General features: G+C 50.1%; 6 protein-coding genes across 9 annotated transcripts; 2 read left to right on the top strand and 4 right to left on the bottom strand.

The window, feature by feature from the left end:
* Positions 1-24,808: 24,808 nt before the first annotated feature.
* PICK1 (protein interacting with PRKCA 1) lies at positions 24,809-36,305 on the top strand. Its single transcript, XM_082498226.1, has 13 exons — positions 24,809-24,844; positions 25,797-25,888; positions 27,096-27,207; positions 27,679-27,807; positions 27,931-27,997; positions 29,290-29,379; positions 29,808-29,861; positions 29,962-30,024; positions 30,372-30,505; positions 31,314-31,406; positions 32,392-32,442; positions 33,877-34,021; positions 34,286-36,305. Exons 2-13 carry the CDS (start codon positions 25,848-25,850, stop codon positions 34,528-34,530), a joined length of 1,224 nt encoding a protein of 407 aa, XP_082354352.1. The 5' UTR covers positions 24,809-24,844; positions 25,797-25,847; the 3' UTR covers positions 34,531-36,305.
* A 2,680-nt stretch (positions 36,306-38,985) lies between these two features.
* SLC16A8 (solute carrier family 16 member 8) lies at positions 38,986-44,046 on the bottom strand (the record flags this gene model as incomplete). The annotated part of the gene is made up of 4 exons (XM_082498557.1): positions 38,986-39,380; positions 41,749-42,612; positions 43,177-43,320; positions 43,818-44,046. The coding sequence occupies 4 exons, from the start codon at positions 44,044-44,046 to the stop codon at positions 38,986-38,988; spliced, it is 1,632 nt and encodes a 543-aa protein (XP_082354683.1).
* A 5,457-nt stretch (positions 44,047-49,503) lies between these two features.
* BAIAP2L2 (BAR/IMD domain containing adaptor protein 2 like 2) lies at positions 49,504-61,055 on the bottom strand (the record flags this gene model as incomplete). Its single annotated transcript, XM_082492871.1, has 14 exons — positions 49,504-50,190; positions 51,020-51,060; positions 52,927-53,107; positions 53,448-53,519; positions 54,451-54,676; positions 55,461-55,590; positions 55,848-56,000; positions 56,474-56,620; positions 57,027-57,143; positions 57,762-57,833; positions 58,397-58,458; positions 59,583-59,669; positions 59,970-60,045; positions 61,017-61,055. The coding sequence occupies 14 exons, from the start codon at positions 61,053-61,055 to the stop codon at positions 50,115-50,117; spliced, it is 1,479 nt and encodes a 492-aa protein (XP_082348997.1). The 3' UTR covers positions 49,504-50,114.
* Positions 61,056-62,505: 1,450 nt separating this feature from the next.
* On the bottom strand, positions 62,506-78,392 carry PLA2G6 (phospholipase A2 group VI). Of its 3 annotated transcripts, XM_082486745.1 has the most exons (16): positions 77,906-78,392; positions 77,160-77,375; positions 76,165-76,345; positions 74,410-74,597; positions 73,042-73,138; positions 71,872-72,054; positions 71,554-71,662; positions 70,812-70,964; positions 69,108-69,198; positions 68,239-68,402; positions 67,557-67,707; positions 67,240-67,376; positions 66,445-66,599; positions 65,527-65,694; positions 64,319-64,392; positions 62,506-63,797 (listed from the first exon to the last, which is right to left on the bottom strand). In XM_082486745.1, the coding sequence occupies exons 1-16, from the start codon at positions 78,112-78,114 to the stop codon at positions 63,656-63,658; spliced, it is 2,418 nt and encodes an 805-aa protein (XP_082342871.1). In that variant the 5' UTR covers positions 78,115-78,392; the 3' UTR covers positions 62,506-63,655. The 3 variants fall into 3 exon arrangements, with proteins under 3 accessions (XP_082342871.1, XP_082342869.1, XP_082342870.1); XM_082486743.1 differs by lacking the exon at positions 77,906-78,392 and having other exon boundaries at positions 64,319-64,527; positions 77,160-77,229; XM_082486744.1 differs by lacking the exons at positions 70,812-70,964; positions 77,906-78,392 and having other exon boundaries at positions 64,319-64,527; positions 77,160-77,229.
* Positions 78,393-79,006: 614 nt separating this feature from the next.
* Positions 79,007-82,346, top strand: MAFF (MAF bZIP transcription factor F). The gene is made up of 3 exons (XM_082498697.1): positions 79,007-79,088; positions 80,134-80,187; positions 80,274-82,346. The coding sequence occupies exons 2-3, from the start codon at positions 80,152-80,154 to the stop codon at positions 80,685-80,687; spliced, it is 450 nt and encodes a 149-aa protein (XP_082354823.1). The 5' UTR covers positions 79,007-79,088; positions 80,134-80,151; the 3' UTR covers positions 80,688-82,346.
* Positions 82,347-83,342: 996 nt separating this feature from the next.
* On the bottom strand, positions 83,343-115,071 carry TMEM184B (transmembrane protein 184B). Of its 2 annotated transcripts, none has more exons than XM_082491678.1 (10): positions 114,932-115,071; positions 100,715-100,975; positions 98,074-98,239; positions 94,519-94,609; positions 93,906-93,981; positions 90,687-90,778; positions 90,223-90,392; positions 88,819-89,013; positions 87,910-87,933; positions 83,343-86,673 (listed from the first exon to the last, which is right to left on the bottom strand). In XM_082491678.1, the coding sequence occupies exons 2-10, from the start codon at positions 100,913-100,915 to the stop codon at positions 86,432-86,434; spliced, it is 1,257 nt and encodes a 418-aa protein (XP_082347804.1). In that variant the 5' UTR covers positions 100,916-100,975; positions 114,932-115,071; the 3' UTR covers positions 83,343-86,431. The 2 variants fall into 2 exon arrangements, with proteins under 2 accessions (XP_082347804.1, XP_082347805.1); XM_082491679.1 differs by lacking the exon at positions 114,932-115,071 and adding an exon at positions 107,274-107,381.
* Between the last annotated feature and the right edge of the window lie 2,251 nt (positions 115,072-117,322).

Here is a 117,322-nt window from a genome sequence, read left to right as displayed (position 1 = left end):
TGGCCGCTGCCCTTGCAGACCTGCCTGACAGCATAGGGACATTTCCCTGCACATCTACCATTGTCCGGAGTAAGTAAAGCTCTGAAAGCAAAGGGTGGCTGCAGGGAAAACCTCACTAGAGCCCAGTGAGAAGTCTTTTCTGAACAGAGCTGGGAGGGGTAACAGCTGCATGCCATTGGCATCAAGCAGGCAGACGTGCTTAAAGGGATGCTCTTTGCATCCCTCAAAAAAACACTCAAGGCATCATCTCCTGCCTTTCTTCTCTTCAGCACTACCTACTCCAGATAAAAGGTGGGCTCAGGTACTCTTCTTCATATGATGCCTTTTTCCCTTTGGAAGAGAGGAATGTGGGTGCCTTTCTCTTGGATGCTGAGAAAACCCAGTGGAGAGTCTATCGAAACAGCATTGAGGTCCTGTTTCCTCAACCAAAGCAGTGGCTGGTGAACCTCAAGTCTTGCAGTATGAGATGAAGTTCTCTCACCAAGAGAGACCCCTGTTGTGGTTGTCACAAGAAGGGGTCTCACAGCACGGATCGGGGCAGTTTGGCAGCTCACCCTCTGCCTGGCAGACAGATAACCAGCAAAAACGAAGCAGGCAAGGTGACTTTATACAAAGTTGTCCATGGCCCACTGGATGCAGGGTCAATGATGCTGCCGAGCTCATGGCATCTTCCCCCAGCCAGCAAAGGTCATCCTCAAGCTGCAGGGACTCTGCATATGAGGTGTGGGAGAACTGGAGGGAGGGTGTCCTGGTTTGAGGACCACAACAGAGGGGAGGGTTGGTCTCCTGTCCCACAGGGAGATAGCCACTGCTGAGAAAACACGGCCCTGCTTGTTCCCCTGGCTGCAGCCAACTTCCAACTTGGGCTAGAGAGGAATAACGCCACATAAAATGGCCAGAAAAGGGTGTTTATTTGCCCTCCCTTCAGGTGGCTGGTTCCTGTGGATCCCATGGGAAAGAGGTGATGGGGCAGGGATTTCTTGTTTCCCTCCAGAGTGGAGATACAGGGTGCTGGGCACCAAGTGGTAGAGAGCAAGAGGCTGGGGGTTCTCCTAGTACTTTGATAGAGAAGATCCCCAATCAGAAGATGAAGGAGCCCCACGGGGTACTGAGAGGAGCTTCACAGCCTGCTCAGCTCATACCCCAAATGCAGCGGCCTCTTGGCAGGCTTGGCAGGGAGAACAAGACGGTGCTCAACCCCAGCAAAACAGTGAGTGGTGGGGCTCACATCTTCCTGCGTGCTCACAGGGTCTCAGTGAGCAGAAGAGTAGCTGACCCACTACTCCCAACTGGGGCAAGAAAGGGATCAAACACAAAAGAGATTTCAGTAACCCACAGGGCTCTAGACTGGTGTTTGTCCCACTGCTCACCATCCCCATCGGTGGCTGCTGCCACCTGCTAGACAGGAGCTGGGTCCATTCTTGTCTTGTTGGAAGAGCTGTGGGTGCCTCAGCTGCAGACAGGGACATCATCAAAGGAGCATGTACTGGCCACACAGTCTCTGCAATCTGCAGTCTCAGTGCCTTCTCACATTTAAATGGCAGAGAAGGTTTTTTTCCCTTCATTCTGCCTTTCTTCAGTTCTTGCTTTTTGTCTCTTTTGGTCCCGCCTCTTCTTTCTGAACTCTCTGTCCCTGTAGTGCCTGTTTCCAGCCCCCTCTCACAGCACTGATGGCTCATATATCCTTTTCCAAGTCTCTTCTGTCCATGTATCATCTCTTGTGCTACAAGAGATGCAGGAGGTAGGGCTGTGGAAAATATACCACCCCTTCTTTGCACCATGTATTTCTATGGACAAGGTGCTCCAGGTCCATAAAAAGGGACAGTCCTTTGTGGACGAAAGGTCTATCAGTGAAGGTGGTTCATGAGATGGAGACCTTGCTAAGCCACAAAGTTCCTGTGACGTGTCAGTGAAATGTTTTCTTTGGGCCTCAGTCCCCAGTATGCAAAGGTGGAAGGATGCCACTTCTCCACCATAAAGGCATGTCAGGAGGACAATGGGTAAAACTGGGTGGGAAGTGGAGATGTCCCACCATGGTAGGTGCCCCTGCATCTGCACCGCTCCCAAGGGCAATGGGAAAGATGCCCTGCTCTGGGCTGGGTGCTTGGCGAGCAAGGTGCATCGTCTCAGGGGCAGGCAGGGGCACCTGCTCAGTAGGGTTTCAACGAGGGTCCCACGTTGGTGGAACACCTCCACCACCAAGGTGGGACCACTGAGGTTGCTGGGGAGGAATTTTGCTAGATGACACCTATCCCCTGCACCTGTGACAAGGGAGGAGTAAGAGGGGAGAGCTCCGCAGCAGAGAAGCTGCAGGATCCCCAGCAGGAGAGCCAGGGCCAGCTTTTGTCCCCTGCCCAGCTCGGGGGCACAGCACTAGTATTGTCCCAGGACTGCCTGGGAAAATGGGAGGGGTTCCCTGTGAAATCTTTCCATACAGTAAAACAGCGTCAGAGCTGGGGAGCGAGGGGGGGACGACACAGACATGCAAAAAAAATACACACACACACACCCCAGCCAAACAATACCCGCAGTGTGCTGAGGGAAAGGGAGACCCATGAATTGGGAGTTTGATAAGGATTTTCTCCCGCGCGCGCCCGCTCTCTCAACGGCCCCTTCAGTTTTCCCAACACCCCCCCTCCTTCCCTTGCCGGCTTTCTTGTTTGGGCCTTAAACAGTGCGCTGTCTTTGTTCGGGATACAGGTGAACGACAATCATGTGATTAACACACACTCACACACACACGCGCACGCACATAAAAAGCTTTTTAAGAGCGTCCAGCTTGCTCCAGACCCAAAGACGGGAGAGGAGACCCGGGCTAGGAGGAGCTGAGGCAGCAGCGGTGGCCGGGATGGAGACGGCCACTGGCATGGATGAGCGGGCGCCACTGCTTTTCTGCAAAATCCCCTTCCTGTGGAGGTGGGCACGTGAGGCAATGAGGGGCCCGAGGGGTGGCAGGGGGCAAGGTTTGGGATTTGGGGGTGGGAGGGGGTCTTGCCCCTGCTGCCTTCTCGCTTGCACCAGGCAGGCTGGCGTGGGTTTGCACTGGCCGCGTCCCCCCCCATGACACTGCAGGAAGGACAGAGGGTGACCATCCCAACGCCATGCCGGGGAGGGGGATGCAGAATTCTCCCCCTCTCTCCCTGCCTGGGAGGGGAGCTGGGTTTCGCGCACCGAAGCCAAGACCTTGACCCTCCCTGGCTCCCATGTGGGATTTGCACCTTTGTCAGCATGAGGCTTGCTGGTCCCACTGTGGCTGGAGAGGAGGGCTTGGTGAGAAAGAGGAGAGGGGCAGCCCTCCTGCTGGAAAGGGGGGATGTTTCCCCCCCCCCCATCTGTGGTGCAGGGAGATCTGAATGGATTTGTTTTCCCATGGTTGCCCAGGAGGGAGAAAGAGAAAGGGAGAGGACCAGGCAACCCAGGTGGTCGTGGGAAGGTTGCGGATGGCAGGGGCAGTTGACCAATGCTGGAAGTCCCGCTGCCCCAGCCAGAAATAGTATATCCAGAAATAGTATATAACAGTGAGGACTGCATGTCTTTGGTGTGGAGATGCCACAGGGCCCTATCACACCTCATCACCATGACCATAAAACAGCTGGGAAGCTGGTTACTCAGTTCTGGAGGGAAGCAAAGGTTAGTGAGGAGATGGCCAGGAGACCACCTAAACCATTCACAGAGGAAGTAATGAAAGAATTGGAAAAAATAGCAAGGTTTCAAATTGTACTCTTTTTATTTGAAGATCGCCCGAGTGTGATGCTTCAAGGAAAAGGGAGGAGCAGAGGGAGAGGCCACCATAACGCTTGGAGAATCTATGGGTCTGCAGCTGGTCTCACTCGTGAGACATCATGGGACGTGATTGATGGCAGCCTGGGAGAGATCAGGACCAGGCTGTACCCTTTGCTGGAGCACCCAAGCCCAGCCCTGTCTCCACCACTTCCTCATGCCTTTCTCTCCAAATTCCTCCCTGATCTGATGTCATGACTTGCCCTCCCAGGCTCCCAGCATGTCGGTTGTTTTCAAGTCCTTTCCATGAACAGGAAAAGCAGAGGGTCCCCAGAGCCCACATTTGTGTCACCCTCCACGATTCTGTGGCGGCCGTGATCTCCAAAAAGCCCTTCAATTTGCCTTGTGCCATAGGTGTCCTCCAAGCGGGGCGCTGGGCACAGGAACCATTGGCTGGCTCCGGTCTTCATCACCCCTCGCTGTTTTTGGCTGAAGCTTCCAATATTGATCCGAGACATTCCCAGATGCCTCTTTGCTTCCAGCTATGGGCCAACCATCAGGAGTCTTGTTGAACTGGCTGCCCTCGAGGCAGCCTGAGGAGGAAGAAAGTGGTGTGGGTCCTTCATGAAAAGCAAAGAGCTGCCTGCAGCCCTGCCTGGGTTTTGGCAGCACCATACCACGTCCGAGTGGTTACAGGACAGTTAGCTGCAGGGGGTGTGCAGTAATTTTTATCATGGGGTATCATCAGGGGAAACAAAAGGCATGCGATACCTGGAGTTGTTTACCGTGTGACTGGGCTGTTTGTCTCTCTCTGTCAGACCCAGTGTCCTGCAAAAGAAACATTGTGATGGTTGCTCTCCTCTGGGGTTATCATTCCCCGTGGGGGACACAGGCTGGGTGATGACAAATGCTACGTAGCCCTGTGCTCCCATCATCCCGGGATGGAATGGGAGACCTCAGGAAGCTCTTTGGGGACTCGGACTGGGTCATAGTTGCAGAGTCCCATCTGGCTCCAGAGCAGGAGAAAACCTGTTTCCATCTCCAAGGCATGGTGAAGGCTGCTGCAGGTGCAGGAAGCAGCGCCGCTGCTGCCGCTGGTGTGCTGCCTTGATGTGGCTGAGCAGAAGGCTTTACTCAGCGGCATTTTTTGCTCTAAAGTAGTGGATTACGGTGCCAGCTGCTTCGGAGAGGAGGTGTAGGGGACATCTCATGGAAAGGAGAGGGGAGAATTGCCTCTGAGCATCACAAAGAACCCAGGCATCTCCTGGCCTGTTGTCTTGGCCAGCCCAATATTTCATGGGCATGGGGAGGACTTGCAACGATAAACGGGGCAATTTTCCTGCATTACTTGAGTCTGAGAAGATCAAAGAGGAATGGGGCAGGCATGTCTGTCTGCTACCTGCTTTGATGGGTGGCACAGAGCCTCCCTGGCTGTTAACCCCCTCGTCTCCTGCCAGAGAGGCCAGGTGCACTTCCAAAAAGCAAACGCCAAAAAGCGAGCACTGAAGGGATGGCAAGCTGGGGGAGAAGGGAACTAGTTTTGCCTTTTCTCGGATGGAGTGTGGCATATCCAGTGCGATGTAATGGAGGAAACTGGGTGCTCTCAGTCTGCACAACAGAGGAGAGATGCCCAGAGGTGGAAGGAAGGGAATTGTACAAGTGTGGGCAGAACAACCAGAAAAGGTGACCCTCCCGATGGGACCTGTGGTTGTAACAGTGATGTGTGACCCCGGTGGGCTCATTCAGTGGTGGCCAGGGTGGCTCCGGGGCAACGTTCACCTCTGCCAGTCCTCTGGTTGCAGGGAGGCTGCTGGGGAACCGGCGGAAGGGTTAAGTCGGGAAGGCTTCAGCCTGCTGCCTTGGCCCCTGTAATTCCTCCAGAGAGTAGGACTGGGAGAACAAGGAGCCCTTTCTGTTTGCAGGAATTAATAGCAAAGAGTCATCTGGGGTGTCATTCAAGCCCTGATCAGCTCCCAGAGGAATGCAAGGGAGAGCAATCAAGGGAGCACGGCCGGAGGCTGAGGCACCAAAGCCAGGGCAGGAGCAGTTCGGCTGGTAACCAGCGTTACCAGCAGGCATTCGGGTGGTGGGACCTGTCTTCCCCTTCACCCCAGCCTCCATGTCCCCTCTGCCCTCTGGAGGGGCTCACCCTGACACCTGTACTCAAAGGGCTCCCACCAGCTCCAAAGCTTGTCCCTTGTTACCCATCACTTCATCCCAGGGGAAAAAGATATCCTAACATGTCAACACCGCTCTGTCCCCCTGCTAAGCCAGGAGGGATGGGCCAGGCAACCAGGCACCAGCACAATCCCACTGCCCTAACGGTGGACGTGAACTCCAGCACACATCCCCTCTCCAGGGCTCGCCCATCACTCCCAGCCTCTGATGGCTTGTGGGGTTTGTCCGGCCAAGCAAGCTTGCCTAAGGAGACGGTCCCCAGTGAGCTCTCAAGCACAGCTAGGGACATGGAGGGTAGCTCAGGGGACCACAAACTTCAGTGCTGACGCCTTTACTGCTGCATCGTCTTGCCCAGACTGACTTTGGTCACTGCAATTTCAGGAGAAAAAGATCGGGCCAGTGAGTTATCATGCTAGTGTTTCACGGCGTTGCTTCAAAGCCGCACAGGGAGGCTTGAAAGTGCTCCATGGTGACACTGCATTGTTGCCTGTAATGGAAACCAACTCTGGTAAGACAAGGAGAGACTCTGGCCACATCCCTGCTAGCCTGAGAAGTGGACCTTGGAGTGGCCTGTCCTGCTCCATGACTGACCTGCCTCCTTTCTGTCTGGCTGCATTGCTGGTGGCCTGCATGACCACACCTGGTGGCACAAGGTGGCCCAAGACCCCCTTGATGAACTGTGGTCAACACTACCATATGGACTATGGGGTCTTCAGGGCAACCCTTCAGGTCAGCCCTAGGTGGGTGCATGGCCGCAGCACCAACTGTGAGCTGACCGCACCAGCCTGGCAGCGAGTGCAGGTCGGGGAGACAGTGACCTGCATGAAATGTGAACAGAGCCATGCTGCAGCACACGAGTGGCTTTTGGTGGCCAAAATGCATCTCACCAAAGCTTCCCCTCCTCCCAACGCACACCAGGTTGGTGCAAAACCAGGATTAAACACTAGCTCTGCAACTCAGCATCCTCCGAGATACGTGTGGTGCTGCGGGGATGGACTCCTCCACCCCCTCCCCGCTCCCTGTACCACTACCACCACCACAATGAGCACCCCTTGTCTTAGAGGGGTTAATAAATGATGCAAGAAAGAAGCCCTTTAATGCACAGTGACCTTTGGCCTTTCATAAATCACAGTGTTGGGCTGCGAGTGCGCGGGGGGCGCAAGGCGGTGGGGGGAGAGGATGGGAGGGGGTCCATGCAGCTGCGCCACGGAGTTGACATTGTTCCCACCATCACTAAAGTGCAACAAATCCCTCTATTGTGTTCCTGGTTTATCTGGTTCCTCTTGTTTATTAGCAGAGGTTGTTTGGCGCTGGCTCCAGCCCTGGGCGGGTGGAAAGAGTGTTGGCACGCACCAGAGGAGGGGAGGGAGGGAGTGGGGGGGACCAGGACGGGAGGACGAGAGCAGTTCATCAATGGCTGTATTGTCCCATCTTTTTTGTTGCTCCTGTAATGATATGTTCGAAAAAAGGGGATTAAATAAAAAAAAAAAAAAAAAAAAGAGGCGAGGGGAGACGAGGGAGAGAGAGAAAGACAAACAGCACAGAAAGACTTGGTAAGAATGGCCGGTCTGGGCCCGCGGCGGATGCTGTTGCAGCTGGGGAGGATGGGTCGGGACAGAGCCGCGACGGGGCTGCTCTGTGCCTTTATGCTGCTTATTCAGGTCAGGAGTCGTGAGCCCCAGTGGCTCAGGCTGGGCCCACCCGTGCCAACCCTATTCATGGCCAGTGGGGACCACATGCGCATGGCGAAGAGGATGGGATGGCGGGAGCAAGGGGTTGGGGCCAGCGGGGAAGGGGTAGGAAGGTTATTCTTCATGTCCCTAGAGTCTGAACCTGCCTTTGTACAGAAGGGGCAGTTGGGGGGCACAGCATCTTCTCAAAGCACTGGCAGTGTCCTTCATCGCACTTAGTCATCATTCCCCAACCTACCCACCCATTATGAGAAGTACCAGGGCCCCTTTTCAAATGAGCAGAGATTTTCTTACTCCCAGATTTGGCTTACACTTGCATTTTTTCCCCTGGAGCTGCCTATGGATACATGCCCATGGAGACCTCCACTGTTTTTCATAGGGATCAGTGGGACAGTGCTGGAAGATGATGGCACTTAGGTTGCCACTTTGCCTAAAGCTAGATGACAGCATGGGTAAAACTGTCACAGCTACAGGGGCTTTGCTTGTCGTTGCTCTGCCTGTTGCTACCCATGAAGCTGAACAGATGCAAGCATCTCTAAGAGGTGCACATCCCACCATAAACAGCCTTATTGAAATGAGAGTTAAATTTATTGAAATAAGAGTGAAATTCTGTCTGGGATGCTCAAGGGCATTATCTAGTTCATCTCAGGCCACTACCTGGCTGGTTTTATCCCAACCACACCAGCCATTTCTGCTCCAGTGTCTCCATCATCTCAGAGGTGTCGCGTAGGGGCACGTTGATCTGGACACGGACAGGAGCTCATCAGCTGTGATTTTTATTTTTATTTTTTTCAAATGGCAAAAGTCAGAGATTGAAACATTCTTCAGGTTTCATTTTGTGGTTATTAGGCTCTTGTGTCTGACCTCTCATCTTTCAACCTGGGTCAAGTTTTAAATTCTAGATGCTGGTTTGAAATGAAATGTCAGAAACTCACAACATTATGGCATTTAGAAAACAGAATAATTCAGGAAGATTGTATGAAATGAAATGTTTTGATATTTTAAAAATCCCCCTCCCGCACTTGCATTCCAGCCAAAAGCGCTTGTTGAATTGGGTCTGGATCTGCAACTGAGTTCATCCCCCTAAAGTCCCATTTCTTGGCAAATTATTTACCAATAAATACATCCCCAGTACCAGTCATTCCCACCCTCAGATGATGCCACATCCTTGCCATCCCTGGGAGGTTTCCAGGTCTCCACAAACTGCTGGAGTGTGCCTGGATTCTTGGTTTTCCCAAGTCCCACGTTGCTGCAAGTATCTCAGGACTCACGGCAGGCCTGCCTTCAATCTGTGCCACCCACTCCCTGAAGGTCAGGCGTGAAGCTCAGTGCTGGCACAGCTGTAGCTTTGAGGCCTTAAGAACTAGAGACTTAAACTCATGTAATGTGGTCGCACGTTTGTGTGGCTGCAGCTCAGCGTGTTTCTAAAGGGACGTAAGAGGATCTGGGTGGCAGGGCTGTGAAGGTCTGTAGCTGTAGGAGAAGTGGAGGGAAAGAGAGGAGGGGACAGGATGGACTCTCCCTTATTGCAGGGATGCACGGCAATGCATGCAGAGGGACTCCTTTTCACCTGAGTGGAAAATGAAGTGTGTCAAAGCTGAGAAAAATTGCTGACTTGATTAAAGCTAACATTTTTCGTACCTACTTCTCCCATGTAAACATAAAATGAGAGAGTGGACCATCCTGGTAGCCACATAGAGGTGAGCCAGGTAGTGACAGCAGGATTATACAGTTGTCAACATCTTCCTATTTCAAGAGTGGTTCATCTCCCTACCTCCTCCTCTGCCCATCACACTCCTTCTCCAACACAAGTCTGATCTGCTCCACTATAGGAAGTTCTCAAATCTAATGCTGGCTTCCCGCAGTCAGATACTGCTGCACACCCAGCAGGTCCCTCCACACCCAGTGTCATCCAAAGCATCTTCATGTAACCTCTGACAAGAAAGAATAAATAATTCCCACCAGCAGTCAGTATCACTACTTGTTCAGATATAACGTCCAGGTCCACCTGTCCTTCCCTTCCTCCAGTATAGTGAGAGGGGACTTCACAGGACCTCTGGATTACAAACCTGAAGAGTTATAGAGTTTTGCTTGGAAAAATCTGGTCACGCAATGAGTTTAGCAGCAACTTGGAAACAAAGTACAGTTTGCCTGTGCCAACTTGAACCAGTGGCAATATCAACCCTACACCTGAGCTGAACAGTCACAGGAATGTACCAAAGTCAAATTCCCTTCTGAGACTCTTATGCCCCTTTTTTCTCATGGGCAGTCTAAGCTTTGCCTAACCTAAGGCTACCTACCAATCTCATCAGCCCTCGCAGCAGGTGGCACTGGTGGCTTTGAAGGAGATGCTCATTTCTACCCAGAATAGGTCATGTCACATCACAGAAAGGACAGAGCGCTGGGATCTGGATTTAAAGCAGGCAAGTGCACCTTTGAGTGTCCCCACAGGCAAAGTCTAGCCTGAGTTCTCAGGGGAACACTGAGAGCAGAATCTGGATCACACCACCGATATCCCCAAGAGCATCCAGTGGGTAGTAATGAGGACCAGTCAGGTTGCCTCAAGGCTGTGCCTGCAAAGCACTGTAGTCTGCAGCAGTGAGAACCTCTCCTTCCACATCAGCAGATAATGGAAGAGAAAAAAAATTCTCATCATGCACACAAAGAGGACATCTCATCCCAGACAGTATGGGAGACGCTCCTTGGACACTGAGGTCTCAGCTGTGCTCACGGTGCGCCTGACTCTGCTTTCAGTGGCATCCCTTGGGGCAGGGACAGGACTGTGGCACTCACCATGAAGGTCACAGTCTGAGCAGTTGGCAAGAATCTTACCATTAGGTTTTGCTTTCTGAACCCCAGGGAAGTTCAAGGAATCACTTGTCTGCCAGTGATGGTCTGGGAGTTTTTAAATGGGTATCAGCATTAGGCTGGAAATTCCTAACAAGCCCAGATCAAGTTCCTAATCAGAGGTACATTTGGGATGTTTTAAACCCAAATGCCACCTCTTGGGAACCGCACAGGCCCTGCACCTCTGCAGACAGTCACACCCTGCGCGTTTTGTGCCAAAGTGGGAGAGGAGGCACAGCCTTTCGCCCCCCCGGGATGTGTGACACGGTGACTAGAGGAGCATGGCACTGCTCTCTGAGTATCCCAGCCCAGATGGCACAGCTGAACCTGCCGGGCAGCAGGACTCCCCGGCACCGCCGGCTGCACCAGTGCCTGCTCCCGCACTGTCCAGAGCACAGCTGTCTCATGTCCCCTCTTCTCCCTGCCCCCAAGGAGACTGCATGGCATCTGTGGTCCCCTTGCCACCGACGTGGCCCCTCTCTCAGGGGTCCCTGGCTCACTGGTCAGCTCTGTTTGAATCGAGGCATGAGAATTTCTCCCTCATTCGCACAATCATCTTGCCTTCCCTCCCCCCCAGCCATCAAAATCCTCCTTCCCTGCCTCCCTCCTTCTCCTTCCCGCCGCCTCCCCCTTCTCTCCCTGGAACTTCCCTGCAGCTGCAGAGCTGGCCAGACAATCGGGTGTTTTAGAGAAATACATTTTTGGGCTAATTTGCCATGCATAAGTGTTTCTCTTACCCTTTAAAGGCAGGGAACAAAGAGCACATTCTCTGGGAGCTCTGCCCTGTTGTGAGCAGCCCTGCAGCTGTACAGCGCTGTGCTACCCTCCGCTCTCCTGCTCCACTCTCTGCTAGCTCTGTAAGGAGATGGGGCTCTGCTTCTCCCCAGGACCACACCATCTCCCACCCTTTGCTACACATCTCTTCCTGGTTTGTAGAAGCAGAGCCAGAACAATTGGGAGGGAAGGGATTTGGCAGCACTGTCACCTAGACTGACTTGCCAGGTCATCCAGGTACAGGTTTTATGTTGAGACAATGTTTATTTGGAAACAATCTGAATTTTCCTTTATTTGGGGCTTAATCCTGAGTTCAAGTTAAGTATTTATTTTATCCCCTTAATAAGTAACACTGTGGCAATGCATTACATACACTCATATTAGACTGCATGAAATTTTGCAACATCAAGGAACCCTAGTCATTAAAAAGGAAGTCATGTGCATAGTTTTCAGGTCCTATTTCCTCACTCCAAGCACTGGTCACCATCCCTGGTTGGGGAATTTCCCAAATAGGAGGATTTTCCTTTTTAAGGCTAGGATGTTGAGCAATGAACAGATTTGACTTGGTGGACCAGATCAGGAAGGAGATGCAGATGTTCTGGCATGAACCAGTCATGAACATGCAAGGTTGTGGGAGAAGATGGTCTGGAGCAGCTGGACACTGAGGAACTATAGATTTTTGTCAGCTTTTTGGGGATCCCATTTCAGCACTTGCTGAATAATCTTTTTCCTACCCATGGAAGCTTGGTCCAGCAAACAGCTTCCCAGATAGGGCGACAGGTTTTGGTGTAAGAAAAACAAGGCCTTTAAAGCAGCCACAGTGAAGCCACTTGCCCCTTTTCAGCAGCACTGTACCCAGGCAAACGCTTTCCATCACCCCGCTCCCATCCACCATAAATATTAACTCAGTCCAAACCAGTTCCATTTTCAGCTCCAAATTCAACAGTCTAAGGCAGCTAACCCAGTCACATCTATCCTACCCAGAACATGCCTATCCCAAGCTGCTATTTCAAACCCCCATTCCGATTGCACTCAGTGCATGTAAGTGTAGCTCAGTTGGATCAAAGCCAGTGTAACTCAGGCCAAGCCAGCCATACCCCAGCCATTCTGACCAAATTCAAGCCACACTCCATTCAGGGATGAGTACAGTCTAGTCTGTCCAGTTGCACTCAAAGTCTAACCCAATAAGGGGGTGAACCAGGATGTGCCACCTGCAAGGCAACAGCAGCTCAGCTCTGAGACACTTGAAATGTGTTTTCAGATAAAAATGTCTGTATCTTACAGAGGTCACCATGGCTTTAGGAGCTTGTGGCACTTTATCTCGAACAGGTTAACAGCATTGGTCCCCCTGAAATGCACTGCACATCATACTGATACAGACACACTAGTTCTTCAGTTCTCTTCCACACCTTGTGCCCTATCGTTTTGCCTCCAGCAGATCCTCTTGACTCAAATCCAGATGGATCTCTTGCAAAAAAAAAAAAAAAAAAAAAGGACTTTGCCTTAAAATTTTAAAATTTTTCCATCTGTTTTAAGAACAGATGGAAAAAGAGGAAAGGAGAGGAGAGGAGAGGAGAGGAGAGGAGAGGAGAGGAGAGGAGAGGAGAGGAGAGGAGAGGAGAGGAGAGGAGAGGAGAGGAGAGGAGAGGAGAGGAGAGGAGAGGAGAGGAGAGGAGAGGAGAGGAGAGGAGAGGAGAGGAGAGGAGAGGAGAGGAGAGGAGAGGAGAGGAGAGGAGAGGAGAGGAAGAGACTGCAGTCAGCAGAAATGCATTTGGGGGAACATGTAACGCAGGGAAAGGTGAAGGTCTTGTGGGATGGAGACTAGCTTCCGGAATGGAACTGAGCTTCTAAGCTAGAAAAGGACAGCTTGGAAGAAATGATAGCTGGAGGAAAGTACAGTAGAAGAAGGTGTAAGCGGCAACACCACCCAAGTGCTAGGACAGTGGGACAGGTTGAGCCTCACCTGGCACAGCCCACTAAATCTCTCAGTCCTTCCTGACTCATTGAGCACTTTCCGCTCAGCAAGGTTGGTAGCCATATGCACGTAAGAACTTAGTTACAATAAGAGGCCGTTAGTGGAGCCAAGGCTCAAAGACATGCATTTATTGACAGTGTGGTGGCACTTGTTCTACACACTTGTTCTACCTGCCCTTAGCTTGGCTGAGGTCTTAATGCTCTGAGACTCCTGCCTTGCTGTGATACTGTGAATGAGTTGTATGAGGAAGCAGTGGAGAAATTCAAGTTTCTTAGTTTCCAAACTACATTTCAAACTCCAGAACTCGCTCTTCTGACCTTACAAGTGATTCCAGTAAGTGCCAGTCAGGTATTAAAACCATAGCACCAAGAAAAAGTCAATTTCTCCCAGACTCAGAGCTGCAATAGTGAAGATCTCATTGAGCTTAATCATATTTACCATCATCTCTGGGTAAATGTCCTTCAGTCCCTCTAGGAGACTGAACTTGAAAGTTTCCATGGTTGGGCTGCAGGGGACATCACATAGCACAGGTGGTCTGAGTGGCACAAGTAGGTTGGACACCAAGACCAAGTGCTAACACAAACACCCCAAAGCCCAGGATGAGGTTAGCGGGAGCAGAATTCAGCTCCAGCCTTTGTGGTTACCATCTCAATAAGACACAGAGAGAGACAGAAAGGAGAGGAAAGGGATGGAGAAGGTTAGGGAGTGGGGGAGGGCCGGCAGCCTGCAGACTTCTGTTGCCACATGATTTTCCTGGTTGTTTTCAAAGCACTGCTCTAACACACGCGCACGAGTCCCATGTGATTGCTTATTTACGAAAGCACAGTCGTAATGTTGTGTGCCTCTCACATCCGCTCGGCAGCCCACCTGACTGCGGGCTCCATGGGCACCCACTGCATCCTCCCCATCTGCGCCACCAAGCCCAGGGGGATGGGTGACCCATGATGGGTGGACACCGCTCCTGTACTGGCGAGGCGGGGAAGAGGAGAGGAGGACTGTCTTTCTATTTCCAAACTGCTCTTTGCTTCACTTTGCCTGGCACTGTGTGAGGAGGCTCCAGAGGCAGGGTGCTGTCCCTGCTGTACTGTCATGGGGAAAAAAAGCTTTTATTTCAGATCTGGCTGTCTCACTTCTTTTAATATGCAAGCTCAGATACAAACTCATTTGTCATATGCCGATATTTCATATTTGATCTTCAAATAAGTGCAGATTCTCTTTCCTTGGGTAGAACTTTTTCTACAATCATACCCTTTCACCCAAAGATCTTCTCAATAAAAGAGGAAGGCTCCTTAGAAAGTGCAGGGAGGAGGCTAAGGGAGAGTGTTCACAATGGAATAAAGCTGGTTGTTTCTTTGGGGATGGGGGATGTGGCCTACCTTTAATTCATTTGTATGGAGAACCCCTAACTCCAGTAACATTGTTCTTCTCAGCCAAAGACACTCTCTAAGACATGAGCAAGACAGATGCAATGTGTGAAAACAGTGTTTTTGAACACCAACAATAGGAACTGAATTCACAGAGGCTGTGATAGGACAAGATTATGGTGCAGTAAAACATATACTTTGGGGGCTGTGTTTTCCTTTCCTTTCTCTCTCCACAGTCCTAGATCCCAGTGTCCCTAGAAAAAATGTCAATGGAAAAAAGTCATCGCCTCATATGCTGCAAAAAACCCTCAAGTGATCTTTGCCAAAACCAAAGCTCCTATGAAGAAAGGACATCTGACATTTTAAAACTTTGGTATGGTCAAACCACCCAACGTCATCCCTACTTCCTCTTCTCAGACAGCCAATCCTTGCTTTAAATTGCTCAAGAGCCAACGCCGCTACTTCGCCACACAGATTACACCTCCCATGGCCCTGCGTCTTTCCTGCACGCTCAGTAAGTCGCCTCCATGAAGGGTTAATTCAACCAGGGCCTTTTACTCCAAGTTGTTTTCCAAGTAGCTGAGAGAATAGGTCTCTTGTTACAAACATGGCTTCTGGGCATTTGGTGATGCTTTCCCTTTTCTCTCTCTGTACCACAAAAGAATCTTTTGTTCTTGTCCCTCTGTCTCTTTTACTCTCCCCCACCCTGCTCTCGCCTCTTCCCTCCATTGGCTGCCAAGTGACTAAGGAATGGCAAAAAATGACCATAGCTCGGTCATGGCAAATATTTCTTCAGCTATTATCTGATAGAGACCTTGAGCATCTATGAGAAGGGCCCTCTGCCTTCCCTCGGGCTTCTAGAAATGGGGAAGAATGAATCAGACACAACAGGGCAGGATATATGTTGAATCAGCCCAACATGCTAATGGAAATGTCTTGCGAATGGAGTCATAGTGCCTGTTTCAGGAAAATCAAATGATAGGGATCCAGAACTGGCAGTCTGGTGGCAGCTTCAATGGGTCTAGATTTTTTATAGGAACTCTGTATTTATTAAAAAACACACAAGAGGCACAAAAAAGTCACTTTCTTGCCTCCACATTTACTGATTCAGCTGTTTGTAAGCTGGACCCAACACTTTGTTGGATGGGTTGTAATGTCGTATAGTTTCTCCGCACCGTTGCTGTAAATTTTCTTGTGCATGATCTCCTACCACAGAAAAGCTGTGGCAAATCTCCATGGACATCATGTCTTCCCACACCCCATTGAAATTATACCTCAGGCATGCCCACAGACATCCTTCTAGCTATAGTCTCCTTGCACTCCTTCCCTGAGTCATTTTACACGTACGTACATAGATATGTAAAAGTTCACATGACACTAAAGTCACTGCAACTTCCACAATGACCTTTCTGCAATAGAAACAATTCCCCAGCCAAGTTCCCACCTCCCTGCCTTTTAGAGCATTTGGGTATATCTTTCACTGATACTGCCTTCTGCAAGAAAATCAAATTCTTCAGTCTCACCTGAAGCAAATCTTGCTATTTCTGCCTTTCTGCTCATCCTCTTCTCTACCGACCCTCTTCACTCCTCTGACTACCCTTTGTCCCAAGTCCATCTCAGTCCGTGTTGTGCTTTAGATGAACATGGCATATGCTGCCTAGCTCCATCTGCCAAGCTTTCTGCACTCTTCTCCCATTCAGAGCCTTAACTATTTTGGAAAGCTACTGAAACAATCATTAAATTGCAGCCTTAGTGACTTCCCGCACACCCTCATACAAAGCTGTGGATGTAAGGCGTTATCTTGAGAATTTTTATTCCTGTACAGAAGGGGAATGGACTATACAGATAAAAGGGCCATTATATTCTCACATTAGAAGGACTTCTTGTCTGGTGGATTTTAACCAATCTGGTTAAAACACCATGAAAATGGTGCACTGACCAACTTCTTCTACTCGTCTGACTGTGCCCACAATAAAGATTTGTGCTAAGTCAACCATATCTGTTTCAAAACTGCATGCAGAGCAGCTTTCATTGTAAAGCATCAAACCCATCTAATATGTAATAATTTGCAAATATATAATAATCCTCTTCCTGCCTCCTGGCTTGATAACATCTAAATGAATCCCAACGCAGATGCAGAGATCCTTACTGCAATCCCAGCTGTGCCCCACTGCTCCCACAGTAGCTCTGTGGTACAGGATGCTCACCAGGAGTGTACAGTCAGCCTTACTAGATAAACACCGATCTCCATCACAAAGGACAATTGAAGCACCCAGAGATGAAGTAGTTTACCCTGGTCAAAAAAGCAAGTCTCTGGCAGATCCAGAAACTCGTTAATTCAACTGTTGCGCATCTAGTGCTATAAACATAAACCTCCCCACCAAGCAGCGCACCTGATGAAGCAATGCATTGATGGATCCTCTTAGAAATACCCATTTAGCAATGGTGAAGGAATTGCTTTTTCCTGGTCACAATTCCCCTTCACAGGGTGGGATCCCACAGTCCCGCAGTGGAGACTACTGCAGTCAAAGGCATTACACTGCCCAGAGAGCCCCGGTCAGGGTCATCTTTGCACCCTGTGGAGACCAAGAGGTCAGCTGTTGAAGTCTCTTTGGAAAAAAGAATCTACCACCATCTCTTTCACAGATGAGAAGCCCAAGGATGGATTATGGATTCTTACTTAGATAATTTTGGATGAATCAAGAAAAAAGAGGAGGGATAGCTGGATGGCTAAATAAAGCCAATGAGATCACATGTTCCGCCTTTTTATCTGCTTTTCTCTTTCTGCATTTGGACAACAAAGCTTTCTTTGATGCAGAAGAGGGGGGTAGGGAGGGTGCGGAGGGGGGGTGCCAGAGTCACCCCAATGGCCCCCGGTCACTTATCCACGGTCCTAATGTGATGTTCCCACTGACAGAGACAGAAAAAAACAGTGATCTCATGATTCCAGAGACGATTCATGCAAACAATCCTGGGAGATGAGGGGTGAAGGGGATAGCAAAGAGGGGTAAAGGATGAGTGAGGAAAGGCAAGAAAGGGAGCGGAAAGGGTAGGAGTGATAGGGAGGGGGGACACAGGAAGCAGAACTTTGGAGGACAACTATGGATGGAGTTAGAAACTGAAGGTCAGAATCCAAAAGAGGATGTGTAGAGGGATTGTAGGGAAAAGGAGAAGAAAGAGGAGTCTTGAGACCAAGGGTAACAGGACTGATGGAAGAAGGTTAGGTGTGACATTGTATGGCAGGACTGAGGCCACAGTCAGGGATAAGAGTTGAGTGAGTTGTCAAGTATGTAAGAAAGGGAGGCTGGGCTCAGAGACAATGTGGTAGGATGAGGAACAAGGGCTTGATATGAGTGTGAGAAGGAAAGGAGGGGGCAGTACCTATGGGGTTGGGAGCAGAAAGGGTAAGACTTAACGAAACTTGTTACATCTGCATTTTGCTTACACAAAACCAGGTCACCAAATTTACCAAGAGAATAATCCTACTCTCTCACAGCCCCAGAGACAACAGATGGGGAGAGAGATTTATTACCAGAGGCATTCAGCCATGTCCAAGGGAGGCAGTGGTGAAGCAGTGGGGCTGGAAACAGGCAGCCTGGTTTCCACTTTGGTCAGGTTCATCTCTCTGCAGGAGACCTTCACACCTGCACAGAGGAGCACTCTGTGTATACTACACCTCACCCACCAGCAGCCACTTCCTTCAGCCTTCTTCCTTTCCTTCCATCCTGCCCTTTAATTCCTCCTTCCCTTCTTCCCTTCCTCCATCCTTCCTTGCTACCTCCCCACAGGGACACTCAGTGCAGTTGGCATTCAGTGCAGTGCTACCTTCTTCTCCATCGCCCCAGGGGACCTGCCACCCCAGAAGCCCTTGTCCCTAACCAGTGAGGCATCCAGCGCCCAGCAGGAGGCTTTTGAGCCCACAGGGCTCCTGATGGAGCTGGGACAAAGAGGGAGATGAAGGACTGGGGAAACCAGGAAAAGAAAAAGTGTCTCCCATTAGAAGCTGCCATCTCCATGTCTCAAGGCTCTCCCTGACACTGGTCTGTCCCGGGGGCTCATCACATTTCCCCCCTCCTCTGTCTGCTCCATGGCAGCTAATCGGTGACCCACTGACAGTCTCTGTCCATCACTCGTCTCTGCACACAATGGGGTAATTAAACCCTGACCCTCCACTCCTTTTATCCATTTCCTCTACGCAGTCACTCCCTGAAACAGCAGAGGGGAGGGCCCACTGTGGAGGCTCCTGCCCCAGCCTCCAGCTGTAATGAAGAGGTAAAGCACAGGAAGGACTCGCTGCAAGAAGAAAGATGCTGAGGGGGCAGCTAAATGGGTATTGAGTGGTACAATGCTTCCTACATGCTTATGCTGAGCTCTGCTGACCTACCTCCGTCATTGACATTTGTAAACCTTCAACTCTTTATCATCACGCCCACAGGTTGTCCAGCATCATCCCCTGCCCACGCATACCTACAGCAAACCCACCGCTCCTCTGCAAGTCCTCAGGGCAGTGCAAGGTGTGGGTGCCCAGCTCAAGTCTAGTGAAGCTTTCCAGGAGCCTCAATACCTCCAGCCCTGGGCTTGCTCACCCACAATACCACCTGGTTTTGTTGATGTGCTGCAACCCAAAACTTCTGCACTCCCTGGTACAAACCCATTGCCTCCACTTGGACTAAGCCAAGTGCCTCAGGCCTGACCCATTGGGCTTTCCTCATTGAACACCTGCAGAAAGGCAGAGGGAGGTCTTGGTGACCGAGTGCATGCCACAGAGCACAGCAGATGGACCCAGGAGCTGGCCAGAGCAAGCTGATGTTGCTCTTGTCTGCATGGCAGGACAATGGAGAATGCACTCAGTGACAGACAGGAGTCACAAAATGCCAGGAAGTAATTTTTTTGTCTGTCTTTTTTTTTTTTCTGGCTTTCTAACACTCCACAAAATTTATTACACAGATTGATAAACAGCCAGAAATGATGCTGAGCAACTCAGACTCTGCTTCCTCCTCCCTACCCCGAGTGGGGAAGCTGCCTCCCTCCCACGCATGAGCAAGAAGGGCTGGGGCCACCCGGGGAAGGGCATGACGGGTAAAGCAGTGCCCCCGAACAATTAAGCACTGTCCCAGGCACTGCACACCCCTGTCCCGGGAACAAAAGAGTCACACACAAGAGACCTGACTGTGAAGCCTCCATCCGCTTTCATCACTGACCCCCGGGGCAGCCAGGGCACAAGGTCAGCCCACTTAAACTCCAAACTCAGCCAGAAATAGAGCTGGGAAGTGGGCAAGGGTGGCCAAGTGCAGGGGTCCCCAACCATTTGAGGGGTTCTTTGACTGAGCCATTTCATTTCATCAAAGACACATTTTTTTCTGGAAGGAAAATGGAGAGCAGCGGGTGTGAAGGGAGTAAGGGGGAGGCTGGGTGTTCACCGTGAATTATGACCACTCTCAACAAGAGTCTTTTACATCGTGGAGGTGAGGAGAGGATGGGGTAATTGGGCATGTTAGACCCATGCATAATGAGGGCAAGTCTCTGCCTGTTTCCCACCCTCCACTCTGCCACTGCTCATGAGATGTGATCCCCCATAGGCCCCGTTGCTATTCCATTGTGAGGCTCCACATCCCAGGGATTCAACCCAAGGACCACGAGCTTGGTCAGCACCTCGCCAAACTGGCAGTCCTCCTGGGCCATGCAATAGCGTGTGGTCATGCCTCTGGTGTGGAAAGGCTGAAAGTTGCCTTATAAATTGAAAATGATCAGCCAAGTCAGGACCTGTGCTTTCCACCTGCAGTGTCTCAGAAAAACCATTAGGTTTTAAGTCACTGGTTTTTTTCAGGTTGTAAATGCTTCTTTTGTGTGTAATGCTTTCATATATGTAACAGCTAGACCTTCTGGGGGTCAGCACTGAGCAATATATCAGTGGTCGGTAAGAACAGATGCTCCTGAGACCTATCTCCTTGACTAGGAGAAAAAATCCATGGGGAGGAAGTCAAGGGGGAACGAAATGTGTTTGGTGCATGTGGAAATACAACGCATCTACCACGGAGCATTGTCCACTTCACCAGGATAAGCCTAAATTCAGGAAATCTCAGAGGAGGGACAATTAAAACACCCAGGAAAAAAAAATTAATCAATGCACAAAAATACTGCTTTTCATCCCCAAAATGTTAAATTTCACCACCTAGATTAAGCCAGCTAGAACTCTGAAGGACAGCAATATTGTATTCTGCTGAAACTTTATGGGGCAAACACTTGGAGGTTGGGGGCCCCCCTGGGAAGGGGTATCTCCAGCTTCTCAGTGGAATGAATTGAAGGTACATCTCATTCTGGGAGGAGTTTGAATACAGCAATGATAAGATGTATAGGTTGGGAAATAAGCTGTCAGGTCATTTGCAGCCTGTTTTCAATGTTTCTCACCCCTTCCGCTGAGTTGGTAGCCCCAGGGTGCAAGTGCTAACAGCAAACACCCACCCTGGTGTGTGTTAAACTACTCCTGTGTATGACTGTTCCATATTCTACCTCAATGGGGCCACCACCACCACCTTTATCTCACACCTAGACCATGTAGAGGCTCCTGCAGGGGTCTGGAGCACTCAGCAGAAGTGGGGCAGGGACAGAGCAGGCAGGCTGTGGAGTGGTGGGCAGGGAATACAATCCCCACACTTACCCACTGAAAGTTCCCCCCAAAACAGACAACATGGCTCAAGGGACAGCAATTGAAGAGGATGTTAGCTCAGCATTAGTTGTGTTGATGCTGACAACAGTAGCAGAAAAGCAGCCAGAAATATGAGATTCAGCACAAACCCAGTACAGAGAAATGCATCTGAGTGCCAAGAGTCTAACTAGTCATGCAACGTGTGATCTGCTTGCAGACTCCTTATACTCCTTATTACACGTGGTGAAAGACAAGCAGAAGGGAGTTTGACTCTCAGAGCCTGCACTGACTTTCCATAGGTTGTCCATTTAAGGGTGGAAAAATGTCTGTACTTGCAAACTGAGCCCTCTTGATCCAAGCCATATTGGTAGATTGTAAGCGGTGAGCCCACTTTTCAGGATAAAGCTGCATTTCAAATTTTTGATACAACAATTAATCAGACCTATTCTTGAAAATGAACAGCTTCCTGAGGTTTTTTACACGTTAGCTAGACTTATTTTTTTGGATTTTAGATAACCCTTTTCATCAGTAATTAATTACTCCTCCCTTGGGAGGAGGCAATCAGCTGGATTTCTAATATTGAGACAGACATGGCTTTAGGGCACATGCAGGTTCATTCTCCATCTCATATAGAGAAAATCCCAATCCCATCGATCTTGGACATGTTGGAGCGACTGTACACAAAAGGCAGGCTCAGTCAACACACATATACAAAAGCCGATGCTTCAGGGACATACTGAAGGACATGCACAATGCAGACACGTCAGTGGAGCAGCACAAAAGCAAGGCACATGAGACTTACAAGCTTTGGCCTTGTCAGTGTCAGCAGGTCTGTTTTTTTTTACCCCAGGCCAGTTCTGTCTCTTGTCTTTCTTTCTAATGGCAGGAGCTGCCAGGGAATGAGAAATTCACTGCTCCTTTTTTTTTTTTTCCTTGCAGACGCAGTAGCAGAAGTGAACATGGGAGAAACAGGGTCCTGGGATGTCTTTTAACCAGTCTGTTGCACCGCAATTCACAAGGCTCTGAGCAATCCTCTTGGGCACAACCAAATGATTTATGTTATGCAGGTGTTCTCCTGGGGGGGGCGGGGGGGGAACTTCCTCCCCTCTGCCCGCAGTAAAGTAGAAAAAATATCCCCCCATTGCACACCCAGTACGCCTGAATCCAGGCCCCCTTCCCGCAGAAGTTCCCAGCAGGGCCCACACGGTGGAGCTCCCCCCTTACAAACGAAGCCCAGCTGGCTGGCCTGGTGGTCACCTCCTCCGAGGTGACCCTGCAAAGCCCATGGTCACGAAGCAGGAGACAGCAAAGGGGCAGTGTGCAACTCCCGGACCCTTAACCCACTGCACGGAGCAGTCCTGCCGTGGCATGGACCTAACCGCTGCCTCTGCCAATGATCTGCTGTGTGACACTTGTTTAATCAGCTCTTGTCTATGTTAACTGTCAACTTTGGGGAGGGTTATGCAGAGCGTCCTCTGTGTTTGGTAGTGCCCAGCTAGCCAGGGGCTGGACTTCAGTGGGGGCTCCAATGTAACTGTGTCACAATTATGTTAACCCCCAGCTGTCAATAGCAAAGTTATATGGTCTGAGTAGGACAGGGGGACAGGGTTTTTTTTTTTTAATTTATTTTCAGAGTAAGTATTTAAGAAGGTGGCTACAGACAGTTGTTTTGATCCAAGAATTTGAAAGAGAATTACACAGGAAAATGTTTCCAAATGTTGCAGGGTCTCTCTCAGGACCACAGCATTGCAGAATCTGTCCAGTTACATTTTCACCATCTCTAGGGATGGATATTCCACCACCAGTCTGGGCTGCTGAAACACTGATTACCCACTGTTATAGTACTTTTTTTTTCTTTTATCTAACTGGAATTTCCATGCTGCAACTTGTGACCCTTGCCCCTTGTCTTTTGCTGTGCAAAAGCCCTGGGAAGAGTCTGGCTCTGTCTTCTCTCTATCATCCTCAGCCGCAGTCAAGTGCCATTGTACCACTGAGCCCCAGCGAGCTCCTCATGTGCAGAGATCAGGGCCTGGCTCATCAATTCTAGCACTTCACTGTTATAAAACTCCTGTCAGCATCCAGGGTCAGGATGTCAACCTCTTCTCTTCAGAGAGCTCCCACCTGAAGGACTGTATTTCTCATTCAGCTTCCCTTCATAAATAAATCACCTCTTAGACCCAGGACTTCAAAGTGATTATTAACAACACACTCTTGCCCTTGTACTCCAGCAGTGTATGTGGCTTCAGTTGGTGTTTTGATGTGTGCAGTCGAGAGGTTCATGGGGCTGCCCACTGCAAACACTAACCACCCTCTCAGACAGCAAGAGAGGTCATCGTCATCAGCCAGTCCTTGTTCCTGGTCACAGAGGAGTTTTCAGTTCAAAGAGTGCAATTTATTTTTTTTTTATCTACGTCAGTAAGTCAGGTTTTGCAGCTTGGTAATTGCTCAGAAGCCAACAGCGGCTGGAAGAGATGACACATAATGTAAGAGGCGACCACATTCTTCTGGGAAATCAAAGCATTCTCTCAGTGATGGGACTGTCTTGATGAAGGCAGAAAATTCATTTGAACACCTAACCACTATGCACACACACACACCACAGAGGAGAAAAACACGCAGAACCTTGGCATGCTCAGTGGTTTTGCATACAGCTGTGCTGACTGGCTTCCAAATCACTGCTTCCACAGGTCGCCGCTGGCCTGCCAGCAGTAGGGGCAATTGTGCCAACCAGTTTCAAAGCTCTTTGTGTCCCTGCTGTCATCTGAATCATCAGTCTGGGACGTGTTCACATTCACAAACGTCTTTCTGAAACACTGCCTTCCAAGGCAGGCAGGCACTGGGTGTAGTACAGGGTACATCACCTTGCCACTTTTTCGAAGTGTAAGTGCAAGAGAGCATCTTTTCCTTGAGGTGGGCACACTTTGGGTCCACCTCCTGGTGACTGAACAGCTGATAGCTCCCCATGATCCACTAATAACAGCAGCCGCTGTTTCATGTGTGCCAATAAACCTGTTCAACTCAGCGGTTCCCATCGTCTTCTGCTGCCACCACTGCAGCTCCCCCTCTACAATTTACTGAGCCCAAAAGCTCTGCCTCCGTGTGCCCCACAGTGATTGGGGTACTTCAGAAAACTAAAGTGGAGTTGGACATAGCCTAAAACCTGGGCTGGTGGCTGCAGGCCCGGCTTCACCATACAGCCCAGCCCCCTCTGCACACTATGGTGGCTTCAGGGGCCCGAAGGCCACGGGGCTGGGGCAGGAGGGACACAACACACCCGGAGGCTGCTTTCTCCCAAGAACACCTCTCCACCGGCCCACCTCCCTGAACCAGAGGGGGCTGACTGGGCGGATAAGATGGGGGGCAGCCCCTTCCCCCCAGACTGAAGTCAGCCCGAGCGCAGGCCTGATATCGCCCTGACACCGTCAGCGCCACCGCCGCGCCGCTCTCAAGATGGCGGACAGGAGCAGGCTGGCCCCGCCCCTGCGGGTCTCCGTCCCCATGGCAACGCGGCCCGACGCGAGCGGAGGGGCGGGGCCCTGCCCGGCGCTGGGGCTGCTTCCGGGCTGACCCTCGGCGGTGACGTGTCGGCGAGCTGACAGCGCCGGGCGGCAGGTGGCGGCGGGGGCCGCGCGCCGGGTGGCTACTTCCGGTGAGCACGCGACGCTCCCCCCCTCTCACTCCCACCTCCAGCCCCCCCAGGGCCCTGTCAGGGCGACCCCACACACACCAAACGGCCGGGCCGGTGCCCGGTGACCCCCCTCCGCCCCTTCCCGGGTCTGCGGGGGCTCGGGCCACCGGGAGACCTCTTCATCAGGGCCCAGCGCCGAGCCCCGCCCCCATGCCGGGCCCGAGCCCCGTCGCCCCCGGGCCCAGCCGGGTGAGAGGGCGAGGGGTGGCGGACACGCTCGCAGCACTTAGCGGCAAAGGGCTGTGCCCGATATGCGAGGCCGCTGCCGGGAGGGACGCGGCGTGGCGAGCTGCCGGCAAAGCCCTGGCCTGTTGGCGGCCGTTGGGGTTGGATATGGTGGTAACTCACCCTGCCTTTGGTGCTGCTGAAGGACGAGGGAAACCAAACCGCGTCTGCTAATCAGTGTCCGAACAGGAGGAAATAATGAGGCTTTTTTTGTGTGTGAAAATGAGTTGCAAAAAGCTTTGCGTCGTAGCCTCCCAAGATAAGAGATAAATGTCCAAAAGTGATATAAATTGTTATGAAGTCAAGAACAAAACGGAGATGTTTAGCAGACATAGGGAATGAAAGTAAATGTCTGTAGCAGCCGGGGGGCTAGGCAGGGAGAGCATGTGAAGAAGCAGCTTCCAGAATGGACCACATTTTGTTTCGTGCTTTGGAAATACTGCACATGTGTTGGTTTTGAAACATGCAGCATTCAAGCTCGAGGACTTTCTCCTGTCTCATTCAGAGCAGAGAATCAGAGACATTTGACGTGATTTTTATCTTTGAGATAAGAACAGAGACCACAATGTGACTTTCAAAAAAAAAAAATAGAAAAAGAGGGAGATTTACAAGGGGGACAGGTTGATTCTCTGGGGTTTTCTATTGAGATCACTGGTTTATTGGGGTTTATTCTGTTCTTTCTTCCCAGGGAGTTTGGAATAAGCAGTTTCGGGTGAACAAGCTCCGATTAACCAAAACAATGTTTGCAGATTTGGACTATGATATTGAGGAAGATAAGCTGTGAGTATTTAGCTTGCCTTTTCCTGTTTTTTGCTAACAATAGAAATAGTCTTTGCAGCCAAGACCTAATGGGAGTGGATAAATTTACCTCCTCCTGACGCTGTGTGCTGAAGAGTCAGACTTGCTGTTCAGTCCTGATTTCTTGCTCCCTCTGGGGACTGGGGATGAGGCATTGTTGTGCTGGTGAGCAAAGGAGAACGCTTTCTGTTGCTGTGCGATGACTACCCTGCCTTTCTGATTGCAAAGCGGTGCTGACAAATCTTCTGTAAATTACCGACCTTAGCCAGAGATAAAAATATTTACAATAGAGGAAAGATAATAAGAGGCACAAATAAATGGAGAGAAACACTGCACTCTTTAGGTCTGTAAGGAGGAGAACAGTGGAATTTCCTGAGCAAGTAAAAAGTTTGATGAGTTTAGCAATGAATTTGACATAGAGTGCTTGTCTGGCATCTCATTTATGCTGTGCAAGTTTTCCTCTTGCTCCAGCACTAAGCAGATGAAACACTCTCTAAAACATGATAGTGTTTCCTCAGTGCCTAGTGATGGATGAGGGTGTCTCTCCCACCTCTAGTCCTTGCATGCTGTCTCAAAAAAGATAGCCCAGAAGGTCCTTCTGCTGGCCCACGCTGAGAGACTCTATGGCAGAGATAATGTGATGAATTCAAGGGACTGGAGCATCTCTCTTCTGAGGAAAGGCTGACAGATCTGGGTCTGTTTAGCCTGGAGAAAAGAAGACTGAGGAGGGATGTCATCAATGCTCATAAATACTTGAAGGGTGGGTGTCAAGAGGATGGGGCCAGACTCTTTTCAGTTGTGCCCAGCAACAGGACAAGAGGCAACGGGAACAAACTGGAACACAGGAAATGATGTCTGAACATCAGGAAAAAGTTCTTTATTTTGAGGGTGACGGAGCACTGGAACAAGCTGTCCAGAGAGGTTGTGGGGTCTCCTTCTCTGGAGATATTCAAAACCCGCCTGGATGTGATCCTGTCCAACCTGCTGTAGGTGAACCTGCTTTGGCAGAGGGGTTGGACTAGATGATCTCCAGAGGTCCCCGCCAACCCTGACCATTCTGCGATTCTGTAACCAAATGTGCAGTGCCCATTGTGTTTCCAGTTTGTATCGACTCAGATACCAGAGTTGTTTCATACACATGCAGCTCTGCCTACTGTGTTCAGTTGCTCATCCACCCTTTCTCATTTAGGGGGATCCCCACTGTACCTGGGACAGTGACACTGAAGAAGGACTCTCAGAACCTGATTGGGATCAGCATTGGGGGAGGAGCACAGTACTGCCCCTGTCTCTACATTGTCCAGGTGGGCACTTGGGGAGGAAGAATCAACCGTCTTTGTAAAACAGTGTTGGCCTGAGAGATGGAAAGCATGGAGAGTCGTATCCCACTTTGAGAAAATCAAACAGCATAGATCATGTCACTTCCCAGTGAATAACATTTCCTTACCCTGGTACCTAATAGGTGTGGAAGAATTAAATTAAGACTTCTGAAATTATCCTTCTCATTGGAGAGCATGTTAGAATTCACAGGAGAATGGTGTGACGTGCTCAACATCTAGAATCCTAAGCTTGCGGAGGTACGTCCTGGAGGCAAGAACTGCCTGAGAGAACAAGATGATCAGCCCACCTCTTAGGAAAGGAGAAAAACTATGACTTCACCATGAACAAAATGCAACTGAGTTAAATAGGAAGAATGTAATTGTCCTTCAGCCTTGGATTCACCTTCCTCTTCCTCTTGATTCCAGAATATCTGTGCTCTCTCTCCTCTCTGCTAGGTATTTGATAACACTCCAGCAGCTTTAGATGGCACCGTAGCAGCTGGTGATGAAATCACAGGAGTGAATGGGAAGTCCGTCAAAGGGAAGACCAAGGTGGAGGTGGCCAAGATGATACAGATGGTAAAGGTGAGAGGTAGGAGGGGGCCACTGGAGCTTCTGGGTCATAGTTTACAGTTTATTGTCCATTGGTAAAGGAAGCCACTGCTACTTGCTTCCAGCACAGCAGTTTGGGATTTGCTCTTTCTACAGGGAGAAGTGACGATTCACTACAACAAGCTTCAGGCTGACCCAAAGCAGGGCAAGTCTTTGGATATCGGTAAGACTGGTTTCTTTCTCCCTAGAGTCTTGAAGTGACATGGAGGGGTGAAAGGTTGGTCCCAGCTAAAACCAAAGTAAAATTCTGGTTCCATTCTTCCTCTTAACTCAGTCATTTTCAGATGGATACTGTCAAAAAGAATTGCAGGTTTATAAAAACCCTTCCCTGACTTCTTGAAATAGTCTTGAAAGTCAAATTGAGGCTTGACTGTTTTTGTGGGAGGCTTGTTTTCCTGTGCTGTGTTTAGCATGGATGATGAAATTCAACTAGATAATAATTTAATTTATTTATTTTGAATACACGTAAGTTATGCTCATCTATTGAGAGTTTGGGCTATACAAACAAATGCATCTGTCAGAAAACACTGATTGCAGTTTCTCAGCGTGAAGAACAGTGGTGCAATACCTGTCTATACTGAGTTTTGTACAACCATAAATTTTATAGGAGAGAGAGAAGGCTTTATTTCTAAAACAAAGTGTGTGTTTTAAACTAAGCCTATGTATCTGTCTCCATTATATGGTCTACCTTTCTCACTTTTCTAAAAAAATCCATCTATTCTTTTTGCTTTCATTTCTCTTCATGGTGATTAAGGTGCTAATGAATTGACAGAGGTTCAGGAAAACGTTGAGGACTGAGATGGATTTCTGGGGAAACAGAAGTGCGGTGAGAATATGGTATTTTTCAGAGATGCTAAACTCTGTGGCTCCAGCTGAGTTCTTGGGAGCTGCAGGCACTTGGCACCCCTGCAAGTTTACCTCTAAAGAAATGTAGCTGAATCATCTGATTCCAAAGGCATAATTGTCTCTAGCAATTTGCAGGGTATGACCACCAAAGACAGAAATTAATTCCATCAAGGGGTGACAAAAAGGTTTAACTAAGAGCCAAAAGATAAAAGTTAAGCAAACTTTGATCATTAAATCCTATTTGTTTTGCTTTCAGCCTTGTCTCCTGACTTCAGTTGAAATAATACAGCAAGTAGCATAAGCAAAGTTTAGTTCCAAATCTCATGATAGGTAGCTTATAGCAAAGTGATTTATTGGAATAGTCTTCCAAAAGAAGTTCTGGAGCTCTATTGATTGAAGTATATAGGATGTGAGACCAGAACAGACAGAAGATAGAAGATGTGCTATGCATGGCTGGTGTTCTTTTTCTGCTCACTACCTCTATAGTGAGTTAAGTTCAGACTGGCCAGTTTATTCAATGCCTGAGAAAGTGGTGAAGTATGCTAGTGTGCTTTTCATGCCCGTAGAAATTACTCTGATCCTGGTTTGCCACTCTGTTTTGACTTGTAGTATTGAAGAAGGTAAAGCATCGACTGGTAGAGAATATGAGCTCAGGAACAGCAGATGCCCTGGGGTTAAGCCGAGCCATACTTTGCAATGGTAAGTATTGTCCAGAAGAACATTTTCTTAAGGGAACATTTACCCTCTTGTGCTTACCAACTTTTTATAGTTCTTGCATGTTCCACATTATTCCTTCATAATTCTTTCCTTCTGCTATACCTCCCTGTTGTGATTGTCTCTGCCCTTCCTGAGTGATATATCCTGTCATTGGGGCCATTTAAATGTTAGCTAAGGTCAAATTAATTTAAAGTGGGGACCCACTTACTGAATGCTGATAGGTGATGACACCATACTGTAAAACTAGTTGACAGTTATTTTAAAAACTTCCCATGTTGGACCAGGGGGCAAGCTTTAGAGGTGAAAATTGAACCAAAAATAGGAATCTGGTGTTTTTCTAGGTCGTCAGGTCTTAACCATGTTGGATTTGACTGTTGTAATTCTGTGTTCTGATTCTTGTTTCCATTTAGATGGACTAGTGAAGAGATTAGAGGAGCTGGAGAGGACTGCAGAGTTATACAAAGGTAAACTGTGTCTTCCATCAGACACCAGATGGGAGAAAAAGATGCTTCTACTACGTTTTAGTGAAATGACTTAAATGTTTTTTTCTGTCTTCTGTCACAGGCTTGACAGAGCACACCAAGAGTCTTCTCAGGGCTTTCTTTGAGCTATCTCAGACACACAGAGGTAAAGAATCTTGAATGAAGGGAACAGAAATGTTTGACCTCCAGTTTCAGGAGTTTTAGTCCGTACTTACATTTGTGATTCCCTCACTCAAAGCAAACTAAGTATTGCAAAAATGAGCCGGGAAGGGCTGCTCTCCTGGCATTAGCGGTCATAGTGCTAGCACAGGCCCTGTCTTTCACATGAGACAGTGAAGAAATGCCCTGCCAACCACTGGCCTTTAGGAAATATGTAGCATCATTCCCCAGCTAATTGCAAGGTTATGGGAAGGAGTTGTAGTACTGGAGGCAAGATTCTTCTCTGGAGTCAACCTCTTCTTTCGTCTGTTTGTATTTATCACCCTTATCTAGCATTTGGAGATGTTTTCTCTGTCATTGGTGTACGGGAGCCACAACCAGCTGCCAGTGAAGCCTTCGTGAAATTTGCTGATGCCCATCGCAACATTGAGAAGTTTGGGATTCACCTTTTGAAAACAATTAAGCCGGTAAAGAATTTAACCGTAGGAGTAAAGGGTCTGGAGAAGAGGGGAATCTAGAAAGACAGAAGTGTGTGTTTGAAGGTGTGGTCTTACAAATCATTCATTCTGGGAAGAACTCTTTGTCTGCTTTCCTTCAGGGAACTCTCTTCATGAAGAATCTAAGAGATAATGTAATGAATATATCAATCTTGTGCTTTTCACTTTTGCACATGAGTGTATTACTTTCCTTTTCTTTTGGGGATGAGAGGGTAGTTTGATCAGTGTAATCCCTAGAGCCTTTTCCCTGATATAGGTTGCCATAATTGAAAGATTTAAGAGTTTGTTTATTTACTAAATTTAAGAGTTTAGTTGAGTAATCCAGGAACAATTTGAGGATTTCAATCAATATATTTGAGTGAGAGTCTCCAGGGAATCTGTCCACTTAATTTAGCAAAGAGAGTATTAAATGTTGATTTGGGCACTACTTAATGTGCCATGTTGGATGGACAGCACTGGTTAATAGGCCTCTGAGTCAGGGAAAGCAGTTTCCAGGACTAGCTGAAAATGAAACAAGATTATTTGAAAGAACACAAATTCAGACCAGAAGTGAGGTGTGCATTTCTAACGCTGGAACCACTTGCCAGTGACTGTAATGGATTCTCTAACCATAGCAATTCTGAGTCAAGATCAATTATTTTCTTTCAGATACGCTCTAGTTAAAAAGAGTTAACTGAAGGCAGTCTCATGGCCTGTGCTCGTTAGAAGGTTGCTCTTGAGTAATTGTAGTCATGCTTTTTGGTCTTACATTCAGCAACAGGATGTGTTTCCCTTGCAGATGCTTACTGACTTGAATACATATTTGAATAAAGCCATTCCCGACACAAGGCTGACTATCAAAAAATACCTGGATGTCAAGTTTGAATATTTGGTGAGCTGCTTTTTATATTTATTTTTTTTAGTGCTGATGAAATTAAGTTTCCTAGAATCATATCCTGAGGGTCCCATAGAGCCTATGCAATCACATGTCCATCCTTCCACAGTCCATGCAAGAATGCATTATTTTTTCCAATTCTTTGTCTATTGCCACATTACTAAGATTCATACCCTTGCTTTTGACTCAATAGTTCTTACAGGTAAAAGAGATCTCCCAGAACCCAGATGACTTATTTTCTAAATGGCCAAATTAATTTCCTTATTTATTTGTAAAGAGTTCCTATGCAACTTACACTCTTGAACTCCCCTAAACAGCTCACCAGCCTCAGAGTCCATATTTTTCAGGTAGTTTTGGATAGTATTTCTTTAGCCAGATTAAACCACTGTCAAATTGTGTTTGGTTTTATTTAGACCGTGTTTTTTTCCCCCTTCTCCATTCCACTCACCCTTCATTTTCTACACCCCAAAAAACAGGGTAGGGTTGTTAAGTGCATATGTTTTGTAACTGTAAGAATTGATTTCCTTTTACCAGTTTAGAGAACTATATGGAGCTGCAGCCCTAAGTCAAGTGAATATGGCAGCATCTCTTCCCACAATTTTTCTTGGTTTTCCTGCTCTTGAATTATTCCCACCTCATACTTTTCTGGTACTGTTTTCACAAACAGTAGATGAATGCAGGATTTTTCTCTTACTTGGGTTATACCTATCTAAAGTATTTGCTCCTGTAACATAAATATTAAGCGCCTTCTCTCTCCCCCAATGTTTTCCTCTCCCCATCTTTCTCTAAGCAGATTTTTCCTTCCACCTAATATACTCTGATCCCACTGTGCTCTCCCCAGTGTCCCTAGCTGCAGCATTGAAGGAAGGCTTGAAATGGTACAACCCTATGGCTACGGGTGATAATGAAATTGCTTCTAATTGTTAATATGTCCTTCTTGGTTTGCTTTTTGCCTTTTTTTTTTTTTCATAATCCTACAAAGTCTTACTGCCTGAAAGTCAAAGAGATGGATGATGAAGAGTACAGCTGCATTGTGAGTACCAGTACTGTGGCGATGACAACTGTTTCTGCAGCTTCCCTGTGCACATTGCCTTGTAATTGCAAAAGCACTCCTGTGCCTGTGTGCATCCTACGAATCACACACATTTGTTCTTAACATATTAGAAATTGGAGGTCCTTAAATGATGCCTTGGAAACCCTGCCAATAACTGTCATGAATCACTGTTGCTGTGGAATAGTAGAGGGACCAGACATCTTCTCTGGCAGCTTGTTTGCTCAGTGGTTGCCTGTCTCAGTGTTTAAGTAATATTAGCTTGTGTAAGAAGGATTAAGGTGTTATCTTCACAGACTCCATTTGTGTGTAGTGTACAGCTTATCATTAATTCCGGACTTGTTTCTGAGAAATGGCGGTTTAGCCTCTCTAGCAGAACACATGTGAAAGCTGAATTTGTAGTTGAGGAATATTGATTAAAGAATCTGTCTTAACAATAGACTTTTGCCCCAAAATGGGTAATTTAAAATCAGAAGACTTAAAAAAAACCCTGGCAACATTCTCCAGTAACAGTTTGCTGTCTGGTTTAGAGTTTTACAACTAATCCTTAACAGCTCTGTTTAAGATACCTAAAGGTGTCCCCTACATGCCGGGTTTCCCTGCATAAAAATAAGATCTTGTTTTCTCCTAGGTATTGATCTCAGAGCAGGGATTTGAATTCTTGGAAAGTCCAGTTCCCAGTGCCATGACGGAATAAAACTTTCCTAACACAACATTTAATTAAATCTTTCCTGCTAAATGGGAAGGAAAGAATCCCAGTCTTACCCAGTGGAGTAACATTTTTGGGTTTTGGCACGTGCAGCATGCCAAGCCATAGTCAGTAACATGTTTTTTATATATGTTATGTTTACAGGTGTAAGAGAAGAATGCTGTTTTGCTGACAGACCTAACCCCTTTCTCTCAAAACTTTTTTCTGGGACAATGTATAGGTCCATCGCTACTGGTTTGCAGCGTTGTGTCTGGATGGTTGTAGATACCACAAGGTTCCCTGTGTAGATGTATATGTCATCATGCAATCAATATAGGGTGAAGACTGCAGAGGGCAGATTTTTTTGTGTGATTGATAGAAATTAATATATCCCTCAGACCCTAGACTTGTTTGTTCATAGTGCCTATCTGAATAGTTCAGATAAGAAGCCATTCCGTTTCTCCATGCTGGGTTGAAAGGTGCCGGTCCTTCTGTCTTTGCTTAGTAGTGGTGCATTTCTTTACCATGGTTGGTGTGTATTTGGCCACGCTGACTGCCAGTTTGTTGATGTGGCTCAGCATTCCTAATGCTTCAAGCTTCCTGAGTGCAGTTCCAGTGAGCTTGAGAGGGCTGTAATAACCCAAGGTCATTGTGAGTTCGCATCGGTAGGCAAACTCTGTGTACAGGCACTGTTGTGGGAGTCTAAAACGGCGCCGTGTTTTTGGCAGGCTCTGGGTGAACCCCTCTACCGTGTCAGCACTGGGAACTATGAATACCGCCTTATACTACGTTGCCGGCAGGAGGCTCGCACACGCTTTGCCAAGATGAGGAAGGACGTGCTAGAGAAAATAGAGCTCTTGGACCAGAAACACGGTGAGTACCACTGCTGTGTCCAGCACCTGAAGGGGTCAGGCAGACATGGCTTTGGCCTTCATGCTCCTCTTTTGTCTCAGCTCAGAAGTCTGTTGAAGAATCCTTCTGTGGCTGTGCCTGAGACATCTGCCCTCAGGGGCCAAGAGGGATTAATGTGTAGAAGACTGTAACTAATATTGGTGAGGGTGGCTTGATCACAGCCTTCATGCTCTGCTTATGAAGGGGGTTTTTGCCTGATTTGTTCCCAACTTGTCTCCACTACAGTGCAAGACATCGTGTTCCAGCTCCAGCGTTTTGTCTCCACAATGTCCAAGTACTATGACGACTGCTATGCCGTGCTCCGAGATGCAGATGTCTTTCCCATTGAGGTGGACCTTGCCCGCACTACTCTCAACTATGGGCAGAAGGACACGTACACGGATGGGGCAGAAGAAGAAGAAGGAGGAAGCGAGAGAGAGAGTAGCGGGAAGGAGGACGCAAATGGTGAAAAGCTCATAGATGATGCCTGAGTGTGCCAGCATCGCCAAAGGAAAGACTTTGCAGACTGTTATAAAAACATGTATTTCACATGGCAATTCATCCTCTGTGATTTCTGTGTATGTTCAGCCTGGGATTCCTCCTCTGCTTTGGGTGGGGGTAGCTGGTTGGATTGGGACCAACCTCTGCTTTCTTCTCTCTTCCCTTGCTTGTTTGCCTGGATATTCCTTTGTCCTCCAGAGACTTCTGCTGCCCAACTTGGGTACTGAGGTGTGGGGAGGAAACATCTCCTGCCGCACTGCCAGGTGACTCTGTGCAGACAGGATGCTGCTGAGCACATGGGATGCACCACTCCCCGCTGGCACAAGGAAGCCAGTTAAACATCTGGAGATGATTACAAATGCTGAGAACAGCCCCCTTCTGTCCTCCCCTTGTACTATGGGAAAGTGTTAGCACCAGCATTGTTTTCTTCACCCCACTGCTCGCTGTCTTCAAGCTTCCCATTCTCTGGCCTGTTTTAAGCTGCTTCTGTCTCTTCCACCTGTCCCCATGGGCTGCAGAACTGAATTTTGTAGGATGATCACTGTCACCACTCCCAGCTCTCTGTGCCACTGTTCTTAAGAAATAGGAGCGCGTTCGAGGTGATGCCTCGAACTGGTGGTGGTACCGAACTGTTGGTAGTACATGTGACCTGATCACCCCCCCACCCCATCCATGGGGCTGGGGTAAGCTCTCAAAGCAGGGGCTGGTGGAAGTGGCTGCCTGGCATGCTGAGCTGCTGCAGCCCTGCTGCCAAGATTTGGAAGCCTTTTCCCCCGGTTACCATCCTCTTCATAGTCCCTGAGCTCCTGCACAGCTGGCACTGTCTGTACACTCCATAGCTGTGCCCCAGGGCTAGAATCCAGCAGGATGTGGCTCTGCCCTTCCCTGTGGGAAGGAGAGACCTGGCTGAGGAAGGAGCCCCCCTGCTCGGCAGAGATGCTGAGGTGAGCGTGCTTGTCTGAGGCAGTCAGATTCCTGGGAATAACAGCAAAGCTGCCTGCACTTCCTTTCCATCCTTGTCCTCTCTTACAGCGCCTTGCGATGGACAGTAACCAAACATGCTTCTAGAGGACGTGCAGCCAGTCCTGCACACTCCTTCTTGTGCAGGTGCCAAGAGGAGCCACCTTAGAACTGCAAAGGAGGTAGCCCATCCTTAAACTCCTTAAACTAGAGCGGAGAGATGGGAAAATTTGTGGAGAGAGGAAGACATGGCCTGTAGGCAGAGGCTTTGAGATGTCTTTTAGTGTGAAGCATGAATAGTGTGCCACCCCCTTGCTCTCCTCTCTGCACAATCATTTTGTGCTGCCTTTGGGCCAGCCAGAAGCAGTAGTAACATCCTGTTCCCCAGCACAAGGGAAGGGGGGGGAAAGGAAAACCAAGGTAAGCTAGGCTGCTTCCTTCCTCCTTCCTTTTCTCTTCTCCTTCCTTTTCTCTTCTCCTCCCTCCATCCATGTGGGCTGATCCCAGATGCAGATGGCACTTTCTCTTTTGGCGGGCAACACATCTGCCAGGAGTGGTGTTCTTCTCAGAGGCAAGAGTTTTGACTTCTCTGTCATTACATTCTAGTGGTAGTGAAAGAAGTTATTTAAGGGTATTAATTTATGATGGAGATGTTTGTTTTGTTTTGTTTTTTCTCTTTGATTTTTTTTTTTTTGGAGCTTTGTTATCTCTGTGGGTGCCTGGAAGAGAGCCATCCATGGTCAAGCTGCCCTGGAAGACTTAAATGGACTCTGATTGTACTGACTGTTGTCTCTAATAAAGAAAAATGTGACATTTCATTTCCTGTCCTTCATGGGTTTTCTTTAGTGATATTTTTTTTTTGCTCATCCTCCATTGGTTTTAATCTTAAAATATAATGACAGGAAGAAGGAGTGTCATGCGCTGGCCATTATTTTCTTGCTCATACTGGTGGATAAGCTCTAGGCCAAGAGGCAATGGTCACTGCAACACAGGTTTCCAGAGGAGGCGGCTTATAAATGCTGTAGCATGGCCAGTCATCCATGTAATACCAGCTTCTCTGCATCTTGGCTTCCCAGGGGAACAGCAGCCTTGTAAAGCCACCCGTTGCCTCAGTCCAGCCCGGTGGCGTCCTTGCACCCTTCCAGGGCCAGCTTGTCCACACAGCTCCGCAATTGCATCACAAGCTTGAGCTGATGCTTAAGTCCCTGATCCTCTTTCAGAGCTGTTTGTTGTGCCAAAATATGGAGCAATTAAGAGGAACAGAGAAAATGCTTCAGCAGAGCCCGCCTGAAAGCCACCAATGCAAAGTGGGAGGCAGTGTAGCTGGGTTTTTTGCAACCCAGCTGGTGGAGGGGAAGGAAGAGGGCTGGGTATCTCACAGCACTGACTGTGGTGAGATGCGGTACCCTCAGGGCTTTTATGTGCCTTTGTGAAAAGATTTAAGAGCGGGAGGCTTAGTGGGAAATGTTGACTGGTGACAAGTAAACAGAGGGAACCTTGTTCTAGTGACCTGCCGGGTGCTGACAAGGGTGGTTGTTTTCACGCTGTGGACCTTGGACCTCGGACCTCTGGGGAGTTGTAGGCTGCTTCTTGGAGGGCATATTGGTGAATAAGGAAAACCCGGCCTGGGGGGACGGGGTTTGGGGTTGCTGGGGAAAGAGCTGCAGGGCAACATGGTGGAGCAGAGCAGAAACAGGGATCTTATCTTGTGGGGAGGGGAGCAGTGAATGAATGCCTACAGGGCTCCACCACCCTTGCTGCTGCTTCTCGTTCTCCCAGAGCTTTGCATGTGGGGTTTGTCGTGGTGCTTAGTCTGATTTGGGATGTTTCTAAGTGTGTTTGAACAGGAAAAAGCCCAAAGTCACCACTGTGACTGGCTCACAAGGAGACCTCACAGTGTTGTTAACCAAGGTGGGACAGGGCACAGCTCCATGGGCTTTGCCTTCTCCCCTCCCATTTCCAGTTCTTATGTCTCTTCTTAAACTGACATTCTTCAGCGGCTTTAATTTGCTCGTCATTTACTGCTCTTTGCTTGGGAGCATCTAGAACAAAACCCTTTCCTCCACGTCCCCACTCCCCTTCTGGGTTTAAACGGCTTTACGGGTCCTGCAGGCTTCACTCATCACCTGTGAACTTGTACTCAGCCTAGTCTGGAATGAAATGCCTATTTTGATGATCCCAGGAGCTGCCTTCCCTGTGGCCCTCTGCCTACTTTTTGATCCCTCGCTATAGTCACAGGTTCCCCCAGGGCCTCTGAGGTGAAGCAGTTCGGGAAACCGGAAGAAAGGGCTTTGGCCTGGGGTGTGTGTGTGTGTGTGTGTGTTTATAAAAGATCCAGTCCTAAAGCAGATTAGGAGTGGTTTAAGCATGCCAGGGAAGGTTGTCCTCTCTGAATCTAGAAATCCACCCCTGCAGCAGGGATGAGGAGGGTCATGCCTGCCTTACCACGTGCTCCAACACCCTCGTTAGTGGCACCCGGGGGCTGCGGCTTGTCCTTCTGCCTTACCTTTGATTCCTTTACGTAAGGGGGTTTTCTCTATTTAAACAGAACACACACACGTGTCCGGTGCCATTCCCGCCGAGTGGGTAATCACTGGGGATGCAGTTATTCACCTGCATTGAAAGCCCCACCCCCAAAGGGGCCAGGTTGTTCCCTTCACACGTCAACAGGACTCACTTCAGCCTAGATAAAGCTGGATTGCTGCTATTCCTGTCGGCGAGGCTCCTTCGTGTGGCTGCTCGCCTAATGGCATTAGTGTTTCTCAGATGTCTTCTTCTGGCACCTCAGCGGCGGCCCCTAACCCAGCGCTTCCCTACTTGGAAAAGCAGCATCATATGTCACTGCCCTGGTTTTACCACCCACAAAAGATGCTCCAGACAGAGGTGGTTGGAGCCGGTGTCCCACCGGTTTGGCAGTGCCCAAGGGAGGTATTGCAGGGAACGCAGCGTCTTCCCCCCATGCTGGCTGCAGCTGGAGGTGGTCTGGATAATAGTTAGGAATTACACCAGCTCCTAAGCGTACTGCCAGCTAACCTGGTGCTATCCCGACCGTGGAAGTGGGGCTGAGGAAACAATGACACCACACCAAAGCGTACCAGATCTGATTACAAAGAGTCTCTAATTGTTTCTGTTCTGTATGGTGACAATGCAGAAGGAAAAGGAGAGTCCTTGGCAGCCTCTTCAAAAGACTTTCTCCAGGGCTGGTTTGGAAGTGAGGAAAGAAGATTATTATTTTTTTTCTTTTTGGTGTTTGGGCTTCTCTGAGCCTGTGTTGTACCAGCATGGGTGCAGGATGCAAGTAGACATGTCACTGGGTAGGTATGTGGACATATGTACATAAGGACCAGCTATTCTTATATCTTTCCCTCTTACTTCTTACATCTGCTTTTGTCTCAACTTTCTCCACCCCATATCCCACTTACCATCCCACGCTGAGGTGCATGCAAACATGGCCAGTTTTATACATCCCCATTCCTCTGCCCTGGCTAAAAACTGTCCCTCTCCACCGTCTGGTCAGCGTTGCAGCCATCTCGTGCCAACACCTCCCCGTCCCCCTCGGGACACCCGCCTCCCTCCCCACTCTGCTCTTCTGCCACGTGGTTGGCCTCCTCACTGGCCGCCACCACAGCGTTGTCGGTGCTGTGGGTTGGCTGGTGGTTGTCGCTGCTGTGCTCCTCAGTTTCCTGCACATCGGACTCTGCTTCCTCAGTGTCACTCCCACCACCTGCGGAGGGATTCTTCTCCAGGGGAGGCTCCTTCTTTTTCCCTCGGTTCAGGCAGCAGTAGGTGGCCACGGCCAGGAAGACAGCAGAGAGCACCACCTCTGAGCCTGCCAGGTAGAAGATCACCTCGTAGTTCTTGAGAGCATCGACCAAGCGGCCTGGTGGTTGGAGAAGGAATGAGACAGTTAGCTTCAGCCTACGCACTCCTGCATGGACAGCCCAGCATAGATGGGCAGCACCTGTATTTGGCTGAGGACCCATTTCTCAAGGAAAGAGCAAGAAGACCGAATATCTAAAAATCACTCTCGGCAAAAGCCACACTGTACCACCAGGGAAAGTACTGTAAGAGTGTAGGTTTGGTGTTTTCCCTTGTTTGGACAAGGTTAAATAATTGCAACACGCTGATGTTATGGTCTTACATTGTAGTGGGCCATTTTCTTCTTGCCAAGGTGAGATAAGCTTCTGGGGACTTGGCTTGTCCAGTCTCAGAAAAGAAATAAAATTTGAGAAGGCATTACTATTTCTTAAGCTATCATGACAGGAGAACATTCAGAGGGGGGAGAAGAAACATCTCTTTGGCAAAGAAATCCCTTTGGCTGGCCCACACCTGATGATTTATCTGCCAAAGAGATGTTCTCAATGCATCTTCTGAATGCACTGGAGCTGGAGGGACAGTTCCCAGCCCTCAGTACTGGGGAGCCTGAGAAGCCATCCTGTTATGGTCAGGATGGCACCCACTGAGTATAGGACCAGGCCGTGGTGACTAGAGGCTTCATCCCGGTCCTGAGTGCTCCTGACTGCATATATCACCCCCCAGCCCTTACTGCGCTATGGTGCATGGTCTGAAACCAGCCCCAGGGCACGCTGGGGTGCCTCCCTGAGAAGTCATAGGAGGCACGTGGCGAATTCCTCTCTGGTTGAATGTGCCCCTGTTCACCCAAGCTGGATGGTGGGCAAGGAGCCCGTGTGCACGCACGCGCGCGCGTGTGTGTGTGTATGTGTGCAGCTTATCCTGTGCCAAACCCCCTCAGCCCCACGGAATGGGAAGCAGCTCAGGAGGATTACACCAAACAAAGCCACTTTGTTCCACTCCCTTCTTCCAGCCAAGTGCTGCTCCACTGACTCCGAGCCCTGGGGTTTGCCAACACACTCAAGCTTCCCATACCAGGGGGAAGGTGGGAACCACAACTTGGCTCACCACCACCACCATTCTTCAGTGACCCTGCACCGTCTGTGTCCCATTGTGTGTGTGCATGATACCAAGGCACAGCTGAACCAAGCAGGGGGGGCTAAGGGGTGTCCCCCATCACCAGCCACTGGTGTGCCTTGTCCCAAGGAGCTGTTAAATCCCCCTCTCCCCTCATGATCTCTCTGTAGCTGCCTCTAAGACACATATTTCTTGACTCTCCCTGGCCTGGGACTGGCGACTGCCCAACAGGTTGTAAGATGGGACATGAATTATTGTTAGCATCAAGAGGGTCTTCTCTTGGCCACCAATTTTTACATGAGAGCTGAGTGGAGTTGCTGAGGGCAGGTTTCACTATGAGCTGGGGGTACATGCTGGGAAAAAGCTCATTCCCACAGAGGTCTTCACTGATGGGCTTTAGCCCACGTGTTGCAGCTGAAGAAAGGGAACATAGGAAGCAACGGAGTGGTGCCTGCCTGGGGATTTGCCCATGGTCTGTCCCGGCCCCTTCCTCACAAATCACACATACAGGAAACTGCACTTCATTTGGAAGTGATCCTTTAGCATGATTTAGCTTTCTCAGACCAGATCAGACAGTTAACAGGAACCTACATCAGCCTCTTTGGTGAAGGGTCTCTCCCCATTCAACAGCCTATTTATGGGCTGTTTGTGGGGCGTGAACCTTACCAGGGACTGTGGCCTAGACTAGACTGGTTGAGAAGCTGTGAGTGGCTTCATCCTCTTTAAAAAAAAGTAACGACCAATGCCTCAGGTGTCTCCACAACCTGTTTTGAATTGATTGACACCAAAATGCCTGTGCCTTGGAGTTGGAATCAACACAAACTCAGGTCATTATTCACAGCAGCAGTCAAAAGGCCACGGACACCAAGAAGAACTTGAAAGATCCTTGTCTTTACCTACCAAAGACTCTCAAAGGTTTGCCTGCAGCAGGTGCCTGACCCTACCCATTATGTGATTCTATGCAATGTTCGCAGTGAAGGCAGAAACCTGGATCCCAGAATGAGAGGGAATTGCCCCTGATCAGGATTGAGGGACAGTGGAAATCATGCCACTGGATAGCTCTGTACACCCACCATTGCTCAGGTCTCTGACCAAAGCAGAGAGAGAAGTATCACTTGCCATTTTCTGCCTCTGCTCAGATTCAGCGTTATGGTGCATGGAGTGAGATTGGGAGCTCTCACCTCAAATCTCGGCTTCCAGGGGAAATTTGAAGTTGAGAAATAGAGTCTTTCTTCAAGTACCATGCCCATGCCCAATACCTGCAATACCATGGAATGGCAGCCAAACAAATCACTTGTGTTTTGCAGCAAGAGACCTACCTGCAGAAGGTGGACCGATGAGCACAGCAAAAGCCTCGATAAGTAGGACCAGCCCGATGGCGCTGGAGAACTTCTGGGAGCCAACGATGGCCATCAGCACCTCGAACTGCAGTGCCCCCACCATGCCGTAAGAGATGCCAAAAAAGACACAGAAGATGACCAGCCCTGTGTAATTGCTAGCCCTGGCACTGCAGATGTCTGTCAAGCCATTGAAAAGCATAGCGAAGCTGAACAGGTATGCTACATGAGGGCGGACCCACTTCAACCCTGCCACCATGCCACAGGCTGGGCGGGCAAAGATGTCTATGAAACCAATGATGGAGAGCAAGAATGCAGCCTCTGTGTCTGGTACACCTGTGTCCTTGGCGTAGTTGACCAGCAATATTGGGGGCACGAAGAGACCCAACACCAGGATGAACTTTGAAATTGTGTAAATGATAAACCCTCGGTTGGAAAAGATACTAAAATCCAGAAGCTTCTTTCCTTTCTTGGGCTTCTTCTTGGTTTTCGTGGCTTTCTTGGTTCCCTCAGTGGCACTGATTCCCTCCTCTGATTTCCCTCCTATGGGCAGCATCTCTTTGGCTTCGTATTTGTCCTGAGCCTTCTCCGTCTTTCGCTTCATGCCCATATCCAGGGGTCTCATGACTGCCCCACAAGTGCAGCAGTTAAGCAGAAGGCCCCCCATGATAAGGAACCCTCCTCGCCAACCAAATTTCTCCAGCAGCACTTGCCCCAGTGGAGAGAGGGAGGAAAGGAAGACAGGACTCCCAGCAGCAGCCAGTCCATTGGCAAGAGGACGACGCTTGTCAAAGTAGGTGCCCAGCATGATCAGTGAGGGCTGGAAGTTCAATGCCATACCCAGACCTATGTGAGGGTGAAAGCCGGGAGGGAGACAGGGGGTGCAAGAACATGAGACATGGTTTGCAACAAGCTGAAAAATCCCCTCAGACTATCCAAGTCCTGAAGTCCCATGATGGGATTCAAGAACTTGTGTTCCTCACAAGTCTCTGCTCCTTCACATTGGTGGGTTACCCCCAGAGAAGATGGGCTAAAACAGCCTGTCTACCTGAACTGTATTTGAATTAGGTAGCTGTGGCCATGTTTAGACAGGACCTGTGCCTTAAAGAGGAACTTTGCTTCCCTCCCCTCCCCTATCGCTATATACGGATGCCATCCCAGCTGCCATGATTACTGGGCATCACTTGCATTTCTTCTGTCACTCTCCCCTCAACCACAGGCCCTGTCTGTTCAGATGCAGTAGATGCATTTCCCACAAGTGCAACGTTCAGGACTAGATGCTTCTTGTGAGCAGGTGCAAATAGGTGAGGGGAAACCTGATGCTAGAAATATCAATGCTAAGGGGAGATACAACATAGTCTTGGTTCTTCCACAGGCAAGTCTGTCCCTCCCAGCTCCTGGGAATCTCACCTGTCAGCACGCCAGCTGTCAGATAAAGCTCAATGATATTGGTGGTAAAAGATGCCAGGATCATCCCAGCGGAAGCTAGCAGCCCACCGATGAGCATCACGGGCCGGCAGCCAAACTGGTTCACCATGATGCTGCATACTGGTCCTGGGAGGAATCAAAAGAGACACAGTGGAAGACTTAGAAGGAGATAGGACAAATGGGAAGGTGCAGCCTGCACAAGTAGGGAACCAGGGGAAGATGAAACACTAATGATGGAGATCACTGCTTGGCTGCTTAGATACACAGCCCTTGGGCCCAGCCAAGGGAGAGAGACTACCGTGTGGAGACCTTTGTTTTTCCCCATGCCCTGGGAACAAGAAGGGCTCAGTGTGACAGGGAAAGCACTTCAGCAGTGGGAGCAAACCCCCTGTTAATTGTCTGAGAAGCAGATGGGGTGACTCCTGAGGTCTCCTAGGGCAGAGGAAACAGGGGCATGAAATGCAGCACACTCCTAAAAGAGAGGCGGTGGGACAATTGTATTTTGCATGTTGGTTCATGACGGGACCCGTGAGTGTGAGGAGAGCCCATGGGGACATGGTCTGGGCCCGTAGCAGGGCAGGGAAGGCACAAGTTAGGGAGGGGGAAGCATATCCAAGCATCACCTGTTCCATAGAGCATGGCCAGCATGATGGAGGAGATCCAGGCTGTGTCACTGTAGCCCACGTGGAAATCTTTCATGAGCTCCTTGAAGTAGACACTGACGGCTTTCGGGAAGGCATAGGAGAAGCCAGTGATCACAAAGCAGCCAAAGAGCACAATCCAGCCCCAGCCACCATCTGGGGGCTTCACAGGAGCTGGGAGCTGCCCTTCCTCTGGGTCAGCTCTCCCCATCGTCTAGCCTGGGAGGGGAAAGGCAGACCAGGAGGAGGTAGGGCAACAGAGAGAGAGAGAAAAAAAATCTCTAGGCAGTGCAAGAAGAGAAGAGCACAGCAGTAAAACATTTACTACAAGGTTTCTCTCTACACCCACCACCTCCAAGTTCCAGGAGCCTCACTGGGGGACCACATCATCTCTCATCACCTTCATCCTGCCAGGTAAGGCAGGATTGCTTTAGGGTGCAAGATCAAGCCACAGCTGGGCAGAGGGAGGAAGGTCCCCCTGAGCTCAGGGAAGCCCACAGCTCCATAACCCCTGGTCAGACACAGCCAAGCAGGGTCACAGCTCCCAGCTGAGACTGGAGAGCTGCATCTGATGTGGTGGAGCATCAGGATCTGCAGCACCCCACTTGCTCCATATCTAGCCTTGCCTGCAGGCTGATGCAAGGTGAGAGCCAGCAATGTGAACCCCGATCAGTTCCCAAGATCTTCCTTTGAGCCTCTCCCCTCCTGATCTGCTCCAGCTGGGAGCTTTTCAGGACCTGCCTTGCTACAGATGCCTCCAGCAGTGAGGCACAGGAGGTCCTGCTGTGCTTTCTTCTGGGAAGCCTCTGTGCACAGCCTTCTCCCTTGCCCTCCCTTCCCTGCCGTAAGTGGTCAGATTTGGGAAATGGGTGAAGGGGGAGAGCATGGGCAAACCGGTGGCGGTGGTTATTTGCATGCCAGAGAGATTAGGGCTCTGTACCTACATGGAGTGGCCAGAACAAAGCCTAAGGGGGAGAGAAGGAAGGAATTAGAGGGGATGTCTTGTGAGTCGCTCTCGGGGCTGTTAAGCTGCCCAAGAATTTTGCTCCAGTTGGCTGCTGTGGGTATGTTTTTCTCATATCTCCCCTCGGCACCAGGGCTCTGCCATACACCTTCCAGCACTGTTGGCCTCAGTTTCTTGGTCAGCCAGGCTTATTTTAACACCTGTATGCAAAAACATCACTGGCCTTTGATCATAGATGCTCCTAAGTAGCATCAGACAGGTGCTAGAAAGCGGTCCGGCTTTCTCCGTGCCTGACCTGGGTTTTGCTGCTTCTGGTTTGCCCTATCACCATCCTGCTGGCATTACACCCCTAACATGAGTCCTGTCTCCTCCCATCTCCCTTGGCTGAAGGACTACAAGATGGCATTAATGTCCCCATCCCTTGCACTGGCAATCATGAGAAATGTGAGCAGTCACATGCTGACTGGAGACCACTGAGGGACAAGGACACTCCTATGGATGGCAGACACAGAGCTAGCACCTCAGAGCTGTGGATCTGGATGTATTGCTCAAGGCAGCCCCCCTTCTTTGTGTCCTCTAAGCAACAGGGGGGACTTGCCCTGATTCCCATGGCCCTGCCGTTGCTCTGCAGGTTGAACAAGTGCAAATCCTATAAGCAAAAGCATGGATGTCACAGGCTGGGGCAGAGGCCAGGTAAAGGACCCTTGCTTGGCAAGAGGTGGTCCTACCTTGTGACACCCCTGAATCTTGCAGAAAAAGCAAGTGACTGGTCTTTCTCATTTTGCAGGAGGTTCAGCATGCAGAGCCAAGGCTGGAAACAGGGAAGTGCTCTGAGAGGGGTCTGAAACCATAGTTTAGGGGATGCTAGAGGAGGGGCTTGCAAGACAAGACAGCTAGGCCAGTTCTGGACCCCCCCACAAAGGACACGACACGTGCACCCACAGTGCATCAATATAAGGAGGCACAAAATGGTCTTGACCAGTTGGTTTTAGTCAGGTACCTTAGCACCACCTAGGAAGGGTGGAATCGGAGTCACCAGCCACCCACAGTGGTCTGCCTCTTTCCCCTCCCTGGGGAAACCTTGCCCCTGAAAATATTTGAGGGTTTGTTCATAGCAGTACCCAGGCATCTGCCACCACCACAGGTCCCTGCAGCAGAGATCCCCAAACTTTCAGGACCCCATCAGCCATGAAAAAAGGGAGCAGGACCTGTCTCTGAGTGTGAATTGGGGCAGCTCTTCTTCTGGATGGCCATACCTTGATAGCTCTTGGGCCGAACCACGGGGACGGCGCAGGCTACTCCAGACTCTCCTCCCTAGCCCAGGACTCAGGGACTGTGGCAGGGGACAGAGATATGAACTGAGAATAGGGTGCTATAAAGACATTTTCAAGGCAAAGAATCATTGCAAGGAAGAAAAGATTAATTATACACTCTCCAGGCACCCACACCTTCCCCCTCACATCCTTTCTGGTGTTATCTGGATCACTAGCACCAGGACAGCCAGACTGAACAGTCTCACTCAGCTTCTGCCATTACCTGTCTGCTGCTCCATCTCCCAGCTCCACCGGACTAACAAGGTAGGTACAGCTGTACAAAAGGTGACCTGCTGCAAAAGCGCAACGATTTCTTGATCAGTGCTGGTGTTTCACCACTGCACCATCTGCTGCACATAGCTGCCTCAAATAGGAGCGACTGACACTAAATACACCCTAAGCCTTTTTATCCAAGCCCCTCTCCCAGCCTCACCCTTCTTGATCTCGTCCTGCACCACAAATCAAATGAATCAATCAAACTATTGCATTTCATCTTTTTTTTTTTTTCTCCCAGCTTCCTAGCAAGAAAATATTTATCCATCTGTGGCATGCTCTTCAGAGATTTCTGTAGCATCGCCTGTCAATGATGAGTCAACAGCATCTGATTTTTAAGAGCACATTAGACAAGTATCTGTCAGTACTGTTTGTGTTTGGAGCTGGATGGGTACCTCTGCAGGAGCCACTTGCTCAGTGCTACACAACTGTACAGCAAGGCGTGAAGGGGCTTTTACCTGTTTGCAGCTAGATGTTGGCTGAAAAAGATGAGGTGCACCAGAAGAGTTCACCTGTGGAGATGCCTCCAAAGCCAATATGCTATAGCATAACTCTGCTGGAGATTTATACCCACTCTGGGCCAGGCGTTTCAGAGCTGCCTTGCTCCTAACACCGTGGCGCATACGCCTGGCTCTTCTGCTGACGGCTGCACACAGTGGTCACATCATGTATCCTGCACCTGCCTTTGCACACTCTACAGCTTGCTATTATTTTCTCCTCAGTTAAGAAGCTTTATCCACGGGTAAAAATACCATTGGTAAGTTCACATGCACCTAAAAGCTCATCAGCATAGGCACCTGCCCTTCCCCGTGCATCACAAGCAGGTGGGCTAGAGCAGGCTCTGCTGCAGAGCTAGCTGCAGGTGGGTGCCAGGAGAAGATTTGCACTGACACCAGAAGTCACAAGCCCAGGTGGGGAGGGCGAAGGCCACAGCAGGTTCAGCCGTGGCTGCCAGCCCCTGGATGCACACAGAGCAGTCGGTGCTGGACAATTCCCAGCAAAGCCCTGCTGTGCCAGGCAAGCTGTGTCCAGGAAGGTCTACACAAATGCTAGGATGGCTCCTCATGCCTCCGCACAATACGGATGGGGGTGTGGGTGGGGGTCTGTTTATCAAACGCAAGGGCCACAATTCAGGCCACCAGCCCCCCCACCTCACAGACGTCACCCTGGGAAAGCATTTGTTAAAGAAATAAACAAGTGCAGCCCTTGGGTGAGATGTTCCATTGGCAGCCAGTGCCAGGATGCAAGCATCCCTCCGCGCCACTGACCTGTGCAACAAAGTGACGACCTCCCAAGCACGGGCTGAGCCTCCGAGGGCACCTGTCCGCAGCGCTCCCCTCTCCCTCTGGCTGGCACTTCCCAGCTCTGATGATGAGGGTGCCCGGTTAGATGGTCCCGCTGGCTCTTTGCTCCATGGTGGGCACGCCGTCAGCCGGACACGGGGCGATGCCTGCAGAAATCCAGCACCTGTCGAGTGCTCTCTTGTGCCCTGCTCCTTCCTTTGGGGCAACTATGTCCTCTCTAGAGAGCTAATACCCTCTCAGTCTGCTTTCCTCTGGCTCCAATGCTGCTCAGCAAAGCCACCTGTGGCCAACCCAGGGGGATTCCCCGTGAGAGGGGACCCCCTTACCTGCCGGGGGTGCAGGTAGTGCCCTGCGGCGCTCCCAGCGTGGATGTGGGTCAGCAGCCGCTTATGGTTTCAGGCCGGCAGAGACCGGCGGGTGCTGAGCGAGCAGAAAGCACTTCTCCACTTTTAAGAGGCTTTTCCAGCCAATGGGGAGGAGGTGGCTGCCTGCCGCGGCCCGAATCCCCCAGTAATCCTGCTGCCATGGGGCTCCTCGCCTTTCCCTCTAGACCAGGGCAGGCTGGCAGGAGCAGATTCGGAGGGGGTGATGGAAGGGGGTGCTGGGGATGGAGGGTGGGTGCCAGGGATGGAGGGTGGGTACCAGGGAGGGGGGCAGTGCAGGACGAGGGCACAGGCCCACACTTCAGTAAGGGGTAAAATGGAGGAAAGGGGCTGCTTTCAAAGCCCCCACCACCACCACCTCCTCAGCCGCCAGGCATGAGGATGAAGAAGCGCTGACATGGTCCTGCAGGGCATGTGCCCAGCAGAGAGCAAAGACAAGGTGGACCAGCCGAGGCATCGCTGCTGTTTGTGGCCTGAAGGGCAGGATCCAGCCCACCCCTGGCAGCAAACTAACACCCCTTCCCCACCAAAATGAACCCCCTCAGCAGCTGCCACCCAGGAGGGTGTCTGGTGGGCACCAGGGACAAGCCAGTCTCCGGCTACACATGGGGGAACCCTTTTTACACCCAGGGAGGAGGCTGGGGCTGGGGCTGGCCCCAGGTGGGATTTTGGGGAAGGGGGGAGTGAAAGGCCCAGGCTCTAAACCCCCAGAGCCCCTCAGCCCTCACTGCTGTGCCTTCCACGGTGGCAGGGCGAGGGGGGGCTGCGGGGGCTTTGCAGCGCTCGCAGCTGGGGTTTAATTTCTATTAATAAGGCTAATCGGCTAAAGCCCTGGCCCTTGCTCACGCTCCCTCCCTCGCCGCCTCTCCCTTTGGCCCCCAATGGTGGGGACAGGCTGGTGGGGCACCCACAGGACCCCCTGGGGGGAATCGTTACGCCCGACACCCAGCAGCCCTGGGGCGCCCCTGGGGCTTACAGCCTGGGTGAGGAGAAGATGGCCACCAGGCCTTGTCCTCCCAGGGCAAGGCTTGCCCACGCATGGCAGCTGTGAAGTTGGGGCTTGCTGCCCTCCAGTGGCAGGACAGCTGGAGGGAGCCGGGGGTGGCTGGCGGTGGGGTCGTGCAGCCCTCCTGGTGCCCTCCATGTCTCCCCTGGGCCCCTCTGCTGGAGGTTGCCCTTAGCCGGAGCCACTGCACGGCAGTGTTCAACGTAGGCAGCCATCATGGCCCCAGTGCTGATGGGGACCCCACGCCTCTGCATCCTCTGACCAACGCAATGTCCCAACCGCTGGGACAGCTACAGAAGCAGTGCTCTCCATTTTATTTAAAAAAAAAAAAAAAATAACCCAAATCTTTGTCACAGGACAATAGGCGAAGGAGCAGGGCAGCGGCACTGGGCACTGTCGCCTGCCTCTGCCTTGCCCCAGGGCTGCCCAGCAAGGGAAGGGGCTGCCCTGGGGACAAGAAGGGGCAGATGCTGCTTCCAACAGACACAGTTGCCAAAGGGGCCGAAAGCAGAGAGCTGCACGCTGCAGACCCCGTCAGCCAGACCACATCGCTGGACATCTTCTTGTGGCCTCTTCCCTTCGGGGTTCATTTTTCGGTAGCAAAGAGATGTTCGGCGAGTGTCCTTCTCTGGCCACAGCCGGGCTAGCAAAGCTTCGCCTTCCTCATCCTGCTAGTGCTGCCCCATGCCACAGATGATCTTACCCATCCATCCCTCCACCTCCCAGACCAACAGCATCCCCTCTCTCAGGCCACCAGCACCAGTAACAGCAGACTTCTCCCACTCAGGTACAGTCACATCACACGAGGAGGGGAACAGGGGGATACCCAAAAAGAGCAGCAGGGGTCCGCTGCTGGCTAAAGAACACCAGACAGCCAGGCGAGATGGGTCCCTGTGTCCCGGAGGGAAGGGAGAGGAAATGAGGGGTCACTCCATGAGTGGTAACACGAGGTCTCTGCCCAGCTAGGGGGTCGCAGCCCATCGCTTGTATGCCTCCCCCTTCCCTGCTGAAATTCTCTTCCATCTGCAGCCCTGCTTCATCGGATGATGGGTGCTGAGCGGTCGTTGGTGACCGTGGGACGCAGCTTGACTGTGGCAAAGGGGTTGGTACCTCTGGAAAGGGAAAGGAAACAGGCAACCATCACGAAATCTGCAAAGACCATGCAGGGGTCCTGCTGACCAAGCAAAGACTACTTAGTCCTGCCGGAGAGCCACTGCCATGCCAAGGAGGAAAGCATGGTAAAGCTGGCTGCTGAGTATGTTTTCTCCCTCCTTAACACACGCTACTGCAGGTTCCCTTGTGGTGCCCCTTGGGCTCTCCTCAAGGCTTCTCACCCTCCCTCTTCCATGGGATGAAGAAGGGGCACTAGCATAAAGCTGTCCCTTGTGTTAGCACTCTACACTTGTGGCTCCTGACCTCCAAGCAAGGAGTCAAGGAGCAGAAAGAGGCCGCAGCACCATGCCAGAAACATGGAGACACCAACCCAGCTGCAGAGGGAAGGAAAACGGATTTATGGCAAGTCTCATCTCCACAGACCTGACTCATCAAAGCTAAAAACCATGTCCCTTACACCTCTGCTCTTTCCAAGCAGGCAGAGCTGCAAAAATCATGTAGCTCCATGCTCAGGCTGCAAGCTGCTACTGGGGCTCTTCCAAGATGGATTAGAAAGAGCATGCAGGTCTGGCCATCTGCTCAGGGTGCTCAGGCTGTACCTGGTATTACCAGAGGTAGGAGAGAGCCTTCCCAGTCAGCCAGAATGGCCCACCTCTGGTGGACCCCTCTATTGCCCTGGAAGGTGGGTTGTGCATTACTTTCCTCCAGACTTTTGCATTCCCTGTTCCTCCCACATTTGATAATCCAATAGATTAAATAATAATAGTATTGTAATAATGTCCCCCCCCCGCCTGATGATTCCAGACCGCAGCTGCACACCTCACTCACCGTGGGAAGAGTTCAGGGGGCTGCTCAAATACTCCTGATTTCTGCAGTGAAAAGAAAGGCAGCAGTGAGCGATCCGGGATGGGGAGGGGAATGGTGAGACAAAAGTGGGGCAGGAAACACTGCACACATGGAGGAAGATTCCACAAAACACTTAAGTGAGTTAGGAGCCCAAGTCCTATTAATGGAGCTCTGACTCTTTATTCATTCAAACTTCGCATAATCTCACAAATCCACCACTACAGATAACACCCTGTTTTCTGTGGTGGGGGTTGTCCCTACACCACAGGTTCCGTATTGCCCCAGGACACCTCCCTTTGTCTTGGGGAAGAAAGGAGATGCCTCAAATCCCCAAAATGTCATGTCTGAAGAGCACAGCAAACAGTGACATTCTGAGCTACGTTGCACCCTGCCAGCACAGCCAGAGATGCCCCCCTCATGTTGCCCACACATTCTGGCAAAGAGTTCATCATCAGTGCCCTCACGTTTCCTGCATCCACAGGGAACTCGAGAGCTGTAGCTACCTACCCTACACCACATACTGCTTAAATGTGGACCAACCTGATGGAGAAAGATGGACCTAGGCCCTGTTGCCCTTATTCTTGGCCAGTAAATGGTGAAGGATCAGTGACAACTGGCCTGCTAAAGTATGTCAGTTTCTGTAGCTGATGGCAGGCAAGAAAGCCACAAGTGGCTGTCTGTATTACAGGTGGGAAGGCAAACACACATACATTTGCTCCTGGCTCAACTGGAGGATGTCTTGGGCAGAAATTTAGAGCAAGGCTGAGTCCTTCCAAACTTCTGATGAGGCTCAATCGCTCTGCCATGGTACTCCAAATGGTCCAGGCACTTCAATTGCTCAAACCCAGGTCTATCTCTACACCCTAGCCCTGGGACCAGACTGAAACCAGTGACCCAGAGGCAGGGTTTGGCTGCAGAGCCTGTTCCCCTCTGTGTTGTGCAGCCTGAGGCTCCCCGAAAACACAGAGCAGGACATGAAGGTAAAAAAGATTAATTAAATTATGCATTTTTCAGTCCTTTGAGCCATCTGTTGCTTGCAACCTCTTACTGGCCTGGAACCAGTAGCCAGAGATGAGGTTTCCCAGCCTCCTGTGAGACTGAGCAAGTGATGCCCCATGGGCAGCACCATTTTTCCCTCTCCCAGGTCCTCTCCTTTAACTGTCCCCAACTTTAACTTTGTCCTCACCAGTCAATTCCCCACAGCTGGAAGCAGTGATAAGTGGAGGATTTCCTTCTTAGTACGCTATCCATAAGCCATGGGTTGGACACAACTTGTAAGGCTCTCCAAAATGGCTGCGCCCTCAGCCTTTGCCCCTAGCTTTTCCCGTACCCCAGCTGTGACTTCAACCCAACCCTTGCTTGATTTTAGAAGAGGAGCCCAATGAAACTCCCTTCCATTCTTTGAAGAGAGAAGAAGGATGGCATCTCTGTTAGCTGGTCACCCACTCCCAGGCCAGCCTGATCACTCCTTGGTCCTACTATTAGCAGAAAGAGGCGCTGCCCTGGAGCCACCAGAAATCAGGCTGAGAGGTCATGGAGAAAAGAACTGAACTGAAGGGCCCCTGGTGAGCAAAAAGAGAGAGAAATCACAAGGGCACTGGCAGAAAAGCAGTCCCTTGAGGGAGGAAAGCCAGGAACTGCAGATCTGCACATACAAGGCCAACTGGCAAGGTCCACCAGGACACGGTGGCATGGGAACAGACTGGGTGAGAAAGGCCAGTGCTAACAAGACCCCTTAGGTCAGGAAGGAAAGAGATCACACACCAACATCTGGAAGGTGTATTTCTTTCTCAGAAGGCCAATGGAGAAAAGGTGTGCCTTGGAGGATGAAAGTCAGACATGGCCCACTCCACACACCCACACACACCAGTCACTCCTCCTGCACTCACCTTGGAGCCAGAACTGACCGGAGTGGCCACCGCACTCTGGTGACTGCTGACACCCATCGAGAGGGGAGGTGGGTTTGGCAAACTGGGCTGGGCAGCAGCAGGCCAGTAATTGCTAGAGGAAGGAGTGCTGGGACGGTCCAGGATGTCATCCATACTGTGACTGCTTCGCAGTGGGAAGGACCTGAACAAGAGAAGACAGCGGGGTGAGAGTCAAAGAGCAAGGAACAGGGGGCATCACAGGTGCTATCCACAACATGTATCTCTGGGATGCCTCTGGAGAAAATACACATGGCTTGGACTGGCCCAGTCACAAGCGCCTTTGAGAAGATACCGCACATGTTAGGGGAGCCATCTAGAGTAAGCCTGAGAGATCTCAGGGCGCAGCAAGGCTCTCAGCAGATGCTTCAGCACGGGAGCACTGCAGCTCTCCACAGGGCACACCCCAAACAGGCACCCCACTGGTGTCAGCTACCTACAAGTAGCCATTCCAGCTCCTGCCTGGCTGATTGCTCTCCTGTTACCTGGTGGCTGGCTCCTCCATCTCCCTCACTTCCTCCAGAGGCTTGACATAAGCTTCGGGGAACCAGCCGCATCTAAAGCACAGAAGCAGAGACAAATGAGGTCCAGGCAACCATGGTTTGTGGCTATTCAGATCCAGCTGCCAAGCACTCCTCATCTACACCCATCCCATACATCAACTAAGCCGCTGCTGCGGCTACCTCGTGTGACAGGGTTTCTGTACATCTTTCACCCCCAGGTGGAGCATGGGGTTATTGCAAGACAGTCCTTGAGCTTGGAGCAGGACTCGCTTATCTCAGAGGCGGTGCAAAATTCCTGCTCCGGGGAGTAACACTTATGCAATCCAGGAAGAGACGCTCTGACTGAGCATGATGGCCAAGGCCACTGTACAAGGAAGCTGTGGAAATCCCTTCTCCTCAGGGCAAAGCAGCTCCACCCCAGAAATCTCCCCCAGAAGAAAGGCACTGCTCTTGCTCATCTTGCATCTGAGCGTGAGCTTCCCTCCAGAGCATGGTGCAGGGATGCCACGTTTGCTTTGCAAACAGGTGTTGGCCGGCAGCACCATGAGGAGTAATTCAGTAAGCGCTGGGTGCAGCAGTTTCCATGCCCTGTCTGTGCTGGAGGGTGCGGCAGCAGTTGCAGCGTGAGCTGAGAAACGCTGGGCCTCTCAGGTAACTCCAGCAGTTCACAGCCCTGAGCTGGGTCCCATGACAGGAGTCACTCAGTCACACAAGCTGGGAGGGGGTCACTGCATCCCTGGCTCTTCCACCCAAAGCCCCTGGAGCCTTCTCAGGCAGTTCATCCCCGCTCACCCTGTCCCACTGCATCTCCTTGGCTTGGAGAATCCCTGTGCTAGGCACAGCCCATGACGTGGCAATGTCCCACCCAGATGGTGGGTGAGACACAGTTGCCCAGGCCACACCAGGAGGGAAGGAGGGACACAGTTTTGGGCTTAAGCCTCCCAGCTCCAGACCTGACAAGCCTGCACCAGGCTAATTTACGTACACTGATGAGCCCTCCAACTTGCCATACAGCCAGCCATTCTGCGCGTCCGGCATCAGCACCGTGATGACATCCCCGGGGTCAAACCGTAGAAGGGTCCGGTTGGCACCCGTCATGTGGGGCACGATAGCCTGCACTCTCGCCATGCCGGTCCTCCTCCTGCCTTCGCTGCCACTGCTGGCCTCACCAAAGGAACCTGAACGGGAGGTACGGCCGGTAGGGAGCAAACCTGCAGAGAGGCATCAGAGGGGTCTGGCTGGAGTCCGGCATCCTCTGCAAGACCTATGCTGCCTCGAAGGGACCCTCACTTCCCCAGTCAAGTACTTATCCTAGAGGAGTAGATGGCCTTTCTCTGCAGGCAGAGAGCAGGGCATAGCATGGGAAAGGGTAAAACATTCCTCTTGCAGGAGAAAATCAGCTCAAGCTGAAACCACTTGCTTTGCACTGTGTCCTCTTTGGCCAGATGTCTAGGGCACAGGCACTGCCTGCTAAATGTCTGGCTGATGTCCCTCTTCCCAACCCTGCCAGAGCAACTGAAAATTTGGGCCTTTTTCCTTTTTTTTTTTTTTTTAACACTTTCAGGAAGAAAAAGCAAGTGAGACATGAGGTAATTGGCTCTTTTTGTAGGTTTTGTGGGGCAGGTTAATATTTAATCAGGTAGCACAAGGGAAGGTGCATTACCAAAATGGGAACTCCAGTAAGAACCAGCCCTCATGGTTCAAGCCTTGAAAATTGCACACCCTTGGGTTCCCCTCCTCACACAGCCAGCCAGGAAACCTGGCCTTGTCCTGGGTGGACCCTTCTCTGAAGACTGAACTCAACCTTCTCAACCTGCTTCATTCAGCCTTGCCCTCCCCAGCCCCCAAACACACTGTCCTCTCACCATGCCCAGGGATGTGGCTGAAGACTGGTGGTCTGATAGAGCTGTGGTCCCTCCCCAAACCCAACCCTGATCCCAGAGAGGCCCAACCACTGTGTCTCTCCCCAGTGTTTCTCCCAGACATGAGTCATACTTGCTGATGGTGTCCGCCGCAGAGGCCGCCTGGGGGAATCTGATTGAGGAGACAGTCTCATTTCTGGAGGCTCCGGAGAGAAGACGCTGGATCTACTCCCAGTCATGGGAGAAACAAGGGATCTCTGGGGCTGTTGGAAGGAAAGGAGGCTGAATCCACAGGGGCTGCATCAAGTGGGACATGCTCTGAGAGATACCCAGTCCCTCTCAGAAAGCCAAACCCAGCGCGTTACCCCATTGCGGCCATACACATGCTTCCCTTCATCTTGGCCAGGAAGGGACACAGCAAATACCACAGTCAGCCAAGAACAACCCTTGGTCTGCAGCCTGAAAGGGGAAGCTGCAGCTGCACCACCGCCAAGGCAGAGGCTCTCCATGGGCTCCTCACCATCTCAAGGTGGGTGGGGGTGAGCCGGCCTGACGGATACCCCTGGCTGTGGGAGGCCGCAAGAAGACCCTGTGAGTGGCTGTTTGAGGGGTTGCGGCTGGCCTCCAGCTGCTCCTTCCACTGCGGTGCCTTGGTCTGGATCATGCCCCGTGCCTGGAGAGAGAGAGAAAAAGTAGGGGTGATGGACAGGGCAGAACAGCTACAGAGGGAGCCGAGGGCTGCCACGTACATTCAATTAGAGACCAGGTCCTCCCACAATTATGTTTGTGGGAATGGCTAAACAGAGCCCCACGGGAGTGAATTTCTAGGATGGCACCCTCCAGCAGAGACACCATGGTCCCAATGACCCTACCATAAACTCCTACATCACCCTTCCATCTCCCGTCGCCCACGCACCCAACTAACACCATGTCAGCACCATCCTCACCCCTGGCCATGCTCTCCCAGCCCAGTAGTCAGACTGGACTCCACAGCAAGAAAGAAAATAGAGTTCCCGCCCAGTCCATGCACAGATGCTGCCTTCACCCAAGGAGTGGCTCAGCCCTGGCTCCCTCCTGCCTGCGTGGTCCTCCTCCAGCCATGCTGGTGCTCCCTCAGCTCCGCTCTCTGGCCTGCCAGGGCCGTACCCTGCTGTAAAACTGGAGGAGAGTGTTGTAGAGCATCTGGTGCTTTTCAGCCAGGAAGCGGTAACGGCGTTTCTCCTCCAGCTCAGCCTCCCTCTGGCTCTCAGAGACAAATGCCTGCATCTCCGAGCGCAGTCGCATCACATTCTCCTGGGCCACAGGGGAAAGAGGGAGGAAGGGATCAGCATAAATCCATCCAAGTGGGCTCACATACGGCAAGGGAAGGGTTGAAACAGGTCATCATGTCTACCAGCTTCCTATTCCACTCAAAGTGCTGGAGCAGCACAGACGAGCTAGAGCAGAGTGCCAGGGATTAAGTCCTTGCACACTGAGGGTTGCTAAATGAGGAAAGGGCTTGGCAGGACTGAGTACCACAGGTCAGCAGTACCCTGTAGAAAAAGAGTTGCCTCCTTTCCAGATAAGCCTGCTGCCTTTTGAACGTTGGGGCCAACCCCTTGGCTTTTAAGGAAGGACGAGGTTGCTTAGAAACCAGCCCTGACTCCAGAGAAATCATCCAGTTCTTTTTCCAACTCCCCTTCCTGCAGTCATGGCTCACCTTCATCTCCCGGACATTTTTATCACGGGCCCTCTCCATTCTCCACAGGTCTGCCATGCACTTATCCAGGTTGGTGGCTCTGCGCTGGTACTCCAGCTCATACTGCTTCTGGCTTTCCTGCCAGGGACAAACCAGGCTGGGTGAGGAACCGGAGACCAAACGACACTGATGCAGCAAGGGTCCTGCTCTGATGGGTGGTTGAGCATCTGAGTCCCTCTGAAATCAGGCTTCACTTGGACCTCTTATAAAAAGTCTTTCTTTACCTTTCTCTTCATTTTTAAAGACCCCAGAGTGCCGAGTCTCAGGATCTCAGGAGCAAGAACTGGTGCCCAGCTCCCCCTGCATTGGCAGCAAGCCCCCAGTTCTGTCTCCCTCCGTGACACTACCCACCAGCATGGCCAGCTGGGCCACAACAGCACAGGACCCACACCTATTCAGAGGCTGTGGTTCAGGGAAGCTGGGAATTCTGCTTTGGGGATGCCAATTCTCTCAGCCCCGTTGAAGCATTCAGCAAATCCCACTGCACAAAGGAGAACAGCTGTCTGCCCTCTTTAGTCCTCCATCATCAGCCAAACTACTGGGGGTTTGGCCCATAATGGGAGAAGAAGATAAGCCCCCCCTAATTCCTGCTGAGGAAAGTCGAGGAACCACCTCAAGTGCTCAAGCAAAAGCCCTTGGGTGGAGGGCAGAGGGAAACGAGGAGGGCTGAGGAGGAGAAGGGGGTTCATCACTCACGCTGATGAACTGCACGTCCATTTTGGTGTTCTTCTCCATGTGCTGCAGCAGGTCCATGTGGAAGGTCTGAGCCTGGAAGAAGCAAAGGAGCCATCACCCTCATCCCTTCACCATACAGGGTGAAGGGGTGGCTCACAAAACCCACAGAGCTAGTGACTCCTTTGCCACCTGGACCACATACAGCAGCCAGAAATGGGCACATTAGGACTACCACAGAGTAGCCCTGCAGCCTGAGGGTGGGCACTCAGCACCCACCTGACCATTAACCCCTGAGCTTCAGCATAGGCACAAACAGCAGTATCTGGAAGGGTTAGCGACCCCTTCACTCCTGCCCCACCACTGCCACCCGGGGAAAGAGAGGATGGCCTGACTGCATCTTCAGAGCCAGGCATTGCTCAGTCTACTGCACAGCTGCCACCACGCTTGTAGAGGGGTGATGGCAGTCCACCAACGGCACCAAACATTGAACAACAGCCAGGCTCTGGGCATGCCAGCTCGGTAACAGGCCTCTGTCACACGCAGCAGGGGTAGCAGGGAGGCAGGAGATGGGGCAAATCGGGCAAAATGCCAGCACGCTGTGGTTAAGGAAGTCCCTTTTTCCCCCACCTGCACCAGCCCCCAGGAAAACCACTCACCACAACTTCCAGATCAGAGCTCAAGAGTCTCTGCGTGTTGGACATCTGCATCAGAATTTCACCTTCAGGGAAAAAGACAGGAGAGGGTAGAAAAATTCCACGGCCATTTCTGCGTGCGCCCGAGGAGGCAGACCAGTAGAATACAACTCAGGCTGATGATATATGGGTGTTGAAAGTCCAACAGATATCGCAACGCACTGCTCTGTGCACCCTGAGAGAGGCTGGTAGCCTTTCTCCCCAGGTCTCAGCTCCACCATCACTCCCCAGGCACTGCCAACACGGGATTGCTCCAGTCCACGAAGCTGCCAGACCAGCGCTCCGCTACAGCCCCAGGTGCCAGCAGGCAGCTTCGGCTCTGCCATGGGCTCCGGGTGCTGGGTTTCCACTCTGCTGCTGCCCCTACGAGGCCCATTTCCATCCCCAATGGCACCTCAGCTACGGTGCGTGGTTCTGGCTGTCCTACAGGAAAGAAGCTACAGCACTCACTGCCGATGCTGTGTGCAGTCCCGCTTCACTGGTGTTGGTAGTATGAAACCATGAAGGGAAGAGACTGACGACAGGGAGCAGAAGAGTGAGCTGGGTGGTGCAGATGATGGTAGGACTCTGCAGAAGGGACACGTCTGCTGGAAGATTTTTACTAAAATGCTAAGTATCAGAGCAGCTCCCTGAACATACTTTCAGCCACTATCATTAGGCTGCAGAATTATTTGCGTTGCTGAGTGTAAGCCCCTCAGCTCTGAGGTGCCATTTCAGCTGGCTGCAGGCGCAGGAGGACAACACCTCATCAGCTGTTGTCAGTCCATGCTCTCCAGCTTTTCCCTCACACCTGCAAGGAGGAGCAAAATGGTTCCTCCAAGATGAAAACTTCAACTCTCAGGGCAGAATGCCTCAGCAAGGACTGGTTTCCATGAAAGGTCCATTGCTGGAGGTCCATCCCAGGAGCTGCGCTCAGTTGTTGATCTCAGAAAGTTACAGGGGAGAGTGCTGGGCCTTGGGGTTATTCAAGGATACACAATAAATTTGACTCTTACTGCCTGGACAGGGCCAGGCACTGTAAGACACCATTTAGAGGAGCTGTCTTCCTTCCCCCAATACCTAGAAAGGAACGAGCTAAGGGGGAAGGCCAAATAAACGTAGCTGTGGCTCATCACAGGACAGAGGATGATGGCAAGCAGAAGAGCCTTACCCAGCACATGTGAGGTGGAGCTCTGCAGCGCTTGCTCCCCAATCTTCTCGATTGCCTTAAAATACACTTCAGCCGCTTTGGATAATGCTGTGAGGAGAGGAGAGGGGAGGTAAGGATCTGGCCTGCCTTCCCACCATCACCAGCCCCAGCAAGCAGCACACAGGACAGCCACCCCCTGGTGCCTCGCCTATAGGCAAGGGCACCCAGTTTCTCCTCATCTGTGCCTAATAAGAGTAGTGGGTACTGGAGTAGAAGAGTGCCAAAGAGAAGCTCAGGACAAGTCAGAGGAGGGGACCAGCAGCCTTGTCCTGGGTGACAGCACAGCAGGTGCCCAGGACAGATGTGACAGCACAGTCTGGAGCCCGGGCCATGCAGTACCCCACTCACCGTGGAAGGCACGCAGGTAGTTGTTTCCCAGGTACACCAGGTTCTCCAGCGCAGGGTTGAACTGCTCCAGAATACTCTGTGGCCAGGCAGAAGCACGTTAACGCCTGTCTTCCCCATGTCCCAGAGACCTCAGCAGGTCAATGCCCTCCCACTGCGGTTCGGCTGGGTGCAGCAGGGACACAGAGAGCTCCCCCAGCCATGACACTGGATGGCTGCAGTGACGTACAGCTGAGCGCAAAGTCAGCTCCCTGCATCAGAGGTAGCTGCAACCTTCAGCTGCCCTGAATCCTCTCCATCCAGCTGGGAGAGGAGCAATGGCAGAGGGCAAGGTAGCTTCCTGGAGAGCCAAATGGTGACCTGAAAATGGCTTTCTCCCGAGGTCCCGCACTCGCTGCAAATGGGGGAGTAACTGCAAGGGGATCTGAGCAGACTTTTCCCTCATTCCTGGGCCTGTTGGAGGGCCACCACTTATTATCCAGGCACAAACACAACTTTTTCCTGGCCAGCATGTGATGCGCTGCCAGACTCGGCACCTTAGAGAAGGATGGATTGCTTCAGACAGCCTCTCAGCTCTCACCTGCTCTATGCATCAAAGGTGTTTATTGCCGGCAGCAGAGCAGACCAGAGGGTAGAATAACCCCCTTCTCCCAGCCCTCCCCACCTTGGTGCAGCACCGATGTGCGTAGGGAAGCATCGTGAGATCAGACTGCTCTTTCCAGCAAAGGGGAAAACAGCTGACTGAGCTCCGTCTTCCTACCGGCAACCAAGGCATGTCACCCTTCATAAACATGCCCCATATCCAAACCACCCTGGTTCCCCAGCTCCTTCACGGATCTGCCTTGGGTACCACACCACCCTCCCCCTCCTGCCAGCGGTCTGCTCTCAAACACAGCCCAGAGCCCACAGAAGCTGCTGCAGTTCAGCCCGGGGACAGATCCAGCCCTCGGCTGTCCACCCTTCGAGGGAGCCTTTGGCAGAAAACAGCTCTCCTCCCACCCACACATATCCCCTATGCTGACAGTAGCAGCCTCTGGCGTCGGCACTTACCTTATAGATGGAGATGGTGGATCTGTAGGACAGGTCCATCTCCAGAGCTTTTTCCCTCTTCTATGAAGAAGCAAGGAGCAAAGGAGAGCACAAGGTGCTATACCAGCCCGGAGGACTCTGCTACTGCAGAGCCGACTGGATGGAAAGAGCCCGTCGCTGGCAAGGTAGGACAGCAGGAAGACACAGACGTGGTACAAAGGGAACGGAGCACTGCTGGAGTTTAATAATTCACCAGCCAGGAGGCTGGAACTTGATCTCTGGAAGTAACCGGACTCTGGGAAGAGAGGAATCCTGTGACAGCCAGCAAGGGCATGTGACCACCTCCTTTAATTATTGATTGCGGGCTCTGTACCCAGCTCCACCTGCCCTGACACCTGCGGAGCCAGCCACCTGCCAGAGTAACTGCCTTATGGCTCGCTGCCTCGGTCACTGCCACCGCTCAGAGGTGGTTCGCTCCACCTTGCTGTGCTAGCAGAGCATCTTCAGGTCTCTCGCGCACAGGCACCAGAGTCAGGAGATCCCTATCAGCTTGTGATCACAGGCAGCAAGTAACTTGGGGGGGGGCAACATGAAGAAAGGTCAAAACGGGTTCCACCTCTTCCCTGCCCACTATTCCTCCACCCCAGGCCTCAGCCCTCTGGCTCTTTGCCTCCCTCAGCTCCCAGTCTCAATGTGAGTCCCCGACAGCAGGCATGAGCTTGTGCCTGAACCCTCCGGCTCTCCCTGCCTGCGTGCAAGGAGGCCCAAGCACAGCATCACCCTGGGAAGTCCCTGCAGATGGTGCAGGCTTATAAAGAGAATGGGAGAATGCAACCCACAGGCAAAAAGCATAAGGGAGCTCATGTTCTCTCCATCTCGAGATGTAGGGGTTTGGTTTCCCACAGGAAGGTAGGCCCCTCTGTTATGTAGGAAAAAGAAAACCTTTACTCCACATTAACAGCCCTGTAATTCCACAATGTCATTTGTGAAAGTGAAAATCAGAAGGCAGATAATCAGTTTCTAGCCCTATTCATGACTCACCACCCACACTCCTGCCAGCGGAGTCCCTTTGGAATTGGTGGGCACCAGGTCCAGCAGGCTTGCAGCAGTTACCTTGTCCAGGAACCACCTGGGGCTACCAGAATTAAAGCGCCATCTCCAGTCATTTGTATTCTGAGGGATTTCAGTGTTCCTCTTTCTAGGCCTGATCAGCACCAAGAGGATTCTCACATGGGAGTGGGTACAAAGCCTCTCCACCGGCTGCAACTGATAAGCCCAGCATGCAATGCCACACTTCGTGGGACCACCAGCCACTCACACCACACGTGCTCCCAGGGCTGGCAGCAGGGACAGGCCATTCACCTCTTCAGCCTGTACAAAGGGTATAATCCTGTACCTCAAGGGCCCAAATTCTTGATTTTCTACCTGTAAGAAATTCAGAGGCTACAAGCTCAGAACCCCTCTGGGACTTTGCACAATGGAGAGAGAGACAAGACACCCATAGACTGCATGACAGTGGAACCAAATGCAAACCTCTCTTTATTTCAGGTCATGTTAGTTTTTTTTCACAGAAGCACCACTCACAAGAGCAGTCCATCCCATAAAAAGCAAATGATTAAGAATTCGGTTTTCCAGGTTACTCCTCAAAACACCTCCCAATAGGTACATAAATTATTTATAAATATGCAAAATTTACCGCAGAAACATCAAGTAGTGTAGCATTCCCAATGGAATTTCCAGCAGTAAAAAAAAAACAGTAAATCCAAGTTGTCACAGGGTCAGCTTCTTTGGTGGGAACTGATCTCAAAGTATTTCAATTCCATGTTAAGAATAAAGAGAAACGATCTCTTTACCAACCAAGCCAAGGTTATTGTCCCTCATCTCGAGCTTGCTGTGAGTAAAGACAGGCTTTCACATCTCGGCCCTTGAGGAGAGAGTAACACAGCAAGTCAGGCAGCACAAAACAGTCTCTGGGGTGGTCTGCTCCCACCCTGGGCGCAGTCACTACTTACATTGCCAGCCCGTCTTGGAGGGGAAAGGGGAAGGTGCTTCAGAAGACAACTGGCTCAGGAAAGGTTCCCCCTTCTCCCAAGGCTAGTCACAACATTCTGCGTCATATCTACTGCGGGAAGTTGCAGCGTTTCAGCTCCCCTTCAAACTGGGCGTGTTGAGGGAAGAATAGTCCCTTTTGTCCATACTATACACTCCGAAACACCTCGGCCCCAGCGGACCAAGTAATCCCTGAAGCTTTATCTGGCCTGGGACTATTCTGTGATGTGGGAAGGTGCACGGTGCTTTGTCAGTGGAGGTGCTGCACAGACAGGAGAGACTCCAGCTGCTATAGCTCAAGACAGGTAGGTGGGGGCTCTGGCTTCTGGGAAGGGCTGTACAGTCAGAAAGCAGAGCAGCAAAACCAAGCACAGCAGCAAAGATGGGGCTACGGCATGAAAGTACTTGTCAGCATTTCACAGCTGTCCAGGAATACACAGGTGTGTCCTGCAATACATGTATATGTGCACTGTTGTCTATTAAGTATCATTAATTCCTCATTATTAGTAGTAGTAATCCCTCCCCCACCTCAGCGTCTTGGTTCAAGGGCAAATCCAAGGCATTCTTCTGCTCCTTGCCGTGGGGATGCTGAACAGGACCCCCCAGGTCAGTCATCGGCAGAGATGTAGCACCAGCTGCTCAAACTGCTCCCGCTGCTGGTAGATGTAAAGCTGGGTGTCCCAAAGAGCGTTCACCAGCACGGTGTCATTCACCTCGTCCAACATCACCTCCGTGTGCAACTGAGGGCTGAGCCTGCATATGGCATGACAGCATCACCAGCTGGTCACAGACACGCATGTGACAAGGCAGCGAGACTGCCAAGCACAAGACTTGTGCAAAGTGGCTCCTGCTGTCCTGGGTGTTCATTTGCCCGTATCTAGCAGGTTTGCAGAGCAGAGGCCTTCCCCCTCCTTCAAGACCACACTCAAAGCTGAGCCATAGTTCAGCAACTGCACCGCTTAAGTAAGGCATGAGTGTCAAAACACGCTGTGTGTGGTGGAACAGGGCAGGACACACATCCCCTAAGGACCCTGTTAGACAGCATCCCCAGAGATCCCACTAACTGACTCAGACAAGGAGTGCTCAGTCCACCATTGGGCCATGGCATCCTCTGATATGTCACTGAGGCATGAGGAGAAGGGGACAGGGGGACGGGTCTGGGCAGGCATGCCTCTGGAGGGGGCACTATTTGGGATTACAAATCCTGCCACAGCCAGGTCTGAAGTGAGAGGGATAAAAATAGGTCTGTGCAGAGAGCAGAAGGAAGCTCCTACCGGAAATACGGGACATCCGTCATCTCACACCAGGCCCTGGCACGCTCCACAGCTGGGCCATCTGCGTCAGTGCACTGCAGGAGAAACAGGCCCAGCGTTAGAGCCTGACTGTCACACTGCTCTCCTCCTGCCTGCAAGAGGCTCCCTTGGCACCAAGTCGAACTTGCACAAGCTGCAGAGGGAGAGGAAAAACCAGGAGCAAGTGCATCCTGGATGGCAACATTCACCACCTAGAGTGGGGTGACGTTTTGCTGTTTTGGTTTGGGTTTTGTTTTTTAATGTAAGAACTGTACTCCTGATCCTTGGGAAACAAGGAATTGCACCCTACAGATTCTCCATCCATCACAGCATTGAGAGGATTCCCTTAAGGAAACCCCCAGGATGATCTGAATCACAGCCTCCTTGGGATTTCATCTCTATCCATTTCTGTCCAAGCCCAGTACCAGTAGAGCCTGTGATTAACTGCAGGCTTTCTGAGCTATGCTGGGACAGCTTCCCTGGGAGCCCTGAAATAAAAGACAGGGGAAGCAGAGGGACCTCTCTGGGTATTTTCTGGCTTTAGAAAGCTAAGAGGAAATAAAGCAAAAGAGTTAAGTTTACAGTCAAAACCTCAGTTATGATCATTCATTTTGAGTGTTTTCATGTTCAACATTCTTTCTGAAGCATCCAAGAATGTATTCCTATTACACACTCCCAACCACAGCTCTGAACTACAGCTTTTTATTAGTGATACTCCCACTTCTCTAGCATTTGCTAATTCCCCAGTGGGGATAACAAAGATTTTCCAAAGAAAAATTAATTGCTGTTTTCTGAGATTTGATTTTTTTGGTCCAGGTTGTTCAGATGATAATCAACGCTCCCTGGAAAGATACTGAGTTTCATGAACTCATATCTGCAAACGTTCCTAGGGGTCACCAACCACCATCCTGTCCTCAGCTGTCCCATACCTTAGCTCGTTACAGCTGAAGGAACCGCACCTCCCTTGGCATTTGAAACCCCAAACAGGCAGACAGGGCTTCAGACCTTCTGTGCTCCCCACAATTCTTATGTTACCCACTACATCCATTCCTTGAACTGGCTGTGGTCAGAGCACTTCCAAGGAAACACAATTTTCTTCTATAAGGAAGCAGCTGAAGACTGGAAACCTTTGCTGCCTCACTGCAAGCAGCCCCAGGGGTCTTCCCCCATCCCTTCCTCCCAGTACTCACACAATCCACCACCATCTTGCCAAGCTCCCTGGCCCCAAAGACGGTCTTCGCCAGCTCCCAAGGGTTGGAGGGGCGGAAGACATCCACAGAGCTCACCGGGACCTGCGGAGGTTTCCCTGTGCCCAGGGAGACCACCAACCCCAGTTTTCTTACTTCCTGCCTCTGACCCTGTGGACAAACAAAAGATTTGTTTGCAAGGACCAACAATTAAGGTGGATCATGTCTTTCACAGCAGTCTTGGGGAAGCTCTGAAAGCCAAGGCGAAAGGCTCAGTAGCCTTTTCTCTCCCCCGTCCTCCCCCTTTAGTACTGCTTGGTGAGACAGGTATCATCCACGCGACTTCAACAGTCCCACTGTTCTGTCCCTTACAACCCTAGCTGCACCCAAACCCATGGGATCACCCCAAAGATGAGTCCGAGGACCAGATGACTGTGAAACAGTCTAAGTCTTTCAGTCATTTTGGCAACACAGCTCCCCTTTCAGCTACAGGGAGCAGTAGCTGCCAGTAGTTAGTCATCTTTCTGAGGAACTTGCCACACCACAGAAGGCATTCACTCTTCAGCCTTGCAGAGTACCCTACTATTGTCTTATCCATTTATTTTTGGGCAGGAAAAGGCCCCGCAGAGCTGAGTCAAGGGACACACACAACCATCAACTGAATCATCATTGCTCAAAGCAGCAAGGACAGGCTGATGGGGCTGCCTCCCAATCTCACACCCTTGTCAGAAGAGGTATTTCACCTTTCAGCCACCATTCCTGACACATATCCCCCTCCACACACTCCCTCCTAGGGTGCTGCACTGCCAACTTGTTTATCCACTAGAGAGGCATCCGTTCCCAAATCCTCTTCCGCTTCAAGGGAGGCTCAGTGGAGCCAATAAAGCCCCAGTTACCAATCAGAGCCAGGATTTCCCTCACCTTTTTGATCAGCGTCTTGTTGTACTCGTGGATCTCCGCCATGGCATCGAGGGTCGGGTTGTTGGCTAACAGCCCGCCATCCAGAAAGCGGCCTATTGGCCGGAAATAAGTGGGGGCTGCACCGCTGCAGCGGGCAGCGCGCCATACAAGTTGGTCTGGAGAGAGAGAAAGCATATGGCCTCTTGCAGCAACTTTCCTGTGTGCAAGAAGCACCCCACCTTCACCAACACAAAGCAGAAGGGCTTGCAACCCCAGAAGACCCTGCCCTAGATAGTCGTGCCTCTTTCTCCCAACAGTAAGTCCTCTGCTTGGATGCACAGGATTATTTTGGGGGGCTTTGAAAGATGTTCTTGCCACTTTCTACATAACCTGGGTCAAATTCACTAACAGCTTCATTGCTGCTATTTTGATGGTGAACCAGTTAAGCTTGCTAGACAAAGCAAGCAGCAAGCTGGAGGCAGCTGCATGCTTCAGTAACACAGTTTTTCTATGTTAATCTGCTCCTGAGAGCCCAGGGAAAGGTACTGACTGTATCCAGGACTCCTCTAGCAGACCCCTTCTTCATGAACCTTGCTAGCCAGCCCCTGTTCCTAGTACAAGAGAAGCCAAGGGAGGAGGAGAGAAGATAAAAGGGAACCATCACTAGGACCAAGCTACAAGCCAAGATCAGGGACGAGCCATTGTTGGGACACCCTGATTTTCACAACAATGGGAGGAAGAACAAGAAACCTTGTGTCTCTGAGGGATGGCCCCCTCCTCTGCCAACCAACTGGACTGCTGTGTGCCAGCATTTACCTTCTGGCTGGGTGAGTGGTTTGAAAGATGCGCTTGTCTTGTATTCAGTGGAGGTTTTTGTCTCTGGTACAGGGTAATTCCGGAAAAGGTGGAGCTCAGCTGGCTGCCGGTCGCACAACGTCCCTGTCACCATAACCCTGGAAAAGAGGACATGACAGAACGCGTAAAATGGGAAAAAAACCATACTCATGGCTTCAATAGTCTGCACATCACACTCCTCCAGATCTGCTCTAAGGAGAGGCTGAGCGTCTTTGCTGAGAGGGGTCTAGAGCACACTCAGGAGAGCATCAACCAGTGCAGCCCCAGGCAGGACTTACTTGGGTTTTTGGACATCTGTCATTTTGGTGTTTTCCCCAAATTCTTTCTTCAAGAACTCATCCAGGGGCTCCGACTCGTAGGGCCGAGAACCCCGGAACACCATGTCCTTCATGCGGAAGTACAGGCAGCGCATGTAGTCCATGGGCTTCCCTGAGACAGGCAACAGCATCAGCAGGAGCAGAGGGTGGGAGGAAGGACAGGCAGAACAAACAGCACATCAGAGATGGGACTCTCCAGGACCAGCAGGGAGATGGGAAGAGTCATTCCCAATCCCATTCCCTTCCCAGGCTGCCTGTCATCTGCTCAGACCTCAGCAGCATGACTAGGAAGGATTAAAGAGAAAAGGCAAGCTTGGAGTGTTGTTTCCCACTACCAGAAAGTGCCAATCACCTTGCTGTAAAAAAACCCCATGGAGAGAGCAGGAAGATCAGAACAATGCACTCTGCCATCATGTACTTCCCAAAACCCAGAAAGCTGCTCAAGGCCAGCTGATGTGAGAAGCGAGTGCAAAGCCAAGTCAGGGCTTTCTTTCATTAACAAACACCCCTTCCCTCCTCTGGCAGGGACAACAAATCTCAGTTGGGACTCAGAGAGGCAGCTCCCACCCCACATCTGCTCCCCGTAGAGGAGCGATCAAGCCCACAGGAGCGAGAAGGGGCCCATTACTTGCACTGTCCTCACCGTGTACAATAGCCAAGGCCAAGATCCCCCCAGTGCTGGTTCCCGCAATCCAGTCAAAAATCTCACGAATGGGACGGCCTGCAGCCTTTTCGATAGCCAGGAGGAGTTGGATGAGCACAAGGCCCCGGATGCCCCCTCCATCTAGGCACAGGAGGCGGTCGTGACTGGAGAGAGACAGACACACGTGACTGGGAGCTGCGGGACAGCTTACAAATCACAGCATGCCACGGTAACAAAAACACCACTATGGACAGCATAGTCAGGGAACAAATAAATCCAGTGGTGCTTCCTCAGATGCAAATAAGACTGGACCTGGCCAGATATGCCTTGTCAGAGCTGGTGCAACACCGCTTGCTCTATTAGCCATCTCTAACCTCTACAGCAGAGAGACATTCACAAGCCAAAAATGCATCCAAGTCCCTTACTATACTGTAATGTGTATTGTGTCATAAATAAAAAGGAGACACCCCTAAGTTCCTGCTAGCAGCACTTCAGTGCCAACTGCTCCATGCAAGGTGAGGTGTAGGCACTGTCAAGGCAGTGCACAGCCTGGCAAAGGAGCTGGGTGAGCGTCAGGGCAGCGCGTGAAGATGAGGAAACCACAAAACCAAAACAGTGTTTCGTGCCCAGCAGCAGAGGGGAAGGACAGAGTAGCGGTTTCACCTGCTGAGCTTGGGCTCCACTACAGCTCCAGGGCTGCAGGCAGGAACAGGCACAAGGTTCTGGCAAAAACTGCAAGGTCAATGGACACTAAATAATATGAGCTTTGAGGATGCCACACCCACGGGTGTGGGCGGGGAGAATTCACACACATGGCTTTCACCTTCAAGTTCTACAGGAAGCCTAGACAGTAGCTGTTCCTCACTTACTTTCTTCTGCTCTCACTGGGTGAGTCCACAACATCTGGTGCCTTCAAGAACTGCCCAAGCGTTGTGGAAATATACAGAAGGTCCTTGTACCCTAGAGGGCCAGGAACATGCAAACGGAAAAGAAATTAGAGACCACTTTGCTACCTGAACCCTCTGATACATGACTCAGAGATATTAGTCAACCAAATTATACTTTATCAATTTGAAAACCTTCAATTATTCTTCCTACTTTCTCTCTTTCCCCAGAAAACTTGGTCAAGGTACCCAAACCTCCCACCCCTGCAGTAAATCATTTCCACCATAATCACACAAAGAACATCCAACTCCCTTCCCAATCAAATAAAGCTCCCTGCAGGTGACCCATAGCAACCAGGTACCCCCCCAGATTAAACTCCACACCAAAGAGGAGAAACCCCGTCCTTTAGAGCAGGCAGACGGAGATGCACTGGCAAAGACAAAGGATTTGTAGAAGCAGATGATGAGCACAGTAAGTGAGAGAGAAGGCAGAGCCTAGCAGCATGTCCACTACGCAGTTTACTGCAAGCCATAAGATAAAACCTAAATCTACTCCTGCAAGGTAACCTAGGCAGGAGAGCTGTGGGGACAGGGTGGCTTGTCATTACCACGCAGCTGATGTACACCCAGGCCACCCTGGGTGTGAGGCACCAATCCAGCCTAGGCGAGAAGCCAGCCTGTGAAACCAAAAGAAGAACAGGGGGAGAGAAGTTAAATATTCCTGCCAGCACCCAGGCTGGAAGGTGGCTGTGGATAGCAACGAATGTGGTGAGGAGTTTCTTCAAGGGCCAGAGTCCAGGATGAAAAAGGGTGTTGCTCTGTCACTGCATCAGAACTAAAACTTGGGGGGTTGCCTTCACAAGGCCATGGTGAGAAGAAAGTCCTGGTGTCAACAGCCAGTGACACTTGTGGTGACACAGGACACACTCCAAGGTCTGGGGGGGGAGGAAACCACCAACCTGAGAGGCAAAGTGGACCAGAAGCCGCTATTACCTGCCTGCAAGCCCCTCACGAGGGTCAGAGCCTCCCTCCAAGCCAACTCACCCACTGCCCCCTCCATAACCCCTCATGCTGCCTCTGCCCGAGCTCCAGAGCTCCCTGGAGGAGGAAAGCCAAGCACCTAGTATAGACCCGTGGGCTTATTCACACAGTCTGCACAGTACAGAGCACAAGCTACAACACAACCATATATCCCAAGTTTCACTTGTCCTATGCATAACGTAAACCTTGTGACCAAAGTCGCTTATCCTTGGCCTTCATCCCTTCCCTCCCCCAGCTGCTGGCCTCCAGGATCTGAACAAGCAACGCTTCTAATTTCCTTGTGACACTGGGAGGTCCTCAAGGCAGACCAGCAAGTACCTCCCCTTCTGTACACGACCCAGTGGATAAAGTACACGCAGGAAACTAAGTCCTACACCTCTTTCAGAGGGGTGAGGGAATGAGTCTTCCCCTTCCGTTTTACAGAGCTGCATTGTGTCAGGTCTATAAAACAAGTTTATGGTACAAGAGTTTAAAGTACACACACGGGAAAAACAGAAAAGTGAGAAGATCCTTCAACAGCTGAACAAGTACAGAGTCACCAGAAACTGAGACTGGCCCCAAGAGCGTGGCCCATCTGAAGAAGAGATCTGAGACAGCACTGTGAAGCAAGAAGGGAGGAGAGCAAGGGAGGGCCAGGGAAGGCTTTACCTAAGCTGTTGGAGCTGCTCCACGAGGAAGGTTGGCCTTCCAGGAAGGAGGAGGCGGCAGATGGTGCCAGGCTTGGGGAGTCAGGGTTGGGTGGGTGGCAGCGTTCGGTCCCTACAGTTTGCAGCAGGTCTAAAAGCACTTTCCGGTTCACACCTTAGGTGACGAAGGGGGAGTCACAGGTCAGAAAGAGAATCAGTGCAGGCACACACTGCGGGGGCTCTGCTAAATCTACAGCAGCCCCAACCCTCATAAAACCTCTGGGATGAACTAGGGAAGGGGAAAGCAAGTCCTGGGTATCTGTCCCTTAACACCAAGCAGCAGGACTTGTGCACAGCAGTGGTACCCAAAGCTGTGCAGCTTCAAGGGTGTGTGCCACACACTTCTTGCCACTGAAGAACTGCCCGTGTCTGCTTACGCCGGGGCGGTTCAGCAGCACTGCGTCATCCCGTTGTGAGCCTGCAGTGCCCAACACCACAGCCTGAAAGATGGTGAGTGTGTGCCAGCTTTTCCTCTTGCATCTCTGTCTCACAGAAGAGAAATTCATCAAGGGCTATTAATACAAAGCCTACGCTGCTAGCTCAGGAAGCGTCTACCCTGTGAGCAACTAGAAGCTGGGAAAGCATGTTGGAGAGAATTACCCATGCTCGGCATGTTTTCACCTCTCCCCAAGACCCTGTTTTAGCCACCAAGGGGAGACAGGATGCTGTGTTCACCCTGTAAAGCTGCTGACATGCTCTCTCACCTTTGCTGCTCCTGGCTGCCAACAGCCCTGGCGTCTCCCCGAAATCATTGGGTATCTCGACATCTCCTCCAAACACGACAATTGCTTTGATCATATCCAGATGGTCATGCTAGGGGACAAGAGAAAGTTCAGTCAGAGCCACACTCCCCTTGGCTTCATAATCTCTCATTCCTTCCCTCCTCTCTTCCTTAGCCAAAGCACCCACAAGGGATCCCCCCATGAAAGACGACAGCTAGAATTTCAAAGCAGTCCGTCCCTGCCTCAATCCTTCAAGAAAAAACTCTCTCTCCTTCCCAGCAGCCTCTGCAGAAAACTCACCTTCATGGCCAGGTGCAGTGGTGTGTTGCCATCCTGACCCCTGGCATTGGTGTGGGCCCCGTGTGTCAGCAGTACCATGGCGCAGTCAAAACGTCCCCTCTTGACTGCAATGTGCAGAGCCATGTCAGCTGTCCGGCTGGTCAAATTCACCTCGGAGCCATACTCAAGCAGCAGCTGTGTCATCTAACCCCAGGCATGCACGTGCCAGGTCAAGAAGAGAGAAAATGATCATGAGGACAACTGCCTGGGCGCTCAAACAATCCAGGTCTCATGGCAAGCAAAGCAGGGGACGAGGAGGAATCCTTAGCTTGGATACAGCTGGCTAGCAGATGCCAGCCACATTGTTCCAAGCACTGGAGATAGGTTTTCTCTGTGTTTTACCACAGAACTAGCTGGTGGTTGCACAATCTGGCTAGAGCTACCGGATGTTTTGGGACTTACATGCAAGTGTAGCAACTGGCTGAGAGCAATGGAGAAAAACCAGTTCCTATTCAGGCCAGAATCCTTGCAGACTGGAGGGAAAAAGTTTGCTTTTTGATATTCTCCTCTTTGTAAGCCAAGCAGATTTATATCTGCTCCAAAACTCCACAGGACATTTCTGAGAGGGATGTCATACTGCAGGAGGGAAAACAGTCCTGCCATAGGAATGTCCTCTGCTTGCAACAAGCACCATTTGGGTGCTCCAGGCATGGCATATCACACCACTGATCTGCCCATGGATCTGGCAGAAGATGGACCATAACCTACATTCCACCACCCTGTGCCTACCTCACACTCTCCCTGCAGTTTTCAAGGCATCAGTTTGCTTCCTTCCGTGAAACTGTCAGTAATGAGAGAAGAGAGCTCCCCCCAGGGGTAACAGTGACACTGCTGCAATTCCCCCAACAGAAAGGGAAAATGGACAAGCTGGCAATTTCACAGCCAAGGATGACAGACTAGGCATGAGCCCATCAGTTTGTTTCACTGCAAGGCTCCACTGCTCTATCCCCCATGGCAACCAGCACTGATCAGCACAGGGCAAAGAGAATCAAACACCGGGCTGCTGGCTGGGCTCTGACACTCACAGGGCTCTGCACGTGCATTCAGGAAAGGGAGAGGTCACCAGCAGGAGGAATTAACCAGGTGCTGGGGTGGCAGCGCAGGCCCTCGCCACAGATTGGCTCCATTTACCTCTGCCTTCTTTGCCCAGTGCAGCGGAGTAGCTTCATAGCGCGGGTCCTTGGAGCGAACCTGGCTGGCATCCACCTCGAGGATGGCCTGTGCACACCTGGCAAAGACAATGAGATGAAGGGATGGGTGGCTGCTATATTGACTCACACCTCCACTCACATCAGCAGTTGCCTCCCACCCAGAGCCTTTCAGGAAATCCTTCAGCAGCGGCAGCCTCTCTGCAACACCTGCAAGTTCCTCAGCTGCAGTTTTGTTTTGCTTTTTTTAGAAAGGAAGGGCGCAACAGGAAGCATACAAGCAGCACAGCGTTCGGAGGAAGCAGGAGAATTCCTTCCCAATTCCAAATTGTGGAGCAACATCTAGGTGCTTCTCCAATACAGGAATATGGCATTTCTGGAAAGTCTCAAGACCCGAGGGGAAATTCTACTCTTGTCCCTTTCTCTCCATGCAAATGTGGAGATAAGACTGAGATAGTTAAATACTTGCTTAAATTAAGAATCTGTATACTTCCCTACAGGTGAAAAATCACACCTGTCGTGATTACACTAGCATCTAGTGCCTAAAAAAAGTGGGTAAGCAGACTTAAACAGTAAGTATATGCTCTTCGCTCTGAAACACCACCAAATAAACCATGTAAAAGAGATCAAGCCCCACTGCAAACTAAGGGACCTAAGCATGTTTTTGTGTAAAGACACACATGTCTAAAGACACATGTGAATGTGTCTTTAATGTTGGAAAGCATTTTTCAAAATGCTGCAGCAGCTAGCATTGACTTGAGAGCCCTATTTGTAGAGCTCGGACATTCTATGAAAATTAAGTATTATAAAGCACATACAAAGAGAATCAAATTTCTCCAGGGAAAACAAAACAGGGAGTAAACATCGTGTCTCTTTTGATTCAGTTCCAGAGAGCATTATTAAGAGTAAAGAGTACCTTTGGCCCACAGGAGACAGGAATAACTGGGCCTTGAAATGAAAACTTATTAGGATAAGAGCACTCAAAAACAGAGGTATAGCAATTAGCAATACTATTTAAGCATCAGTATATCATCTTCTCACAGCTCATTCTGAGAAAAAACATTTCACCACTATTTTTTTTTAAAGTCTGTGTCTTTCTCCTGATGTCTGATACTAAATTATATAGATAGATAAATTCAGACAAAAACTTTTTTTTTTCCTGAAAGTGTTTCTTTCTTTTCCACACCAGATCTTCCATGTTCTTTTGCTATCTCGGTGATGTAGCAGAGAACAGCACAGGACATCTTCCTACTGAACACTGCCCTGAAAGGGGTCCAGTCTTGGACAACCCTGAGCAAGCAGACGGGTCTGGGGTAAGAGCCCTGTTTTGGCAGCCAAAGTGGTTACTTACCCTTTCTGGGAGAACTTCAGTGCTGTGTGGATGGGGTAGCCCAGCGTCCCCATGATTCTGCAGCTGGCATGGCATTTCAGTAGAGACCGAACCATGTCCTCTTTGCCCAGCTGACAAGCAAGATGCAGAGCAGTCAGCCCTTCGTGGCTCAGGTGGTCCAAGCCAGAAGTTGGGGTCCTGCCCAGGAGCTGGGAAGAGAAGACAATAGATAAATACACACAGAGAGATGTGGAAGAGTGCTGACTGTCTCTCTGAGCTCTGAGGACAGAGTCTGGAGCACTGAGCTCCACATGACGCTACAGCCTGTCCTCTCCACCTCCAATGCAGTAGCTATGGAAGTGCTCCTTGTTTTCTCTCCCCAAAGAGTTGATCACCACTCTCTGTGCCCTACTCCTCCAGCCCATGTGCTTCTGAGACACCCCTCAGTTAAGAAAAGATTCACACAACCTTGAACAACACAGCCCAGCAGACTCTCAGTGTCAGCTGCAGAACAGTAACACCGCGTGAGCCAAGCTCAGCCCAACCAAATGAGAGTGCTAACTGAAACCGGTAGTTTCCTCTCCTGCTGCAGCCCCACCAGTTACCAAGGCCAGTCAGCAGGCAGGGGCTCAACCTCCCCTGCGACCTCATCATTGCTTTTGGATACAAACAGGATTATCTTTAAAATACACATATGGGGCTATGTTTGAAGGAATTTTCCTATTCTCCCTGTAAAGTTTAGACCTGTTACCAGCTGACTGATTTGTTACACAAAATCATGCCACTGCTATACTGAGGAAACCCTGCAAGCCCTGCTGTGCACAAGAGAAGCAGGAATTTAGAGTTTCTTTTGTCTGGTTTAGCAAGGAATCAAGAGAGAAAAGAAACAAACAGGAGACAAATCAGACCGGAAAGTATTTCTGTAACTACAAGCCAAGTTGCCACCATCAGAAAAATCTTTTGAATACAAAGGTCTCGACTGTGCTGCTCTACAGCATGGCAAGCCCCGATAGTCATCCCTCCCCCGTCGCTTGTTAGGAAACCCCCGCACAGTCTGGCAGGAAGAGGGAGAGCTGTCACAACAGGTATTGGGCAAATGCGGGGCATGCAGCAGTAGGGGAGAGCTGGTCTCACGCTCACACTGGGTGCTAGGGAGCTGACAGACCTGAGGAACCAATGTGGAAGGCCACACACACCCTCATGAACCCTGTCACTCTGCCCAGTGCTTCTCAGCAACAGAACGCCTCTAGCATCAGACTGTCTCTGCCTTGAGGCTCTGATCACTGTCCCCCATGCAAGGCTGCTAAGTTCAAACAACAGGTTATGTAGGCTCAGGAGGAACCACAGCGACTCCAAACTGTCCTTCAGTCTGTGGGCAGCACGCACTCCCCCACAGCAGCCTAAACACACATTCCCCCATGAGAGCACTCTGCCCAGAACCAAATACCCTGCTTAGAGGAGACAGGACAGCCAAGGGCCTGGGGAAAGGCAGGATGAAGACCTCACGCAAATACCAACGAATGACACTCTCTGAGGAAACTTGCTTAAGATCCTTGTTCCACTGCATGGTGGAATCTGGAGCCTGCTTACAGGAAACAGCACCAGTAAAGGGGGATCAAAGAGGCTGAAATCAGCCTCAAGCCTTAACATAACACTGCAGCAGAGGGAACTGACTTTCTCCTCCCCTGTCTGCAGCTATTTTCCTGTCTCCCTCCTCACACCATAAAGAGGACCCATTCTAGTCCCACTCCCCCCCAACTTTGAAATCACTCCCACCTCGATGATCTGGGGACTGTTCCCTCGCACAGCGTAGTGGAAAACAGTCTCCCCATTCCTGTCAGTAACGTCCACCCGCGCGTGGCACTCCAGCAGCTCCAGCAGGCACTCCATGTCTCCCTTGCGGCACGCCAGGTGCAGCGGGGTGCACCCATCCTCACTGTCCCTGCTGTTTATGCAGCTGCAAAAGAGGAGTCAACATGAGGCCAAGGAAGCGACGCAAAGACGAGGATGTGCAGCTGCCCTGGGACCTGACACAAAGGTACCTTCTGTGTCTGTGATGGGCCCAGCTGGTGCGAACCACAAGGTTCATGAAAGCCCAACCTCTTGGCAGGGAAAAGTCCCCAAGCAGCCCCGCCATGGACCCTCTCCCTGACACACTGCTCCTTCCTCTGCCCCCCATATAGGAGTAGCTCCCTCTGCCCAAAGGAAGGCAGGAGACAGGTTAGTCAGCAACCTGGCAGAGGTGCTCCCATTAGTCCCCTAGTCCTCTTAACTCCTCACTAGTCTCCCCTATCCTTGATGAACTTCCTCATGGGAAGAGCAAGAGCTTGTGGCCAAAAACTGTTTCCAGAAAGACAGTCCTACCGTACCTCCTTTCTTTTGGTTTACAAAGTCAGCCACAACCTGCTCCAAAAAGCAGCTCCACAAAGGTTGTAAGAGTCTAATTAGTGCCTGTAGCAACAGTTCAATTCTTTAGCTCACCAGAGCTCTGAGCTTTTAACATCCACAGCGTCAGGTTGAAAACTCACCAATAAGCTTACACTAAGCAACCATTGGACCTCCTTTGCTACCACATCTGTCATTCAGGCAAGACACACCAAGGCCAGCACTTTTAAACTCAATCTCTGCAGTAACCACAGGTGCTAAGATCCCCCAAGCAGTAGCCCACATTGCTTTGGTACATCAAGCCAGGATACCCTAATCTGGTCCCACCTGCCATCCTGAGCTCGTTCCCAGCACCAGGCCCACTGGAGACCCCTCCTGCCCCTTGCCTCAGAATGTGGTTGTGCCGGAAGCTCTCGCGATGGCCGAACTCCACTGCAATGTGTGCTGAGGACCAGCTGGGGTGGTTGCGGAAGCAGTCACTGAGCTGCTGGAGATCCTCCAGCGACAAGGGCTGGCACGAGCTCTCGTAGAAAGGGCGCAGCTGCCCAGCGTACTGCTCAAAACGCACCAGGGCATCTGCTTCATTGTCAAGCTGGAAGAGCCTGGAGGAAAGGCAAACGCAGTGTTGGTCCTGCTCAAAAAAAACAACCTCCATCCCATTTATCTGAGCTAAACAGCTCTTCTCCAAACATTAGTGCTGGGGACTTTCCTATTCCTCTTTGTCTGGCGTCATACTTGTATTAAGGGAAAAAGGGAGCCTACTTCATTAGCAGGAAGCATCTCCTCCTCCTGAGGAACATTACCTTTTGAGCTGAAGCATCCTGGCTCCAGATGCTGAAACAGCAACAGCTATGAGCGGAAGGGCATCTACCTGTGGATATTCTGACCTGAGTATCTATTTCATAGGTGCTTGTTTTCACAGTGTTTGGACTCTGTCCTGCCCTGTTCACGCAAGCTGTTTTGCTGACAACTCCTCCACCAGCCCACGCAGGGGCCTCCCACTCCTCATGAGCCCACCTGCTGATCAAACACCCCACGCCCACAGCCACGGGAGCACTGTGGTCCCGAGATCAGAAATGTCAGGTCTTTCGTTTCATGCTTCAGTAGTGATTGCTAAAGGTCCCTCACTTACCGGAAAGCGACCTGTGGGCTCTGGGGATTCACCAGCAGGCAATCCCACGACCGAGCGAAGTTGTTCTTAAAGAGGGCCACCCTGCCTTCCTCCCTCAGGCAGGTGTGAGCGGCATACTCGGCAGCCGGCACCTCCTTCACCCGGTAAGGGTTTGTGAATATCTGGGTGACGCTGTTGATGGTATTCACCAGCCGGCCAAGGAACTGCATCTTTCTGGAGCCTCAGGCGGCTTCTCCCCCGCGGCCTGAGGGGAAACCCGGTGACCAGCTCCGCCCGGCCCCTGCCCTTCCCTGAACTTAGCGCCCGGCACCGGGAAAGGAGAACCGAAAGCCGCCGGGGTGACACACCGCCTCGGGAGGAAAGTCCGGCACCTGCGGTTTACTTTCCTGGCGCCTCCGGGAAGACCACCCGCTTCTCCTCAGCGCCTCGCGGCCACCGCCGACCTCCCTCTCATGGGCCTCACTCCGCCGCCTCGGCGGGAAACCGCCCACCTCCGCCGCCCTGCCGCCCGCCCGCCCGCGCTGGGAGGAGGAGCTGCCTGCCGCCGTCAGAACGGAGCCCGGGACTGGGGACAGACCCGCGGCCCGAAGCACGACGGGCCCCCAGCCGCCCCCGCGCGGGGCCCCCAACCCTCTTCGCCGCACCGCCCGCCAATCGCCGCACCGCCCCCCGAGACTGGCCAATCAGCGGCGCCGCTCCACCGGGGCGGGGGAGCGCGGCCGGCGCCGCTGCGTCACGCCCGCCGCCATCCCGGAGGGGGGCGGAAAAGCGGGGGACGCCATTTTTGGGAGGGGCGGGGAGGTGCGCTCTTCTTAAAGCGGCAGCGGTCCATTCTGCTGGGCTTTGGTGGGTTCTCCGCGCCTAGGTGCGGCGTGCGTCACCCCGGAATTCGGAGAAAATGCCTCCATTTTGGAGAGCGGCTGCATTGGTACCCCGGCAGCGTGCGAGGAGGGGGCGCGCACTTTAAGCTCAGCGGCAGCTTTAAGGAGGGGTGGGTCCGCCCCGCGCGGCAGCGGTAGCGGCGAGGGGGCGTGGTGAAGGTGACGTCACCGCATGACTGTGTTTTTATGAATGAAAAGAATCCGCGGGTGAGTAATCGCGGGGAGCGGGGCTGGAAGCGCCGCCGCCGCCGCCCGACGGCCCGACCCGGCAGCGGCTCCGCGGGGACCAGCGCAGCCCCCCGGTAAGCGCCGGCCGGGACAGAGGGGGGGGGGGCGGGACGGGAGAGGCCCCACCGAGGCGGCCGGGAGAGGGGGGGCGGTGGGGTCCGGCACCGGCTGGAGGCCGCTCTGCCGCCGCTGAGCGCCGGGACCGGGATCGGGAAAGCGGGCGGGGGGAGGGTCCCCGCTCGGGGCCGTCCGCGCTTCCCTCCCGAGTCCCGGGCACCGCCCGGAGGGAGACTCCGCTGCTGCCGCCGCTCCCCCGGCTCCAGCTCCCCGGCCCGGATTGCATCAGCTTCCAGCCGCCCCGGCTCCACCTTCCCCGCCGCCCCTCTCCAGCCCCTCGCCTCCCCGCGGGGCGCTCCCGGCCCCCCTCGCCCCTCTGGGGGGCTCCCCGAGGTGGGGAGGGGCGGCCGGGCTGCGGCGCGGGCTCCCGGGCCCTCTCTCCTAACCCAGGGACCGGCCACCGGCGAGGGGACAGGCGCCGCTTGGGTGACTTTTCCCCCTGGGCTGCTGAATCACGGGGGAGGACACATCTCGCCCGCACACGCATCGTGGTCGCGGCCCCGACCCGTCACCCCGGGCGCCGCCGTGTCCCCCTCGCCCGCCGGGTCGGCGGGTGGCACCTCCGCGCCGGTCCCGGCTGCGTGGCTTCCCCGCGGTTTCGCTCTGTGGGGCTGCTGCTTTTCACTTTCTTTTCTGCCTGGGGCGGATCTCGCCCGGGTTTCCTCCCTGAGGGGGGAGGGGGGGGACAGGGACGCCTGGGCCGCCCGGCAGCTGGACTGGGGCGTTTTGCGTCCCCTGGGCAGAGCGGCATCCCAACCACCTCGGGGCAGGATGAAGGAGGGATGGGAGGTCCAGCCTTCCCCCGTTATTATTGTTTTTTGCAGTCGTTATTACTACTATTATCAATATGACTACGTAATTTTTAAAGGAGTAGGAATGAGTCACACGGCCGGTGGGGGGGACATGGGCACCGGGCAGGTGGCCAGCGGGACCAGTGCCCTCTGTGCCAAGGTGAGGGGCACGGGCAGGCAGTAACCGGCTTTTCTCCTGGCTGCTCGGCAGGGCCAGCGTGAGGCAAGGATGGCTGCGGACCAGCTCTCCAGCAAGGCCCTGAAGGTGAGCACCAGGGGGACTGGGGGAACTGGAGGGGTGCAGGGATCTGGTTTTGGGAGTCTCAGGTGACCGCCCCCTCTCTCTGTCAGGTGAAGCGGGAGCTGGGGGAGAACACGCCACTGCTGTCAGATGAGGAGCTGATGGGGCTGTCAGTGCGGGAGCTCAACCACCACCTGCGGGGCCTCTCCAAGGAGGAGGTGGCAAGGCTGAAGCAGCGCCGGCGGACACTGAAGAACCGGGGTTACGCCGCTAGCTGCCGGGTGAAGCGTGTCTGCCAGAAGGAAGAGCTGCAGAAGCAGAAGATGGAGCTGGAGTGGGAGGTGGACAAGCTGGCCCGGGAGAATGCTGCCATGCGCCTGGAGCTCGACACCCTCCGTGGCAAGTACGAGGCCCTGCAGGGTTTCGCCCGCACCATGGCTGCTCACGGGACCCCCGCCAAGGTGGCCACTGCCAGTGTCATCACCATCGTCAAGTCCGGTGCCAACCAGGCCGCCTATTCCTAGTGTCGGCCTCCATCCCCCGGCTGGGCATGGCCCCCCCGGGCTCCCCCCCCCCCTACAAATCCCCTCCTGTACCCTCTCTGACCTCCTTCCCACCAGGACCTGTGCCTGAAATCCTCGTTCTCCTGTCCACTGACCGCCATCTCCCCTGTGCAGGGAGAGCTGCTGTGGCGTGGGTGCTGGGGTGGAGGACAGGACCCCACTGGTGGCCCCCACAGCCCCCTCCCCTCCAACCCAGCCCCGTCCCTTGCTGCAGACCCCCTTGGCTGGCCAGGCACCCCTCACCCTCAGGGGTATAGGCAGGAGAAGGCAAACCCACGCAGGCAGCAGTGGGAGGAAGCATCCCATGGCTCCAAGCTGGCAGGAAAATACCTCTCTTTACTGGGGAGGGCACGGGAGAGCTGAGGGTAGGCCAGGTGCTCCCGGGAGCAAGTGGCAGGGAAGAAAACTGGGAGAGAGGTTTTGCAGTGAGGGGCAGAAGGGATATGATGGGGGGGGGGGGGGGGGGGTTGCCATTGGCCCTGCAACTTGAACCATGGCTGGAGCAGGGAGGGAGGGAGGTGGCAGCATGGCTGGAACCTGTGGGGATGACGATGGCGAGGGAAGGTAGCAGATCAGAGGGGAGAGAAAGTGGCTGCAGGTTGGTGCCTGGTAAGGGTGAGCAGGGTGGGAAAGTGCCATGGCAGCCTGTGGTGCTGGAGGGGAGCCCAGAGGTGATGGTGATGGAGGAGGGACCCTTGGGCAGGGGAGAGCTGGGGGATGCAAGTGGGTCAGCCCAGGCTGTCGAATGCAAAGGGGAGAAGCAGTGGTGCTGTTTTATCTCCATCACGCACATCCTTCACGCCTCTTCCTGCCTACGGGACACTCAGCCTGGCTGGCTGGGTGTCTCCAAAACGCAGCGGCACCGGCAGGAAGGAAGCGGAGGCAGCTGGAACAGAGATAAACACTGTTTTGCTCAGCACAGGCCGGCTTGTATGGCCCCACCAAGCACTCCCTGGCGCCCCACCGCCTACAAAGCCCACAGAAAGGTGCTCCTGGCCCCCAAGAGCCAGAGCTGAGAGAGGGGTGGAGGTGCGGGAGGCGGGAAGCGGGGGTGGAGAGCATCCCTGCTCCTGGGAGGTGCCTGGCTGGCAGGTAGGCTCCTCCCTTTGTTTTTCCTCCAGCTTGGACACCAGTGTGGGACAACCGGCTCTTCAGCAGGCTGAAATGCTGGAGAAGAGTTGGGTTTGCTAAATACAGGCAGCATGGGGGAGGTAACATCTTGGCATCTGCTGCTGTAGATGGTGTTCCTACCCCTTTCTGCCCCTGCCTGGGTATTGCCATGCCAGCCGCCCTTGGTTGCAGCTTCCATCCCTCCCTGGAGAGAGGTGCCCACTGCTCATGGAGAGGGCACTGTGGTTAGCATCTCCCCACCCCAACTCCTCTTGGGTTTATTTATTGCACGAACATAAGTTATTTTCACGTCCTCTTTGCCATTCCGCCTCTCGGCACAGCCAGGATGTTGGTACAGAGCCGTACTTTATATTTTATATATGCAAATCACATTTTATCTTATATAGAGCAAAAAAAATACTTATTTATTTTCTGACTTACAGTATGTGTCCTACCCGACTCCTCTGTATTTTGTAGACTTTACAAATAAAGCAAGTTCTTTTTTTTCCACAGTGGGAGTGTGTTTGGTCATTCTTGAACTTCAGGACAGGGCTGTCTCAGTGAGACCAGGTTTTCTAGCTCCCTCTAGCTTTGCTGCAGGACAAGAACGTGCCCAAAAAAGACTAGATAGGGGACAGCTCATGACTTTTTAGAACAAACACAGATTTATAGTCTCTGGAAGAAAAGGGCTCAGGAAGCAAGCTTCATGCTGAACATCACCTCCCAAAGCACTTGCTTTTAGGAGCAGTTCAGCTGTGCCGAATCAGCGTTTCTTAGGAAAGATAATGGGTTTTGCTAGAAAAATTCCCTCCAGGCCACCCTCAGACCCGGTGCAGGAGGAAAGGCAGGTGCAATCAGGGCAGCTCTACCCAAAAACTTCCCTGCCGAGTGACCTCACCGCCTGACTCAGGAACAGCGAGGGTGGCAGGAGAAGGGGAAGGAAGTGCGGCAGGCGCCTTACCTCCTCCCTGTGGGGAAAAGCCACCCTTCCTCAGAGCAGAGGTGGAAGCAATGAGCATGTTCCCCTGACACCCAGGCAGGCCAGGTCCCAGCCTCCCGGCAGCTTGCAGCACTCACATGGTGGTTCTCGGTTTTACATTCGCCTTCTTTCTTGCCACTGCAAACTGCCCCAGCCCCACCACCGCTCATGGAAGAAGAGCCCAGAGCTGCTGTTTGCTGGGGCCCATCTCAGAGAAAGCAGCCCCCTTCCTCTCACCGGTGTTTTGCACCAAGCACTCAAGACCGGGACTTATCTCTACTCCAGGTTTTTGGCAATTGGTTTCTGCTCCTGCCCTGGGCCATCAGTGATATCTCAGCACCAGGCTGCTGTAGCACTGCTGCTCTGTCAGCTCCTGCATACACAGAGAGCATGAAGCTTTCCTCTTGAGAAGACGACTAGGAGAACAGGACACACTGACCCACTAAGCTTCAGCCCCTGCAACGCGCAAAAACTCAAAATCAGTTCAGAGAAATCACCCAGACATCACCACGCAGAGGCAGCTGAAGTACAATCTATATTATCTCTATATTTTTATTTGTCATCATATTTGCTCATTTCTGCAGAGTATAACATCACAAAGACCAAAATAGAGAGCGGCTTGTTGCTGAGCTCACATCAGTTAAACACGATAGGTACAAAACTAGGTGACTCTGTCTTATTTATCATACATTTTTTTTTTCAGTCGTTTATATACAAAGAACTACTCTATATGGAAAAATAATAAACAAATCCCATGGGTATGTTACATGGTAAACAAAAAGGAAGGAAGGAAGGAGAAAGGAAGCAGGTGAGGGAGAGGAGCTCCAAGGGCCTGCTCCTGGAACCAACGCATTTGTTGGGGCCCTGGGCTACCACAAGCAGACCTGCAAGACCACAGATGCCCTGGCCTCCTTGGTCTCAAGCTCTGGGTCTTATATTTGTTCCTTCAAGCCAGAGCAGCTTCAGAGCCAGTCCTTGCTCTGGCACTTACCTGTTGTGAGGGAGAGCAGGAAGCTCAGAGATGATTTTGTGTGGTGTTAAAAAAAAAATAAAATATATATATATATATATATAAAATCGTAACGCTCAGCAGCTGGCTGTTGTTTGGGTGCTAGTTCTTCATCAGGCTTTTCCAAAAGGCAGCTAGTGCAAAAGGGTTATACTTTAAACCACTACAGGAAGCTTTGAGAATATCCAGATCCTCTGCACAGCATATATATGCAGCATACATTTCAAAATAATTTTTAAAAAACGCTTCCCCAACCTGGATCATCTTCAAGCTCAACAGGGCAAGCCCAGAGATTTCAGTTCTCAGCTACCCAATGCAACAAAGACTGGGGACGGTCACCAATTAAGTGACACTGGGACATCATCAAGGCCTGCAAATGCAAGGAAAGGGGAGGAAGGGATCATGTCCCATGCTTCACTTTCCTAAGAGAGAGGGGACATTTAATATAAGTACCTCACACTAAAGCCATGGAAGATGGAAGGGAAGCCCATTCAATCTTCAGCCCTGCTTTTCAAGTGGCTTATGGCATGAGGAAAAGGAGTTTTACACCAAGCCCACACAAAGCCTGGCAGATAGCGTTTGCATGTCCACTTAAGCAGCGACAGATTTAGGAAAAGCAGTAACTAATTGCATGGCATCGCAGGATGTGTGCAAATGGGGAAATCCAGCACCAGAGAAGCTGCTGGATCCACTGACCCTGCCTCCAGCTCCCTCAAGAGTCAGCACCATTGCTCCCACCTGCTTCACCATCTCCCCAGACACACGAGTACGGAAGGAGACACTGTCCTTAAGCCTTCACCTATCTTATCCTCGTAGCAGGGAGCAAACCCACCTCTCTTCAAGACCTTTTGCCCCTGCTCCTGACCACACACATCTGGCAGGGCTGCTGAGGAAGTGAGGTGCTCTTTGCTCACAGTCGCTTCCGAGAAAGTGAATGAGCAAGCACATAGGTTAGGATAAAAGAAGAAAGGTAAACTCCAGGCAGTAAACCACACCCCAGTTCTCCCAGCAATGAAGGGCAATCTGGAAACCCGCAGGTCTGCTGATGGCAGGGTAGGCATGAAGCGGGAGAGGAACAAAGAAACTACAGCCAAGAAGAACACAGCAGCTTGCTCCAACCTCTCCATTTTGCCTCCTGCTTGGGTGTAGGGACATCCGATCTGTGGCACTTAAGTGTGCTCCCCTCTTCTCCTCTAGACAATTTTAAGCAAGAGGCATTTTCTGGTCCCTGGAAAGATCTACAGCAGGATCATTTTTATTTTGGCTCCACTGAATACCTAGGGGCCAACCAAAACCCAACAAAAGCAAGGGGAAGCTTCCTTTCCCACTCCTGTGGATGCTGGCTCCACCCTTGATAGCATTGCAGTTGCTGCAGGGTCTATGAAATGTGCAGCAGCAGCAGGAACTGCTGCCTGGGAAACTTAAGGGGGACAATTTTAACCAGCCAGGTCATGTCAGGTTTCAAGTCTGCTCCAGTTTGGCCCAGAACATCTATGGAGATAAAAAGCAAAGGAGTGTGCAGCATCCCTTCCTGAATACTCCAGCCTAAGGGCAAAACTTGTGCAGCTTGCAGGGGAAGTCAGTGATGGTAAGCATGGGGAGAGCTACCTGCCAGAGACCAGGACCTGCTCTGGCAGCTACCCGGTGCAATCCACACCTTTAAGAAGGGCAGCTATGTCAGTGGGGGACAGGAAACAAGGAGAAAAAAAGTTTTAGTGTTTACATATCTTCCTTTCCCAAAGAGGGATGAAAGGGCCAGAGCTTTGCAGAGTTCCACCACCTATCACAGCCAGTCCTCAGTCTTGTTAGCAGGAGACAGATGCTCCAGGGAGGCTTCTTGCCACAGGAATGCAGGGGAGATGGGAAGCTTGGATACCTGGCAATTTGAAAACCCTGCCCTTGTGAGACAGTAATTCCATCCCTGCTGAGCTTCAACAAGTATCGGCTTTGATGGGGAGCAGGGGGGGGTGGCAGGGAGCACAGGAACAAGAAGAAAGTCCTGTCCTTTTCCCCCTCGCTCACTCAAGTAGAGGACTACACAACCAGGTGTTTAGGAGGGTGGGGGCAGATGTTCCTTACTAAGCATTCAAGGCAATGGCTATAGAGACCAATCTCTGATCTGGTCCTCAGGAATGCTTATCGCTGCATCCTAATCCCATTTCCCAAGGATCACTGAGATGTTAGTACCAGGGAGCTGGGGAAGAAAACTGTGCCTACATCAACCATTCAGGAAGATCAATCAGGTTGTCCAGTTGGAAAAAAAAGCAAGAACATTTTTGGCCACAGCTCCAGGCACTGGCCAGTCGTGTTCCACACCAAGCTAGGCAGGTGTGGAAGGCCAGAGACCCAAACCCTGGAGCTTTGCTTCAATTAATTCCAGTCCATTGCTGCTGTAAGGAATGGGCTCGATAATGGAGTCCTGGCCATTCCCCCACCTCCGCACTGCTCATCGTGTCTGTACCCACAAAAGCTAATGGGAAGTGCCCACTTCTGTAATCTGCACTCTCTAGGAAGTGATATGACTTGTGTGTTTCTGCTTCAATAAATTAAAAAAATAAAAAACAACAAAAGAAGGAAAATGACAGCCTGGGCTGGCAGTTTCACCTCCTAGAATTCATCATCAGAGCTCAGCAAGAGGGTCTTCTCGTTATCGCGGGCACCCGAGCAGCTGTGGGAGCGCGAGATAACATGACTGCCATTGCGCCAGGGTGGACCATGCTCCAGCGTTGACTGCTGTGTGTACTGCTGGTAGGCTGGGGAGAAGTTATGGATTGCATCTTGGACAATGTCATGGGGGTTCATGGTCTCCTTGAGGCTGCTGGAGATGCTCTTCATGGGAGCACAGCGACCTGTTTGGACAAGACGAGGGGGACAAGTGAAGAATACTGCTGCTTTCCCCCACACCCCTTAACATGAAGGGAAGAAGAACAGGGAACATGCACTTCTAGATCCTGCAGAATTCAATTTACAGAATTCCTTAAGCAGCTGCTGAGGAAATGCCACATAAACGGTGTCAAGTTGCCCAGAGAAGTTGTGGGCGCCCCATCCCTGGAAGTCTTCAAGGCCAGGTTGGATGGGGCTTTGAGCAACCTGGTCTAGTCAGAGGTGTCCCTGCCCATGGCAGAGGGGTTGGAACTAGATGATCTTTAAGGTAGGTCCCTTCCAACTCTAACTATTCTACGAGTCTATGAAGTTTTACCAGTAGTGCTCCTAGATCTGGCCACTGCTAGCCGAGTGAATCCACCTCAGCACCAAATGGGGGACATGCCATGAGAATGGGACATGCACACAGTGACAGCCTCCACTACATGCTACCTGTGCTAGCTTGGGTGTGCAACAAAGACAGTCAGGTAGGGAGGTGCTCCTGTAAAGGGTTTCAGACAAAAAGTAAGGAAATTCTAAATATATAGGAGAAATGGCATTTGCCATTCTCACTCACTGGAAATCAGCTTGATAGGCAGTATCAAAGTGCCCACAGGAAAGAGATCATAAAAGCGGAAAGCAGCGCAAAGGAAGGAAAGTAGGGGAATGGGCAGTACTAGAGGCAGAACCACTCCACGAGTGGAGGGTATCACAGTGATACCGTGAAGGAAGCAACAGTTGGAGATTGTCCCACCTAGGTTTTGAGCACAGAGAAAGGCTGTGTGTCCTTCTAGGAGCTGCCATTTCTCATGGCTTCTAGGTCCTGTTTCCAGTGTGGGCTTCTGGCTCTGCTTAGTCCTGGGGATGAGCTCCCCAAAACGACCAAAGCACGCTAATCATCTGTGGTAAGTACAAGAGTGAAGGGAGGCTGGGGTGAGAGAGCAAACCGGCTCCTTTGAGAGCTGGTGCAACTCTTTGGAGAGAGATTCACACAGTCCTGACAGAAATGCTCTAAAGCTAAGTGTTATGCCACTGCTCACGGCACTGTTTTACAGCTTATGATCCAGACAAGCCTAAAGCAGCTGTGTGAGCAGCTGAGTTACAGACCTACAAGGAAGGGGAACAAGGGACAGAGCAGGCAGTAGGCAGGGTGGAAATTAGGACAGAACAGCATCCCAGTTAAAAACCAACGGAGACAAACACATAGAGCATGCTGTACCTACCGTATGGCCCATATGATGGAACAGCTGCATCAGGGATCAGTGGCCAAAGCAAGGGAGAGATAAAAGGGAGGACAGAGAGACAGACAAAGAAAGAGAGGAAATAACAAGAACTGTACAAGACCCACCACCGAAACACCCCCCACTGTACTGTCCAGCAGTTTACCCTTTCATCACCCACAGATCTCATCTCCCCCAGCTGCGGCCATTGTCCTTCCAAAACTTCTGGGGCTGGTTGGGACGGAGGGATCACCTACACAAACACTGCCCAAGGGCTGCTGTCTTCCCACACCTCAGCACAGACTCCCCCCAGCAGGAAGGATCCCTTTTATTTGGAGAACACTGAATGTATTTGCATACACTGGGCACAAGAATACTCCTTTTCCCAGAGATAACATCCATCTCCCTCTTCCCCACAATAAGACTTCTAGCAGCCCAGCCCTTACAAAGTCATTACAGGAAGATCATCCTCCTCCAAGCCAAACATATTGCCAAAGCACAGCCTCATCTTCCTGAGCCAGATTCAAAACAGAGCCTGTTTCAGGCTGTGTCCCTCCTGCCTTCAGTCTGTTGCACAATCTGGAGCAATGGAGTTCCCCTTTGGGGAGACAGGAAGAAGGACAAACCCACTCTACCAAAAGGATGCAACTTCTTGCAGCCCTCAGGTCTGCAACAAGCTGTCGTGGGTGGCATACTGGGGAACTGAAAAGGGAACAATGCAATTCAGGCAAGGTTTCTGCCCTGCAGAGCCGTTGCACAATGAATCTGTTCAGACACCACGGAGGAGGGGATGTGATGTTTTCCAAGTATTCAGGTTGGGAGCCATATCAGTGTGTTGGCTGCCAGAGGGACCAGTCTCCACCCAGTCTCACTACCAAATAGACAAGCCATATGCACTGGCATATTTCCTACCTTGGGCATCAAGTCTCTTGTCCACATACACCTTGTATGTGAAGGCATGGCGTAGGGCAATGGCTGCAAAGAACATCTCCACGCAAATGATGAAGTCCTGATACCCAGCAGCTACTGTGCCTTCACCCACAGACACGTTGGCAGAGTGGATTTTGGGGATGGCACCACACTTCTCCAAGATGGCCAACAGCATCCCTAACCAAAGCAAAAAGCTCATGTAAATGTGCAGAAAACATGATTGCATACTAACTGTAAGGAATGGAAATAGCCATATGTCCTAGATGCAAACCCATTTAACACAGGAGCTACAAACAGAGCAGGCTAGATACTCCCACCTGCACTCACCCATATAACAGAGAAAGGAGGAATAAATTAGACAAATGTGTTTAAGCAAAGAATGTTCAAACACTGCCCCTCTTGTACTCTCAACTGACAGGTAATCTGCTGAACTATCTGCTGCAGGACTTAAGTCCAAAGGGGTAAGAAGCAATCAGATATTTCTGTAAGCACTTCTGTGATCTCAGCATTTCCACCAGCCAGAGCAAAAATTGAAGTAACAGAGCTTTCCATTTAAGCATAAAGTGGTTTTGACACACCGTTGCATGAAAGATGTTTCTCCCTGTCCATAGCCAGGTGGCTGAAGAATTCCAGAGAGGGCAGAAAGCGTGTGACCACATGGCTCAAGATGATAAACCAGACAGCTTATTAGTTTGTTTGTAGACAGGGAGGATGGGTCATACCCCAACAGCCTAAATTCCACCTAAGTTCCTACTCAGTTAGTCTTTGAAATGCAACTCAGTAAACCTAAGTAGGGCATTGAACAGGGAAATGCTTAGAGCCAATTAGTAAGAAGCACTAAGCTTAGGTGGAATTTCAGCTTTCTGAATGTGCCTCTGCATCATGTGTACATATTCTGAATGTCCTTCCGCTCGGTGGTGGTTCTGTGGCAGAACACACTGCATTCAGCCAGCTTGCTGCTTCACATGAATCACAGACATACCATTATAATTTTATATATAGAGCACTAAAAAAAGTATTAAAAAATTTTAGATGTGCCACTTTAATCAATAAAATGGCAGCATGCAGATAAAATGTTGGCAGCTTGTGCTTTATGATTGTTCCAGGAATGCAAAGGACTCTTCATCCAAACAGCTGATTTTGCCAGGCAGATATGCACATGCACATGCACACGGATAGTGAGGATTCGGGAACATAGAAACAAAGATTAAAATGAGCAAAACAGGTTTCCCAGATAAAAGCAATGAAAGACTATAAAACAAATATAATAATAATAATACAGAAAGACATTCTGGCTATTAATCAGCATCTGCTCTATCAAGTCTAGCATCTGAGCCTCTGCAGAGAGCTCTTCCCTTCCCTTGGTAGGCACAAAAAACAGCTCACCTTGCCAGAAGGACAAGAAGATGACAGACTTCACCATGAAGAATTTGAGGACTGGGCTATAGGGACTGAGCAGCTCACGTGTGGCGAAGTAGAAAAGGAAGAGTGCATACAATGCCAGGCTGACAGAGATGTTGTAGATGATCGTCACGTAGAGGTAGCCACTGGTTACACTGAAAAGAGAATATATATGAATGCCTGAAATTTCAGCATGATCTTTTCCCCTTGCCGCTGTCACTGGGCAGTTCTAAGATTCCATTTCCTTCCTGCCTCCCTGTCCCCATTCCCTCCCTGAAACTGAGGTAGAAAAATCCTGAAACCAACAGGCTTTCCCCTGCCCTCTTTTCTCAGGTGCATATTCAGTTGTTCCCCTGTCTTCTCCCATGGCCCAGCACACACACGGACCATAAGCACAGCTGGACAGAGAAGGGGCAGCCAAGGGTTGCAAGCTAGATGAACAAACTTACTCAAAGTCACCATCCTGGTACTTGCCGAAGGCCTGAAGTATGACTGTGCTGATCGCCATGAGGGGCTTCACCACACAGAACTGCAGGGTGGCCTACAGGAATGAGAGAGGGGGAATGAGAAGGCAGGCAGTGCAAGAGGCCAAGTTCCCAAAATAGCACCATGATGGCGTGTCCACCGGGACGACTCAGCAAGGCAACACAATCCATCCCCAACAAGGAGTCTGACCCCATCACTTGCTAATTGATTGTGCTTGAGGACTGCAGCACCCAAAGGACGTAAAGAAGATTCAAAAGAAGTACGTGTGCTATCTAACTGTCAAGAATGGGACAAAAACCCTCTCTGTAGATTCCTTGTAGAAGCTGCTCGGCTGCTCTCTTCCAAGGCTGTTTTTCATAGATTGTGCTGCAGCACATTTATGCACGGTAACAGCATGAAAAACAAAAAATCCCACAGTGTGCTATGATATGAACACAGCAAGTTTAACAAAGGGATGTTGGGGAAGGGACTCCAATCCATAGTTGCCATAAGCTAGGCAAGAAGGTCCCCTGGATAGGAGGGGAACCCAGCTCTCCGAGGAGGAATTTTGACAACTGCCACCATATTAAGGCATTTTGTACACACAGCGATGTGTGTTGCCAGACAGAAATTAAAAACTATTCTGTTGTCAGCCACACGACCTTTACTGAATCTCCCCAAAGGCTCCGTGGCACTTGGGATCAACTCTATCCATTCTGCCAGTATAAATCACTACTTCTTTTGGGACAACTCCTCTCTCAAAGTCACAGCAGTCTTCACCTTTCTGAAGATGTTGAACTTCAAGGTCCTAAGAGAATGGAGGGTTGTGACCCTAAAAATGTCACCGGTGTCTCCCTGAAGGAGGCTAGAAGAGCCCGGGCAGGTGCTGACCTGCGCACACATGGGGAGGGCTGCGTTTGGAAAGAAGGTAAACCAAACAGGAATAATTGCTTTGGATACGATGCAATTTGTTAGTGGTCATAAGACTTCAAGGAGATTAAAAATCCCAGCACATGCCAGTTAGTGAGTCACTGTAAATATGTGAACTGGAAAAGGTCACACTAATTGGTAAACAACTCTGTCCTCTGAGCTTCCCCTCCTTCCAATCTGGGGATGTTTTAACCATTTCCCTGCAATCCAATCCACCATGTCCTATTTTTAGTTGCTTCCCTAGAAGACACTACAGCATACGGGAAGCACATGGATGACGTGTGACTGATCTGTGAGGGTCACCAGACACAGAGCCAGCAAAGAATCTTGATCAAGACATCTTTAAGGCAACAAGCTGTTCAGAGTTTACACCGCAGCCACCAGCACACCACCTGACCACTGGAGGGCTGCAAGCAACGCAGGCAGACTGACACACCGCAGGCACCTGCCAGAGAACAGCTTGGGGTGGGGGTGAAGACGGAAAGAAGGAATGGTTATAACACCATTCCTTCAGAATGAAAGGGACTGGAAAGAGAACAAAATGGGCAGGTGATGGTGGGAGGCAACAGGAGTGCTGAAGATGCTGACAGCAAGGATAAAATGGGCAATATACTCCTTCCAGCACATTCCTCTTCCTGATCACTACGATGGTGGATACTGCACAGATCAGCTCCGAGATCTGCTCTGTTGCCCCTCTGCACCAGCCTACACAGGAATATGCCTTGAAAGGTCTTCCTCGTCAATCCTGGAAGTCTAGAAGTACTAGAAAGTGAGTCTTGGTGCCGAAGATTTCTCACCAAGACAACATTTAAGCTCGAGCCAAGAAGGACGTAAGTACTTAAACATCCCTTTGCAAGACAACTCCCTCACAGCCTCCACACAGCAGAGTTAGCAGTTTGAGAAGGGCAGGCTAGAAGAATTGCTGCCAGACAGCAGCAAAGCACAAGCAAAATATCCACCTAAGCCTGAGTTACCAAGTGAGCTGAGGATTAGTGGAAGCAGGCAGAATCTGCCCCCACCCCCTAAAAGTGCTTCTAGTCTTCATTGTTGTGAAAAACTTTCCAAACTCAGCCAGGTACAATTCATGTGGCAATAACTGCCAGAGGCTGTGGGACATGAGAAACAAGAGGTCTAAGGGAAATTATTTCTCCAGCACTCATTTGCCTTGATGCATGTTACGTTCACTTATGACATATTTAAGAGGCAAAAGTTAACATTAGGAGCAAAAAGAATAGATAACACTTCGAATCAAACATGGGGTGTACAAATGAAGCCCAAGAAAAACAGGTGAAGCAGCATACTGGAAGCAGCTTAGAAAATAAAGTATCAGGGAAGAAAACAGGAAAGCCATGAGGAAAGAACGTGCAACAGAGGCAAACAGAAGAGAGAAAAGAAAGATGTGGTCCTTTGAAAAAGGCCAATTGTGCTGCAGAGATTAACACTGGATATTACTATGAGGCTGCATTGTACCTTTGATGTTCCTGCATATTGCTAAAACACAGAAGATGGGGCATGATGTGGAGGAGAAGCCAGGGCAGATATCTAGACCCAGTGACTGGAATTACAGTGAACTGAACCCTTCCAAAGAACCAGACCTGCTTCATGCTGTCTCCAGAGAAACCTCATGTGCTCATTTCAGCAAGTGAGCAAAGCCTTGAAAAATCACCTGCTGTTTCATGGCAGCCAGAGGTGACTGACCTGGGATGAGCAGACAAGGGCTATATCAAGGTTTAGATCTCCCCCATTCCCTCCCACCCTCAACATACCCAATTCAGCACAGACAGACACACATGGTGAGCAATACTTGGTTCCTCCTACAAAGTGTTGTGTCATGCTTAACCCCCACCCCCTCCTCAACTCCAAACCACAACAGCAGCACTGGGAATTCAGGAGGCTGTTACACAACTGTGGGGTGTCTGCAACACAACATAGCCATCAATTTCTTAAAGTTGGGACCTCTGCAATCCAGAAAGGGAAGAAGAAATCAGAATTTCTTCCCAGGGCTAACATCAGATCCAAGAGATAAACGGGGTCTTTTGCTAAGGCCTTCCTGATGCAGGGTCAAGTAGAAAATGTTAAGATCGTTCAAAACAAATGAACCAACCAACCTCAAAACACCCTCTCTTCTCAGCAGTCTACAGGCCTCTCAAAACGATATTATAAAACCCTTCAAAGGAGTGCTCATCTCAGAAGTTCAGCAGCAAAAGGCACCATTGCCACCCATACACACTTCATTCATTTCTAGAGGATGGCACAGTTCCTCCAGCCTATACCTGTTTGCAGAACCTCAGGAATCCAATCGAATAGGTCTTTCCCCACAGGCAGCAAGTCCCATATACACAGCTGGACCTGAAAGAGCCAACACAAGATGACAGGGTTCAGAAGCAAGATTTGGGCTAGAGTGCAAGATTCCTACCCTCTTTGTCTACCTCTCTGTAGCAAAATTGTAAGACTGGTGCTTTCTCCAACCATGATTACAGTTACAGCCATATTGACTTTCTGAGACATGTTTAAAACAACATCCTGACTCCACACTCCATTTTTTTTTTTTAAACTGAATATTATGGGGAGAAACACATATCCTAGAGGAAGCACACGCAACCAACTGAAGACAGAAAAGATTTAAAGGAGGAGAAGGGAATAAGAAAAGAAATAAAGGAGTAGGAAGGTGTCCAGAAACGATATGAATCAGTCCAGCTTGCCTAAGAGTATGCAATCAGCCTAATGTGTCTCAGAGAAGGGTACTGGTAAATCATCACCATCCATGCTGCCCAGCCCCAGTAGACATTTGCCACCTGACACAGTTTTTCAGGGTAGGGATAGAGGCATGGTAGATGGGCACAGAAGGAGGATAGTGTCATGCTTTAAGCACAATTAAATACTTACTCAATTGGTTTCCCTCTGATCTCAGACATGATGGAGCTCTCCCCTCCCAAGTACTCATAGCAGAGGCTGAGAAAGTTGTATATTACAAAGGCTGCAAAGACATTAATCAGAGTAAAATGACAACCAACTTCAAAACAGGTGGAAGGACCAAGAGTACAGGCAACAGACCGAACATGAGCATGGACTGCTTATGCAGCATCTTTCCCCTCAAAGCACTCCAGTTTATATTCACTGCATTTATCATCCTACCTCAGCACTCACAAGACTATCTGAACTGGAGTTTGGCCAAAGTCCCAGGCCATTTCCATGACTCATGCCAAAAGGGTCACAGGACCATTTAAAACTGCGGTCAGTCTCTGTTTTACTTGGCACCTGTAAGATGCCGTTCTTTACAGGGTTCCTGTGCATTATTCCAGGACATTACACTGGTACTAAATAATTTGGAAAAGTTATCTCTGATCCATCAACCATATCTTATCTCCTGTATATAACCTATTAGGTGATGAACAGTTTCTCTCCCTGAGGTAACCAGACTACAGACATAAGAGTTGGAGAAACAGAGGGCTTTAACCCATCAGTGAAATTCTGTTTTCATGTCTGGTGGAGATTTTTGAAAAACAGGCTCTGTGCTTCATTTCCTCAGAAAGCTGAAACTTCTTCTGTACTGAAGAGCCTTCTCCTTGGACCACCTTTTTTCTGCCTTCCTTAGCAACCTGGTACAGATGAGGAAGAGTCTTCTCAGACTGACCGCTAATACTCTGCCCCATTTAAATTCTCTTCAAGTGTCAATTTGCTGATATATATAAACTGAGGTGAAGACAGTGTGGGGAAGGCTCTCATCATAACTATAGATGTATTTCCTTTTCATGGGATCCAAACCCACTTAATTGTGCACAGAGTAAGCCTGTACGTGCGCTGTCTGCTACTCTCTCGAGTTGTTGTAATCGCTGTTGGACCCTTATACAGTGGTGAGATTTTTAGGGCAAGGACTATACTCCTAAGTTTGCCACACAGAGCCTTGGGGCAACCAAGGTGACCCTTCTTTCAATGTTTCTATGTTAGTCTGTACATGGACATTCCTTGGAATGCCAACACCCAAATCTTGGTTTTGGCCCCCAGCATTGACATATAATAAAGAGAAAATAACTTGGGATGGAAACAGAAGTCTCAAGGAACTTTGAAACAAGAACAAAAGCCTAATAACACACAGTGCTGAGAAGCTGACCTCACCAAGCATCCAGTTATTAGACCTGAGGTCAATTTTCCCACGTGGATGAAGTTCTAAAGTCAGAGACAGACATCAACTCTAATTCTTCTACAAGCATCTAAACTATGCCCTGGCAAAGAGGTACACAATGCTCCCCAAAACGCTCATAGTCTGAAAACATTATATTTATGGCTTGTAGGTGTGCCTAGCTGGCAAGAATGCCACAGCACATAAAAGCCAGTGGCATACCTGTTTCTATGTATGTAATTGGGATATTGTTATTCCATCTGTAATCCTTGTTATTGAACAATGTTAGGTATGTTCACACAGCAATGATTTTGCTAAAGCTTTAATTGGGAGAGAAAACACCAACCATGGAAAACTTATTTAAATAACCCCTTTTGCCTGCAGTTTTCCTGCAACTTAGCTGACAGCTCCCAGCACCCAAAGGAAGAAAAGCTGAGCTTTTCCTATTGTCCTCCAGTGACCCCTGCCCTCTGATGTGGTCATTACAATACCAGCTGCCCATTCCACAAGCACTAGAGAAGAGATGACATCAGAGGAAGACAGAAAAAAGGAAAAAAAAAAAAAAAAAAAAAAGGAGGGAGAAATATCTGCCCCTCCATCCCCAAAAGAAACAAGTGCTAACTATCAAAGCTCACCACACCAGCAAAAGAACTCTCCTCCCATTCCTGATCCACATTCATCAGATGGTGCTCATGACATCAACATAACAAAAACAACAACAACAAAAAAATCTACTTGTGTCAGCATTACTGCCACCCAGGTTTATACAGAAGCAGAATCACATGAAAGAGGAACGCCAAAATATGTTCATCCTAATCACATACTATGAAATGCAGCCAATAAATGACCAAAGACAGTTTTCAAAATTTATTAAGAGGGTCTTCTCCCCGTTCCCTAACAGAGCTCCCCCCATCTTGCAACCTAATACCTTCCCAAAAATGAAATTATATGGTGGACAGCAAGGGAAGGCAGAGAACAAAAAGGCTGTTTCAAAGCAGTTCCCAGAAAAGTGAGGGAGAGAACTCGCTGACTGAAGGTGCTTTCACTTCTACCTGTAGTCTTTTCCCATAGCCCAACGTGCTGAGGTGAACCCCGAAGCATGGGCTGCATCCTGAGCAGATACTTGGATGTTTGCAAACTCCCCGAGCAAGTGAGGCAGAGGGATACTGGCTGTTGCTAGGAGAGGAGTTTTGCAGAGCAGCAGGCTTCCTGCTAGACCTACACACGGACGCAGGGTGGGGAAGGAGGGAAGAAAAAAAAACAGGCCCAAACAAAGATGCCTTCTGAATCACGTGCACGCGTTTGCCATCTGCTGCTGCATCTTAGAACACTGTCATTGTTATTTGGATGTAAAGAAGGGCCTGCTGGTCTCTTCAGCTGATTAACTTGTTCACATGGCCAGGGGCACCTCTCTGCAATGCAGATCTCACCAAAACAACTGCACCAGCGAGTTATGATTTAATGAGGGTATGGCAATAAACTGTCCTCAAAAATACACTGCTAGAGCGCAGTTTCTCCTGCTGGATGGATAGAAGGCTCCTTTCTGGATGAGACCAGGAGGGAAGTTTAGAGAGCATTTATCGGAAAGTAACTGTTTCCCTCACATAAAATGTTAGTGGCAACATCTGCAGCAGATAACCGAAAATGGCACAACTGGTAACTCATCCTGAATATGGCACCCTGTCTCCTGCAGGACTCCAAAGCACTTTACACTTCACCAACACCAGCACGTGGTGGCTGTGCTACCCTGTGTGATCACACCAGTGATGGGATCAGAAGAATACGTTGCTAACAAACTGCGCCAGGTACATAGGACAAAGCAAGCGTCTGGCTGCTGAGTAAGTGCTGTTCCAAGAAGCGGGAGCCAACTGATACCTCACTTTAAACAGACAGCTGCAATCAGATTTTTGGCTTTACACCTTCCTGAAGCAAAGGACCCAAGAAAATAAGAAACTCTACAGAACACTGGACAGAAGGCTCAACACATCTTGTCATGCTTAGAGGCCAGTGATGGAGAAGCTCAGGTTGGACAGGGCTTTAAGCAACGTGACAGTAAAAAGATGTCCCCATCCATGGCAGGGGCATTGCACTAGATGATGTTTAAAGGTCCTTCCTGACCCAAACCATCCCATGATTCTGTGATTTATGATTCTGTGATTTTCAGTCACTGAGCGAGCCACGGTCACCCAGCAAGGCATACTGTAAAACTTTGTCTCAGTAGGTGACAGTGATGCTTTCTCCATGCTCCCAACCAGAAACAAAAGTTCTCTCAGGGCAGAGACTTCCCACCCTCCCCCATTTTTTGTCTGTCCCCTCCTTACCTTCATAGCAGTCCCGCACTGTGCCAAAGTAAACATAGTACTGGTCATTGGTGAAGAACAGGAGACTGAGCCACGAGTCAAAGGCGTAAATGGGCACAATGAAGAGGATCCGAACAATGTAGCGCTGTTCATTTGGGCAGCTATAGCAGCGAAGATGCATGTAGATCTGAGAGGATGGACAGGGGAAACCAGGATTAGTGGTATATGCAATAGGGAGGAGAAAGTGGAACTGAAGAGTCAACTGGACTACCAGGAAAAACAAACTCAGCAAATCATCTCTTGATTGCCTCCACAAAACTCAAGATGATGAACATTAAAAAAAAAAAAAAAAAAAATCACTTATCACATGGCATTGATACGGCGTCCCTTAGTTTGCAGAGAGTGGGAAGGAGGAAGAAAAGGAAGTGGAAGGTTTTTCTAATCTAGTTTCTCATAGGGAATTTACTGTTATTATCACCACCATCTTGCCCATATTTTGTTCATACTTTTTCTTCTAATTATCAATCCCATATTGCTGCTATTCCATCTTAAGTACCTAAGATTCACGATAATGCTTTTCTCTAAAGAGGGAAGCATACACTTAAGCGCACGCTCATTGTAAACACTCTCACTCTTGGCAGTTTTGGATGCTTACAAGACTTTCACCTGAAACAACCCAAGAGAGCCTTTCACAGTGCTGCCAAGAGCTGATAAGCCACAGCCCGCCTGCTCAAAAAGTGCCATTCTGCACATCAGTGACAGCACAGCCACAAAGCATCAGCCACCAAGTGAGCACCGAGCTCATGCACCATGCTCAAAGGAACCACGCAGCCACCCTGCTCGTTTTGTCTGACTGTCTGCACACATGCTAGGTCACCAGCTGAGAGGACTGCAATGTCCCCACCCTATCCACTCCCACCGCTCGCAGTTTGTTAGCCATCATTAAATCCCACACCTAAAATGATTTTTCACAGAATACCCACCTCCTGGGAAGGGTATTGACCACAAGCCTACGCTGAAGATGAACACCACTCCTGCAATGGCCTAATAACACAGCCAGAGCTTCAGCATGAGTTGCGGATACACGCCGTCAGCCATGGAGTCAGCAGAGGGCACGTTCTCCAAAGGCAAGGCCACTGTAGGGCAATCGTCATCAAGCTGCTGCCCCAAATGCTGGGATTAATAAGAGCTACGTTATTACATACATGCCTCACAACTCACTGATTTTGCTGACTGAAGAGGCACAAGCATTTGTCTGAAGTTTCACCCTGCACTTGGGGGTGCTGTGAGGATTCTTCAAGATCTAAAAAAGCATACATCAATGCTCTTGCCTTTCCCTCATAGGGGAGAGGGGTTTGTCTCTCCGCAGCTGTCTGTTGCTGATCTCTCCTAGCCTCTTGGCGAGATCTGGCCAAAATCAACTGAAGGGCTCAAAATACTTGTTTTCTCTCCCTATCCCACAAGGAGCTTACAAAAGCCTCATTTCCTGAGGAGAACAGGTTGAAAATAAACTGACAAACTTTAGGGATATTTTTGCCTTGTGACAATCCCAGTGACACACCTCACCCTCCACAGGAACAGCTGACACTGGAGTTCAGATGACTCTAAGCTTTGCCCTTGGGATGTCACAAGAGCCCTGCGATCCATGCGCCTACGACAGCACAGGAACTGCTGCCTTGTAACAGGACAACAGCACGTTTCAATCAACACTGTGGCTCGGGCACTGACCTCCGTTGTTTTTTTCAGAGAAGGGCATTAACACCTAAGCATGCAATGCTATACTGCAGAGGAAAGATTTCTTTCTACCCTCAGTAGGCAATCAATTTGTGTTCTGAAACAGGAGGATCCATGGCACTTGTAATTGTTACCCAAGCTGGTGAAACTGCAGGTGTTACTCTTATTCATCAGTGACTAATCCATTTTTGAACTTCACTAGCCCCTGTACTCCATCAATAGGCTGTAGTTTTCTAGATCCTAGTCATCACTCTGGAATCTATGGACCAACAGGTTGACAAAATACAGGTTGATAAATAACAGGGCTTGCGTTTCCCCACTGTGTTTTTCAGTTCACACGACAACCGTGTGAAAGAGGTACAGAACAGGATGCAGGGTTTGACTTGTTCTGGCCCCCAGGACACCTGCCTCAGAAAGAGGGGAGGGGAGAAAAATTAAAATAAAACATTTCCTGCTACTCCTTTCCGCAGCGGAGTTCAGCCTGTGGAATCCACTGGCACAGGAGATCAAAGGAGGTATGTCAAACAACAGATGACCACGATCATTTAGCTAACAGCTGACACAATAACAAAAGGGCTAGATTCAGCTACAAGACCTGGGAAAGGATGGCTTGAGATAACACACCTTTCTGCAAACACTCAAGAGATGGCCAAATATTTTACACCTGCTAGTTTTAAACAGTTTGCTTCCTCTCCATTCACACTATGGAAACGGTCTGAACCTGGGCAGAAAAAGGCCTTCATATAAAAGTTGTCACCTTGATCAGCACAGATAATACATTAGACCCTAAAGAAGAGATCCTGGTACCACTCCAGAGTCTGCAAACCCTCATCACACAGCGGTATCTGGCAGATATGTGCCAGGGTATCATTTGTTCCTCCATATGGGGAAAAGAAAAAGATAAGAAGTATGAGTGACAGGGTTTTACCTGATGGCAGGTGATGAGCAAAGCTGTCCATACAAAAAAACCTGAGATGGCCTGAGCAGCTGTGGTCATGAGGAATATTGGCTGCTCCACAGCTGTGGGGCTGCCGTCCTCTGGCATCCAGGAGAAGTTGGGAGCCACAGCTGGAGTGGTGGCAGTTGACCCCAATCTGGGGGCTGCAGTGACGTCAGTCATCACTATCATGGTGCCTTTTGGTGTGAGGTTCCAGTGGGGATTGCTAGAGAGCTGCCCACGAGCCAAGACCTGTCAAGGAAGAGAACCAAAAAGCAATTGAACCCAGCTGAAAGGACTCTGGAGCATAACAGTAACAGTACTTTGCATCTCTCACATGCCTTTCACCAGGCTGCTCACATGCTTTACGAACAGGACCTGGATAAGTCTGCCACTGCCACCCCTCGTGATACAACAAATCATGTGGTACTCAGGAACCTCTCTACCACTCACAACACAGCCTCCCCGAGATCATGGAACACTGCCACTGCCATTGTCACCACCCTTCTGCGATAAAGATATTTAGGAACAAGATGAATATGGCATTCACCTGAGATCAGAAGGAAATATCTAAATCATCCATACTGGAAGACAACGGGCATACTTAACAGCTCTACTCTCCACAAAAGCACTGGCTATTCTGCCTTGTCCTGAAAAGCCAGAGTCTTAGTCTTATGGTTTCATCTGGAAGGCAGCAGAACAAGCAGCAGCAGGCAACAAGAACACACACCACAAATATCACTGCGCAGCAAGAGGGAAAGAAGAGCATCCCTATTCCTCCAGCAAGCCATGTCCACCTCTCCCACTGCCATTTTGAAAACCACACTCAGCACAAAGTACTTCCATTGGAAGCATATGCACTGAAAGCTCTCCTTGCTAGAAAGAAGAGCACGAAAGCGATGCTTTAAGCAAATATCATATGGCATGGCACGCTTAGCCAGCCTGTGATCAATTCTACTAACTTAGCATTGTTTTCTATATGATGTGAATTTAACCTGATTGGCTTTTAAAAGCCAGTTGACCCATGAAAACAGACCCAGAACACAACGATATGCAAGACTTCAAAGCAGCATGACCCCTTGTCATTTCCTGGATGAAAAGCTATTTTCTTTCAATGGAAGAAATTCTTGAAGGTCTAAGATCTAAAGCAGTTATATTTTCAATGTGGTTGTAAGCAGACTCTAATGTGACCTATGGATTGGAGGAAGATAATCCACTTAAACCAAGATCACAAGCAGGTAGCCACTGGTTCTATCCACTAGAAGAGCTGCTTCTGATGCAGTTGTACTAATGACATGGTTATCAAGGGGAAGAGCATAATATTGCCTCTTAATAGTTTTTGGGATACCCTCCCTTTCTGTAAAAGCGCAAAATGCCGCTCTTACACAGGCCTTTAAAATCAGCAGATGGAAAGGACTTCAGAAAGGCAAACGATCCATGGCCACAGTTTACAGCTGCAGCAGGGAAGGACATGTCTGTCATTTACTGACAGGTCACAGCAGAACACGAAAGAGAACATACGTCTGGAGATGAACTGCCCCAGCCTTGCTTCACCTGAAGCCACAGCACAAATTGGGGAACAGACACCCAGTAAAAGCACAAGACCAGGAGCAAACCATTTCCACATGCAGGCTAAGGTGTGCAAATGGCCCCCTCCAGCATATGCTTTTCCAAACCACCTACTTGCCCCAGCAGTGTGTGGCACTCTAATGTTACTTACACCACATTCCACTTCATTTCTGCTTTCTTCCACAGGGGAAGGAGAACAAGTACAAATCCTGGGAAATATCCAGGTTTGTTTAAGCTGGTATTATCTTACTATAGAGGGAGCTGCACAACTGTTAGGGTTTAATTTACAAAATAATTGCCAAACTTGGCTTTTCTTCATTCTTTCCAGTCGTTCTGTTTCCAAAATACTCCTGTTCTAAGTTACTGAGCTTTCCATAACTGCACGTACTGAAGGGCAATTCCTTTCCAGTCCTGATCAGTACAGGAACTATAACTGTTAAGTTTTGAGTTTCAAAGCATACACACACACATCTATACTATATCTAAAAATTTGGAGACATGAAGACCAGATGGAGATGTCACAAAGTAGCAAGGTTTTTATTGCTTTGAGAAGAAAGGGGTTTCTACCCAAGTGACTTCTGAAACAACTCACAGTGCTGAGAGTGCTTCCCTTAAGCTCACAAACAGCACATCTAAAATTAAATCAGAGCCGATGCACCTGTGGCTAACCTAGCTCTAAATAAAGTCCAGCCAGCTGCGATCCTGCACATCCCAGTGCACTTTGGGAGCTATGCAAGAGAGGAAGCTGCTAAGCCCTTCCTAAAGTTCATGGGGGAGAGGACCTCTACTGCACAACACCAGTGGCAGGAGGGACAGGTTCTGAAGCTCCATGCTCCAGCTAATCGAAACGGCACCAACAGCACAGACCCAAATGCAGAGCCGGTAACATCAGCAGAACTGAAGATCTGAAAGTTAATTCCTCTGCTCTTCTGCACTCGTTTTAAAAGGAGCTGAAACAGCAAAAAGTGATCAACAAGCATTTTGACGTGACAAGGGTTACGTATTCAGAAGCAAGGACACTTACAAGTTCAAGTTGTATATGTAATCTTAACACTGCCCCCTTGTGATTACACATCAACTGTCATTAATTACATGATTATGCATCATTCTTCACCTAATCCCCTTTAATTCACACAGTCATCGAAATAACTAACTCTTTCCAGCACTGTGTTCTGAAAGACAACATACACACTTTCTCGACCAGGGCCCCACTTCTCCCCCAAGCCCCAATCCACCTCACCCATGAGAAACCCCCTATTCCACAGGATTGTCCCTGAGGGCAGCTTTTTTATCAGCTGATACTTTTTATTGGTTATAAGCATCAGCTTGCAGTTCATTCTCCTTGCTAGTGAAATACCAAGGAACACTGTGAATCTGTGAAATTAACAAATACCTTCCAAATTATGCCTTCTAATCTCCTGAAGTCCCATACACCATTGCTACAGTGACAGGTATAAGCAGTGAACAAAGCTATTATGAAAGACTACTGTATGCAAGAAACGGAAGCTGTAAGAGCAATTCTGTACTCTGTTTCAGAAACAGATAATAGCATGAATGATTGGAGCCTTAACCAGCTGAGTGGATTTCAGCTCGTTCACTACCACCAGCTCAGAGTCTGCCATCTCCTCTTTTGCCTTGTTAAAAAGAGTGTCAAGAGAACAGGCTATGGCAACTCTCTTAATTAGCCCTGTTTCCAAGATGCCTCTTCCCCACTGTGCAAGGGGACACAAGCCCAGCACATCATTAGAAAAGGCTTCCAGCAAAGGTGGTGCCTGGGACCACATCACAGCAAACACGCTGCCTTGACAAGCTACAGATCGAGCACCCCAGTTAAGCAGCTTCCCTCTTACCTGACGCAGTGAACATGTTTTGATATTTGTTTCTTGGACACCTACCTCCATCACAGCCCATGGCAATGACGCAACAGACGCCTTCCTGCTTCCTCTCATGCCTGACAAAAAAAGTCCTTTCCAACAGCCACAAAGCTATTTCATATTCACCTCGATTTTCTCCATTCTCCCATTTTGCCACTCCAGCTGTGCAACAGCCTGACAGCAGTTAGGCTACTTGCTGCAATCTCTTTTCTCTGTACTCCTCCCATCTGGCTACATTTCTCTGTTGTCTTGCACATTTTAACTCCTTGGGACAACCATCTTTTTGTTCTCTGCCCATACAGTTCCCAGCACTGCGAGGTACCAAGGCACTTGACATTACCATATGGCAAATTAGGGGCACTTAGAAACCTAAATTACTAATGCAATACAAACCAAACTAGCCTAACACATATATATAACAAATTTTGAAGAGTTCCTTACTCTCCTGCCATATCCTGTTTCCTCCCCCCATCTCTTTCACCGCCACTTCATTGCTTCCACTTCAAGGGAGAGTAAAGTTACTTGCACATTCATTCTCCTTCTCTGGAGGGCTCTCCTAAATATATCAAAGGAAAACATTTCAATACTTCTAAGTTTCACCCTTGAAGCTTTGCCCATCTCCAATCGACTACCTTGCTCCCCCCGGAGGTAACCTGCAATATAGCACATCCCAAACAGGACCAGAACAGATAGCCAGGAAAAGCACCAAACTTTGGAAACTGGAAACAAGCCTACAGAAAAGTACATCTGGGTAAACACACAGGGCTTTTGGATGCAGGCTTCAGTGTATTTCAGGATGACCACAGGAAACTTGGATCAGCTGGTACGATTCCTGTATGTGGGCTACATGAGCTTCAGGCAGCGCTTAGGTCTGTGACGTCTATACCCAATAACCCCAAATGTGGAATGTAGAGATGACACCCCCATTCCCAATGAGCTGCTATGTGTTCCTGCCCAAATGCCATTACAAGTTATGCACATTAGAGCAAGACAGGACCTTGTACTGCTAGGGCATTAGCTTTAAACACCAACCTAGTACCAGCTTAAACTTACCTAACAGATCTTCTGAAAGCACTTTAGGAGCATTAAGGTCTGCTCTCAATGCAAGGAGAAGAAAAGAAAATAAAGTAAAGCATGTGCTGTTGAAATCAAGACATCTGCCCAGAGAAGTTGTGAATGCCCCACCCCTGGAGGTGTTCAAGGCCAGGCTGGATGGGGTTTTGAGCAACCTGGTCTAGTGGAAGGTGCCCTTGCCCATGGCAGGGCAGCTGGAACCAGATGATCTTTAAGGTCCCTTCCAACCCAAACCATTCTATGGTTCTATGAACTATCCTGATAAAAACCTAGAAATGCAAAACACTGTTACCGAGATTCTTGGTAGGGAAGGGGCTCCAACCAGCATGCGGACTGGTTCAGTTACAGACACCATACCAATGTAAAGCTAGCGGGGATGCGTCCGCCAGGCCTGCATCCACAGAAAAATAGCAGTACAATAATTCTCGATCAGGAGCAGATTGCCATTCTTGTATCTTTTGGAGACAGGGGCCTTCTGTCTCTAACATTAACATGGCAGCTTCTTTCACCAAAAATAAACTCAGAACAGTAAACAGAAGGGATGTGGCACAAGTGAAAACAAAAAGCTTCATTTTTGGCTTGCGTAAAGGCATGGAAAATGTTACCACCGAGGAAGAGCTATTTCTACACAAAGATAAACAAACAAATACGTAAACTCCATTTCTGATGCAACAAAAGCCGTGTAAGAGGAGGGAAGAAATGTTCAAACTTGGTCCTTCAGTTCTTAGGGGTACTTCTGAACACATATTCAATCACAGAGTCTAGAAAAGGAGGAGTGGGCTGCCTGCTCTAAGCAAGACCCGCTCCGCTGTGCTGCTGGCGATCACTTTCCCCTGATGTTGGTAGGAAAAGAACCCCGAATGACATGACTCTGAAGCCATTCTTCTCTGCCATCTGCAAACACAATCTGTGTTTTTAAAATAGATCATCTCCTCCAAGGCTAAAAGAATTTAATTTCTAAACTGCTGAGAGAGCAAAGAATGATGCACAAAGCTATCCCATGAAAGAGTCTTAACAGCTAAGCCTCCTTCTGCTGTACAAGATACGATCCAACAAAACATGCTCGACCTGGCTGCAAGGTTCTCCTGGAAAGCTACAAGGCAAGAAATTGCTCCTCCTTAAAACCTACTCCACACTTACCGTAGTTTCAAATATCCACCATGCTGAACTTTGTTAAGATACCACAAAATCATCTTCCACTACCCTCAAACTTTTTATTCCTCCAAGAGTTTCTCCATTAAATTATCTACATTCTGGACCCAAAAAGACCAATGCAGAAGTGCCATATGGTAGGTGATTTAAAGTCTGAATTTTCTGGATCTAATACAGTACAGGACAGAGCTTTACATTAGTGAAAGCAGGAGCTTTATGGTTTTCAGAATGTCCCCTAGACTTACAAGAAGTACAAGAACACATGACAAAATGGTTCAAGGTTTATTTTAGACTATTTTAATTATAAGAACGCCTAGAATTGCCAACTGGGATCAGCCCTTTCCATTGTGCTAGGTATATATTGCAAATTCATAATTGATTTAAAGTCTTTTCAACCCCCAAAGGCATGGCACCACCAGTTGATCTGGCAAAAGGTAGGAAAAGGAGGAGGTAGAGAGTCAGGACAAAATAACATAATTCTATACAGTAAGAGAGTCACTGGTGCAGCTCAAACCAGTGAGAGCAATAAGAGAAAAATCAAACGCTTTTAAATTTATTACTTCTTAAATTGCTTTTGCTCTCTGGGGTAGCATCTAGTTTACTTAGCTATGAGACATGAAAAGGTCCCAACGGTGCATTTTTAAGCTCTCCAGTAGCACTCCCAAAACAATCTGTGAGTTAAATATGTGACCTGGCATGCAATTTTTACTAGAGCAACTCATTTACGTTTTACTATTCATGCTGGGCAAAGCTTTCTTAATGTCAAGTCAGTGAAAGTCACCCCACAACATGCACTTCATACACAGACACACACACATAACTCCAAACACATGTGAGCAATACCGTGCTCAGCTATTAGACGGGCATTAGACAAGACTTACAAAAACATGCAGTGATTGAATCTACTGTTACTGTGCTTCATATGAGTTTAATGCACTTCTCTCTTCACGCAACAAATTTGGATCCAAATGCAGTTCTTTGTAATGTTATTTCTCCAGAGGTGTAAGCAGTCTGAAAGCTGAAAAGATTTTGCCTGGTCGCAATTTTCAGAACAGCTGTCAGTACAGTCAGTGAAACGAGAAAAACGTCACTGGGACATAAAATCAGTAGCGCCAGCACAAGCAGAGCAGGAAGACCATTAGCCTCAGAAGCAGAAGGTAGAGGAGTCCGGCACTGAGGAGGACCAAACCACAGGGCAAGGCACACACCCACTAAGCCATATTCAAGAGATTATCCGATACCTGTGTACACATAAGAGCATACCGCACACACAAACAATTTAACCTTCAACAAGGCCATGCAATTTCTTTTCTTGTTTTAAGGAAATCAAACTCTGAGAATACCACAAAAATCTTCTCCACTTACAGCTCACCCAGCCCCCACCCATTTTGGTAATCCACACACAGTCAGCCAAAGAGAGAGCAGCTTCCCCTCCCCATGCACCCATTTAAAAACTCAGAATCAACAATAAAACCCTTTTACCCTGAGCCGTGCGCTCTTCTTTCCAGAGTTTTTTTCTGCTCTATTAATTTCTGTTGTCTCGCTGTACTCACACAGCCCTCCTCCCCCATCCTCCTCCTCCTTTTTTTTTTTTTTGTGGACTGACCCACATTGTGATAGGTCAACATCCAACATCCAGTCCCTTTTTTGGAAGGGGACAGGGAAAAAAGAGAAAGGGGGAGGAAGAGGAGGAGAAAGGATGTTCACCAACCTTCCAACCTCTCCTTCGAGAGTAGGATCAGGCACACTTGGGCCATGCAGTGTACCCCTTTCCCATATTCCCAGTAGCCCCACTCCACATGAACCAGTCAAGCTCTCTGCTCTCAGGAGAGAAACACAGAAAGACTACAAAGATATTCTGCAGCTGGCAGAGGGGAAAGAGACAACAAGAGAAAGGATGTGCTGTAAACACTTGTGTCCTGCATGACAGAGGAAGTTCGCATTTCATTTTCCAAATTCTGAAGAACAAGGTCAAATAAGAACTTATTCTACCACCACTTGAATTCATCCTTCCCCACCTCCAAGTGCAAACCAAAAGAGGAGACAACAGTTTTAAAGTTGCCACTGGGTATACAGTTACTCTAAGAATCAGAAGTCAAACTCTACAGCAGGATCGAAAGCTATTGAACTGATGGCAGTCACACATGTACTGGAGCATACTTTTCCCCACAGAATATAATGTACAGAATCTATCAGATCAGATCCATACTTAAATTTATCAAGTAAATGTGCTGGAAGAAGCCAGACATCTTATCACAAGCCTAGGTAACTGTGCAGCGATGCATATGAGGGAGATGGTACATCCGACTTCCCCAGCAATCATTCTCTGATGCAAATATGTAAGAGCAATGAGCGCTGCAGAAGTAAAAGTGATTCTCAACAAAGCACCCAAAGCCACTCTCTGTGAAGCCATTCTGTTATCGCTAAAATAACATCTGATCTGCTTATTTTTGTTTGTGAGCTGCTTTTTTTGCCCCCTTTTTTTTTTTTAAACTCTGGACGTAAGACACATACACCCTTCTTGTTAATTCCCCAAAATCACTGATTCCTAATTTCATTACTCCTGTTCAACATTGCCCCCTCCACACTTCTCTCCTGCCCTGCTACTCCATCAAGAAAAATAAAAAACCTACAGATGCAGACTTCTAAAAGCAGAATTAGGAGCTTTGTATTCCTGCACTCCTGGGAGACCATAGTTCCTCCCCACCCAAAAATGCCAAGCCCAAGCCCTAGATACATCAGCCTTACAGCTTTACTAGTTAAAGAATGAACCCAGACACAGCACTTCCCTTACAGAAGTTACCTCTGGAAGCTCACAGGCAGAGAGCAATGCCTGGGTCAGGAAACCATTCCCACCCTTGCTGGCTAAAGCACAGCAAGTAGAGACAGCATCAGAAGGGAAAACGTTGCCCAGCATCCTCTTCTGAAGGCTACTTATGCCACAAGAGTGGCTAGAAGCTGCTCAACCTTTCCTGACTCAGCACTGAAACTGACCACAGAGGTTTGCAGAGAAGTTGCAAATACTGTTAGAAGCTGACGGATGCCAACAGCTACTAAAACAGAGTTTGAGGTGATTCTGAAATCACAAAATGGTTAGAGTTGGAAGGGACCTTAAAGATCATCTAGTTCCAAACCTCCCTGCCATGGGCAGGGGCACCTCCCACTAGACCGGGTTGCTCAAAGCCCCATCCAGCCCGATCTTGAACACTTCCAGGGATGGGGCATCCACAACTTCTCTGGGCAACTTGTTCCAGTGCCTCACTACCCTCAGAGTGAAAAATTTCTTGCTGATATCTAATCTAAATCTACCTTCTTCCAGTTTGAAGCCATTCCCCCTCGTCCTTTCACTACACGACCTTGTAAGAAGTCCCTCTCCAGCTTTCCTGTAGACACCCTTCAGATACTGGAAGGCTGCTATAAGGGCTTCCTGGAACCTTCTCTTCTCCAGAGTAAACCACCCCAACTCTCTCAGCCTGTCTTCATAGGAGAGGTTCTCCAGCCCTCTGATCATCTTCATGGCCCTCCTCTGGACCCACTCCAACAGGTCCACATCATTCTTTTACCGAGGACTCCAAAGCTGGACACAGTACTCCAGGTGGGGTCTCACCAGAGCAGTGAGACCAAATCCCCGTCTCTATCCCAGAAGTCAGCAAGAACAATGCATTTTCTCCGCACAGAATGAGGCACAGCAAGTATCCACCTGGGATACTTGTGTGCTTAAAGACAAAACTTCAGCCCAACTTTTCCAGACACAGTAAGATTAAATTACCAGTTGGATAAAGTTGACTAAACGGGAATTTATATAATTGTTATAATAATAACTTGTGGCTTAAAATTCTGCTGCAAAATCAGTGTGATCACAAAGCCATTGGAAAGAGAAAAAAAATATGAAAGTCAGAGGAGTTTGGAGGAGGAGGAGAGAGATCACTCCCAGCTCTCATGGGACAATCAGCTGCAAATAGCTTCACCCTCCTCTAACCACATCTTCCTAGCAAAACTGGCAACAAGGAGACAAGATGTGATGAGCCATCATCACATCTCTCTTCTAATCTGCCTCTTCAGGTGACTGGCTTGTCTAGGTTCATTTTAAGTAACCTGGACAAAGGCACAGCTACTTATGTTACTGCTCCCTGGGCTGTATCTGTGCTGGAGATGACCAGGCAACTACAGGCTCCCAAACAACCAGCTCAGCAGCCTCCAACAGCATCCATGTCATATTCCACAGCCTGGGGAGGGAAGAGTGCACTAGCAAGGTCAGCTTCCTCTCATCTCCTTCTCAAAGCCTCCCTGATGCACTAGGTAACGTGTTGCAGTCATTTTCTTTGCTGACCTTTTTTTACCTTTTTGTCACAGAGTCAACCAGAGCCAAGATGTACAACATACCCAGGCAGAGAGGACTGCTTTTGGGTTAGACACAAAAAAAATCTGAGGCCGTGACACCATCTCTTTATGCTCTTGGTCATTCTCCATTCCACAACATCCTCAAACAGCTGATCCTTTCAGTATCATCAGACTCCCAGGCACTGTAACTGTCAGAAAATAATAGCGGTATTCCCATCCTTTCAATCCAGAGACAGACTTGAAGGTGGGAAGGAAAATATCCAGGTACTCTATGGGTTAAAGGACATTCAATGCTGCAGGTAGAGCATGTAAGTTCTTTCCCTCTTCAGGTTTCCTGCAAATTGTGCCCCTCAGAGGCTATAAAGACCTGGTCACACCCAGACACAGAATATTTCCCCAGCAGCTTGCCTATACACTGCATTTTCCCTGGATACAGTTTGCTCTGTGCCCTTCCCAGACATTTTATGTACACCGTCACAAACAAAAACCCCAGAGAGGCTGAGCTGATTTTTAAAAACTAGAGAGAACCTGGCTATAAGTACTCCAGTCCCCTGTCTCCTCCCAGAGGAAGAGTCTGAGGCCTCCCACTCCTGGAGGGTGGCTGAAGCTCACTGCTTCAGCTGGCAGAATTTCACCTCCAAAACCTTCCTGGGGAATTGCTGTTCTGAAAACAAGTCCAGTTGCTCTCTCTCAAAGTAGTCCATAAAGAAAAAGAAAAAAGAAAAAGAAAAAAAAAAAAACAAACACCAAAAGCCTTTTCAAAGGGAAGTTTCCAGTCCAAGCACTATCGTATTTTACAGTTATTTTAGCAAAGTGTTTTAATCCATCTTATCACAGTGTCAAACCACTTTCAGAGTCCCAAGCTTCCTGGTAGGGCGTGATGTCTTGGCAGGAAACCACTCTTCCACCACAAGAAAGCAAACCCCAAAGAGTTTGGGAAGAAGTGAGAACAGCATACAACTCACACACCGCTTCAAGAGAACAGATGGGTACATCAGCACACAAAACCCAAGCACCACACCATTCTCTACAACACCTCCATTTTCCAGGGCCTTGACGAGTGCAATCAATCACAAGCTCTAAAACAGTAGAAAGCTTCTGCCCCCAGCTCTGGCTGTTCAAAAACACACAGCAGCTTTGTTACGCAGATAGCTAGCAGCAGTTGTGTACTAGGAAAGCTCTACTGTACAAAGGTTAAGTGCAACTTCTCTCCGAGGCTGTACTATTCTCCTGATTCTGCAGCCAGCGCAACCTGTACATTCACCGCTACTTTATAACCTTGGTTTTCTCAATTTTAGCCTGAAAACCCTGTGAAAACTAGTCACAGCAGCAGTCCTTCAGAATCAACAAGTCTGATTTGCAATTTTGTACTTTACCTCAACCTTCAGTACTTTGAACAATGCAACACTGGGTTCTTGAAACAGCTAGGACCAAATAACAAACATCTCCCGAGGAGCTCACTGCTCTCACCAGCCATTGCTGCAAGAGCTCAGATATCCTTTGAGCTGCTGGAAAGTAAAACAGACACTTCTGCTAGAAGTAGGCAAGAGCTCATCTCCCTCCCTGCAAACATAAGCCAATTAAACGCAGACCCAAAACAGGAGGGGAGGAGGGATGAAGCATAAGTTCCATCACATGATACTTAAAAGGTTGTTGTCTTAAGTCAAAAGATTATTATTAGATGATTTAATTAACTCAGCAGTAGAATTGGATAGAGAAATGGACTGACTTTTTTCTTTTTTTGGGGGGGGGGGGAAGGTGTTTTAAAAGTTATTTTAATTATGAATTGGGGAAAAAAAAAAAAAAAAAAAAAAAAAACACACCAACAACCCATCCCTCCTTTATGCATGAGAAGAAAAGAAACCTAATCCCACAACTGCAAACCGCAAAATCTCATCTCCCAGCTTGCTACCGGCTAACAGGCAAACAAGCTGACAGAGAACAAGGCAGATTTCTAGCTGGATTTTGTCAAATCGTTAGAAATCAGCCAGCTCAGAATGCTTTCGTTACACCAAACCAGCTAGTCACGCTGAACTTTATTCTCTGACCAGCTTATGCACCTCTAAGAACCTTCCCCTTCTAACTGCCACGTGTCCTAAGGAGACAGACAAACAAAAGCACAAGAGATGCACGAGTGACTGGGCGGTGTTCTTCCCCTTGCCTCACATTTCCAAAACACAACCAATTCAGCACTCTGAACTGATTGCAGAGACCTGGGCAGAACACAAAGAAGAACATCTTCCCACACCACCAAACTGGTTAGAAACACTGACTTCAGTAGCAAGGTCTTCCCAATCATTTTACAGCAAGACCGAATCACTTCTGCTCCAGATGCAGAGATAGCCACCTGCTGCATACATGCCACTTAAGGTTTACAGCACAACCATAACAATGATGGTATTAAGGACTAAAAACTGCTTCACTAGACCAGAGCTGATTCGAAGCCCATTTTCTTGGGGACAATGGTGAAAAAAAGCATGAAGTAGGCCTTTGTGGAATACCTTCACCATAAGAAAAGCTCTGCCTAAAGCCCTATTGTTTAGTACTTAGCCAACATCCTAAAAGTGTGAAGAGTTTGTTTTTTGTTTTGGTTTTGGTTTGTGTTGTTTTTTTTTTTTTCAGAAGTACCACACAAATACAAAACTTTAGTATTAGAAACCCAAATAACATGAACATTTCTAGAGAAATCTCTGGTCCCTTTTAGGGAGGCTGCTAAGCTCTTAGACTCAAGGGTATCTTCCAGCAACACAGTTCAATGGAACAGTTAACTATCGTGTTAAAAAAGCCAAGTCCTTGTTAGTGGGATGTATGCTTTACTACATTTTCCATCGATTGTTGTCTTTTTCTTGCAGGATAGGAAACAGACATTTCTATTCATCCTGTTAGCCTTCCCGCTATTATTGATCAATGACTTCTATTTTTCTCTTCAACCAAGGCAAACAGTTTTCTCTCTGGGGAAGCCTGTCTATGTCTTCCATAATTACTCCTGTTGAAGCTCCTTACGTGGCAAGAACAGTTTCAAACTTTCTGTAAGGAGGAACCATCTTCAGTATTTCCTCTAGATTTCCCACTCCTCCTCCTCCCACTCTTGACAGCTTCATGGTGTTCCAGGCAGCTTTCATAGAGCTGTCCCTGAAACCACTCCAGCCCCTTTCCTGGATCACAATTCATCAGAGCCCAGTCACGCACACACTCTCCCAAAGCCCTCCTTCCACTACATGTTGCAGTCGCCAAGACTGAATTAGCCCTCACGGAGCAACTGAAATGTCAAGCCACTGTGAGCATCCAAACAAGACTGATCATAACCCACCTGCAACAGAGGAGCACAAAGGCACAGCGACAGCCTTCTCACACACCTACCACATCAGCACACACACCTACACACAGTGCCTGGCAGTCCATCCCACCCAGACCAGGGGAAACACAGCAAACACAAGCCTGGTGCCCACCACTCTTGCTGGGGGTCTACTGTGCTCCCAGCCCGCATGGGGACAAACACACACTTGCAAACAGTGACACCCACCCAATGCCACTGAGCAGCACGATAGTACAGGGGCGGGGAGGGGGGAAACACGTGTGCATGCGTGGGGAGATTGGGTGGGCTGCAGCAGGGTGATTTGGGGGGGATTGTGTGGGCTGCATCAGGGGGTGGGGGGATTGTGGGGGCTGCACAGAGAGCTTGCAGGGAAGCGTGGGGGGAGGGGGGGTATGGAGGCCACGCAGGGGGAATATGCGTGGGTGGGTGTGGAGGCAGGGGGAGGCTGTAGGGGCCACGCTGTAGGGGTGCGTGAAGGGGGGAATAGGAAGGGGGGGCGCAGAGAAGGGATGGAGGGGCACACGGGGGGAATAGGGTAAGCGGGTTGCACGGGAGAACGGGGAGGAGGGCAGAGGGGGCGGCACCGAGGAGGGCGGGGGAGGCACAGGGCTGCGGGGGGGGGGGAGGGGGGGGGAGGAGGGGGGGGCCGCACCGGGGGATCGCGGGGGCCACGCCGGGGAACAGGAGGAGGAATCGGGGTAGGGGAGTGGGGAGGTGTGAGGGGAGGCGGTGGTCGCGGCCACCTCGGGGAGTTGCGGGGGAAAAGGTGAGTGAATTTGCGGGGGCCTCACTGAGCACTCCCAGCGTGGCCCCTCAAGCCCGCCCCGCGCCCACTACAGCCGGCCCCGGCGCCGCGGCCACCCTACCCCCACCACCTCTTACCTCCCGGCGGGCGAGCGGGGCTCGGCTCGGCTCGGCTCGGCCCAGCCCGTTGGGGTGAGGAGGGGTCGGGTCGGGCCCTGCCCCGCTGCCCCGCGGGCGCCGGCACCGGCGCGGGGGCGCTGAGGGCCTCAGGAGCCCATGGCGACGCCGGGCCCAGCCCGGCCCTCGGCGCCTGCGCACGGCACGCCACGGTACGCCCCGCCCACTCCCCGCGCCGCGCCGCGCCGCGCGGGCGGGCGGGAGGCGGGGCGGCGGGAGAATAGGGTGACGTAACCTCCCGGCTCTTAAAGGGGCCGCACGCCCCCTCCCCCCCCGCCCCCGGCAGGTTTCCACCTCTATAGCAGGGCTCTTCTCCCCAAAACTCCGAGGAAAAACACAGGTATAGGGCTTGGAAACCAAAGCCGTACAATGGACAATGGATTTTTCAAGGTAAAAAAAGAAAAACTCTAAAAAAAAAAACCCAAAAAAAAAAACCCAATACCAAGCCCTAAAAGAACTTTAATGCACAGATTAGCAAGAGGAGGTGATGTCCTCTCGAAAAGTCTTGGTAGGATTTCCTGCTGCTTATTTAGAGGGGCACTTGACCTCTTCTGCAGAAAGAGATGGACCTGCTCCCCAATCTCCCGAAACGGGGGTGCGATTCCCTCCCGTCCCAAAACAGAGCTCCTACCTGAAAGCCTGCGACCTCTCCTGCAGCCAGCCAGCCAAAGGCTCCCCTGCCCACGCATACGGTGGGTCAAAGGCACCACGCAGAGATGGGCACCATCTTCCATGTAGGCAACGCTCCTCTTCCTCACAGAAAACAAGATTCAGAAAGGAAAAAGTCCAGTTTCATTTTGATCCCTCCAAAATCCACTCAAAATGGGAGGCAAGGCCAACGCGGGAGAGAGAGGCAACAGGACAATACCCCATACCCCTCAATGACCCCTCCTCTCCCCTCTCCCTCCGACTCCTCTCATCTGATGAGCTGGAAGCCCCATGCCCCAGGCGAAGGAAGGAGCAGCTCTTCCTGCTCTGCCGGCAGAGAACAGGCTTGGAAGGAATTTGCAAAGTCATGAGGATCCATCATTTATTCCCAGCAGGTGTTTCTGGAAAAAAAAAATAAATTCAATTTCAAGAGTTTGTGTGGGGTTTTTTTGTTTGTTTGTTTTTTGTTTGGTTGGTTGGTTGGTTTTTTTCTCTTTATACAGCCTGCAAGAAACAGGCCTCTCCTCTGGATAACGCAGAGAAGCATAGCTATAGGAGCAGTGATTTAGAAATAAATCAGTATTAAAATTTAGTAATTCATTGCCAGACAGGGCAGGCAACCAAAGGAGGAGAAACCCAAACAAACCACACCACTGCAGACGACAAAGCAGCAGGTGCCACTTTACCATGAGTTCAGCATGTTTGCATCCTCCGTCATTTACATTTGAGGATAGAAGAAAGCAAGAAAATACAAAATCCAGGGTCCACCTCTGTCGAATTCAGTGCACACCCAAAGCCAACGGCGTGGAAAGGTCCCACCCTGCTCCTCCTGAAGGCCAGATGTACGAGACGCCAGGGGCTCAAATCCAGGAACCAAGAGATCCTGAATCGGATTTCACATAGCTCTCACTGTTCCAAGGCTGCAACTGTAGAGATCAGCTCTGATTTATTTTTAGGCGCTCCAGCCCTGTGCCTTTTTTTCCAGTAATTCTCATCAAACTCATTCTTGGAACACAGGAACAGATTCAGCCGCAAGACAGTGCTTCCTGCGCGTTAAGACGTCACTCCCCGCAAGGATGCCAGGGAAGGAAGAAATTACAGATGCTGGTGTCACTTTATCATTTTCTACTTTATTACTTCAAATTAACAACCACGATAAAGCTCAAAAAAGTCCAATATTTACACAGGAAAAAAGTACAAAATCCCCCCCAAAGTTCTTCAGGTTTTTTTTTGTTTTTTTAAATTACAAAGTAATAAAAAGTTTTGCTCTTTAATTAAAAAAAAGAGAGACAGTAAGAGGGGTAAATAAATTAGGAAAAAAATAGGGAGGAAAAATAAAGTGTTAAATAGAAAGGATAAAAACAAACATAACAAAGACTAACCCCACCCTCCCCGCCCTGCCAACAACCCATCGGCTCCACACTACAGTGACAGTGTGTCTGCTACAGGCCATAGGTCGCAGTGGTGATCATTGTGTTTCAAAGCCCCAAGTGCCACAAAGCAGCTTGAGTATTCCTAAATTATATTTAAAAACAACTAAAGTGGGGGGGAAGAGGGGGAAGGAGACGGGTGGGAGAGGGCAGGAGGGGATTGTGCATGTATGGTGGATCTTACTTGGGGTTGCATGAGGGAAGGAGAGAGCAAGAGCCATCGCTCTGAAAGAACACCAAACTCCAGTTTCTGTGTGCCCCTCTCTTCTCAAGT

This window comes from Vanellus vanellus (assembly GCF_965231255.1).
Source record: "Vanellus vanellus genome assembly, chromosome: 1".
Lineage (NCBI taxonomy): Eukaryota > Metazoa > Chordata > Aves > Charadriiformes > Charadriidae > Vanellus > Vanellus vanellus.
Note: the sequence above shows the minus strand (reverse complement) of the source record. Positions and strands in the feature narration are given on the sequence as shown.

What these genes read in the sequence shown, in the direction of transcription:
- PICK1 (XM_082498226.1), top strand. Translation starts at nt 25,848, where the DNA reads ATGTTTGCAGATTTGGACTATGATATTGAGGAAGATAAGCT. An exon ending in GGGCAAGTCTTTGGATATCG is followed by an intron (nt 27,998 to 29,289) that starts GTAAGACTGGTT and finishes TTTGACTTGTAG; the next exon opens with TATTGAAGAAGGTAAAGCAT. An exon ending in GCTCTTGGACCAGAAACACG is followed by an intron (nt 34,022 to 34,285) that starts GTGAGTACCACT and finishes TCTCCACTACAG; the next exon opens with TGCAAGACATCGTGTTCCAG.
- PLA2G6 (XM_082486745.1), bottom strand. Translation starts at nt 78,114, where the DNA reads ATGCAGTTCCTTGGCCGGCTGGTGAATACCATCAACAGCGTCACCCAG. An exon ending in AGCCCACAGGTCGCTTTCCG is followed by an intron (nt 77,376 to 77,905) that starts GTAAGTGAGGGA and finishes CCTTTCCTCCAG; the next exon opens with GCTCTTCCAGCTTGACAATG. An exon ending in GCAAGATGGTGGTGGATTGT is followed by an intron (nt 64,393 to 65,526) that starts GTGAGTACTGGG and finishes TTTCTCCTGCAG; the next exon opens with TGCACTGACGCAGATGGCCC.
- MAFF (XM_082498697.1), top strand. Translation starts at nt 80,152, where the DNA reads ATGGCTGCGGACCAGCTCTCCAGCAAGGCCCTGAAG. An exon ending in TCTCCAGCAAGGCCCTGAAG is followed by an intron (nt 80,188 to 80,273) that starts GTGAGCACCAGG and finishes TCTCTCTGTCAG; the next exon opens with GTGAAGCGGGAGCTGGGGGA.
- TMEM184B (XM_082491678.1), bottom strand. Translation starts at nt 100,915, where the DNA reads ATGATAGTGATGACTGACGTCACTGCAGCCCCCAGATTGGGGTCAACT. An exon ending in TGCTCATCACCTGCCATCAG is followed by an intron (nt 98,240 to 100,714) that starts GTAAAACCCTGT and finishes CCATCCTCTCAG; the next exon opens with ATCTACATGCATCTTCGCTG. An exon ending in CAAGAGACTTGATGCCCAAG is followed by an intron (nt 87,934 to 88,818) that starts GTAGGAAATATG and finishes TCCCTGATGCAG; the next exon opens with CTGTTCCATCATATGGGCCA.